Consider the following 122,214-nt stretch of genomic DNA (forward strand, 5'->3'; position numbering starts at 1 on the left):
CACTCTCATTCTCAGCATTATTTTTTCACATTCGAATTTCAGTTCTTTTAATCTTTGTTATTGAAAAGCTAATTAGGTTAAAGGTTTTCTAATGTAGGATAGACCAAATCAACCAACATTCCAAAGTGATAGACAAAGTATTTTTTTAGTCAAAAATTGAATGAAAAAAAGGAAAATTTCATCGAACTTAAATGATTACACGGATTGAAAGATAACAATGAATCGTCGCATCAATACTGTGACGTCACTTCATTTATTCACTCTAGCATTAGACACGAGCTGACATTTTTCTATCGCGCAATCATGAACCACGGCAATGTTTTATAGAGACATCGATCCCATTTTGACCTGCCCATGAAAGGCTTAGCTTAGCATAATAAAAGTTTTAAATCCACACGCGCTCATCTGCCAGTTTCAGAAGCACCAGCAGAGGATCAGATGAAATATTCACAGCTACGACTTATTTAAACTTTGATCTTGAAAATAAGGTCGCGATGGGCTTCACCCTCGCACAAGAGATGCACGCCACCCCATTTCCCCTCATCTCTTGCAAAATTCTTGAATTATTTTCCATGTTGAGCGTAGAACGTGATGGTTATAAGAAATAGCTTATAAGCACGCGCCGCAGTGCTTAACATTTGTTCAAAAATTCCACGTCCCGAGTTTTCAGGCGATTTTTAGCTCGTTCAACGACAGGGCTGACGATAATAAAGAGCAAACTAAGCAGCTTGAGTGGATCCATGTCATCTGCACGGGGGAAATGCTGCAAAAAAATGCTAATGCAACACAAAAATAGCATTTTATGATTTAGACTGCTTAAGCATCTATAAAAAGAAGAGTTTCTTAATGAAGAGAATTGTTATTACTTATGGTACTTACTATACGAAGTCAACGATTTAAGTTGAGTTTGTGCAATAGCTACCGAGGGTAAAGGCCTATGATCTCCCGAGGGGCAGTAATCTAATTTCTAGCTCATATGAAGATGACACTCACACACTCACTTCCACAATACCTTTTTACGGGGGGATTTTTCACACACCACACAGATAGAACACAGGGTAAAGAACAACCATGCCCGATCCAGGATTCGAACTTGTGAGTCCAGGTCACGAAGAAGATGCACTAACCTAGGCCAGGGCGCCGGCACGAAGGAGTTCTGTGTTGAAATAAAGCAACAAGAATTCCAGTTGATTCTAGTATCCAAGAGGTACACGGCATCTCAAAAGATCGTTACAAATCACAAGAAATAGAGCAGCCCGAGGAGCAGATCCTTTTTGGAAATGAACATCGGTACAGAAATCTAAAAGAGGATCTTTACCAGTGAATTAACAAAAAGGACACACGAGGCAAAATATTTACCACAAATTTACGACACAGAAATAACGACATTCGAAGTGTTTTCAGTTTCGAAAAGCAGACCTTTTTGAATGTTTACTTTCTGAAAGCCAAAGATTTGTTGCTTCCTATGCCCTCTCGTATCTGTCGAACTGCGCATAAATTGTAATGCTGTTTTCCATGCTACAATGTGATTATTCCTACCGGCCCGAGGGCAAATGGATGAATCTGAATGCCCGGACGACGCGACATCACTGACGGGAGCTAAGGGCGAGGGTTAAGGGCCATCACCAGCAGCGGTACAAGCTCTCCAGTAGGAGGTATGTCCCGTAACAGGTAGGGGGTAGTCACTGGACGCCATTTTTGTGCCCTCCGAGGCAGTGAACCATCGGTGGACATAACAGTCTAATCGACTTAAAGTATTAAATCAATTACTATTGTCGCTTATCGCAGCTTGCAAAAATCGATTAAATTATTAAAATATTTAAATAATATATTAGCATTGAGAATTGAAGAAGATTTGAAAACGTTAGCACATGTGAAAATGAATTAAAAATGGATAGCAAAATTTCATTTTCAGAAACATGAAGCGAGCCAAACGGTTAAATGGAAGCGTGTAAAATATGTAAGAGCGTTTCAGTAAAGCTTGTTTAAACTTCTAAAAAGAGTAGATTGCTCAAAGGCGAATTAGAAGCTTAAGTTTACGAAGGCGCAGAAGCACCCCTACACGTGCTGATGCACGCTGATCGCTGGGAATGAACACAAATAATCAAGTGACATTTTTGATGATTATAATAAGCAAGATCATTTGCCGTTGGCTCGCTATTCATGACAGCCTGGATTTTAAAATGCATTCATGCTACCAGAAACCGTAACACAGGGCGGATATTGTTTTCAGTCATTGTAGTAGATTCCTGACGTATTCTTGATGGTCTCAGACACATGCGTTAGAATTCACAGAGATGTCATGCAGCTAAGCTTCCTACGACTCCATCTTTTCGACTCCACATTTTTTCCCTCGGCATCATTTCCCCTTTTGTCTCATCGAGACAACCGTTTGCCATTGTCCCATTGTGATCACTTGATATTCCTGAAGTAGGCATGACTTTCCATTGCGTCCAATAGTTGGCCTCGTGTGAACGCTGCTTTACAGTGCCAACAGATTGCTTAGTACTTTAAAAAAGAAGACCGAATAAACATTCGGGATCTTTTTTCCCAAAGACTGGGTCCAAACTTTTGATCACAATTGTTGTGTTTTTGTGATATTGCTTTCGTTTAAACGCGAGTTGAAGGGTGGACAACCTGCAGAAAGATCTGGTTCAAAAATAGGTATAAATATGAACTTTTTTATTTTGAAACGGTATGTTAAATCTCATCCAAACCGCTTTGAATTTTTGAATTAGTGTGTCTGCCTGTATATGGATAGAGGAATTGCATCCAAAATATAATAGAAATCTGTATTCTATGCGCACATATTGAATGAGATAAAAGGAATATCAGAGTACGAATTCTGTAGTTGATTTATTTCACCGAAACCAATTTATTCTGAAACTACATTGATAGAAGTTTTAAATGGTAACAGCGAAAATTCTTCCAGTAACGAAATCACAACAAGGAAAAAAGCATTCCCCGCCATCATTTTGAAAATGGTGTCATCCATGCAAGAGAAAATATTCTATGCTTTGTAATATGCCAAAAACCTCTTTGTTTATCGTCGTTCAAAGAAACTTCCGAACAGTTTGGTAAAGAACCACCGCATCATCAGAACATCGAACGGTGGGTAAAGCTATTTCATGACTTGGGTGCTAGTTTAAGAAAACCAGCTTAGGCTGCACATCCGCCAAAACCAAATTGTTTTATAGTTAGTTTATTTATCTTAACGTTCCATTTTAAAACAACATTAAAGCTTTTTTGGGTTGGGACTCGCAATTTTGAACCGTGGTCAGATGACGAGAGCGATACTTGAGCTGCCGCCCCACTTTCCAAGCTTCCACAAAGGATTTAACGTGCACCAGACCCGCTTAGTCGACGGTTCTTCGGTGGAATCAGGTCTCAAACTTGAACCTTCCGGTTCCGAACCCGAGACTTTACCACCATACCACTGCGGCCGCCAACGAGCTAAAAAATAATTATAAATTAATTCAATATTTTTGATGAAATTTTCTATAAATATTTAAACAAAATTTTTTCGCCTAAATATAAAGCATAGAAAAAAATTAATAATTTTCAATAAATAAAACAGTAACAAATTGAAGTTAATTTTTAATGTAAGAAAATTGGAAAATAAAATTCCTTAATCGTAAAAAGAATGTTCGATGAAGAGAAAGAACTGGAATCGATCATTAAGTTAAAATGTCTTCGCAAGTAACTTTAACCGAAGCTCCGTTTCCAATCGTAAATTATCGGAGTGCAAGTCGGAAATTCGATTTGGAAAAATTGAAAGAGAATTTAAATTAGTTATCATCCACATTTCTTCACATGAATTATTCGATAGTACGATTAAAATGAGCATTCGACCAAGAACCGAAAGCATGCAATTTAAATTATTAAAAAGAATCGAGAATTTTGCTGATTCGAGAGTTACGCAAGTAAAAAAATATTCTGATTCATTCGACGAAACTTTTTTCCCGTCGCCAAATAGACAAAAATGAGCCTCGAGGCCTAATATTTAGCTATTTGCGGTTAAGAGACTACTTTTTTTTTTATCAGAATTCTCCCACTTCTAAACCTTTTTAATGTCTAAGAATGGCCCAAACAAAAGCAGAGTCTAGTACATATTTACATTGCGGAGGCCTTCAGAAAATGTACATATAACAAAATTTTATTACATTTCATTTCATCAGTCAGAATTATATTAAGAACAACAACAAAAAACGTATAAAAAACGTAAGGAAATGTCACAAAAGAAACCTTTTATGCTCATTTGTATAAAAGGCTTCATTTAATAAGTTCATTAAACGAATGCTTTCGTTATTTGATTTGTCTTCGGTTATTTGTGTGCTTAAAAGTTCTCTACAAAATTATTTTAATTTATTTGTTGTTATCATGTATTACTTAAGTTCTTACACTGTCCAGTCTGTGCAGTGTAACAAATATTATAGAAAAAGAATTAGATTCATTGGACGCTCTTTGAACAGATTCTCCGGTGGCCTGGAACAGATCCAAGGCTTCGGAACCAGAGGATTTCAGGTTCAAGACCTGATTCCACCGAAGAACCGTTGTGTAAGCGGGTTTGGTTACAAGTTAAATACATCTGGGCCAAACGTCCACCCGCTGGTGTGTTGTGGAAGTTTGGAGAGGAGGTGCCAGATTAAGTGTCGTCCTCGTCATCTGATCACGAGGTCCGTCCCAAAATAGCCCTAGTGCTGCTTTAAAAAAACGGGAAGTTTATATAACTTAACTAAAACTGAAATAAACGAGTTAATACCAAGACAATAAATGTGCTAAACAATTTTTTTTTTTTTTAAGAATTATTCGCCATCTTGAGAAATATTTTTCTGTCGATGCGATGAACATTGGTAGGACCAATATAACAGAACAGAAACAAAATTTAAATGGATTATTTTTAAATAGAAATCATGACATTTGTATTTTTGTGATCCTAGAAAACTAAAAATCGATGATAAATTTTAAAATGATTGTCCTGCAAAGTTGCATTTAGTTTTTTAAAAAAGAATGTCTTCAATGCTTTTGTAAAAAATAAATTTAAAAAAAAAACATACCACGGCTTACATTTGTAAAACATTTCCGACCTTTTGTAAAAAAAAAAAAAAAAAAAAAAAAAAAAAAAGAACATTGGCATTTCCAATTAGCAAGATTGAAAGAACAAGGTTTAAAAAATTGAATTCGATATGAGATTTTGCTCACATACTAACAACGCGTCTCCGTCTCGCAGCCCAAGAGCAGGGTTGGATTCATTCAGCAGTCCATTTGGCAAGCGAGAGGCCTGAGCTCCCTCTTCTATGTTTTCTTTTTCTTACCTTTTAATTTTTTCAAAACATGGAATTAACAATTTACAAATAGTTCTAATAAATATCTTTTTCATTTTTTTCATCAAAAAATAAATTTTTGTTCTTCTTATATTTGAATTGTCATTTAATTTTTAAGAGAAAAAAGTTATAATGTAAGTTTGCTAGTTATAATCAATTTAAATTACTATTATCATCTTAACAAAACAAAAAATTTTAAATTTTTGGTCAAATAATTTGTCATTATTAAAAGATAATGACAAATTATTTGTTATAATTCAATGAAACCTCTGCTTTATAATGTAAATTAAAGAGAGCAGCTGATGATATTTTTAATATTTAAGCAAACGATCACGATATTGATAATCGAAAAGAAATAGTAGAAAGTAAGTTTTGTTATTGATTGCAAAACCATAACCTTAACCGGTTATTCCAACCCGCATAAAGGTATACGGTAAAATCTGAATGACCGGACCACAGCGACAGCAACACTGGCGGGAACTATGGTTGAGTTCACCCGCAATCCTTTCCGTAGGAGGCATGTCTTGTCATCGATTGGAGGTAGCAGACCCCCACCATTTCTGCACCCACCAGGGTGACGAGAACCCGCCACCGTTATTGAATGTGTAGGCAGATAATAAGATAAAACGGTAAGATTGGTAAACTTTATTCAAAAATATTTATCAGCTGATCAACTTTCTGATAAATATTTTTGAATAAAGGAAAATAATTGTGTTTCAGGTAAGTAAAGGTAAATAAAAATAAATATTTCCGAATGTAAATGAAATTCATTTTCTAGTAAATCTCTTAAAGAAGCACTGATCTTGCGAACAATCGTGATTTATCAATTTTGCAAGATATCACAACGCATTTTGTCACCAACGTTTTTAAGACATTTTCTTGTTCTTGCTTGCGATCAAAAATTTGTGAATGTAGAATAAATTTTAAAAAAATTATGAAAGGAATAATTATAATTAATATTTATCACCGTTTAAGTGTGCTATAGCATAATAATGCAATAATTATGCGTACCACTTGAACACATTGTTTAATATTTCCTTTGTACAGAGTGTGTGAAATAATGCATTCGCAAAAAAGACTTCGGAGACTAAATGCATTTGTATAAGTGTCATGTTGGGCAGGAGCAAATACTTGAATAAAATGCTTAAGAAACAATGCTAGAGTTTTTTTATATATAAAACATTGCAGCAACTGAGGTTCATTTCTACCTATGAGAATCTGTATTCCAAAAAACGTGTTTCAGGGTGGGAGTATACAAAATCCGCAAGTTACGTCCCGAAATGATGCAACAAAATTGCAGTAACAGTTATGAAAACAAAAGCGAGAGCTTCCTTTATCGACTTGGTGTTTTTTGGACTTGATGACACAATAAAGAAAAGCAGCGTGAATTTTGGGTGCTTTTATTTCAGTCAGTTTAATCAGAAATTTGAAACATATGCGTCATTTCGAGTACTTGCAAGACTATGTACCAAATTCAAGGGTTTTTTTTTTTTTTTTTTTTTTGTTCAGTAATTCTTTCATGCAGATGACCAGACAAACGACCAGTCCGTTGATGGATTTAATCCAAGATTTGATTCACAAGACCGATTACATATTTATGTACCAAATTGCATCTATCAAGATCGTTGTATTTTTGAGCTCCACGGATTCATAGATGAAAATCTGAAACGTGTAGATTCAATCAAAGCAAGAAATCAAAATTATTCTATTGGTTGGGAATTAAATTTACTCGTTTCCTTGAATTAAATGATTCAAGGATAATATTTTTTATAAACTTCATTGCTTGGATTAAATTATCTAAGAATGATATTTTTTATTAACTTAATTGCTTGGATTAAAATAACCAAGAATGAAATTTTTTTATTAAAACATTGCTTGGATTAAATTATTCAAGGATAATATTTTTTGATAACCGATTTCATTTTTCAAACTTTCTGCTAGCATAATAACATAACTCAGTTTGTTGTAGAAAACGAATAAACATAAAGTTAGTCATTTTATAGAATATTTAGATGAAGAGCAATTGACAATTTTCAGCAAAGAATGTTTTTATAAATTAAGGACAAATTTAATCTACATAAATTCGTACATTGAATTTTATATTCTATAGAAATATTTTTTTTAAATAAGAAGACTTACAATTTTTATTTATCGGTAAATTCAGTTAAATAAACAAAGTCTTCTTTTTTTAATAAAAATAAAAAGATCTTACGCTGTTTCTTAATATTTCGAATCCAACCGTGGAAGTGAAAGCTGCTGTTTCGATTGCATAAACACTAGAACGAAAGTTATTTGACTCTGAAGTGCGGGATGAAAATATGTTCGGGGCTCGTGACTCTGTGTGTTTCTGCCACAATATTGCTTTTCGTCTCAAACATTTCTCGTACTTTGCTCTGGGCGATAGCAACAAAATATTATTCGTTTTACGCGAAGTCGAAATTCTAGATCAATTAGATACATGTGATTTGCATTTGGAAATTTTTTTATCATTTGAAGATTTATAAGCTACATGTTCGATAGATATCCAATCCTTATGTTTTTGCCTTTCCAATCGATTTTTTTTTTAAAAAATAAGATGCATTAAAAAAATTCCAAAAAACTTTTTAAAACTTTTTATGTCGCAAATTTAAAAATAAAAATGGTCTATATCAATTGAATATTTTTATTGTTTCTCGCATACATAAAGAAAATCGAAAGCTTAAAAAAATTCGATTCCAAAAAGCATTTATTTGGAAATTCGAAGTTTAGATTAATTTCCACTTTTTAGATCTCCCTGAATTTGAAAACATACCTTTGGAATTATGAAGATCTGATACTCTATCTGTCTGTGAATATACCAACAAAAACACTTCGAGTTGAAGATCTGAAATTTGGTATGTAAATTTAACATCGAATTTGTAGATTTTCTGACTTTAAACAAATCCGTCTGTATGCCTATCCGAATGTATGCAATGCGAAAATTTAACAATGCAAACTTCGGTGAAATTTTGCACAATGATTTATCAATAGAAACGCAAATGTTCCCAATCCTTCAATGGGAACCAGACCGTCTTTCGGTATATATATATTAGCGTGCATGTAATGATAAAAGGAACGCTTTCGATGAAAAAATTCCATCTGGTATCTTGTGATCTAGATCTGTGTTTAATTTTTTTTGTTGAAAATTTTATTTTTAGAAATTACATTTAGTTTCATTCTCGTAAGTTTAATTTTTTTAAAAATAATTATTAAATGTAGTGGTAAGGTCTCGGCTGCTGAACCGGAGGGTTTAAGGCTCGAGACCTGATTCCGCCGACGAACAGCCATGTAAGCGTGCCTGGTGCACGTTAAATCCGTCTGGGCCAAACGTCCTCCTGCTGGTGTGATGTGGAGAGGATAGTGTCAGCTATTGTGTCGTCCTCGTCATCTGACCGCGGTTCAAAATTAATTAATTTAATAATTAGATTCAGATTTAGAAATTAGGTTATTCTTTATTTCTAAAATTTATTTTCGTAAATTTAATTTGAAAACTGACTTATTTTTCGGTTAGGTACCTCCGTGATTTTGAGAGAAAAATATTAGATCGACACCAAGGAATGATTGGACCATATTAGAGAGAGTTAGTTTTCTGGTGAAAAAGTTCATGAAAAGAAGGAAACACTTCGACTGAAAGTCGCTGATTAATCCTTTGATCTGCTTCCGTAAGTCCACTTTTCCGCTCTTTTTTTTTTTTTTTTTTTTTTTTTTTGTAGGCAGGATCGTTTCTTTCAAACGAAAAGAATCCTCGGCGGAGGAACAAAGAACTTTATCTGATGCAGGAAGGGATGACCTTAAGAAGAGCAGGACCCGGACGAAAATAATTTTAGGAAACATTTTTATTTATATTTATTTATTTTATTTATCTGCTTGTTTATTTTGGACTGAAGATTCAGAGTTAAGAAAAATATCAACTGCAAAATTCTCCTCTCGACTTTCTCGTTTAGTGTCGCACTCACACAAGTTTGTCAGAAAATAACTTTCCCTGTTTGGCAGCATCTGCAGCTAAAACGAATGAACGAAATGAAACCACTTTACGCATACAGACTGTGGAAGGCATGGGAAGGTAAACTCTGCAGAAAAAAATTAGTGCCAGAAGTAGCCGATAGGAGAAATACTGGCTCTGTAAGAGTACAGTTATGTGTGAATTCATGATTCTCACAAAAAATAATCTTTTATTCCTCAATATTATGGTCCTCTGGATGCCGTGCAACATCTTCAATATTCTGACCTTCCCTGTGTACAACATATTACATACGGTGCATGATGTTCTCCGCTGTTGCGTGTAAGCTGTCAATTTCAATGCTCATAACACCCAATCTTTGTTCTGCACATAAGACATGCAGGTTTGCTTAAGGGCAGCCACGACATTACTCTATCCAGTGTAGAGCAATTTTATCAATAAAGCACGCTGAGGACCATGTTAAGAACACATCAATAATAAATCACGAACAACAATCAAGAATGAATTGCTAACAGGTTGTTTGCTCTTTCCTTTTGACAAGGAATGCATGGTGCTGCTGTCACGCACACACTAGGAATTTTACATAATCCATTCCGATATGTAAATTTCCTCGTTCGTAAGTTTGCCTGAAAGCATGACAATAAAACTTACAATTCTAATAAAAAACATCGAATGCTATATTTCATCTTTCTGACTTGTTCAAAATTTGGAAGAAATTTACAATTGCGCTGTTAAAACAATAAACTAGATTTCATCCATCTAGCTCTTTGAGTTTTATTTATAGTATTCTCACAGATCAGATAATTTCATAATTTTTTAAGAACACAGGAAACTGTAAAACGTGATAATTCGTTCAAATATTGACCATTTTTTTAGCTCTTATGATACTTGAACGACGCATGCGAGCCTTTAAGTAAGTGCCATGGGTATTATTAAATTGCTCATCTTAATCACACCAATGAGAATAGATAGCAATGGATCCTTAATACTGGAGATCCAACTGAAAGTAGGCCTTCTATTAAGACCTCGGCTTAATTCCTTTGAATAATCGCCGTGTAAGCGGGTCTAGTGATCACTAAATACATCGGTGACAAGTGTCCTTCCGCTGTTGTGCTGTGGTAGTTGGAGAGGGTTTGCCAGCTCCGGTCATTTGACTGCAGTTCCCAATTTGTGAGGTCTTCGTCCCAAATTAGCCCCAGTATTGCTTTAAAACGGGACGTTAAAATAACTGACTAACTAATCAACCAAAAGCAATTCGTTAAAAGGAAATAGTTGTTGGAAATGGAATTTAAAGTATTGCCAAGCGAAACTCAAAATAGAATGGGAAATAGCGATTTTATAATAAGCTAATATCAAATTGTTTTGATTTAAAAATCAGAAAACTGTATAGATACTAAATGAAGATCTTCAGCATTTTCAAGAATATAAAACATTGAAGTGACAGATAAGGGAATGTTATTTCCAGCTGATTTCATTTGATATTTCCCTTTCTATCTATAATATAATTTGCTCTAAAACTTTTCTTCCTATGCCTTTTTAAAAAGTTGCCCCAATCTCTATCGACTTGTAGAGTTGGCTTCTTATTGATTCGGCTGACATTAAAAGGTCATAGTTTTTAAGGATATGGCGTTCCTGAAATGATCATAGGGTTTCTGTTCATTGTAATTTACAAAGGATAGCCATTCTAAAAAAAATCTACAATCTTAAAAACTGAAAACTTAAATGATTATATTTCGTTAAACGACATATATTTTTATGGTAATTCCGAGAGACTTTCGTAAAAGTGTGTTTCATACGAATGTTTTCCGGAGCTCAATCAGCGTACCTAACATGACGGCACGCTCACAGCGGATTTATTGAAATCCAAAACCCTAGGAAAATCTCAAGATATGGGGATTGTAGAGCACCTAGAAAGGACTGAGTTAGCAACAGCACATTGGCCTCTTGTCACTGCTTAAAAGGTTCATCTGACCACTCAAGTTCAAAAGTGAAGTAGTTTGGTTTTATTAACGTCCCATTTTAATGCAACACTAGGGCTATTTTGAGACGGACCTCGTCATTTTGAACCGCGGACAGATGACGATGAGGATATCTGAGCTACCACACTTTTCTCCGAACTTCCTCACCACACCAGCTGGCCCCGACAGATTTAGCGTGCACCAGATCCGCATGCATGGCGGTTCTTCAGTGGAATCGGGTCTCGAGCCTGAAACCCTCCGGTTCCGAAGCCGAGACTTACCACCAGACCACCGCAGCCTAAGTCTAGAGTGGAAGCGTGTAAATAAAAATTTAGCTTGCCCCCTCCTGCCAATTAGCATTAGCATGTTCATTCACAATTGACGTCTAATTAGGTGACCTCTTCTTTTCTATCTCTACTACTCTAGTTGAGGTAGATAGTTTTGTAGAATTAGAGAGCAAATGTGAGTCACGCGACGTGTTAAAGAATGCCATTCAGTACAAATCCCAATGATTATTGTGTAACTATCCTCTAATTGAAAAAAAATTCTTTACCAACTACCACTATTTGATCCAAAATTTCATCATGTGATGCATTTTTAAATTTGTCCTTCGGTTGTGTGACTGTGTAAACAACATCCAGAGCAAAGCACGTCCTCACTTCGCAAACTTAGCTAGTGATATTAGTTTCTGACCATCGGAGAATACTAAACTTATGACGTGAAAGAAAGCAATGATGGAAACTTAATAAAATAAACAAGAATGAAGTGAAAAAGTTGATTTTAGCTCCTTGAGGAGCCATTTGTTTATGGAAACAACAGAGAACATTCACCCACATAACAAGCATGGATAATACAATTTGATTACAAGTTATCTGTGATTTTCAGATCTAAAAATATGCGGACATATCTAAAGGAGAATATAACAATTTTTTTTAAAAAAAATTAAGTACATTTTCAAATTAAATCGAGATTAAAAGTATGTTTTTGTGATAGGAGATTGACTGTCACAGAAACATATTTGATCTGAGATGAGCTTTATTTTCTTTTAAGTGAAATATGCAACATAAGTTTTAATTAACCTGCAACCGAAATACGTAAATTTCTCTTGTCTTTGTTACGAATTCTTGTAATATAGTATGAAAAGAAATTTTTAAAATTTTCTACTCTTTTTCATTATTCCTTTCCAAATGGTTGCATCAAATTTTGGTCGAAAGGGATGTGTTTGTTATGTGGTGAATTTCCAATTCTATTTCTAAGGAAGAAACTCCCGACATTAAAATACGATCTACGACTTCAAGAACAATGGTAAAACATACAATAAGAGAATTCGCATATTTTAGATATTCTCTAGATAATTTCAAAGGAAATATGTGTTTCAATAAGCAGTGTTATTACGCTATTTCTGAGAATTCTTTAAGCACAAATTTTTAAATTTATATGCATTTTTTCGAAACTTTAGTTCAAACTTTATTCAGAGCATTAAAACCATTATTATTTTGTAGATGTTGATTTATTTGCGAATAGTTAAGAAATCAAAATCTTATTTTCTCTTCACACGTGTTTATATACTGAAATAATATCTTGAAAGAAATTCTATTCAACTTGAGTAAAGAATCATTCCATTCTAATTGTAGTAGAAAACTTCGGAAAATACAATTCCACATATTCTAACCGATGAAATGTATTTTTAGAAATCTTTTTAATTTAATTTCAGAAAACATATATATGAAAAGCTTCGAATGTAATCAACTTTAAATGCATTAGTTCTTATTAAAATATCTTTCAAAGAAATAGCTTCCCAATACGTTACTTTTTTTTAGTATAAAATCAAACTGAACACACAGAATGATTCTAAAAATATCAAATCCCAAATTCTATGTGGAACTATCCATGATTAAAAAAGGATATAAAATCTCCTTAAACAGGAAATTTCTTCGAATAATCGGATGATAACAAATTAAAATTTGAGATGCATAAATACAGTTTTGATGTTTGGGCAATTTAGAGCCACAAGAATATTTATTTTAATATTGCTTTTTTATGACTTTTTTTTTCTCTTTCCTCACATTGTGGATGGAAAGTTAACATGCCTCCACAGCGACCGGAAATGAAAATTTCAATGTATCCAAAACGTACTGAGAAGGGAAAAAACCACCTGCGAGGGAGTTTTTTCTTTTTATTTATATAAAAGTCGAATAGCTCGTCTCATATACAATAAGCTACCTCCGCGCTTCTAGAAAAAGATAAAAATGTTTTTCGAATATCTTTTGAGTTCTACGAAAAACACATAAAGTATGAAATTAACCCACAAATGAGAATGCCTCCAGAAAACTCTCTATTATATGTTTTGATATTAAAGTATCTTTTACAAAATGTTTCTTGATGAGTTTCTGAAAAATCATGAGATAAAAAAATGAAATATCTAGGAAATGATATTTTGTTGCGGTGGGCATAATTTCCTATTGCTTCTTGTTCACTTCATATTATATAAACAAGCCTGCACTATACGCTAAAAAATTAACATTTCATAAAATTTATTCGAGGTTTCAATATATAACTTTTTTTGACGAAGATTCATTTCAAGAAAGTCGTTTATTTTCCTATTATTAAGAAAAGGAATATAGATTTTTTTAATTAATATTTTGTCTCGGAAAAAAATACCTTTTAATGGATTAGCTCTGTTGGTATGAAAAAATTATAAAATCCTGAATTTCTAATGTCAATTTATCAAAAAAAATGACTTAATAAAGTTAAGCTTAATAAGTGCAAGCTTAAAATAAATTAAAAAGATTTGAAAAATAAATTTGCATGAATTGTTTTGATATAAATTTATTTCATAATAGAGCTGTAATGTATAAAATAATTCGGTCGTTGAAGATAGAGAAACATATCTTGAATATATTACATTTATTGACCGCATAAATAATTTATGGAAGGGGAAAGTATTCGAAATATTTAAAAAAGAATGTTGATTTTTTAGTAACACTAAATTTAAAGTGAGTTTAAACGAGAGGGGAGATCTAATGGAGTTTGTATTACAAATAATTTTTCACTGTAAAATTTTCAATATTCATTAAAGGCATTAAGCACAAAGTGAGAGTAGGCATAGATGCAATGATTCCAATGAAATAAAATCATTTTTGCTTTCTAAATACAAGCAATCATAAAAAAATGATAATAATCTTTTCCATAAAATGTTTGATCTTCAAAAAATAGCGCCCGCAATAGAAGTTGGCTTCATTTCCTTCCTAAAATAAGGACTCATCTCAATGTTTTTCAGTATTCATACATGCTCTATCAAGACTTTAGACGCAGGAATATATGCTATTTTCTTTAAAAAAATAGAATGCAATTTTGTGGCTGAGATCTTCGGGTAAACGGCAGCTCAAGTGTTTATAAATCCGTCATCCATCATATTCAAATGCATCTCCGAGTGTGACATTCAGGATCCCTCTATTGCACTGCATTGCATTTGAACTGTGTTTCAGACCTAGAAAATGTTGTTGTTACTTATGGCACTTGCTACGGACAAGCCCGCTGTTCGACGCCTAGAAAATGTATTTATAGATACCGAGCAGAATGTGAGGAATTTAAAATTTTACGTGATTAAATCGTTATGTGCATGCTCAAAAAGAATAAATAATAAAAGGACCGAAAGTCCAAAGCTGGTAGTAAAAATCAAACATCCAGAACATTCTGGAGAAATAGATTATCATAAAAGTGTGAAACACAATGATGTGTGGATTAAAAAGGGGAGACGCGAACGAAAACAATGGCAATAAATGATATATAAAAATTGTCTTTGCAAGAAATGAATTCTTACTTTTCCCCACTGTTTACGGATTTCCATCCATCATCTTCTGCTCTGACGCAGAACACTTTATTCCCCACAACGAGAGTTTCTCGAGGGCTCTTCTGACATGCAAGGGTCGGTCCTATGCATAAAAGGTGCACGAATCCTTTGACAACTTTTCAAAGGAAAAATAAAAGGATTTAAAATAAAAATTAAACATATTTGATGAAAAATGTATTTAATTAAATAGGCGTTTTTGTTGCTTACTACTATATTTATTTTATTTGAAAAATGATACTTCTCATTTTTTTTTCGATGCTTAAGGGAATAGTGGACTCTTTTAGACACTCCTGGGAATTATTCAGTCAGGGTTAATAAATTTTTTATGTATATTTATTAAAATATAAATAAGTTAAATTTCTTAAAAATGTTTTTAAATAAAATGTATCATTTTTTTTTAAATTTAAAAGATATATAATTTTTTAAACTTTCAAAATATTTCAGGCGACTTAATTTCTAATTTTTTTCTATTATCTTTCCTTGTTACCTAATTTAAATGTAGTTGGAACAAAACTAAGTATGATTTTACAATTCCAATTAAATGCTGATTTTCTTAGAAATATTTTTATGCACATTTACTGAATTTTCATAGGAATTTTATGTTTTTTTTAACCAAATCTGACTTTTAACTATCTAAAAAAACTCGAAAAATGAAATGCATACCCTATTTTATTTTAATGTTTGACCGAAATCTTCATCATCAATTTTATTTCATTTCTTCAAAAACTAAGACACCTGGAACATTTCAAAGATAGTTGAATCTAATTACAATATCATTTTGTGAAAAGTCATTAAGATGTACTTTTTCTCTCTCAGCCCTTCAAATATTTGTTTTCTTGAGAAATACGTTTTTTACAACACTATTTTAATTGAATATAAATATATATTTTGGTGATGAAACGATAAAAATATAATTGCGCGTTTTCCTCCAATTTTTGCTTATTTCAAAGTCCACCGGCCTCTTAATATCGCCAGAGCATCTTCACTCGTGTTTGATCACAGATTATTTTTTAAGTAATTAAATTTAATAAAGGAACTTTTTTACTTTCTATGTCAAGTAATAAGGTAAAAAATAATTTAAATGCTGTCAGCACATTTGAAAAAAATTCTTTGTAAATATAATTTAATACGCGCTTCAAAATGCCTCGAGTATTCTAATATTTTTTGTCTTTCAATTAATCCTGTTTACAAGTCCATATCTTGAATTAGATCGTTTGCATCTTCTATATAAAATTCCTAAAAATTTTTTGATTGAGTTTCGATTTCCTGTTGTTTTTATATAGTTGATTAATTTAAAATTCGAAATACATTTGGAATATTTTCAAGCCTTTCATGTATTTTCAAAAAGAAAATACATCCTAAAAGGTGAATAATTTTCCAGGGCACCCCCCCCCTCCCTTTTCATCTAATTATCTTGTTTAATTAGATTTTCTTCTTTTATAGGTTTAAACTGAATAAAAATAAGATTTGAATTGTCTTCTCGGGAAGGGTAGACTGTCGGAAATGCGGATTAATAGAAAAGGGTCCTCCAAAATATTCAGATATTTTTTCCCATGTCAAAAAAAAAAAGACGTTCTTAAACCAGAATACGTATATCACATTGGAAGCACTCGTAGTATGTAGCATCCATCTTAGTTAGGAAAGCTTACATGTTTTTTTTCTTTTAAAAGTGTTGACTGCAGAATACCAGAGAGAAAAAGTCTATAAATCAAACATACTTTAATTTTTTTCTTTGCACTTGAAATTTTTTAAATATAAAGTTATAATTCAGTAAAGTCGATGCCCAAATGTTTGGTTCGGTTTTGTTTAGTTACGTTAACGCCCCATTTCAAAGCAACACTAGAGTTGTTTTGGAACGGACATCTTAATTATGAACAGCTGTCAGATGACGGGAACGGCACCTGAGCTGGCACTTCCCCTCCAAACATCACACCTGCGGGAGGACGCTTGGCCCCGACGGATTTAGCGAGCACCAGACCCGTTTACAAACAGTTACTCGGATAAATCGTTTCTCGACCCGGAAACGCTCCAGTTTCGAAGCAGATTTCTTAACACCAGGCCACTGCCGCCTAAGTAATTGAGGTAAAGAATACCTCTTATCAATTGCCACTCTTTAAACTATCGTGCCTGATTTCTTGCATTTTAAAGTTACTAAACGACATTTGAAAATACAAACGCATTGTAGCAAATATCTTCATTATTTTTAAAATGACCTTCCAAAGTAAATGAAACCTTAACTTGAATGAATGATTCAAATAGTGCCACTATCATTTTGTATATAATTCTAATGTTTATTACATATGCAATCCCATTTGCATCAAATTGTTGTATGAAATGAGGTCTTTAAGACCTTATTTCATTCAGTATTCGTTTTTAGCTAAAGTGAATCTCAGTTTTGGTACAAAATTGCCTTGCAAAAAAAGTCACAAAATGACGTTATAAAGAATATATTTAAATTAATTTTCTATGAAATAGTAAAAAACTGAAGTATGATATTTGGTCATTTAACCAATATTGCGGATTTCTGTCAAATTTTAGAGGATTTTGGCTAAATCAAAATCTGTCTGGCCATGTGTGCAGAAAAGAAAACAGTAAAAGAGAGCCACAGCGAGCTGAAGAGATGGAATTCGGTGCTAGGTTTCAGCATCCACCTTATCTGTCAGTGAATATATGGAAACGTTTGCTTGAATCTCAAAATTCTATAAATGAAATTTGGTACGTGATTTTTATGCCAAAGCAGTTGACAGGTTTAAAATTTTAAAAGGGACATGACAAAAAGAAGAGGCGTACTTACAAATACTCACTCGATTTTCTTTTGTATTCGATAAATCTTAACATAAACGAATCTACTCTACATGAAAAGACGGCGAGCGGCATTCTCTCTTTTTTTTTTTTTTTTTACTTTCTTGTGTACGACGAAGTATAGAGAAAGTATGGAATCGCTAAAAAAATTCGAATTCGAGATTTTGACGAGTCTCTACGTTAAAAAACCCCCTGAGACCGAAAAACATATTTTATTAGCATTATATCTGTCTATCAGTCGGCGACAGCAATAACTCAAAAATTCCTTGAGCTAGAAGTATGAAATTTGGTATAGGGTCTTTACATTCAATTTGTAGATTTCTTTCAAATGATGAGCAAAATCCGTTCAGAGGATGTCTGTCCGACTGTTCGAATATAAGTTAACTCGATCATTACAAAACGAAGAGAGCTAGATGGGTAGAATTCGCTACATATGTTTGACATCTATATAACAGATTTCTATCAAGTTTTGAACTAAATATAGCTGCAGATTGACCGTCTGTCTGTCTGTATTTTCAGAAGCATGTAAGGGCGATACTCAAAAGCGCAATGACTTAAATGTGTGAAATTTGGTAGTTGATTTTTGTGACTGCAACTGTAATTCTGTGTCAGATTTTCGTTAGGAAAGTTATTTGGTTCGTTTGTCTAGGGAAAAACACTTTTAAAACATAAGCTCACTTTTATTATAGAGTATGCGAGAAAGCTCTGGAAAGACTACTCCTGTTTGTTATAGAAAGAAATGCGTCATCCCAACAGGAAAAAAAAAGTGCAAAGTCTGAATGAAAAACATATTTGAACATGTAAAATGCTTTGAAGAAATTAACAGAGAGAATTCTTTATATAATTTCATGGAATTCTTTTTAAATGATAATAAATGAGGTTCAATAGTCCTTCATTTGGATCAGAAAACTGGCAATATTAGCTTATAGATTTTCAAAAAGCTGCCTTCCATCAGAAGCTTCAATGGGTCCAGTAACAGTGAAAAATGCAAGCCGACATAGTTGGGTTTTCGATTTCAATCACATTGCAAATTGAAAGCATTCATTTTTACACTCATGCATACAGGTTTCGGATATTGTTATCGTAGTTTTCTTATTTTGCTTTTAATTGGTTGTAAAATTGTTGAATTTAAATGAGTCGAAGAATTTATGTTCATAAGCAGACATAATCATTCCAGTCTATAGTTAAAGATAATGAGTCAACAGAGTCCGATTTAAAGCTCAGAAGAATATATTAGAAAAATGAAGAATAGAATAGAATAAATACAATAGGAGAAAATGTAGAATAGAACAGAAGATTATAATAGAAACTAAGACTATTCGGTATGTAATAGAAAATAATTATTCCTCTTGGTATATAAAATGGAAAATAAATATTCTACTTCTTAGGAAATGCATTTATTTTTACCGTCCGTTTCTAGAAGACCGACGGAGTTCTGAAATGGATGAAAATATTTTCCCTCATAGATCTTAGTCTAAAAAAATAACGTGAGAGAGCAAAAATCTTTTCCTTACGAAGCAAGTTAAAGTATTCTCCCATCTTAAACGATTTCATCGTCTGTTTCTTTAAAAGTGCATCTGGCCTGTCTCCAGCTATTAACAACTTACTTCGTGCCATGGGCAGACTCAATCATTCCAGAGAGACGATACTCATTTCTATATTACGATTCTTTTTTGGTGAGACTCACTTATCTCTCGGCATCCTTTTATTGGAAGTATCTGGGGAAGAGAGCGAGCTGAAGTTCTGTTATCGTTCCTATGCACAAAGCGAAAGTGAAATAAACATAACATTTCAAAATAAGTTATGAATCATATTACTTTTGAAGTGAGTTTTTTTTTTAAAGTGTGTGTTATAAGATTAGGAAATAGTATTTGTTTATGCAGCTTAATGATGTAGTTATAGCTAGGAATAATTAAAATAAAAATGATATTGCCGCATTGAAACGAGGCAGTCGGCTCTCCATGGCCGAATGGTCATAGCACTGATATCACACTCAAGAGGTTCGAACCTCGCTAGAGACAATGAGATTCACAGTTTGTGTAAATATTTAATTCCTTGATTTTATGCTTTCCTTTATTTCATGTCCCTTAGGTTACTCAACATTTCTTTAGTTTACTAGACAAGTGTTCTGGACTTTATTTACTGTCTCCAGAAAAGAATTTTGGAACTTTCGCTGCTAGTATAAAAGCAAAAGATTTGTCAGTCACTGTGTTCTCAGTTCAGAGTTTGTTAATAAAGTGGTTTAACTCTACTTCTTGTGTGTGTCATTGCGTTCCACACTAGAGTATCTACGCGGCAATATATATCCTAACATTTCTGCCTTGTAAATGATTATCATTTCAGAACTTTACAACGATCCATCTAAAGTTTTTCAAATGGTGATTATTTTAGGGATCTTTGTCTCTATTATATATATCCTTCCCTTTGTATATAATTCGCACACAAATTACAATAAGAATTGTAATGTTGCCATCAAAAATTTCTAATTGTAAATTTAATGAATGCAGTTAGAGATTGCAATACCGGTATACCGGGATACCGAATACCGGTATTTTGAGCCATTTGTTCAATTTTGTAATACCGGTATTCGCAAGTTTAAATACCGGTTTTTCGGTATTTACTAGAATTTTTTAAAATTGTCTCCACTATATGTTCAGGGATCGCCAACATAGCAAAATAGTATACGTTTTTGTTTTTATGTCTCCCTAACGGACGAAATTAATTAACTAATTAATAGCTTAATTAATTGCTTAAATCTAAATTAGCGAAACATGGATTATCCCTGAAAGAAGAAATTGTATCCACAATGACTGATAGAGCAACAGTTATGAAAAAAGTTGGAAAGTTGATTGGTGCCAATCGGCAATTGTGCTATGCTCATGGAATTCAGTTAGGAGTAATAGATGTATTATATATAAAAAAAATAAAGAACAGAAGAATCCAAATACTGTGGATATAGAAACTTCGGATTCCAACTTTGAAGAGAGTAAGAGTGAGAGTGATATTGACAATGAAGATAATGACAATGTAATTGTTGAAGAAGATATTGCTAATGAGGATGAAATATTAACCCATCAAGAATTGCTTCCTATAATTTAGAAAGTTCGAAAAATTGTTAAGATATTTAAATGTTCCCCTATAAAAGATGACATATTACTAAAATACATACTAATTGAAAATAAAACAGAATATACGTTAATATTAGATTTTAAAACACATTGGAACCGTTTACTCCTAACAGCACACATCGCACTAGAACAGTACACATCACTATCTGAAAATTATATATTACATTGAAAAATCGCACAGAAGAAAGGCATATCGAAATAGAAAATGTCTTATGGTATTTACATAATTACGATGATTTTAAAAATGAAAAGGAAAAAGAAGAAAAGAAAATAACCGATTCAAATCTGATTAAGTTTAGAGTAAATTTTCTTAAAATTTTTTACCCACAAACCTATCCACATTCAAAAGAATTCGGTTCTGTCATCGAAGATTATGATGGCACTACTGTCGATAGTGAAAAGGAATTGTCTCTTGAACAAAAATTAGAATTAGCGATAAATATGAAAATTTCAACGAACCAAAATACAATACTGAAATCTGCTGTATCCAAAACCATCCGATAAGAAATCGATTTATTTGAAGATGAGGGATTTAGAAGTAAATACTTGGAAAAAGTATGTCGCGCATTGCTAACAGTACCACTAACTATCGTAGTTGCCGAAAGAGCGTTTTCGACAGCTAGTAATTTTTGCACAAAATTACTTTTCAGGCTTAATGACAGTGCAATGGATGCATTATGTTTTTTAAGATCATATTTCAAAAATTTGTAATAGTACCACAGACTGAATAGTGATATTTACAATTTTTTGTGATTTAAATAAATAAGATGTTCCTTTACTTTTTTGCGACTCTTTATATACTGTTATAATTTATAAGTTACAAATAAAACAAATAAACGCCTGTGTTTTCTTTTTTTCTCTAAAATTTCTAATACCGGTATTAAAACCGGTATCCCGGTATTAAGATTTGAAAAATACCGAATACCGGTATTGAAATTTTGGTCCGGTATTGCAATCCCTAAATGCAGTGACTGGAGGCGCACAAGGAAGATCTAGTTCCCAATCGAAAGTGGCGCCACAGAAACAAAACATCAGAGTTTTTAAGTCACTTGTAAAAGTTAAATATATCCTGAGAGCGTTAGATAGTAGCATTATGTACCGAATATTATTGGTATTTGCTAAACCACAGATGACGGTAAGGGGCGAAAAAATCATATCATGCACTGGGCGCTAGATACTTTCTTAACTGCATTGAATGCATATCCACATTCTAGATCTCAATAAGTCCAAAAATAATTTTGAATTTGTTTGGGTTTACTTTATAAATACAAAAATTTAAAAAAATAAACTAGGAGGGATGAAATTTAGTCTCATTACCAAAATTCTGAATATCGTTCAGATTTTAGACAAAAACCTTCAAAGAAAAGTCTGTCTGTTTGCCCACCCGTATACATTTCAACATGATACCGATAACCTTGAGTCGGAAATTTCATTTTTCGAATTTTTGTCTCAGTATGTTAACACGATGAATAGGGGGGAAACAAATGGCGAACTAAAAAAAAAATGAAATTTTGTTGAAGGTTTTAATATCAAAATTGTAGCACTCAGTCTAATTATGGATGATATCAGTGAGAAGGGAAGATAACTATCTGTTTTTTTTCACATATATATATATATATATATATATATATATATATATATATATACCTTTCGCCCGTACCTTTCCTCGCTCGCTGTTTCTTGTCCATTTTTCCAAAGTTTTTTCCTTTGTGCTTTTTGGGCGATAACTTCTTACTACCCATGCCTTTTATTGATGAATTATATTGTATCTATATTGTATGTATCCAAATGTATTTGGAGGAGAATAGGATAGACTTGGGGACACGAGTTTCATTTAGTTATATTAATGTCCCGTCTAGGGTTATTTTGGGGCGGGCCTTGTCATTTCGAACCGCTATCAGTGACGAAGGAGGACACCTGAGCTGGCATCCCCCACTACATACTTCCCCGCCCCACCAGCGGGAGGACGTTTGATCCCGACGGATTTAACTTGCACCGGACCCACTTACACGACGGTTCGGAGGAGTGCAGATACGTCCATGATTCTTCTACATGCTATTGAAGATGCGGGAACGATCTTAGAGCTTTAGATGGTGAATTATCTATAAAAATAGAAGAGAAAATTTGCAAACAATTTGAAATTCATTTTACCGAATTGACTCACAAATATAACGATATTGTAATATATGAGGAAAACGACACAATCAGTTTTTTTGTCAGTCACAGTTTTTTAATGAGGAGGGCCGCGGTAGCCAGATAGTAAAGTCTCGACTTTAAAATTGCACTGGAGGGTTTAAGGTTCGAGACACGATTCCCCCGAAGAATCACTGTGTAAGTGGGTCTGGTGCAATTTAAATCTGTCTGGATCAAACGTCCTCCCGATGGTGGGGTGGGTAATTATGAAGTGGAGGATGCCTACTCAGGCGTCCTCCTTCGTCATCTGTCTGCGGTTCAAAATGACGAGGCCCGCCCCAAAATAGTCCTAGTGCTGCTTTAAAATGAGGCGTTAATATAACTAAACTGAAATTTCGATGAGCACACAAAAACACATCAGACTGATTTTTCAAATGGTAATAAAGCATTTTCTTATTCAAAGATAGGGGAGGAGCGGATCCTTAGTTGAAAATGTCTTGGTCGGAATAAACAAAGCAGCAGGGGAGGGGAAGAAAACCAGTCACATCTGAATTTCAAATAATATTCTTGAATTGCCCTATAAAAGAAGAATACCGAGGTTTTTCTCTCTAAGAATCTAGTTTTCCTTATTTCTTATAAAGTTAACATGTGTACCCGGTCTTATTACATTCGTATCACCCCGGCGGGCATCTTAAAATTGAGGATGATAAGCTTCCGGCATGGTGGTTGGTTCTGGCAGCCTGGTGGGTACAGAAAAAAGTGGTGGTCCCATCGATGATGGGAAGTACTTCCCAAGGGACGGGTTGTTCGGTTACCGGTGATGGCCCTTGAGACGCAACCATAGTTCCTGCCAGTGGTGCTGTTCGGGCAGTTTGGAGTAGCCAGTTAAAGGTTATCACATTCATGAAATAAAACGATTTATTTGACTTTTCTATAAAAAAAATTATTAAAAAGCGGTGAAATTATAATTTTTTAAGAATGATAAATGAACTCAGCTAAATAAAATGTGTCAGTCTCATAGTTTAGCTTCAACAGGATGCCGAGTCTTAGCTACCTAGCTTTCATTTAAAGCACCCTCTCAACGGAAAATATGCTTATCCCCAACAGTTCAAAAATGAGTCATTGGGACACGATTAAAGTAAATACTATGCGCATAAAACATTCTTTAAATGATCAGTATTATCAACCATTCCAAACTCATATAAAAGTAAATATTTTATTGTAGAATTTTTATTTGGACAATTTTCTTTGACTGTGTGCATTTGTTTAGAAAATTAAAAAAAAAACTATTATAACTTCAATAAGCTCTTGTACTCGAACTGCAACAAAGTATACAACACTGGCATTCATTTAATGCATACTTTTATATCCGACACCTTTTGGGCCATTTTAAATATTAAATATGTCTCTTTCAATAAATTTTGGAAAAAAATGAAAAAAGAACTTTTGCTTATTGTTTTTTTTATTTTGTTTACAAAATCTTAAAAATTATCAATTAAAGAAAATTTATATTTAAAATTTACTCCAAAATGATCATTTCTCTTTCAATTATGTTTGTGTTAAATCTGACAATCTAAAATCTGTAGCTCTAGAGGTTTGCTTTGTGGAAATGGAAACATTCATTTTTATAATTAATAGAGATTTATTTTTGAAAACGCATGCTTAAAATACTCTGGTTTGATAGGATTATTCCTCGTAAAATTCTTCTCTTTTCTTCGCGAAATATTCACTTGAATTACAACCATTTGATTAAAAGCGATAAATCTTAAGCCACAAAAATTATCTATTTTTAAAATTCGACCACAGCTGAACAGTTAGTATATTTTTGGATGCTTTATTTTAGAAACATATCCATTACGGTTATAGTTAATGAAATTTAAAGCTTCATATCTGACGAACAAAGAAAAAACAACAACCCACCTAATAAGATCCTGCAATCGATTTTTTCTAATCATTTTAATTCTATTAATCAAAGTTCACCTTTCACATTCCAAACAATTCTACTCAAACAAATAAAAGTTCTGTTTTCGAAATTTGACTCGATGATTAAGGAGAAAAAGAAATAAATGTTGGGGGTGGTTTAGTTAAGCGCATGACCACCTGGATTACCCAATCGCAAGCCACTAAGTGGGTGCGCGGGGGAGGAGACCGGCGCAAAGAGTTTTGGCGCACATTTTCGCGCGTTTCGCTTTCGCTCCCTTAAAATTTGAGAGATATAAGAACTGGAGAGGATCTCACGATAAGCCACTTCTTGCCTAAAAAGCATTCGAAATTTCCAAGCTTGCGACCGACTGACCCGAGCGTCACCCGACCATTTCAGGTAAGAAAATGCTCCTTTCGTTAAAGATTCATAAAACTTTTCAGCTATTTTTCTCCGATTGTGTAAAGTGAGTCCTATTTAACTGAATTTTCATTTCGAGTCCCCCCCCCCTCCCAAACGATACAAATACTACTTTATCGGAATTATTTTCTTCTATTTTAATAAAGTGCATTCAACTGTTCACTATTTCAGAAACCGTGCTCACTCGGTCCCCATTATATTAATAATATCGCAGGTATTGCAGATTATTTGAAATTAAACCATATGTACGTCATTTTACATTTCAGAAGACCTCAACATTTTAAAGCGAACCGTACACATTTCCACTGAAGAAAGTTGTACATTTTTTAATGTGAAGGCGCATAACGAAAGATCTAACTGCTTACAAGATTCCTAGTAAGGTTTTAAAATTTCATTATAGATGCAATAAAACTCCATAGCACCACATGCTGATAGAGATTAATACTGTCCAGACTTCTACGTAAAAGTCTGTTATCTTCTTTCCGCATAATCTTCTTGGTCTGTCCTTTGAATCTCCCTGCTTCTCATCATCTCTCTACTTTGCTTCAAAAGGCTCGATCATTCTGGTGTCATAGTGGGAGAAATGGCGTGCATCCTTCAGAACCTGCTCTTCTTCTTCAGTAAACCGTTACACCATTTATTTTATCTCGCAAATATAATTTTCGGATTTAATTTGAAAATTTGAAAAATGTTGGCTGAGAGAGATTTTTTGTTAGCATTTCAGCTCTCATGCGGAACTCAGCAGTCACTGCACGTCAAGGACTCGTGCTCTCGGAGCGTTCAATCCGAGGGGAGCTGTGTCAGCATTTCCATATAGGCACCATCCATAAAATCGGGCTTGGGGAATTCCATGAGATAAGAGATGCTATGAAATTCAGCAATACTATTAATTGTACACTTTTAGGCCCTAATGATGAATTCTGAAGAGTGGAGATGTTTTTGATAAAATGGAAGTTTTAAATTAATTTTTTTTAAAAATTAAAAATATTGTTGGCTTGTAAAAAAGTAAGCAATAATAATAAAAATAGATATTGAGTTTGAAAATAAACATTGACTTATTTTCCTATCCTAAATTGTAAGATACCTCACAGAATAATTAAATAAATGAAAATAAATACTGATTAAGAATCTCAAAAAAGGAGATAGCGACGAGCTTCATTTTCCGAGCACTCCACATTAGACAGTTGTCACTAGTAACTGACCACCACTGACTCACCCAACAGAGCGCCGTCTCATACCCCTGTATCCGTAACCATTCTGGTCACTGAACGGTTTGAGGGTATGTTACAGGAATTTTATTAAATACCAAAATATTTGCAGTAGAAAAAACAATAACTATGTACAGAATTTACAAGCATATATGAAATGATAAAAAAATAAAACCTCTTAATTTAACCTTTTTACTTTGAAATATTACAGAGAAATTATTTAGAATTATAATATACAGAAAGATAAAAATGTATGAAAAAACACATGAACTATGTTTTCACTTGTTTTCGTGGCATAATAGATGAGGATGCAGTTTTAAAAATCAAGTGGAAAATAATTTGATTAATGGTGACAAAGAAAATCTCTGCTTGATTGATATTTATGAATGCAAATGTATGAGAAGAAACTTGGTCCCCCCCCCTTCTTAATCCTTGTGAATATGATACTTGATGTTGAGAACTAGAGAGGCCACAGCCTTTCAGACAGATTTATGGTTGTATCTCTAATTATGCATTCTTTACTCATTGAAAAATGTTGCCAGTTTCAGAATTTTAAATCTTGTTACTTATTATCTGCTTTTACTGCAATTGTTATTAGCACGAATTTGAAATTCTTAATGGTAAACTCATTCAGCATGAATCATTTGTAATTTCATAAAAGAAGTAAGAATGTCAGTTTCGGTAGAAAAACGGATCATTTGCAACTGCATAAATCTATCGATGCAGTTTTCACTAGCGTGGTGTTTTAAACTTCATCCCTTAACGAAGGACTTCTCATTTTTCAATTGCCATCCACATGTGAAGGAAAAAATCCTTCAAAATAAATAGTCTGAATAAATTTTTAATTGAATGCTAATCAGTTTTAAGTTATTGCTGTTAAATTAAAATTTCTTTATGAAATTCTTTTTCTTATGATTACAAATTAAAAACAAAAGTAAATTATTTAAATAAATAATTATTTAAATATTCAAAACAATCTCAAAATGGCGAAAATAGAAACGATTCTAATATAAAATTAATTAAATAATATACTAAAATTAAAAGTTCATTTTCAAAAGAAGCGTTATAAAAATCAATTCATGAAATAATTCAACTGTTCATACAAAATTATTTTTTTTTAAATATTGGCAGTAACTATTCGCAATAGTAGTTTTTAAAGTTCTAAAAAAGCGAGGAAATTTTCTTGATAAGATGCAGTCATATTTCCAGTTGGATAAATGTAAAAGTTGGTGACAAAATATTTCCTAATTTTTCCAAGAAGATTTACTGAAACATTTTATAACAGAAAAATTAAGACTAGAAATAGGTGCATGAAATAAACTTGGTGTTTCTTATTCCTTTTTTCGTCTGAAATATATATGTTCAATTTGAAATCAACTTTAAAATTATAGAAATATTCCCAATTTGTAATTTAAGACATAAATCAGATTTCACAAAATAAATCGCAAATATTTAAATATCTTTGTTTTACTTTTTGATTCTGCAGCTCATTCCTTTTACCTTTAGGGAAGAAAACCTTAAGATCATTATTCAAAGGAGAAATGTGTTCGTAGTTAGGTATTATTTGCTATTTTTCAAAAAGTGCACGAAGTTCCCGATTTAAAAGGAAACAATTTTCTGTAATTGAAATGTTTTAATTATTTTTCTCCCTGATTTTTTTTTTTTTGTAACGGTGCGTTTGTAAAAGATATTTGATTTCTATTTGTAAGAAATGAAGACTTAATATAAACAATTTAATATCTATCATTCAGAAAAGTGCTTCATATAGTTATAAAACTGGGGAGGGGTGAGAAAAACATTCAATAATTAACTATGCGAGTGCTCTTCTTTCATCTCTGTCGCGTTCTATCAAAGATTGTGTGATATGTTCACAATCTTAGTACATCTTGGCATTAGGATGAAAAGAATCAAGAATGCTTTGACCAATTCTATTCGAAATTTCATGCAGTTTTAATATTAAGACCACATACTTCATCTCTGCTATCTAGCCTATTGAGTTATTGAGCCATCACATTTGTGTTGAAACTGGCAGATAGTTATCTCTTAAATCTGAATCACCGTCTGGAAAATTCGAGTTCAGCTCTTGCGGTAAAACAATATGATAAATTTTATTCGCATAAATTATCTCATTTTTAACTTATCGCGTTCGTTTGCATACAGAGAGAGACATTATATGTTCATAACTTTGCAGTAAAGGACACACACCAAATATTTTCAGTCTGTCTCGGCGTTTTTAGTAAGACATAATTTCCTTTTTCTTTTTGTCTCTGAGAGGTCTGAAATTAGAAAATTGATCAAACTCTCGAGGTTGAATTTTTCGGAAGAATCCGATAACTTCTCTTAGTACACGAAAAAGTACAAATCAGATAGATAAAATGTCATTCCATAAAAATTCGTATGGGTAACAAGGCTAACGTTATCATAATAATAATTTTAAAAAGCACTTTCCTTATACATTAACTTCAACGTAGAATTTGATCAATTTAATAAGGTTCAACAAAATGTGCGATGCGAAAACCATTTTGCACAAACGCAAGCAACAGCTAATAGAATCTAGAAAATGAAACCGAAAGCTTATCATTATGCAATGTTTGGGACTAAAGGTTAGAATTTTATGTAGAACATTTTCCCATGAGAGGGTATTACTTGAATTTTTAAATTAAAAAAATAGATTCACAAAATATTTAAAAAAAAAACATGTTTCCCTGGGCTGCGTTTTAGGGAAAGTTTCTCCTCAAATTTGTCTGCAAAAACCTTTTTAGGGTTTCTATTGAGTCGATTGACATTCAGTTTTCTATCAACACGAAATAAAGAAATCGCCAAACATTACGAAATTTGAATAGATTTTTTTTTATAAAATACTTTATGTGTTCTTGAGTTTTGAACACTATTTCGTTCGAAAATAAGTTATCACGTGAGTCTTGAGTCCTTCGCTTTAGAAATGATTTCACGTCATAAACTTTTAAACCCTCTAGACGCCAATCATTTTAACTTAATAAATTGCAGTTTAAAAACAAATCAGCTTTTTTTTTTAAATAAATGAATCATATTTGTTGATATAAAATTGAATGTTTATAATTTAAATATTTTACTATACACTTTTTAAATATAAATTAATATTAGTTTATGTATTATTACATTATATATTATTATTAATTGAATTATTATTAAATATAATATTAGACAGAGGGAACTGGAAAACTATTAGAGCCCAAACGACAGATTCTGTCAAATTTTGAGTCACTCTTCGATGCATCACTTGTATACCCTTCCGCTTGTGTGCAGACACTGAAAGAGAAGTAATTGATTGAAATTTGTTTTATGGTTTTGTTATAAGAATTATGGATGTGTATAAAATTTCCAGCCCAATTCGTCCTCGAGATGATCATCTCATCCGAGGGTAGTTTGAAATGACGGTCCTAATGTAGCTTTATAAGAGACGTTAACCCTCTAACCCGTCATTATGGTCTCCATGTCGATTAAACTTCATCAGATGATCAACAAGAGTATATTCCCAATAACACTCAATATTTTTCTTCTTTTTCTTAAATAAGGTACGAAACGAGCGAAATGATTTTCATTAAAATTGTGTTCCGAATTATTCCTTTTATTCACCTATCATATTTTAAAAAAAAAAATGCTATTTTTTCTGAAATAGTAATCATTGCGACAGGTGTTTGTTGTAACCGAATATTCCAGATGAACAGATAGAAGACTTTCTGATATCTAGAGGAACTAAATCAATTTTAACTAACTGTCGCATTTGTTTCCCCAATGAAGACAAAATTATTCTGTTTTGTTTTTTCTGCGCATTTCACAATAACGAGAGTTCCTTTTTTTAAATACACTTTTATTTAACTTGACTTGTTTCACATGTACGAATATATAATATTCTGATCAATATGACGATGAACTAAAGCTATGACATTTTATACACTTTGTGTACTTTCGATGACAGTATGCAATTTAGCAGTTTCAAGACTTAAATATTATCAAATGTATAACTTTTATTAAATTTCGTAATAGTAAAAGCTTCTTGCACTCAGTATGAAAGAAAAGGGTTTTAAAATTCATTAAAATTTGTAAAAAATGAATAAATTTAGGAATGGAATGTAAAATTAAAAATGAAAATGAAAAGTATGATATATTTTAGCACTCCAACAAAAGTGTGCTTTTAAAAATTATTCATTTAAGAATTTATTTTAAATATAGGTTTGAAGTTTTTGTTAAAAAAGCTAATAGATGTTCAAATTTGTTATTTTTTTGCCGTTTTTTCCTCATAGTCGTAAATGGTCTATGCAATTTTTGCACACTTTAGTGTGAAGACCATACCTTTCCTTAGCTTCTAAATCTAGATTCTAGGTCGTGTGATTGTAAATTCTTGTGAGCATTTATTAGTTTCTAGATCACACACACATGTTAACGTCAACAGCTTGTTAGGCTGCATTGAAATGTTGAAAAAAAATGAGTTATTTCAAAGCTTAGAGTCTATTCGGCAAAAATAATATCGATTTGCAGTCTCAAGATACTCAAAAAAGCTTTAAATGATATACTGATTTATTTTATTTTATTTTTTGTTGTTGAAGATTGCTGTTATCATTCAACTGAATAATAATGAAATTTTCATTCCATTCGCATTACCTCACTCGGTTGAGAATTTAAAAAAAATTAATTAGAAGATTCTGTAATAGACACAGCAATCACTTATTAATTAAAAACATAAAATAACATCATTTTATTATTTCCTATTCATTGTGGTGATATCCTGCTTTCATCAGGATAACGTCGCAGTTTAAGCTGTGTGCTCATACAAGCAGATTAATCATGCGATGCACGAGTAACTGCTACTGTGTCTTCTTTCTTTTCCGAGATTTATATGGATTCCATTAACTAGCAAAAACTACTTCTTAATGCCTCCTTTAAATAAAGATGTTATTTTTTTTCGCCATCATTGAATTAAATATTATCTACAACATCCACATTGGTGACCCGGACGTGATTTTCAAAATATTCTCAGCATCGTAAGCAGAAAAGATTCTTCTTTTGCAGCGATTCTTGAAGATGGAGTAAAATTTTGCTGGATTTTGAAAGCCACGAATAAGAGCGATAGAAAACGTTGTTTAACGTTAAACAGTCAGGTTCGTCATGATTTCCTGATGTTTCCATTTAATTATTTATCGAAACCGGAAAACATTTCCATTCGCTTCACGGGTTACGCCGACATTGAATTAAATATTATTGACAACATCCACAACTTTTATTATCTTTTACCACAATGATAAAAAGCACTTATAAAAAACCTATCTCTATTGAATTTACTGATTATTGATTTTATCTTATATGAGGAAAAAAATTCCATGAATGAGATTTCATTCTCTTAAACATTTGAGAATCGGTTCCGTTTGCGGATTCTCCATCCAGTTGGACGAGTATTCGTTTCATTCGATGATTGCATTCGTTGGATGCAGAAGTCCGCGGAACCGCAGCTTTTAATCGAATCTCTCTGAACTCATAAGAGCGCCAAATGATCTGCTTGAGTGGAATGATTAAAATATGATTGAATCATGAAAGCGATTGGGAGGGATTTATGCGCTCTTTTACAAAAAGGGGCGTACCAAATATTAAATTCATATCGATTATTTTTGTCATCCTGTTAGATTTAAACACGTTTCGTTTTCATAATATTCCAAGTTGAAATGGAAGTATAAATTTTAATTGAAAACATTTCAAATAAAGTTAGACTGAGAAATTTTGAACATATTGCACAATTATGTAAAATAAAAACTAGAAGTTAGTAACTGACAACCAAGCTCCTAAAATGAACGAATCTTTATGCGAGATATCTTGGTTGAGCCTGGCATATCCAAGATATTTCATATCGTCATATCCGAGCATTTAAAAAATTATGGATTGAGTAAAAATTGCAATATGTTGATCTAAATCCTAGAGATTGACTTAAGACATTTGATTCACATATTCTTTCACATAAATCCACATGAAAAAACTCAAAAGAATTTATTCTAGAATTATCGCATTGAAATTTAAACATGATATCGTTTTTAGACTGGTGTATTAAAAGAAACAACCTACAAACAATTAATTAGTGATTAAAGTTGACAGAAATGCTAAAATTTTTCCTCAGTACCTTCGAACAGTATTAATTCGCAAAAATGTTTTACACGCCGTTTTAAGATTAAAAAAAAAATTTCAGTTTTCAAGTGACATTAAGTTTATTTTCGTACAACCTTCCTCCATAATTTTGATAACTTTTTCAAAAGAATGATTTAAAGAATATTTTTTTAAAAAATTCGATATTCTTTGTTTAGTAATTGTGTTTACGCGCGTGAAAGTTCGAACTATATTGAATATATTTTGTATATCCACGCAATCATTGCTTCGATAGCGAGTAAATTTTAAATATAATAGAAAAATAAATTAGTCAGTTTTAAAACATTATCATGCTGTGATGTAGCGGACATCATTCGTTCAAATATTCTGCAATTTTTTCAAGTCGCAACTAGCGTCATCTATCGAATTTTAAGAATAAAAAATTTTTGTGAATCAAACCTTTTAAAGCAGTGTTAGTAATAATACATTAAATCGAAAAAAAAACCTTGTATCCGCTATTTTTTTACATAATTTTGTACCGTGTTTAAGACTCTTCAAACATCCTGTATATGAAGGTCCAAATATATAACACGTGGGTTGCATTTCCAAAGAACAATGTAACTACCTACAAAATTTCGTTTCTATGGAATTTGGTGGAATGTGCATAGTGTTTTGAACGATCGCCTTAATATTTATTGATGACAAAATTTAGAGTCAGCTTCTCAAGTTTTTTTTCATATTTGAAATTGTTTAGGTTCAAAAAAAATAATCGCGTAACCATTTTTGGGGTGAAAAATACTGCCTCGAACCAAAATATGAAAATAAATTTAATAGAAAGCATGCATTGACCAAAGAGTATTTAAAAAAATCAATTTAAAATAGCTATTTAGCAAAATCTAAACGTTTTTTTATGGCAGGCTGGTTTTTGGAAGCCTCTTTCTTCTTCCAAATCTGTTGTAAAATCGCATGATACAGATGCTGAATCGGGTAAAATAATAGCAAGATGAAATTCTTCTACAATCGATCTGTTTGCAAATATAATGGAACTCTTTTTACTGTATTTAATTTAATTAAATTTGCTTAATGTCTCTAAAAATGTGAGTTTTCAATCGAGTTTTCATTCATTTCCAAATGTGCCAGAGCTTTTTTCACACGCGTGTTCTCAATGGAAATAAAAACAATATTCTTTGGAGTTTATGGATTGACTCGGTTGTCATTAAACATTGGAGTTTTATTCCACTTATAAATTTTTGAAAAATCCCAAGATTCCATAATATTTATAACATTTGAAAATAATGACAGGAAAAAATGATGAGAATAAAAAACGACTTTTTCATACATTCATAAAGCCGTCTTTGCGAAAACTGATTTCATTAAATTTTATACATGAGAATATGTGTCTGCAAATTCTAACAAAAATGGCAGAACTCTTTAAATTCAATTCAACTTTTCTAAAGCTGTAAAATGAAATATTAAGCTTAGAAAAATCTGTCACAGTCACAAAACGACAAATTGTTTCTCGTAATTTAATTTGTCATTTGATTACTTCTGCAGCCGCCGTTGTTGTGAAATAGGAGTGATAATTAGAAGAAAGTTCGAGTTGTCTTTTATTATGTTAACTTCCGCCGTTTCTTTCTTTTATACATATATAATAGAAATAATTTCCTTTTAATCAAAAACGAAAAAGTCCTTCCGCGTCATAAGCTTACCGAAAATGTTGATATTTCATTTCTTTTTATTTCCTTCTTTCTTATCGAATAAACACAAAATGGGTGCTATAACAGACGATTATTTCGTATTATTTTATTTTAATGCCATCCTTTTGTCGAAACTGTTCTCAATTTCAGCTTTCAATTTGACATTTTTGATAGAAATTATAATCCATTTCCCTTTTCAAATGCATGCTATCTATAGAAAGAATAATGGATCATAATAGAAATAGAATTTGCTGTTTCCCATAAAAATGGATGCATCACAGATTAAATGTATCTTTAATCTCGAATTTATTTTCTAAACGAATATTAAAAACTGAAATAGCTATGTCAAAGTTGAATTAGAATGATTGCTAACTATCTGTCAATCATTTCTTCAAGTGACAAATAAACAAACTCTAGATTAAAAATTTGCTTGAAGATTTGAATAATGAGTACATGATTTTGAAATCGCTGCCATTTATAACAGACTTACACAATTCCATTTTTATGTATTTGTAAAAGGCTGAAGTTTTGTGACTTGTCAAATAATCCATTTGGAAAGTGTTTCTCAAAGTTAAGAAAATTATATTGTTTTATTTACAATTTCAAAAGAAAAACCAACATGTCGGCATTCACAAGGTAAATGCGTATCACAAAAATATACACAAAATAAAGATTTTGAAATATGTTTCAAAATTCGATTACATGAAGAAATCACAGAATGGACTTCTGGCTAATGTAGCCAAGCAACTCTCGTTGGCATTCTTTCAAAGGTGAATGATTTTTTCTTTGATGTAAAGCTGGCTGTAGGTTTTCCTCCAAGAAAAGTACAAATGTAGGCCATTGCCTAGAAAATCCTCTGGGAAAGGGACTGAACTCCATCATTTGCAGCCAGATCGAACTTGAATGGTAAACCGCAAGTTCGCTCTCTTTCCCAGAAAATCTCCCCTTTATCTTTCAGTCCTTCGACCTCGGGCGTGCTGAGATGTGTTAATCCAAGAGATTAAAGCCGCCGCTACAGTTTTTGTTCGTCATTGTTCAAGCATGTATTTTACAATAAAGATTAGTTTATATAAAAGCATAACACGGCAACCTTATCAGTTAAAAAAACTAATAATGCAAGACATCATACGAAATATTAGGTTTTTAAAAGCTTAATATTCTTGTTGATTTGACGATATCTGAATATCTACATGGAACATTTACAATTTACCATACATAGGGAGTTTGTCTGTCCGGCGGTTTGAAAATACGCTGACATGATAACTAGAAAACGAAGTAAGTTGCATGAATAAAATTCGGAAAACAGATTTAACAATTATTGGTTAGACGTCTGTCAAACTTCGAGACAAATCCAAAAAAGAGTTGACCATCATTCGGTCTGTACTTTCAGACGCTTGCAAACGCAATAACTCAAAAATGCAATGATTTAAATATATCAAATCTGGTATTTAATTTTGCGACAGCAACTACAAACCTCTGATGAATTTTGGTTTAAATCTGTTGGAAAAAATCCGTCTAAAACACTAATTCGATTTTCAGATACCATTCATCTTATGCCAGGGATGGGTTGTTCCGCCCCAAACTCGCCAAAGATCACACGACAAATTCAGTAAAAATGCTAAATTCATATCAAAAATTAAGATTTTGTAATTATTGTACGTCAATGTCATGCAAGGCGTTCTCTGTATAATCCAAAATCCACAATTTTTTGCGAATGGTACGGAATAACGACTTCATTAAAGAATGTGAGGAAAATTTTCGGGAGGTCACTCCCAATGGTTTGCACAAAAGTGAAAGAGCAAAATCTTTAATAGGAGTAGGAAGAATTCAATTCAATGCTGCTTTGAACAAAAAAAGAAAAAGAAAAAGTAGTCGGGGGAAATGGGTACAGGTGACGCGCATGTTGCACATTAAAAACTTAGTATCAGAAGTAAAAATACGTTTGACTTTTTGCCACGAAAAATCCAATTCTAAAAAAAATAGCATGAAATGAAAGGAAGGAAGGAAATGTCTGTATTCAGCTTAGTGGGTTTCGAAGTTCTTCCAACCAACTAGGTACCAGATAAGAACAACTTCTCTGGGCAAAGTGATAAAATGGGTGCTGAAACTGAAACTCTTTATTTAATCAAAAACGAATAAGCTAAAAAATTATTTTTCAAGTTCTTCCCTTGCCAAGTTGGCCATCACCAAAGTTTTTTCGAATTATCTTTAACTAAAATGAGACTAAAAATCGCCGATTCGCGCATGATGTAAAAAAAATGTTCTGAATAAATGAAAAAGGCAGAAAAGTAATGTGTTTGGTCCTGTTTATAGATATAAGGACTCTTATAAGCAGCAGCACTATTATTTTTATCTGAGTAATTAAATAGAGAGTTCTGATATTTAAAAAAAAACTGATCTGACTCTTATTCATTTTAGAAATCTATTTTTGTTCCTCATTGGGATATTTTTCGACCCTTCTTGTTTATCTCGGGTTGTTCTTGTTTAAAGCAAATGAACTACCGAACGAAAATTAAAATGAATCTCGAAAGACTTCCAAATATTTTTGTTTTCAAATCTGATGATTAAAACAGATAGGATCTAGTACATGTTTTGATTATTAAAAAAATTTAAAATTACTGAATAAATATATGAAATTCTGGAGCATATTTAAACGAGGTATTCGAGATATGATTCTTCAGAATAATTAAAAGCATTCACATTCTAAGGATACGCAATTATTATTATTTTTTCATGAACGAAGAGCACAAAGGAGAAAATACCGTAATCATAAAAATAAAAAAAAATGTTTGTATTCGTGATTTTGATTAATCTCTATTCTTAAAACTTCCCAAAGCCTGATAATTACAGTTTTTGAAATTACGTCTTTCTATCTGTGAGAACATAGAAAGTTCTTGATCATAACATTCTAGAGCCCTTCCGCAATTGTGGAGGGAATCTATCAATGGTCGGCCGATCTGTCCTCCCACATGTAAAATCTAAGACTCATAATCACAACGAGAGAGCATAATTTTACTGTCAGAATTGCCATTCTGTGGTGTATTGAATTGTGTGCCTAATTCATAGCATTGATAAGCTTCCATTGGTGTGTGTATTCAAGGATATATAAACACATAACATAAAAATGCTACATTCTAGATAAATGAAATCTGGCGTATGGTTTTGATATCGAAAGTGCTTTGAACCCAAGAGCTGCAAATATACATTCGATCCCCTTGACAGTTGCTCAAATAACGGTGAGAAAATTTTCGCTCATTTAACCAGCGTAATGGTCTCTTCAAAACTTTCTTGCATGCTCTCTAATAAAGAGGAAATAGTGTTTTTGATCCGAGTTTTTTCCAGTCGATTGAAACCGAAATGAACACAAAGTAACAATTGCAGTAGCAAAATCAAATACGAAATTTGATACATTTAAGTCAAGAAGCTTTGAGTTTTGCATTTACAAACATCTGAAAATACAGAAAGACAGACGGTCAACCCCTTGTTGAATTTCACTCAAAATTTAACAGGCGTCTACACCATAGGTGTTAAATCATTGATCCAAATTTTATCTATCCAACTCTCTTCGTTTTATAATTATCGTGTTAAATTATATTCAAGCAGCAAGACAGACTTCCTCTGAATGGATTTTACTCAAAATTTGACAGAAATCTGCGAATTTGAGGTAAAGATCAGGTACCAAGTTCCATCTGTCTAACTAAGAACGTTTTTGAATTATCTTTGTCACAAACAGATAGACAGACACACGAAAGGACAGATGTTTTCCAAAAATATAATTTTCGAACAGGGAGAAAAAACGTGAAAACTCGTCAAAATCTTGAATTCGAATTTTTTTGACGATTACAATATTTTCTCTACACGTGAAAGTAAAAAGGAGAGCCTGTTGAAGGTTTTATTAAAATTGAAACAACTTGTGAGTTTTAAGTTTTGATACATTTTTGCCAAGTCTTAATGTTTGATCATTTTAAACCGATTGCAAAAGGCAGCTCTCGAGCTCTTAAGAATAATAAACCAAACAAAAATCATCTTCTGATAAAATTAAAGGATTTAATTAGTAGGAATTATTTGTCTTATTAACAACTAAAAATATTATTTGCCATACGTTTCATTTTATTCCATTCAGGTTTTTCATCGATTTAAAACTCGCGACTTTGTTTGAGTAAAATAATGCATTTATGCTCAAGAAAGTTTTTCAGAAACTTCTGCCTGCTTTTTAGAACAAAATAAGAAATGCAATAACTGCATTTTGAAATAATGTAAATGTAATAAATGAAATGATTTCTAATGTAAAGTTCATTTATATTAGAAATTTTAAAATATGAGCTAAGATTTTTAAATTTGGTTGATAATTTGTTCACTCAAGAGAGTTATGTTTTATTTTGAGAAAAAAAATGAATTTTTGTTTTATAATCAAGACAGTGTTAAAATAAGATAAAAATAATAAATCAAGTTGGAAAGTGACTTTAATGTTTAATTTATAAATTCTAGGCCATTAAATATTTTCGTTGGCGCTAAAATTATTTTTGCTAAAAAATTCCGTTTAGGAAGATTTAATTACAGATTAATTTTTCAGCTACCCACTCATTTAAAATTAACTTATACATTTTATTAATTCTGAATCGACATTTTCGAATAAAAATAATGATTTCCATGATTTTGTGACAACTGTTTTTCCATTAACTTCCAGAATTTTAGTGTTGATGACTTAAAGATTGTTTCCTAAAAGCTCTATTTGGTGAGTGCGTTCATGCAAGAGAAAAAAAGTGATTAAAGAAGTGGGTATTAAACTTTACTAATGGATTTTGTTTGCCTTCTGTTGTGATAATTTTGAAGGTGGGCTGGGAAGATAACACATGGGAATTTTAAGGAAGAAGAAAATGCAGGAATCCTAAAATTATCCAAATGAAAGCTTTTAGCATATTTTTTGATGAAATTTACTATTTTAACAAAAGGATTTTTACTTTTTTATCTTCCGTAAGCTAAGTAGAAGTAAAAATGCTTTTATTTTTCGAGACATTCAACTTTTCATAAAACATGTTTTCATTCTTTTCTTTACTTTATGCCTTTGCCACTTAATGTATGATCCCCCACCCCACCCCCAGCATTGAATAAATGCAGACAAATGTGGTTACTTTTAAAAGGTTATTGAAAATTTTTAATTTTAATTAATGCATTAGTACGAATTATAACCTAAAATAAGAACCCTATTCGTATTTCTCTGAATAAGAAATTAAGAAATCTCTATGTAAAACGAAAGAATAAGGTTTTATGAAATTATTTTTATTGCATAAAGAAAGTTTTTTTGCAGTTGTTTAATTAAAAAAATTTATTTACATTTTGCTCATTTGAAAATATTTTATAAAGGCTTAGAAAAGGAGAAATTAATTTGTCATTTTGTAGACTCACGCTTAATAAGAAGATCTCATTCTAATTAAATAGTTAGCTTTTTAATAACCGAAGAATTTTTATGAATCGTCTGTTATTGGATCTTCAAATTAAAATATTGTCAGAAAGAAAAAGCCCCTCACCTTTCATGCATCTTTCTGCAATATAGCATGATGTATGTTGTGCAGTTATCAGAATCTAAAATGCAATTTTCCCTGTGTAACCAGAATTCAAAAGAAGTCCACAGATTGATAGCATTAACATAACCCTATGCTAAATCTTCCGTTGCTTCTTCGCTTGAATGAAAAAACAGCTAACGCAATGACGGATTTCATTCAAAATTTGGTATGCCAGTAGAATCTAGACAGGGGAAAAAATACAACATACGAAATTTCTTATGTCAACTTTTCCCGGATTCGATTTACCGTGTTCACGCATAAACTTAACTTTAAAAATAATTCTTCCAGGCTAAAGGTAGTTTAAGGATAGAAAAAAAATCAATTTGTCTAGCTCATTGTACTTGCATTTTAATTTCATACACTGAAAGATATTCAGCCCTTTTCCAAAATTTGATTTTTTTAGGAATTTATTACAAATCTAATAATAAACATCAGATGGCAAATTTCATATATCTTTCTCATTGGATTTTGAATAACCGTGTTTACAGATGGACAGAAGTAACTCGAAAGTTTTGTTTTGGGGTGTAAGGAGAGTTTAAAATCTGAATATTCATTAAAATATGGAGGTGCAGTTTTTCTGCGATTATAATCCTTTATTTCCATATATTTAACATTCTAGAAAATAAAAAAAACAACGTTTGTTTTATTCGAATATTTCGATTTTTCTTAATCCTAATGAATCTCGAAATATTTTTTAGGTGTAAAATATTTTTGGCATCAACATTGATTTAAAAAAAGAAACTTATTTAGATAAAATGAATTTGAAGCATCAATTGTTATAAAATGAAGACACTTCTTAGTTGTTCCTGATGTTAAATGGAACCAGTTTTCACTTCCTCGAAAGGTTTGGGCGAAACTTCATGCCAGCCGTACTTGCGGCGTTGCGCTGGGGTGCTTTACTATCTAATAATAATAATTATTATTATTATTTATTTTTATTTATTACAGCACGTTAAGGTCAAAGTGTTTATTAATATATTTTAGTTCCTATCGTAGCAATGAAAACAGAGCAGTTGTCATCGGAGACTTTAACATAGCTTACCATGCACTTTGAAAAATCCATGAATTTGGTGGTAGAATACTTCTTGTGGCTTTAGAAACAGTTAATCGCCATTGTTTGTAAATGAAAGGGGCGATTTCTTTGTGAAGTAGTTTAATATCAAATGGGCAATGCAAATATTAGACAACGTCTTCTAGGGCTGCGCCAATTTTCGATTTATCGAAAAAAATCGATATTTTTGAAAAATTGTATTTTTGATGCCGGTTTCCGAAAAATATCGATGTATCGAAATCATGATCACTAATAATGGTTCACGATGAATCGCGATACAATAAATCGATATTCACAATTAATTTGCCTTTTCGATTTCGTTTTAGTTACCGGTCAGTGTTTTATTTTTGTTGCTCTTCATTCTTATGGACCTTCATACAGAATTTCTGTTAATATTTCTATAAACACTGTCATGTTCTAATATATAAAAATACTTGTTTTAAGCATTTCATTCAGGAATAAACTGTTTTCTGTTCCCTAACTGAATAACACCATTATGGAAAAATAATTGCGGCTATCAGAAGATTGTTGACTGTCCTTTCCCTAATCGCTAAATATTCATCTCCAGAAATAGAAACAAAAAGGATTCATTCAGATTCAATTAAATAATACACAATTTTATTCGCAGTTCGTATTTTAACACTCAAACATACTCTTTGTTATAAAGAATGAAAGAAATTGAATTTTTTAAAGCCAGCAGTAAAAAAGTTAAAATTTTAAAAAATTATTATATTGAAAAAACGCAGTGTTATAAATTGTAACATGTATACATTGCTTTGGCATTGACACACTTTATTAAAGCAGTTTTAACGCAATTATTTTCTAACTATTTTTATTTAAAAGAAGACGAATATTTTTATTATATAAATTGAAACTTCCTTTTATTTGGAGTCATTCTGATCAGTCAGTATGTTAAGAGATGCTATTAATAACTTATAATAGCTATAAATAAATAATGATATCACGATATATCGAAAACTATTGATATGTGTTGGGTAATATATCGCGATGATGAAGTTCGGTCATCTCCCAGCCCTAATGTCAATATATAGGACGAAGTCGTTCTCGAATATTTATTAAAAGTTTAAAAAGAATTCAAAACAATCTCAGAATAGAAAAAAAAATAGAAAAATTTTAGTTGAAAATTCTTCCCTCGATAACTAAATGAACTGTTCGATCAAAAACCTTTAAAAATCTTAAGGAAACCTTAGTTTGAGAAGATTTGAATGCATATTAGTGATGCACAAAAGATTTGAGGAGATGTTTTACACTGAAAATTTGACAAAGCCATTTTCCTATGACTTTACGTCACTGATAACAAAAGTATCAAACCGATGAAGGGCTCCATGCTTCTGATAATCAGAAGCAAAACTCAGATTTAAAAAAAAAAATGTGCGTGCAAAGCCGCTGAATAATGCATAAGGCTGAGTCCGTAAAGCTCTTCCTTCCACCAAATCTGCTCTCAATCCAGAACATGGCGCCAATCACCACGAAACGTTTCTGCTAACAAACCTCGCATCCGTGTTGGGCCCAATTACGACGGCCAGATGAAAGTTATTTAGAATTTATCCGGATGAATGTCGAACGGTAAATATTCATCTCTAGGATTAGAATTCTGTGGAACTTATTTCTATAAAGATTCTGCGCTTATTTCATTGCAGATATTAAATGATTTTCATAAAACAAATAAATGTGTGTTCTTAAAATGTACTTACAACTTGGCAATTTTGTGAGACAAAATTTTAATAAAATACTTAATAAAACATGAAAATATTTATTTAATTAAAAGATATTTTAAAAACGCACTTTTATTTAAGTAATAAAAATGCGATTTTTAAAATTTTAATTCGATTCTATTATTCCTCCATTTTTAATTCGTTATTATTATATATATAAAGGAATTTCGTAAAAAAATTTTGCAAATTCACCAGCAGTTTGTGTCCTTTTTATAGAATAAAAATGTAACTAATAATTTCTCCTATAAACATTAAATCTTCATTTTATAGGTTACAATAAAGCTTTAGAAATGAAAACTCCGTTCAAAACTTGATTTATCAACAAATATTTTACGAATTTCATTCTCCCTTTTTTTACTATTACCATCGCTTAGAAATTTTCCTTCTTTGATGTCTGTTTTCTTCTCAGATGGTTAGAACAATTTATGTCAAATTCATAATTACTCTACCTTTTATCCTGGACCCATTAACGCTGGGGTTTTTGCCCATTAAAAGTATAGATAAGTCAACATTCCTTTCTGTCAATGAATTCATCGAATATAGTTCAATTATTCCGTTCAACGAAATTCTGATATCTCTTACAACAGGGTGACAAAAAATGGGGAGTCATTTTTATTCGGTTAACTTCCCAATGAGTGGAAGAATGATAAGGGATTCTTTAGTGAATGAAGGAATTATGAATTATAGTCCACTAATGAAGAAAATCATTAATTCTCTTCTTTTAGAACAATCTTCAATTTGAGTCGATTAATAATGTTGGAATCGTATAGATTTTTGCAGTTGGAACATTTCTCGCGTTGTCTGAACATGAAAATGTTCTGAATATGTAGCATTAGTCAGTAGAATTTTTAGAACTAAAATATGCTTGTTCACTAAATATAATGGTGACAGTTATAAAAATGCAAAGTCTTGGCTATATGTTCTTGAAAATAAATGCTATTGTCACAGAACAGTTCTTTTTAAAATAATTTAAATGTATTACATTCAAAAAGCATAAGCATATAAAATCTTTTTAGTTTGTGAATGAGGGGACACGCGTACATACTCGTTTCTTATCATCAACATTTTGATAAAAATTTTCTAATTAGCACTTTTCTATCTTATGTAGAGCTGATAGAAAAAAGAATGCCATATTTTTTTTTTTATCATAGAATATAATTACATATGTTTAGCTAAAGACATAAATATGTGTTTCGTCCAATCTAATTGTACTGAATTATTGATGCCCAAAAAATAACATAAGATATTGGATAATAAGGATATGTTTATTATGGATAACAAAATAAAAAGTACATATTATTGCATAATAGTATCATAGTAAATATAAAAGAGATATAAAACAACACGAATATTGCAACAATATTTTTAAAAATAATAATAAATTTAAACACATATCCACAAAAAAACAAGTATTCATAGTCATTTCGGATAATATATAAAAATATATAAGTTAAATATAATTTAACTATACTTATACAGCAATACTAAATAGCGCAGGCTGAAAATCAGTTAAGTTGAACTGTATGTAGCATAACATGTGATAATCGAGAATGAGAGGACAAAAAAAAATTACAAAATGTCTCTAATTTGTAGCGTGTTTGTGATATCGTTTTCTTATACGTATGAACAGATAGCCAGTTCAGTGTGTCTCTAAATGTAATGTATATTCAAAATTCTGTTGATAAACAATTTTCTTAATTCGTCTATTTATCTCGTTAAAGTTATGAATTACTTTGATCACAAGCCACAAAAGTAAAACATATAAACATTTTTAACCCATCAAACCATGCAAGGGGTGTTTTTGACTCCACTCGTTCTCTTTTGTTTAAAAATTCTAGGAATTTATAATTTTACTAATTCTCTTACTTGCCATACGTTTATGGGGCGACTAGAAAACAATTAGAATAGCAAAAATCAATGAAACAATGTGTCTCATTTTTTAATTCGGGGATTGGGATCAAGAAGCCTGCTTGAACTAGTGTTCAGATTCATTTGATGTTTTGACTACGCACGAAAATGAACACCAGAGATTTAGAGATCTCGCAGGTGCTTCTTGTTATAGCTCAGATTCCTCAGATATTGCTAAAATTTTAGAAAGTGAAGATACAGAATCAGAACAAAATACATATTCTGAATACTCTAAGAAATCTGATCAGTAAGTTTGTTCCCTGCTCCTGAACAAAGTAGTAAATCCTCATATAAAATGCATTCTCTAATATTATGAATAAATTTGCTTGAAATTCATGTTAAAAATTCGTTTAAATATAAATTCAAAGAATTTCAACGTTCCTCATATACAAAAAAATTTTTATTGTGAAAATGGAACGATAAAAGTTTTTTTTTAATATGTATATAAAAATGAATTTAAAAAATGAGGAATTTTCTAAAAGCTTTATGTTAAGTTACTTTTCCCAAAAATTTCAGATGTAAACTATACGTAAAATATGGCTATTCTGTCTATATTTTTATACAGAAAAAAACTACTTAATTTAAAAATAATTTCTTATAAATGATGAATGAATTTTTATGAAGAGGTAAGCTTTTTTTTTCTTTTTTTAATTTTAAGTCGAGATCAAACACATAATTTTTACCTTTTAACACGATCGATTTGGAATGATCGTCTTCTCGGACAGACAGACAGACATATATGTAAATCCAAAACTTTTTTCGGACTCAAGAAGATGTAAAATGTAGAAATTTCCACAAATCTAGAGGAGATTTTTTTTTTGTTACAACACACTTTCTATGTCTAGAATATGATAAAGTGAAAAAAAAATATTTATTAATTAGGAAGCTTTGTCATTTTTAAAATTACTTACAGCAGAAAGAAACTAACGTAACAGTAAAGTAAATTTATTAAATAGTTTTTTAAATTACAATTAATAAAACAAGAAGGAAACAAAGGTATTGAAATTTTTAATGAATAGTGAAATAAAAAGTTTTTAATTTTATTTTTTCCATATAATTGAATAAAATATTTCTAGTTTTTTTTTGTTATTTGTACATTCTTGATTAAGATTATAATCGAATTAATTTCGTTCCGCAGTTAAGATCAATGAAACAGAAAGAACGGTGAAATACAAAGGAAACTTTGCTTTATAATTAATCTTGCAGAGAATTTAAGGGCAAAAAACATTTTAAGTATTGTGAATGCGTACATTTAATGGTAATGGAGTTGTTATTGCTGACGATTTTTTCCCCAAGGAAAGTCACAACTCAGAATCGGTTAAAAACTTTCAAAATAAGTAAGACATGGCATTTCCAGTTAAAATAAGAAACACATTCAAAGCTTATTTTTTATTGTTTCACAATGATTCGAAATTAATGCAATTATCAACGCGCCCACACAAAACATCTTCCAAATTAGTATTTTAAAATCACTGAATCCGCGTTTTCCTGCAAAACATTCATCTCTTAATTAATTATCCAGAATAATAAGACATATCTTTCATTTCTACGAAAGAAATAAAAGCGAATAAATAAGAACAATAATATATTTATTAGGTTCAAACACTGTATGTGAAGAAATTCCCAAAAAAGAAAAAAGAAAAAAAAAAGAGAGAGAGAGAGAAAGCCGAAAGAATTTTATCCGCAGTGCATTATTAAAAAGTTCTGACATTTTTAATAAAACTACAATTGTTTAAAGCATTCATTTAGTGCTGGTTTCAATCAAATTGGATTATGGGCAGGAAGATATTTGCACGTTGCTCATTAGTCGCTCTTAGCAGAAGCTCCGATGAAAATAAAATGATTTAAAAAAAAAAAAAAAAAACGCCTTCTTGATTCCTGCTGATCTCATTATTTTGCTTCAGAGACCAACCCATGTTTTGGAAGCCTGACTGAGATTCTAATCGAAAAAGAAAAGCAAAGTTATCTTTTATGCTTTCGATATTGATTACACAAAATCTGCCTCTTTAATTGGATTCTCCTCGCAGGTGTTTCATAATAAAGGACAGCGACTATTTTTAGCTTTAAGGAGTGCAGGTGTTTATAATCCGCTTAGAAACGCCCGGATGTACTTCCGTAAAATAAGTCCGCAATCAGGGATATAAATAATTAGCTTGTTGAAATCGCTGGGGTTCGAATCAGTTTTTGTGAGGTCAGCTCTGTGAATTCGACGGTCTTCAAAAACACTCCTTCCTTAAATGTTATGCGCATCAAAGTTTCATATCCAAAACTAATTAATTCAAATGTATATCTCATCTATTGTGAAACTCTTCCTTCAGCTGTTGTTATTCAGGTTTTGTTAATGATTCTGTCATGACTACCACTGCAAGCGTGGCAGTTTCTCTTTCATTCCGCAGCATTCGTTTTATGTCGTCGAATGTAGATGTAACTGATTAATTCGTTTTAAAGACGTCTTTTTGTCGTATCTAATCCAGGGAAATATCTGTGGGACATCAAATCCTATCCAGTATATGTCTATGCGAATGTTGCCTTTCATTCAAAAAGACAAGTGTAAGCGAAATTTGATGAATCAAATTTCTTTTAATGAATCGAGACGTCCCTTATGACATTTACCTACTAATCATATATCTAAATTTCAAATTGTAAATATTACGCTTCATGTATCATCATTAAAAGAATTCTATCCTTTTGAGATCCGGTGAAATCGAATGTATCAATCACTGATTCTCAGCTTTTAAACTTTATGTAACAGAAAATACTTATTACAGAATTATACAACCTCTCGCCAGCTGAATTTCGGGAACGCTAATCATTGCCATCCGGCTCATACCAACTGCAGCTCTGTCAAAGGGGAATTTAATATTTTTCTCGACTTATTTTTATAGGCTTTACTAAGCGCTGTATGGCAGCACAATATTGCTTTTTTTAACTGCCAGGTAACAGTGCATGTACTGCTCAGTTTATTTGTTTATTTATGTTTGTAAGAATTTGTAAATGGTAATTTTTAATCATTTTAATCATGTGAGAAGACTCCGAACTATTTGGGAGTCATGATTTTGATGATTCCTGAATAAAATTTTACTTACATTAGAACTTCGTCAGATCCTTGTCTTTCTTCAATCAAATCTAGAGTTATCCCTCCCAGCCCCGCGGTCAGGCGGCCCACAAGGAAGAGAAGCATCCCAGCAACAAGCGGCTCTTCCAACTTAATCTGAGCCGCTCTTAGATGAGTTCTTCGTTACAAAGTTTTTGCTACAGCTTCAAAATGTGTCAAACCTTTGACGACTCACTGCCTGACCTTTTCCTGAGTAGCTTCTGTAGCCAGACTCGAAGTGCTCTTTAGCTAAACTCCCGATTTACGTTCAGGTCGAGGACGCGAAAATTCGAGTCAAATAGAACGATCTTTAAGAAAACTTTCAACTTGCAAACAGTTGAAGCGATTGTACAAAATTTAGTCGCGAATTCATACTCGGCATGAAAGATCGGAAATGAGACATTAAATGACTATCACTGCTGATAAAAATAAAGAAAAACCACGGCCATAAAGGGAATTCCTTGAATATTTCGGCTTCTTCTACACTAATGCTAACCGCCCTCGCAGATAATCAACAATAATTATTATTATTCTATTTTTAACTCAAGGAATGTATAAAAATAGCCACTACTTCATTATATGCGGCAGATATGAGCGTGCTTTCGCTGCCGTTTAGCCACATCCTTAAAGTTGCTAATGAGGGTAATGCAAAATAATTCAAATTATACTCCCTAAATCCCCACAAGGCCAATCAGGGACAGTGTCCTGAAAGGATCTTCCCCACTGGGTGAGGATTAAGGGAATTGAAAGGAGATAATGCCATGCAAAATTATTCTAAAGTGAGTGTGAAATCTCCTAAATGACTATTATGAGGATATTCAATGTTGAAAGCTGTTTCCAAAGTCATTTTACTCCATAGTGAGTGTGAAGAAAGTTGGTGGAGGTAATTGTTGGAAATGTTTTCTCCCTAGATTCTTTCATTCTGGCGTTTTGAATTATATGTACATTAAAGAGAATTATTATCCAACTTCAAAAATATTTTTGAGCAAAACATGTATTATTATATAACTATTCATTGATAGCTGTAGAAAAATGAAAACCTTTTGTAAACTACTGATATAAAAGATCTTGTATAAATTTTAATATTAAAAAAGAAAACAAAAAAAATGTATTTATCATTTCCAGTAGTAAACACATTGTTTAGATTCATTCCCTTCTTAAAACTGTTTCTTTTCTTTCAAATCATAATTCAATTTTAATTTGCTTGTGCATTAGTATACAAATACACATAATTTTATTTACAATTTCTTTTTATATGTAAATCTCACTGTATTTATGGTTCTCTGTACCTTATGTTTGTTAATCCTAATTCCCAACAGTACATAAAAATACCGTCTTAATCACGCTTTGTTTATTCTTTTTCTTGGCTGCATTCGCAAGGAAACAGAACAGAAAACAAAAGGCAGCAACTGAAGGCAGAAATTAAACTATTTTGATTATCAACTAAATCAGTTTGAATAGCTAAAAATGACATTTTATTCTTCGCACAAGCCATGTTGTACTTAAAATTTATCAGGCGATTCAAAAATAGAATTAAAAGTTATTACTAACTTAATTCGGGATGTAACGAATTAAACTTTTTTCCAAACTAGGCATCTTTTTTATTTAATATCTCAGTTTAAGGAATCCGACTAGATTTGGAGACGAATTTTTTTAATGATACATAAACATTTTTTATTGGATCAAACAACTAAAACAGACTTCAAAGTTCACTATTAGAAGAAAAAAATACACATATTGCCTTTAGTTTTTGAAAAAAAAACTGTTTATTTCATGAAAATTTAGCAAACTTTTCGAAGTTAGGAAAAACGTAGTAAGTTAAAAAAAATCATGGAACTATTTAATTTTTATTTCATCTATATATAGCCCAAACTACTTCTAATGGGACAAATCACGAGATAAAAATTATTTAAACAAATACAGATTTTATGAGCATTTGAAGTAGCCTTTAAGAATTTTTTTGTCAAAATGTGTCCAACTTAAAATGTCTGTAAAACATGTCTAAATGAAGCTACTTTAAAATCCACGGTCTATCACACCCTCAAAGGTATTGAATACATGCATACCAAATTTCATGAAATTCTACTAAATGATTTTGAGATATCATGTTTTCCGGTGAATCCTTCACAGTGAAATATCCATTCCTCAGAAAATGTGTTTAGATATTGCACTTGTAAATTAGTTCATTTAAATGCGTTGGAAACAAATGCAGTTTTCACGCTTTTTTAACTGAAATATTAATAATAAACAAACTAAGTTTAAGTAAGTAGAGAGTGAATATAAACATATTAAATATTATTTTTTAGAATTTTACGGTAAAAATAAAATAAATCGCTCTTTTTCGGTTAAAAATACCGCTGTTTCCGATTTCATTTTTATTTGTTGCGCATTGTTGTAACTACTGTATCTTCAGTTCTCTCTCACATATATTAAACACAAAATCTGTTTTAGAATCTATGAAGTTTGGACTTTATTTTCATATTATAAAAAAATATCAAAATTTTCTGGAAAAAATATCTTTTTAACTTAGTCGATTCCCTTCATATGACCCTCCAAAAACAAGTTTTAGAGCAGCAGAGAGCTTTCAAAATCTGCATCAGTTCGAAATTCCGCCTTTCGTGACACTCCGGGAATAACTCGGAAACTAATGCTGACTTGTTTGAATGGCCGCCCTTTCAGCGGTCGCCCTGATGGGAATCGAAGAAAGGGGCGCATCTTTTAAATGAAACGTCCCCAACGGAAATAGACGTTAGGACAACACTCTAATTACAAATTCTTTCTCCGGTGGCCTTTGGAAATAGGACTTGGCTTTTGTTGCGCTCCGATGGGAAGGTGCATAATTGCTCCCTGCAGAGTTCAAATTCATAATAGTAAGATACAAATTCTCACTCTAGGACATCTGCTTATAATAAGCCGAATTCTGGAAAGAATTCCTGGAAAAGCCGCCCATTGGAACTTGACTCTTTCAAACATTTTGAATGAATCTGTTCTCTGAACTTCTTATTTAAAAGAAAATTATCTCTCATTCTATTTTTTTTTTGGTTCATTCGAGGGGGGAAAAAACTGAAGATTGCAAATAACATCACTCTAAATGAAGTGAATAATTTTTAAAGCGCCAAGATTTTATTACTGTACAATGCATATTCAAGCAAAAATGCAATAACAATTTTCTTTATTTTTTGAAGGGAAAAAACGTTGCATCTGTTCGCTATGAATTGTAATATTTTAGTTTCATTGTACAATAGTACATTCAAATTGCTGTTTATCAAAATGATACAATTTTTAAAAAAATTTATGCTGAAAGTAACATAATTTCGAATTCCACCTTCAGTCGCTTGATATGATCTTAAAGGACACACATTTGTGTTAAGAGGCAGATGCGGCAAGTTATTTTAATTTGGAAATTTAAAATTCATTCTAAAAGACAAAAATATGCATGGCTGATGAGAATCATGAGATAACAAGCAACAAAATGCTAGATGATGCGTTGAGTTTCCTCACGTGTGACATGAATCGCTTTTAGATGTCCCTGAAGTGAAACATGCAAAGGTATCGAACTGTTTTCCATAATCTAATATGAATTTAGCAGAAGCCTCTAAGATCATTCGCTACACGCTTTGTGCTGAACCTCATAATAAAGCAAAGAGAATTCAAAACTCATTTCGGACTCCACTCGATCGTATTCTAAATTTGGTATAGATTTGTAGATAAAATCTCAAATCATATATAGCAATTGTTGAGTCATTGCATCACAAAACCATTACCAGACCGATCGACTTTTAATGGATTTCGTTGTAAATTTCTCATCTATCCACAATTCTAGTGCTAAATCTGAAAACCTAGAACTAAAATTAAATGTCGGCCATTCCTTAGATAGATTGCTTTCGAAATGACGTAGGATTCTACAATTTCAATGTAAAAGGCTCATACCAAATTTCATCCCTTTAGTTCGCGTTTTTTAATTAATGTATCTATGGTCAGAATGATATAATTCAAAAATGGATTCAGGAAGATTTAAAACATGGAGATTGTCTCAAACATGCTGATTGTTTTGATGATTATAATATTTTCTATACTTCGAGCACGATAACAGAAAAACACGATTGTATAGTCTACATGACTGATTATATGTTTATCATGTAATACATTTGAAATATGTTGAATTTTTGTTTTTCATTCATACTTTGAGATGAAAATTATAGATATTATTACGTTAAGTGCAGATGGCATAGACTAATTTAATCACTTTAGCGCATATCATATGAGAACATTAAATTCAGCACAGCAAGTAATCCAAAATTTAGTAAACCTATTAATTTAATTACGGTAGAAATTCGAGATAAAATTTCGTTTGCTTCTCCAAATCAGCCACAAAAGTTTCCACATTTTTCCAAAAAAATAACTTGAGATGTATAAATTTCGAAATAATATTTTATCGAAACAATGCTGGAAATAAAAATCTAAGCCGAGCCTTTCATTTTTCCCCGCGATATTTTGACACTCTTTAGAAGAAAGTATCCGACAAGTTAATGAAAACCGTGTTCACTGCTCCGTTTGGCTGTTGCAAATGACCGGATAAGTTAATTTTTGAAGAAATTGTGTCAGAGAAAATGTCAGTCAGAACTCAAAATAAGTTTCAAAAACCGAATTCCTGATGACAATCGCGAATAATTTTCTCGGCTTATTAAGATTGCCGATTAAGAAACCCGAAATAAGCACTTCGGGAAAAAGTTTAATAAATTTGCGACCAGAAACGAACGCATATTAAGATCAGTATAAATGAATATTCATTTCACATCATTATTTATTTAATATTTTTAATAAATAGAGCTTCTTTTATTTATTCAGGAGATATATATAAAGCCTTTGGACTTGAATATGCGAAGTAATGGGGTTATTTTTGTCATTTAGACAGCAGATGTTGCTTCATATTTAATTTTTTATATCCATGTCTATCTATATATCAAAAGGTGCATTATCCATTTTTTTTTCTAGTTTATCCAATCATTTTATTTTATCCGTTATATCATCGAAGAAAAAAATTCCCCACTCCATTTGAAGACATGCATCTAATGACTAAAGCTTCCCTATTTTTGACGGAGGGAATGGTGTTTTGGAGAAGTATTCGGAATTAGGGTTTTAACATCACTTCTAAAATCATTAGCTTTACTTTTGTCACTGATTTCCAAAAACTAACAAGCCCTGAAATATGCTTTGATGCGAAATCAATTCTTTTCTCTCTATTAACTTCGATTATTTTTTTTTTTTTCCTTCTTGTCTATTCTGCCATTGTAATTCGTTTTCGTGAGCGCCCTCTTCATTCTTTCTGTTGAAATTCTCCATCCTTACGTCGATGCCGAAATTCCTGCAGCACTCATTTCGGCATTTTTGTATTTGTCTAATAATGTTTCTCATAGTCATAGAATTGCGAAATCCTTTTCTCCAACTACCAGGTTTATTATTAGTGAAAGCATTTTAAACTTTTTATTTTGATTTTGTGTGTGTGTGTGTGTGTGTGTGAATCCATGATTATGCTGGACAATCTTTGCAATTTCACTGAAGGATTTACTTTTTTCAAACATTCGAATTACATGTTTCCGATCATTGATGCTTGTTTCGATTCCTAAACTCCTTTTCAGAATTTTTTTAAAGAAACTTATTTCCCCTTAGGCATCAAATAATGGTGCATCCATCAGCATCAAATATGAAATATTGGTTCCTTTAAAGAAGAATACTTTTGGCCAAAAAGATTTTTATCAGCAATATTCTCAATTTTGTGATCTCTAATTTGGTACTTTAACGTAAAAATTTAACCAATTATTTACTCATTATATAACATTATATTATCATTAACTCATATTTGTTTCAAAGTTTAATATTCAACGGATATTTAAAAATTTCTAAAAGAAATAACATTTTATAACGCTGTTTTAGATGTTTAATGAAGAACCTGAAATTTTGATGAATGCTCAATCAAATCATGAAAAACGAGCAAATAGTTAATTTTGGGAACACATATACATATTATTGGACTTACAGTTTTAAAAATTCACTTATAGTTTTGAGTCTACACTGCGCAGTAAACCATGTCTGTATTGACACCATCATCACATTACTTAAATAAATTTTGAATAAATGATTTGTAAAATCATTTATTTACCGCATTTTTAGCATGAAGAACGAAAGTTCATTATCAAAGAAGTTTCAATGGAATCTTTTTTTTAACTATCCTTTCTCTATCTCTAGCAATCATTTATATAAATTTGCATACTTTCGCTTGGAAAAGAAAAACACTGCTGAATAAAGAAAGTGAAGCCTGTTAAAGTGAACGTTGGTAATGAAGAAAGTTAATAGAAAACGGTTCTAATTTATTAAATGACTTACCTATGTTTAGAACTCATTTCCACTCAGAAAATAGAAAAGCTAAGAGTGATAAAATGCTAAATGTCCGAAACTGCTAATAGTGAAGTATGCTTTGATGAGCAAGCATTCGTTTTGTTTGTCACTTCAAAAAAAACTTTCACGGGCTCACTTGGAATTTCTTCGGTAATTTCTGTTAGCGACGACACAAAAAGATAACAGAATTTTCCATGAATGATGCCACCTCTCAAAGGACTTTTATTTTCCGCTGGTAAAGTTATTAATTTCAACGAGGGGACATATTTACATTTGACCTCAATGAACCTCTTGTTTTCTTTCTTTTAAAAGCTTTGTTTGGCATCACTGTCATTCATTAAATGGCTTGAGAATGCGAGTTTGGTGAATGAACGTGAAGTCGCGTATTTGGGAAATGTAAGCTCTGTCGTTGACTGAAATGCCGAGTTAAAAGCCCAGGTGCAAAGCCAGGTCTTAATATGTTATTTAATAAAACCATTTTCAAATACCTAAAAGCAATTACATTTTAAACCAAATATATTAAATTTATAAACTAAAACATATCTTTGGAACTGCCAAATAATTTGAACCCTTAATGAGTATTAAATTGAGTTTTGGATATTTATTATAGTTTCCATCTATATAAAGACACCAGACTTCCTCGCGTCAGAGTGATTTTTGTCATGTGAATTAATGATCACAGATTTGGACATCAAAGATTCTGCGAACGTCTACTCAAGTTCAATGCGTCTTCTCAGAATAAGGAATTTAGTAGGAACTGATGAAGAATAGATAAAAACTTGAGGCACATTCTATTTTCTAAATATTTTTCTAATTGTCTTGTCTTCCTCTGAGGGTTAGGTGTTCTACCATAAGGAAAGGGAAAAGAAACCCTGGCTCATTCCAATAAGTAATTAAAAAGTAACCAAATAAATGGAATCGCTATATGATAGCATCCAAAAAAATCATTAATAAGATTAATAAGGTTTCTGCACCGAATTTTTTATTTTCTATTTTCCCAAAATTCAAAAGATCGCGTTTAGAGACGAAACAGTATTTCAGAAAAATATTAAAAATTTAATGAATTCGTATGCTTTTTTTTTCAGGTACTAATATACATTGTTAAAATTACAAAAAAATTATATGAATCTTAAAACTCTCATTATTTAGACTCTATTCTTTTCTTTAACTTCTATGATGTAATGGTCTCAACTTAATCACCATTGCCATTTGTCTGTCTAACGACGGACGTATGTTTTAGAATCCGTAACAAAGAATTAAAAAGAGACAAGACGCCTAAAATTTCTTTAAATAATAATATTTATAGGATGGATACTATTTGTAAATTGCTTAACGGTTTATCAGTAATATAAAAACCGTTCAAAACGTTCTAAAGAAGTTTCTCTTGCGTTGAACCTAAAGCTGCCGAATTGAACGCCTAATTACTTCTTGGGTAGTAGATGCTGAGTAAGAAAAAGATGTTAAAATTTAAATTATATGCTCAATAAAAAATTAATCTAAAATCGAAATTTTCCCTCAATATTGTCTTAAAATAATAGTGTACAAAAACAATTTTATACAATTTAAAATTCCAAAAATTAATTTTTCATTGACATCAGAATTGTTTCCACAATTTTTTTTTCTCCAGTATTAATGTTATCAATGAAATATTCTTTACTACATTTTATAATACTTTTCCCTGTTTCAGTTACTGAATTTATACTTACAAGCGTTGCAACAATATAAAGTACGGTTGTTTTTTTTTCATTTTTCTTTTGTATGTGCATTATTGTTGAAATATAAAGAAGGGTAATTTTTTTAAATAATATAAAGCCAAATAAATTAAGCCTAAAACATTAGCGAAGATGTTTCAACAAAAGCTTCACACTTTTATCTTCCTTTTTATCTTTTAAAAATCTTTAACAAGGCGTTTCTTATTTAAAATATCTTTTTTTTTTTTTTGAAAAAAAGGTTTTCAAAGATATTCTTTTATTAGTGAATTAAAAAGCATATACGTATTTACTCCACTAATTTTCTAATTTTTATTCATTTATTTATAACTCAATACTATAAATGTTATGGAATATTGTTACCAATTTTGTCTCAAATTCCTTAACAGACAGCACTCCTTGAACAGTATTAAATCGAATCACTGACAGCTAAATTCTGAAACTATCGAAACAGTGTATTTTTATCGGGGACACGCAAGTGTGCAATTATTTGAAAACGTAGCACATTAGGAACCAAATGAAAGATCGATATCAAAATCTCTTCTTTACATGAAATATATTAAATTTTAAAAACTTCGTGCAAATCATCAAAACATATGCAGACAAAACAAAAATTAATAAATTTAACGCTATTTAGTTAGAATTTATTTTTTACAATTTAGATTATACCCGCTTTTGCTAATGATTAATTTCAACAAGCTTTCACTTTATGTAAAGCTGGGAGTTGAAAACTATGACATAACAATTTATTCTAAAACTTTTAGCGCTTTTAAATTCCTTTTTTTTTCACGGAGATGCCTATAAAGAAAAAAGAATGCACGAATAAAACTATTCTACCAAGAAAAAAAAGAACAATTCGCAATGAAAATCGGATGGGTAAATTGTTTCAAACTTTTGTTTGGTGTTTCGAAATCTGTTGTCTTTATAAGAATTGGCAGGTCAAAAAAAAACATTTTGTTCATCATTTTCTAAAAAAAATTTCCAATTTGTTTCCAGTAAATCTGAATGTTTTTATCTATCGAATAAACGGAATTATTTTTGAAGATCGATTTTTACTCCACTTTAAATGGAGCTAATTTTTCAAAAGCGTTTTTTCAAGAAATGCTTTAAAATAACATTTTTCTGTAAAGTAACTGAATTGACACAAGGTAAGGATTGGTTTGCAATTTTTTAAATTAAAAACTTACAAATAATAACAGCCATAAATAATGCATGCAACTGACAAAAGCGAATATTTTAATCATTATTAATGCTACGTATTTCATCATCATTTTTTTTATCTTGAAAATAACTGAAGTTCTTTATGTATCACTCAGCTGCAAAATATTTTTCAGTAAACAAAATCTATAATTCTAACAAAAAAATGATTGTGTGCTTGTTTCATATAAGAATTTAAGAAAGGTGGCACGATATTTTTATGAGCGCTTCAAAACTGTTGACAATTTTTAAATCGCTAAGCAAACATTTTAAGATAATTAATTTTAAAAATAAGAATTTTACTGCTTTTTAAAAGTATGAAAAAAATTTATCTATTACATTCGGACAAATTTTATTGCTATTAGAATAGAACATATGAGAATGCGTTCGAATGTTTATTCAACGAAATAGTTTGCCATTTATGTCTAACGCTTTAAAAGTGCAACATTAAAACCCTTTATTATAAAGTAACCGGTGAAATGGACTCACGATATCTAAATATCTTGACGTAAAAAAAGTTCGAATATTGTCGAAAAATTTTTTCCCGTTTCTGCAAAAAAATCGATTATCTAATCATTCAGTTAAAGCTAATTTGTTACCATGATCGAGTTCTAAATAATTTATTTGTCCCCAACTTTCATTCGTTTAAAAAAAAATCATTTATTTCGTAAAATATAGTACATTCATTTCAGAACAAATATGTCGGTACCCATGGTATTGCTATATAAAGGGCAGCCTAAGTAACTGTCATCACCGCACCATTAGCCGCAGAACTTTGCATTCTGCCGCAGCCGATTCTCCAGTTGACTTCGATAATTACATCAGTAAATTGAATAATGATTTTGCCCTGCTGTGATGCCGACGCATTGATTTCTCTATTATGACTCAGTCGAGAGGTGAATGCAGGCGAGGATGAATAATTTTATTGTGAGGGCCGCATCCGGGATCAGAGCGGATTTCAGAAAGACACCGCGCTTCAAATCCCTTCCTTGTGAAGCGCGCGACAGAAGCTCATTAGAGCGGATACCATCGACGAAATTCAAATCCATATTAAATATCGTTTTAGGAAGCATTAGGATCTACCATCAATAGCCGAACTGAAATCTGAGATTCATTACACTTCAACTCTATATGTCACGAATCAATTAAATTATAAATAAATTTAAGAATGTACTCTTTTTCAGCACGTTTGGTAGATTTTTCCTATTGTAATGGGTGGATCGTTTTTTATCCTTTATTTGGTAATTAAAATATTGGAAACTTGAAGCTTAATAGCTTCAAACTCACCACTAGATAGCGCCACTGGTAAGGAACAATAATTTGATTAAAGAAAAGTTCTGAAAGAGAGTCATTTCAAGATGAATGCATAAATATACATCAAAACACTATTTCGTAATGAAGTGAGTGGTTGCTTAGCAGAGATTACAAATATCAATAATTAAGTAAACTAAATCGATCCATTGAAGACTAAATTCTAAACATATCAAGATATTGTTTTATCATTGAGAACACACAAGTGTACAAAATTCGAAACTTTTAAATATCAGGAAACGAATGTAGAATCAATCATAAAATTCCATTTTAACAAACATGAAATGATATCAAGCTAAATAAAAGTGTTTTTTCTTGTTTCAGCTAGTACGGGTTTTATTTGGTATGTTTTGGGCAGAAAACCTCATTTCGATTTCCTTTTAACGTTCTTGTAAAGTGAATAAAATAACACAAAAACAATCTTTGTTATCAAAAAGCATCTCGAAAAGGCTGCTCAGTTGAAAAGTCCATCCTGATCGCATCACATATTAATGTTTCGGTGAATTTGAATGGAATTACAACACTCGATGCGCGCATTACTTGTAACCAGGGCCGGGTTAGAAAAAAGGCAAGCTAAGCGATTGATTGGAGTTCTGTTCCTTTGGGGAAAAGCGTATGATTGAAACCTCAGGGATATAGTTGCAGCATCGATGTAATCCAGTCCTGTATTTTACTTTGATTTACATTTGAATTTATTGAAGTTAAAACTAAGCTTCGTTTCAAATATCAGAACATTCATTCTAGGCAATATTTTTATGTTTGCAAATTTGCTTATTGATCAGTGATTATTTTATTTTATTTATTTATAGTCTGTTAACTTACTCACAAGTTTATAGGTATTGCAACATTCAGATTTCAATATTTAGAATGTGATTTTTAAATTACTTTCAAATTTAATTATTTTTAAATCAACATTTTCATTTGAGAGTTACTGAAACGAACATTCTGGAAAATGACTCGCAATAAAGTGTCTTATTATTTCATTTTTCAATAATATTTAGTACATAAGAACGGCTAATAATAAAAAAAAGGTTAAAAAGCAATAAAAAATTTCAGATTTTTTAAGTGAGTATTAGAAATTTTGAAACTTGTTTTGCCTTGAAGCGTACCTCAGGCGTCATCTGGCCCTGCTTGCTGTATTAAAAATACCGAAATGGCAATGTAGTTTCAAACCGTTTGAGGGGGGGGGGGGATTTATCTGTTAAAAAAATGACAATCTACATCAGTTAGCTTGTGAACACAACTGGAAGAGGAATCAGATATGTACTTACAGTGTTTCTTCTCTCTTCTTCTCAAAAAAGTTGAAACCCGCGGTGGCCTGTTGGTAAGGTCTAAATTTGAAACCGAAGGATTTCAGATTCGAGACCCAATTCCACCGAAGAACCGTCATGTAAGCGGGTCTAGTGCACGTCAAATCCGTTCGGGCCAAATATCCTTCCGTTGGTGTGATGTGGAAGTTTGGAGAGCGGATGCACGCTAAGATGTCATCCTCGTCATATGACCCTTGTTCAAAAGCACGAGGTTCGCCCCAAAATAGCCGTAATATTGCTTCAAAATGGGACGTTAATATAACTAAACTGAAAAAAACCCAAAAGAGTTGACAGTTTGGGATTTCTTTGGAACTCATAAATATACTAAAGAAAGAATATTTAAGTAATTTTTTAAATGCTACTCATAATTAATATACAAGTATAAAACAATTTTAGTATTAAGTCAATCAGTTTAAAATCTCCATTTTTTTCAAAGATATATTATGTTTGAAAAAAAAAATTGTCCACATTACTACATCCATAATTCGTTATCATAAAAGATGAAGTTCCAGAATCTGTGCTCAAAAATTTGAATTTGAAACTCGGGCATGTACAAAAATCTACTTATTAGAATGTTTGGCACTGTTCTATCAAAAAGTGAAATCTCAAAAATTTGCCAAGAGTGAAAGGTTATTACGAAGAAAAGAAAATAAATTTCCTTTCTCCACATTTTCATAAAATTTACTTTTATACAGTATCTAAATAGCCATTCTGCAAAAAGAGACTTCGAAATGTAACGATAAGAATAATTCATTCTCTAGCAATCGTGCAAGATATTGGATTCAGAAAACATTACCTTTTTTCAAAATAAATTGCACTCGCAAAGAAAATATGGGTGTTGTCAAAAATTCGCGAAAAACTCTTCTTTCTGAATCGGTCTCTCAAATTATAGATAAAAGTAAAAAGAACTATGTAAAACGTTTTTGGTAAGACATGCCGTTATGAATTATTTATCGTAATATGTTCTTTTTGCTCAATAATCGCATTGTATCATTATTTTTATGTAAATCAAAATAAAATAACCATTTTGAGAAAATGAGGGAAATTTGTTTTCAAAATGGAAGCCTTTATTATTTTTAAAATTAAAATTTTATTTTAAAACTTTTTGGTTTAATTTTTTATTATTTTCCTGATTAATGCATCAATGAATCAATAAGCAACATTTTCGATTTGAAATAATAAGTAAATGCATTTATCTACAGTTCCTAAAAAAACGACTGTCTAATAGAAAGCAACTTTTTGTCTTTTGCCTTATGGCCTTGTAAAATGGATATAACGCTTTATGGGAAGAAGGCTGCCACGATACGTGAACTGGAATTTTGTAAACTCTTAGGCCTATTTTCATTCCCCTATCGCCGAAAGCCTGAAAGACGATTCTCCTCTCTTAGATCACCTGAAGTCTCAATTCTTTTCTTATTTACATTTTCAATGAAATTGTTGTGTTTTAATGTGTGTTGAATTTTACGTATTGAGTTCTTCAGAATATTTGTCTTAAGCAGCAATGAGGACGAAAGTACTGTCCTTACGATGAGCTAGAAATTCGGAAGATGTCATCCAATGTTTCGGAAGGTGTTCAGAATGTTTATTCTAGTATCATGGGAATGAAATAATAGGTGTGAAACTGAATCTGTTGCGCCTGCGATCAAATTAAAATGCTGTAAATAGAAAAGTAGGCGCTTTGAAAAAATTACGTGCCTAATGATAGGGTAGCGTTGTAGGACCGAATAGGACTATATACGTCCTCGTCATTTTGCTCATGGATCAGATGTGTTCCGATGAGGATTAGATGTGTGCCAAAAATGACTTTACACTGGTAAAAAGCTCATGATTAAAATAAAAAATAGAATTTAAATAATTATCAAAAGACTAGCTATGTAAAAAAAAAAAAAAAAAAAAAAAAAATCTTTCATATGCATGTGTACTAGATGCAAAACAAGCTAAAGGCAACCAAAAAAAAATAGGAAAAAATAAAACGGCACAAAAAATAAAGGAGCAGGCATAAAAAGAAAAAGTAGAGAAGGTTTAAATGGCTCAAGCAGAAGAGCCTACAAAATATCTCACAGTAACAGTATCATTGAAATATAATCAGTAAATAATAAAATTTACCAAATATAGGCCGTTTAAACTTTGAAAACAGAAAAAAAAGCAAAGAGAAAAATATAAATGAAATAAATAAACAGAAAATATATATAATACATTGGCTCAGTGTAAGGTAGAGTTCATGATCAGGAACAAAAAGATAGATAAAGAGTTCTTTTTGCATTTTTCTCTTATACTGACAAGTTACTGTCCACTCTTAACAGTGCGCGCCTTTCTCTATGCATACTTTGAAAGGTTCAGGCAATAGTAGAGTCCCGTTTAAAGTTTGCAACAGTTAAAAAAGCATTAGCACTTGAAGTACTAAAAAGAATGCAATATTGCTTTACCGCAAGGTATAACTGACAAAAAGTTCTTTTTTCCTTTGTAGCAAAATAACATATAGAATCGAAAATAAGAAAGCTTAGTCCAGATCGGTGACAAACTAGGATAAATTATAATTCCATTTGGAAAATTCTGCTTCCATTGTGCGCATTTTCCATCACTTTATTCTTCATCATATGAGAAAATGTATTAAACCACAACAAAATATTTCCCAAATTCTATCATTAATCAGATGACAAACTTACCTCTTTGGAACAATATTCTAGAAGAAAAAGATTCTACAAACATTCTAGAAGATTATAGACGCTGCAACAAACATGCGCAATCATGAAAAAAGAAATGCATACATTAAATTTGCAATTTCAAAAAATAAATAAATAAAAATAAAAAAAATAATAAGAAAATTTAGTTTATTGAGCCAGCTGCGTTAAATGCATATTCTAACCTCATTTTTCACATAACTTTTCTATTTTCACGTCTTTAATATCATGCTGTTCGACGGAGCATATTTAGATATTGCGTATCAGTGCAGATGTTTAAAACACGTAAAGAACATCGAAAAATCGCATTTTATTAGATTAATAAGAATATAGATGAGGTTAATTAACTAAGCTTGATTTGTTTTCTGTCTTCGCAGTTTATGACATTTGGCTCACTTTTAATGTTACAAACGTTAATCAACGGGTTTACAGGCGCGAATTTCATAACAAAATTCGATAATACGTGCAGAAGATATGACATTATCATTCTGAAATGGTGGTTTTCTCATCTTCCTCTCCATTATCGGAGCAGTGACATTTCCTCACAACGGCTTAATGAATCTCCAGGATGGCTGAAGCTTTTGATATATTTACAAATGAACCTCACTGAATGAAGAAAGTTTTCTTTAAGCTAAAGCTTCAGATAGAATTTTATTTGCAAATTTAAACTTTAAATAAAATAATTTTAAAAGAAATGCAAAAAATAAATAAGTAAATTATAAATTGCCAAGTAAAATCACTCTAAGGCAAACGAATATACACCAGCAGGAATCTAAAAACACCTTTTAGCATCTCATGATGCAAAGAAGATTTGATAAATATACTTTAACTTTATTCACAGAGTTATTCCTTAAGGTGAGACTGCTGAAACTTTCACCCTTCCACTTTGGAAATATAAAGAAATTTTTTTTAAGTTGCATAATATAGTGAAGAAAATGTGACGTGGGACTCTTTCTTTTGCGTCCGAAATTCGATGCGGGTCATAATCACCTGCCGAATTCAACTTTCTGAATTATCGCGCTTCCGGAAGCATGAATGATGAACGGATCAACCTTAATCCTGAATCTTGAACGGATCAACCTTAATCCTGAATCTTGAACGGATCAACCTTAATCCAAAATATGAAGCTCAGATAAAAGTCTGGTAAAAAAAGAAAAAAAAAAAAAAAGCACGATACATATTTCATCTATCTAGAGTGATAAGTTTTTTCCCTGCCTGCATGTAATTTTATCTTTAACGCATTTCGTACAAAAACTGATGAAAATCTACAATACCCTTGTTTCAATCGAATATTAGAATTCTTCCATTTAAAATACGGTAATCAAGATTCGGCATAGTAATTCGTCGGAGCGGAGACAATCATTGACATTTCCCGAACGAGAAATTAAAAAGGAGTTCGGGGAAAAAAACTTTTTAAATCGGTTAAAAATAACCTAAATAACTTAACTGGTTATGAGATATCTTGTTCACTAAACGATTGATAGATATAATTCTAAAAATGTTTTTATCCAACTCTGTGATGTTTGAATCGGGTATAAATCAAGTAGTCCAGTGCGAGCTTTGATAATTACAACGTGTCCGCCTTGTGTAGGAAAAAGTTGCCGAAAAGTGACCACTTTGGTCAATTTTTTTCTGTGCACAGCGATAAAAATTTAGTTTGAATCAGAAACAAGCATTAGACTTTTTAAAATAATTTATTTACCTTCAAAACAATGAACATTTTATGAAATCGCTCGTTGAAGCAGGGACGATAAAATGCTTTAGAAATGTCGCGGTTCAGTTAAACTATCTTTTTTCCCAGATTGGGCCGTCAATTGTTTTATGCAAAATGAAAGCAAAAAATATTTTCTGATTCCTAAACTCATGTCAGTTGATAATTTACAAATCTGAGAAGGGCATTTAATGCACGGCACCATTTCTTTTGTTTTCTCTTACACGATACAAAGAAATACATAGCTTTAGTTTCTGTCCTTCTTAAATCACGACTTCTTGAGTTTATTTTTCCTTCACTGTTTGAGATTTGACTTCTAATTTATGAAGATTATCAGTGATTATAATTACTTTCCAGAATATTCTATTTAGTAGTTCCATTTATTAGTTTTAGTAGTTCAATGTATTCAATTTTACCAGCTATTTGAAATCTAATCTCAACATCTTCTTTTCGCAAAAAACAATACAAAAAAATCTTTTGACCTTCCTTTTTAACAATTTTAAATGCATTTATTTTTGTGCATTGCATTCAAACAAGCTTTCTTTCTGAGAATGTAATAACATATTTCGCTGCTTACTTTGAAGTGTTGTTCAGAACAATTATTTTTCATTAAAATTTTAAATTAACTCTGCCCACTCGAATGTCTTCTCTCAGTTACCATTCAAGACGACGTATCCTTTTGACATTTTATTTATTTATTTTTTAAAATTTTGATTGTTAAAAATACCTACAGAATGTTAAAAAGATGTAGATTTATTTAAAGGGAACCTCAACTTAAAACAGTTGCATGTTTTTATTTTTTGGTCTAGTAAATAGGTCCATGTATTAAGTGAATAATTTGCATCGAATTATCTTTCCGAGTGAAAAGGGATAATAATATTCTATTCTACTCATCATTAACTGTAACCATATAGCTCTTTCTTAAAAAATTGATTTAAATCGTTACTTTTACGTCATTTTACGACCTAAATATTTAGTAGGATTAAACTTAAGATATCGGCCCAATCCAGGAGGTGATCTTTCAAGGCGCTCGAGAAAAAATAAAAACATGCTAACCCGACTTTCACCTGAGTAGCACTGGAGTCCTGTTTGACAATAAAAATTAAACGGCACTGCCAACCGAATCAACACATAATAATTGCAAAGTCAAATCACCCTGGTACAAATGCAAATCTGCCGGCTGTAATCTAATAAACGCCAGTTTGTGTCAGGCGCGTGCGGATCCGGCTTTCATTCAAAAGCGTTGCTGAAAATATTTCTGTGCAAACAAGCGAAGGACGCTTTGACACGCAGCGTTTAAACACGCACTCAATCGATAATGGCAGAAGGTAGGGAGGGCTTAAGGGGGGTGACGGATGATTGAAAGTGCTTCGCCGGAACGTCCATGGCCCTCCATTCATTAAAGTGAATGCAACATTCGCCGGCACTCGTTGAAGGGTCTTGAAATGAAAGTTACAATGGACGAATTTTGATATTCCTCGATGATTGTCCGGATTTATTTCGGGGAAAGGCATTCGTATAATCGGGAAACAGTTCCATAAGACATGGCTTTGAGACGCAGAGGCTTTCGAAAAATATAATAAGAATAATCATAAATCAGCTTTTTTAACGCATTCGAAAATATAATTTATTTCATTTCACTTACTTTCTAGTATTTAGTTTTAGTCCTTAATTTTAGAATTCATTCTTATAATTGTTATGCCATTTTGACATCCATTTTTTCTCTAAATCATTATCGCCTGGTAATAAGGGAGTCACATACTGGCAAAGAATCAAAATCGAACTAAGGAAATCAGTTAACTGATAATTAAGTTCTAAGAATATGAAAAAAAAAAACCTCTATTATCTGTAGACTTGTATTATAAATGAAAAAAAATTAAAAATTGTAGTAGATGTAACATGAAGTATGAAAATATACGTTTGAAAAGTCGAAAATAAAATTCCATCTTTACGAACATGAAATAAGTCAAATTTAAATAAAAGTTTATAAAAATAAAGGAATTTAAACGCTTTTATCAGCGTATTAAAATGTGGAAAAAATAATTTTTATCAAAAATACGGGTGTAAAAACAAAATCGTGCAAGTGTGTTGAGTTCAGATAAGTACTCTCAGAAACGAATTGGAATTTTAACCACATCTGTCAGATATTTTAAATTTTAACAAGCTTTTAGAATTTTTATGATATTTATTGCTGATTATTATTTTATTATATTGCTCGAAATATTCAGAATTTCTTTTCATTTCCAGATTTTTGATTAAAAAACATTTTTTTAATTATTTTAAAACACTAATAACATTATGTTTTATAAATTTTAGTGTTTACAAAAGTTTTTTTTAAATTTAAAATTCCATATTATACCATTCTCAAAACCAATTTGTCGAATTTAATATCAGATGGCACAGTCAATAAAGAATCAAAATTCGATTAAAAAGAGTCGGTTAACTGATAATTACATTTTGAAAATATTAAAATAGAGCCCTGTGACCGAAAACATGGATTCCAATCGAAATTTGATAAAAATCTGAAGTTTTGATTCATAGATAGTCTTCCACTTTCATCTGTCTCGTTGTTAGATGCCAACGCTGCACGTTTCACAGATCAACGGGCAGACAATGTTCTTTTCATAGAAATTTCTAGCAATCTGAAAGGCATCCGAATACCTTAGTCGATTTTCTTTCTGCATACGGGAAAAGGAAAAAGCTGTTTTATTTTCAGAATCAAATTAGAATAGCTGCAATATCATAATTTAGGGTTGAAGCATCTGCCCCTGAATTTTGTTAACGAATGAAGCAATCCATTTTAATACGCTTTATTGTCCTGCTGCAAAATATATGATTTAATGAAGATATTTGTTGATCCAATTATACCGCATATTCAGTTCCACCAAGAAGTTACTCCGGGCACAGTTGCAGACGTTAGTTAGACGCTTCAACAATTATCTTAATGTTGGTGATGATTAAATATCTGCTAAAGATTACGAATATTTTAGCATTAATTATAAATTAACATTACTCGGTGTTAGTCTTTTCAATTTAGGTTCGACAACGGCGTCTTAACTTCGATGCCGAGAACAGGCTGCCTTAACCAAGTTAACATGAAATCACTCTAGTTTTCTTTAACTATGAAAACTACACTATTAGTCAACAGATAAGTTGTTGACAGTCTCTATATTATGAATTTCAGAATGATCCCCATTAGTTGACGTCACAAAACGGATATTTTTAACAATTTTATTCAACTTGTGATGATTTCATGATTGACTAAACAAAAGATTCTTTAATAAATTTTCGTGGTCTTACGTATATTTAAATATAATTCTTTCAAATTTGTAAAATTTTACTGTTACCCAATAGATATATTTAATTAAATTTTTATTTTAAACCGAAAGCGCATCTGCCACTGAATTCGAGAAAAAGATTCGTAAAAAGAAAAATAAATAAATAAAGTAAAAAGATGAAAATAATAAAAAAAGCTATTTGTAGTATTATATTTATCCCATGAATGATGCATTTCTTTTTCACAACGACGATGCAATTTTGCAGTCGTTAAAATAATCCGCCTTCAAGATACCGGTGAACCTCCTTGAATTTCATAAATTTTGCTTATAAATAGGATAATTCAAAAATGCAACGAGTTTCAAGCATCACATTTAATATAGGGTCTTTACTTTTATGTTGTAGATTTCTATGAATTTTCAAAATCCATTGAGAGAATATCTATCCACCTGCCTGTCTGCAGCAAATATAAATATTTTCTTAGAATTCTTTTCTTAAATATTTTACCATCGTCAATTAAATAACAACTCCACAGGTGTAAAGCATTGAATGAATTGTTAGTTTTTGATGAAATAGTATCTATAATTGAAAAACCGCAGTGTTGTCTGTGGCCTCAAGAAACCAAATCGCCGATTTTCGCTCAAAGGTATTTTGGCGAAACCTTCCTCTAGATATCTGGGCCACAAAATACCCTCACAATGGAGTACGTAGACTAATTATTGATTCTCAAGAAAAAGATTGCTGGTCGAAAGGGAAGTAGGAATGGACGACCCCATCCTTCATTCTCGCCAGAAATGACTCTTTTTGATTTATTCTTTTGTGATTATATCTCAACGAATGAGATTTAGCTACACTAGTTCGAGGTATGGAGATGAAGCGTATTCATTTTCCTTCACAAAATTGGAGGAACTATTAGAGTTGTTTGGCGTATTATAAATTCCGTTGTGGTATTTAAATTTGTACCATACGTCAAAGCATAGTTTTTGAGCAATTAATTTTTGTCATCAAGAAGAGACTTTGAGCTCGTTCAAAAAAATTTCTTCTTGTAGATTAAAAAAGGAATATGCAAACAATTGCTTCAGAAAGAATGCAAAGTGGTAGAATGGAGGAGGTTACCAACCAACCGCTTGGACCTGCATGTTACCTGAGAATAAGGATGCATTTTCCAAAAATTAATAAACTTCCTGCATCATTAGACTTTGCTTGTTAACAAAGTGTCATTATGGATTGCAGCAATAAGGTTTTTTAACACTATAACTGTGATTTTAAAGTTAAAAATATTTCTTTTTAGTACAATTGTATGTGGTGTTTATTTAAAAATTACAAAGAATTACATATGAATGAAAAAAATTATATGGGTGCAAAAACAATGGGCAACAGAAATATGTAAAATGAAAAAAAAATCTCAGATCTGGAGTATCAGAATTTAATTAGAATAAAAATGAAAATACGGATGAAGCTGGTGGAGTTGCGTCTTAAATTTAAAACAGAGAAAAACTGAGAAGCTTGTGCCATTTGCTGTCTCATTATAAAAATAAGACAGTAAATCATTAAAATTGTTCAAAGGTTTTAATAGAACTCATATATTAGTGTAGTAACCAATATAATTTCTTTATATTAATTATTTACATTTTTAAAATCTTTAAACTGATTTCTATCTTGAATTCGATAGCAAATGGCATCACTATATAAAATCAAAACGTAACAGAACGATGAAATGACAAAACTTAAAATCAGCAGTAACTTTTCTGAAAATATTTAAATATGTGGTGGAATGAAGATCATTATGATCCGTGCAGTGGAAACAAGAGGACGGATGTTTTCGGGAACATTTCTTTAATGATCACATTTCACACAAAACAAACACAAACAAGAAGGACAAGATAAGGCATTAACGTGGGCCTCTCACAGAACAGCATCTCATCTCATTATAATAACAATCGCAATGCACTATGGGATGCCTACCTAATCAGGCATCGCCATTTATTATCCAAAAGAGAAAATAGAGTAATGCAACTGCTAATGTAATTCATTTAATTGAAGTAGCTTTTCGTAGATTATAAATTTTTTCTCTAGGAAAAAAAATCTTGCTTACCGCATACGTTTGCGTAATACATTTTCCTTTCTAATTTTCAGACATGTCCAGCCTGCTGTCAATTTGCTCCGCGAGGACCCTGGCCTTCGTTGTACTGGCCATTCTCTGCTGTTCCCTTCTCTGCGAAACGAGGGCCCAACAGTTCTATCCCAACGGGAGATACGGAAGGAGGAGCGTCATCCCACCTCTGGCAGGTGTGTGCAAAAATACGTGATTTCTCCAAGAACTAACCTTTAAAGACAACGCCATCGAAACGCTGTAGATGGCGCTGTTCATATAAGGACTAACAATATTTTGCATTGCAATCTGAGATAAATTAAAATATACATTATCGAAATATGTAATTCTTTTCATAATAAATCTTTAAATTTCAGACGTTTATAACTGTATTGAAACTTTAGCTGTTTCAAAACCCACTTAAATTTCAAATATGAGTTTTCTTTATAATGAGTCCTTAGTTATAGAACCACTATTGAGGAGAAAGTTTTTAAAAGCATTTTCTTGAAACCAGTCTGTTTTAAAGTAATTGTAATTTCCTCGGGTATTATTGATATTTTCCATTTCCTCTAATCAAAAATTTAAACATACAAATGTTTTAATTACAATATTCCAGCCACAGTTTTTCAGTTTCAGTAATATCATTAGTTGGAAGAAAAAAAAAAAAACAACAACAAGGAAATGCCAATAGCATTTGCTGCAGCACATAATTTTAATTTTTGTAACATTAAATACTTGTTCCATTGGTACTATTATATAGAAATATTTCAAAAAATTATCACTTACTATGAAAATAATCAACGTTGCCAGTATCTAAAAATGCAGCACAAGTTTCACTAAAAAAAAATGGAAATATAAAAAAAAGTGGATTAATTCCGAAAAGCAAAAGAACAGAGATCACAACCATCATATTTTCCAACAATATCATTAAACGATAAAAAAAAAAAAGGGTATTAATTATCAAAGCCGAAGTTTCCACAATCTAATCGGCCAGCATTCTACTCCAGCGCCATCTATAATCCTTAATGAACCGATAACATAATTAAAGGCCTGGAAACACTTACAATGCTAACCTTAGCTGTGAATGGATTCCACAAGCGTTCCTTCGGCGGCGAATAGATCAACCTTTTAATTACATCAGCCGAGTGAAGAATGAATAATGAATAGAAAAACTTCTTCAGATTTTTGTCCCGAGAGCTCTTAATCTATTTTGTGTTATCGAATTTTCATTTGAGCTTCTTTAGCGAAAATATTCTCTTCTTTGCGCGCTTCGTAAATCATTTCATCGAATAAGTTGGATTTTGCTTATTATTTAGGTGTTTTATTTTATCAAGTTAAAGTGCTCGATGAATTATTTTAATTTTATAATTTTTATGCATCGCTGATATATAATTAAAGCTTCATGAAAACGAGCAATATAAAATGTTAATGTTCAGATACCGTATTATGATAAATTAGATAGACCAACTTACATTTACAAACTAATAAATAAAAATGAAAAGATCATATTTTTAAAAACTATTTATAATTTAAAATTTTGGTTGCTAATTATTCGAAATAAGAATTCTTAAATAATGAGTATTGTCAAAAAGTTTTGCTAATTTCGGATCATATAATGAATTTTGTTACATTTTGAAATAACCCATTTTTTGATACATTGTAATTATTTATCTTTTGTAATGTAACTATAGTCCTAAGAAATATTCTCATTTAAAAAATGTATGCAAAAAAGAACAATTTCTGTTTTCTAACTTCTTTATCTCTGCAAATTTTTTATATGAAAATTTTAAAACTGAATTGTTTGTTTCATTTTGGCTTCCCAAATATTAATTATGCAAGCTCAAAATAGCTCATTCGAAATATCATTTTCCTTCTTTTAAAAATGCAATTAGATTGTGACCATCTTTTTTTATTTTTATTAAATTTATGTTTTTATATAAAATGAGCTTAAAGGTTTAAAGTTTTTATCTAATTTCAAATTTATCTGTTAAGTATTAGTATTTTGTTGTATTCAGAATGAATTTTAATTAGTGTAAAACTAAAATGACTTCAGAGTAGTTCCAAATTTTATTATATCTTGAAAAGACCGAGAGGAAGGAATTGAATATTTTCAAAGTTTGAGTCTCCGGAAATAAAATAACCCAGACAAGAAAAGAATCTTCGCCTTGAAATCATCTAAAAAATAATATTCAAGCTTTCTTGTCAAACTTCTTACTCCCAGACTCTTTTGTCGCTTTTATGATAAATAAAAAATGCAATCAGCTGCATGGGTGAAATTTAGAATTTTGCAAATTACACCAAATCAATACCACATTTGTAAATTTCTATCAAGTTTTGGACGAAATCTCGACACTGAATAGTTTTCCGTGTGCATGTGAACATGATATTTCAAATTCGTAAAGACAGCTGGGTTAAGAAAAACACGAACTTTTATCATCAGAATTCTAGATGTGTGTCAAATATTGAACCCATTCCTTCAAATCGGCAGCTTCTATGACGCTTTATTTCTGTATATTTGGTTGTGATAACTTCGATAAATAAAATTTGGGTTTGAGGCCTCTTAACTATATAAACATATATGCGGGGGTGACAGCCAAGCAATAACAAGTTCGAGCCCGTTGATATCCGAGAATTTAATGAGTGACAATATAGTTACGTTAATGATGATGCACAAATGGAAGATGACAAATTTACAGGATGAGATTACGATGATCAGGTTCAGAGCAAACATGAAAGTTCGTCTTTTAAACAACGCGTCGTAATAGTTCTTCACTTCGCCGCGTCTTGATGTCAACTGAGAGCAACTCTCGTTTCCTATGCCAGAAGCACTGCTCAATGGCGGGAAGTGAGGACTTGACTTCATATATATGTTTCATTTTTAGAACCAAATAGTCTCAAGAACTGGTCCAAAATACGTATTCCAGTTTCTTCATTTTACTTCGAAACACAAACTTGGCCATATTACATTACTGTACTTGAAATTCGGGAAAAGAAGATTCCAACTCTTCGCTTTTTTTTAATTGTTATGTTTGCTTAAATATGAACAGACACGCAGAAAAATTTCTCATTGACGTATTTCGTTTGAAATTTTATCGAAACGTGCACTTTTAGTTTACAAATAGAATTCTATTTCATTCTTCCAGTTCGTTTCATTTTTTTTTTTTTTTTTTTTTTTTTTTTTACGAAATCAGTGAGGACTGGAACATTGAGATTCAATGCCATCCGCCGAATTTTTTTTAACTGTTTAAACACCATATGAAATTACTATTTTCAATATCGGGATTGCTTCATTATAGCTCATGAATAGTTTTTTTTTTAATTTATTTTTCAGAATCCACGCAAGATTTCAGAGTGGCGATTTCCGGCGACGACTCCATGATCTGCAAATTCACCGGCTACGCTGACTACTACAGGTGCACAAGGTACAACACTCTTTAAAGATATGTTTTCAGTTTATCAAACAAGAATTTATGGATGACGCTGTCTTACAAAAACTGAAAAACGAAAATGTAATTTTTCTGCTGTAATAAAAAAAAAATTATAAAAAGATATAAATAAGTTTAATGCGATAAGAATTTTTAACAGAATCAGGAATCAGAAAACACATATGGTTTTATGTGCTCTACACATAAATTCTGAAAATTCCCATAAAAATTAGATTTGAAAGAGGAATTTTTTCCTAATGACCATTTTAATGAGTAGCGAAAATTTTGTTAACCAAAATATTTATTCTGTTAATTGAAATTTAAATTATTTTAACTTTTAAATGATTGAAGGCAAATAAACAACTAGATGAAAAATTTATTTAGAAATCCTGCAAAACTCCTTCAAAGTGTCTCACCATTTTCGTTAAATGATGTAAATATTTTCCCGTGAAATTATTTATTATATAAAAGATATCCCCAATACTTCAAAACACCATTTATTATTCGGATGACGTTACAGTATTCATTTCCTTAAGTAGAGCTGGGCGATGATCGAATCTTACCATCGCGATATAGCATCCACAACAAATCACTTCTCGACATATCGTCATTTTATTATTTGTTTATTGAAATATTAAATTATAAATAACCCCTTAAGATACCAAACTTAACAAAACTTTCCCAAAAAGTGGGAATTTTCATTTAACTTGATAATTTTCATTTATAAAATAAAAATATTTGCTTTTATCCTACAAATAAAATAATTTAAATATAGTGATATTAAAATAATTTCAGTAAAAGACGTAATAAAGAAAAAACAGCATTTCACTTTGACTATGCCTATAACTCAATATATCATAATATTTTATTTCTTCAATAATGGAGTCATTTTTAAAATGTCACTCCTTCAATTCTAAATTAGAACATTTCAGTACTTCACACATGAACACAGACATGCACACATTATTTATGCCTTTCACACGCTAAAATAAGTAGTTTTGTAAAATCGCGAATTTGAAATCTAAAATCTAATGTTATGAATAATTAATTCAGTGTATGAATAATATAAATTTTTATTTAAAAAGTATTAATGGCAGATTTAGTTTAAATATGCAATTAGAGTTTGAATTCAATTTGTGAATAAAATAATCATAATTAAAGAAATATAAACATATAATTTCAGAAACTGAAAACAGTCATTTCGACAAGAGTAGGAATATTAAATACTATAAAGCGCAATCGCATTTATGGAAAAATATTGCAATGAAGTAAAAGTTCTAGAAAAGGTTTTCAATAGAAGCAAGCGGACAAATAAAAGAAAATTATCCCATATGCAACATTATTAATATAAAATCACCCAAAATATAACCAGTATACAAACAAAATGCTTAGATTTTTAAATATTAAGAGCGTTACAGATTTTTCTATCAACATTTTAATCGAATTATAAAATAGAAAGAATATTCAAAAATGTCATATAAAAGACAATCACGGATTGAAAAATTATCATTAAAAAATATTTATCGTAAATATAAAATAAAATATGCTACTAAAAAATATCTTAAATTATTTAAATGGGAGACGTAATTAGAGAATTCAAATGATTGAATTATTTGAGAAAGAAAAACGCTTTTAATTTGTGAAGGAGCGTAAAAGAAGTGCGATATATATTTCAATCATATTATCTTTCATTAAAAAAGACAATCATTCCTCCATATAGTCCCATTAACTTTACCCATTTTGTCGGCATAGAACTAGTTTCATTACCATTCTAATCAAAAGAGAAATTCTGTCAGAACAGATTCTCTATGCTCGTTGAAGTTCGATCAACACTGAACACTCAATCAAACTCGATAAACAAAATTTAAATAGCTATCAAACGATGAGTGTACCAATCTATCATTAAAAATAATTATCATGATAAATACAAAGTAAAGTAAATTGATAAAGTATATATTATTAAATAGAAATGGATTAATATTTTTAGAGATATAATGCCTTGTAAAGTCATATGTTTTTGAAAATATAAATGGAATTTAAAAAATGTTAGGCATCGCAATACATATGACCAAACTTATTCTCGACAACAAAATTAATCGATCAGTATCGAAAGTCAACTTATCAGTTCAAAAATTGGATCAAACTCTATCAAGACTGATGGATAAAATTTATACCGTGATCAACCGAAGGAATCTGCCGCTAAAATTAATCTTTATCATTAATAAAAAACAAACAACATAATTTAATGAAAAATATATTATGAAGACAATAAAGTAATATTATTAAAAGTAAAAAATTCGAAAAAAATGGTATAACTTTTAAACTATATGAGCACATAAAGTTAAAAAAAAACCCACGTGAATTAAAAAGTGAAAAAGTAAAATATAAACATTCCATTCATATATAATCTTATAAATTTGAGTAATACAGGTGCATCCATCCTACAATATGTTCGCCCCGCAGAGAAGTAGAAACAGAAATCTCACTCTCTTACATTCGTGTAAATTCGTTTAACATGGCAATCCACATAGATTGTGGAGCCACTCATCGCAGGGTTTAGAACTGATAGGAAATACGTCACTCTGTTGTAGCGGAAATAGCTGGCATTTCATTATTATGACAACCATTTAAGCAACAAGCTTTCTGTTTCCTGGAACTGAAACTGAGTGTGTATTTTAGATAGTGTCCTTCAAGTAGATGAAACTCAAAATTTGATCACAATACAGAAGCAAAATTCCATTTACCTACATCGCTGTGGTCTCAAGTTATCACAAGTACACTTACGAATGTACAAGACCATCGTAAGAGCAACCCACCTGCAGAACTTTGTCAAAAATTTTATTCAGATTTATAAATTTAATGATAAAATCATATGCTTATTCTTATCGATCTTGCTATTTGCTTTTCTTTTAGTTAGTGTGCTTACATTCCCCCTAAAATTTGAAAGAAAGTTAAAACGTTAGTATAAAAACCACAAATTAAACTTTCTCGGTCTAGCTCAAAATAACTACGAATGGTTATTTTACAGACAGATAAAGAATTCCAAAGATGTTTTTTGAGGATTCGGAACGATCTAAAAATTGAAATTCATGAAATACCAAGTTCGGTTTTTTTAATTTAATTTCTCTATACCTTCTCATGTGAATGTAAGAGGCATAAACAGTCACGCGTCGTTAGGCTGCAATATCAATATATAGCTGTGATTAGCCAGAGTGATGATATTCATAATACAAAACAATCCGCAACTGAATCCACAGCATCAGAAACACTCTCTTTTTTTTAAAGATCTTTAGAGAGCTATCGGAAAATCACAGAAGCGTTTTATGGAGCTGAAGTCATAAAAGCAGAATGGGTAGATTCGCTATTAAAGGCCGATAAGCAACATAATGACAGCATTTCGAAGCGGTGAAATGGACTTCTCTAAAGTGGCATCAGAGCCATTCCAGACGATAGCCAGCACGTCTCTAATCGTTTAATAGATCGAGATCTGTGCTTTATAAAGCGGCCAAATAAGAAGAAAAGAAATAATGTGGTTCGAAATCGAACGAAAATTTCGAAGGCGAAGACGCAAATTGAAAAGTGCCTTAAAGTTTTTTTTTTTCAGAAATTAGCAAGTTGTATTAATCAAGTAGACATACTAATAAATATGGCGAGAGGGAGTGTTTATTTACCTATTAACCTTTAATATCAAAATTCTCAGAATCCTTCTTTCATTGGGGGCTCTTTCAATGGAGACACTGCACTCCCTGTATTATTTTATAATTTAATAAGCTTTTTTCTTTCGTAACATTTGTCGATGTTTTCACTTTTTAATAATTTTATGGCTTTTGTTAGTTGCATTCTGCATTTGCAGTGAAAATGTGAACGATTGGATAAAGAATATCGGCTATCCGATTCATTGCAAAGGACCAGGTATACCAGGACCCTACCTACACAAAATGTCGTCCAATACAAATACAAAAAGACGCACACAAACACAATAGGCTTTCACTTCTTTTGAAATAAGCACACATATTTTTTTCTTCAGAATTTTTTAGCAGGGTATGCAGAGATTAAAAACGCAATGAAATTGAAATAATGATATAAAAACTATTTTTAAACTATGATGAGTATTTACAAATATTTTTGCATTGGGTATTATTATACTTGTAGATCATTTGTCTAAACGGAATCATACGAATGCTTCTTAAAATTATTTTGAAACCTTTCCTTGCAATTTGGCTATACTTTCACAGAAAATTCCATTTATTTCAACTTTAATCAATTAAATAGGCATATTTGATACAGTTGTTTACGTGAAAAAATTTTTATCTTAGAAAAACACTAAACAAAGGTGCATTACATTTATTTTTCGTTCGAAAAATTATAAGACGTGTATAAATCACTTTACAAAAAGAAGAAAAAGAAAGGGATGCTTATCACACATGTGAATAAAATTTTTTAAAAATATTTTTATGAATAAGATTATTGGTAATTTTAAAAAAAATTTTAAGAAATGAATTTTGAATTTTACTTACTAATTTAATTCTTAATTATTTTAAATGTCATTATTTCTGTTATTTTATTTTTTAAAAAATTATTAAGGGATATAACAGGAATGCAGAACTATACAAAGCATTTTTAAAATGAGTTTTTCATTTTCATAAAAAACTGCCAGTCTCCAAATATCTGTAAAATAATACTGATGCAGGAAATAATACAGAAAACTAAATAAAATTTGTAAAAAGAACTAGATTTTTTAGGCTTTCACACACTTTGTTAGAATCATTTTAATTTTCATGTATGGGAGGGGGGGGGCTCGTAAAAGAAACATTCATTTCAATCAAACGCAATTATTCGATTTCCCAATTTAGCCGACCCTCGGGGGGGGCACCTCGAAATGAGGATGAGATGCTTCCGGCATGGTGGTTGGATCTCGCCACCCTGGAGGGTACACTAATAGGTGGGGGATCTGACTCCCCCCATCGATGACGGGACGTACTTCCTTCGGGGAGGGTTGGCCGGTGACGGCCCTTAGGACTCAACCACAGTTCCCGCCAATTGCTGTTGCGGCGGTCCGGTCATTCAGTTCTATGGTTTAAATCCGTGTGCCTTAGGGCGGGTCGGAGAGTTAGAAGGTTGACTTCCCAATTTAGCCTCCACCCCCCAAGCCCCAAGAACGGCATCCAGAGCACTGCCCATCCTGATGACGTTATTCTTACTGTGCTAAATGCGCATCGCAGAGCCCCCATGAACCAGACGCAGGAAAAGTTTTGTTTCCAGAGCTGCTTTTAATCAGGAAAATTCATAATCTTGGAGCAAAAAGCCTTATATTAGCACTTTCCCACTACTTACCACGTTTCTTTTGATATTTTAGTTAAAATTTCGCTTTAAGACTTATTTTAGAGAAGGCTGCTTTAGACGTATTATACGAAAATGATTCTTTTAAATGAATCCCATGATTCATAAGATAGTTTTCATTCAGATACCTCAAAATACTGGAACAGCCCGAGTTTCGCTTTCAAAGATAAGAAGATTTATCTGCGCACCCCCCCCCCTCCAAAACCACAATGACAACCTATGTTCTTAAGATGTTGAGAGACAGAAGTAGGTCCGACTTAGCTGATAGCTATTAAACAAATGTATACTCGACCATCCTTTGAATGTTTTCAGAAAACCTTCCTTTTCCTAAACCCATCTGAGCCAGAATTTCTGACGAACAAAGCACGCCCCACGGTAATCACACTTATCGAAAGAGTAAGGAATGAAGGAGGGATTTTTAGGCGTCTCGGGCGACCGCCATAACTTACTTGAACGGACGTTTACAGCTTTTACAAATAGATAGAGTTCATTGATCACATAAAATCGTTTCCTTAAAACTAAAAAATAAGCTTGTTTTGAAGAGTATTTTTTGTTAAATGAGAATGAAAACAGCGATTGACACGCATTTAGAAAGACAAACAGATGGTGGAAATTTCAATTGGAAATATTGCGCAATAGCAAAGTTCACTGCGTAATAAGTACAGGGAGTTTCAAAAAAGAACCTAGTTGAAGATAAGATTGGATTCGAGATACAATTCCGTGTTATTTCGATATATATGGCACCTTAGTGCTCGTTAAATTCTTCATTCCATTCCATCGTCTCTTGAAATAATAAGTTTCTACTTTCCTTTTACTACCTTTCGCGTGAATAAATTAAATAAACTAATCAAATTTTCTGGCTTACTTGGAAATACCAAAATACAAATTTAATTTCGACTTCTTTTTCTATATATTAGCGTTTAAAAGTGTATATTTTCGAAGATCCATCCTTCACTTATGTGTAAATAAGAAAGAAAACATAAAAGATAAATGAGCGCTTATTGTCATCCTATATTATAACAACTATCATAAACAAAAGTGTCATGGAAAAGAATGTTCAGACTCCAGTTTCTTGAAGCCAGGATTACTCAACCTTATTTAGCTAGTATTCGAAAATTCTTGAGTGAATTTTAGCAAAAATTTCGAGAATCCTGAGCGCAACCGCCAGCAAAAGAAGGAAGAGAATACCTGATCTTGTTTAATAAATTGCGTCTTATCCGATGAAATAAATTACCCCAAATGGCAAAGGCAATTCCAATTCCTTTAGAGACACCAATTACTTATAAAATTTAATATTTTCAAGATAGCAATAAATTAACTTGCAGACGATTTCGATGTGTGAAGAGAATAAAAAAATATAATAAGTATATGCAAGAAAAAATCAATTTCTTTCAGATATGCATTAAATAAACAATGTTTTTTTTATCACTATTGGAGCGTGATTTTAAAGTAAGCTCCGGGTTTTGTGGAACACCTCATTAATTTTTGTCAGTTAATTAAACCAAAATTATTTATCCTTGACACAGATTCTATCGGCAGGTGGTTGGTAAGCTCTTTTTGGATCGCACCTCAAGACATGCCCTTGATACTTGCCAAAGGTAATAACCATGATACGGGCAATAGGGCTAGAAGATGTGTTCCCTGGTATATATATATATATTTTAATGAAGAGCACAAAAAGAAAGTTACTCAATGGTCAAAAAAATGTTCACCTCTTAGTGAATCTCAGTAAGTCTGAAATAAACATTTTTGTAATTACGAATGCTTCTGTTAATATAATAAATAAAAGGATGCAATCAGTTAGAAGGCGGGGAACTCTGTACTTAGTCTTTGTGCAAAAATTATGTTTCAGTCGGATAATACAATTCTCCTCAAAAGTCAAAATGTATTCATACATTTTTCCATCTTATTAATAAAAAATTTTAACTAGAAGTGCATATCCCGGAGAAATAATTATGGAAATAAACAGGCTTGTCCCATTTTTCTGGAACACTTCGTATTTTAAATCTCTGTAGCTCATCCCATGCTTCATAATATAGCGGAGAACCGCATTCAATGCGTACTCTGAAAATGGATTCTTTCGAACTGCTGCACTCAAGACTTGATATGCATCTACGATTATTGAGATAAAACTCTGTGTCAATTCATTCATCTTGCTTGTTGCATTTTTGAAATTGAATGTAATGACGGACAGGCAGATTTCCGACTGGTGCATTTCTTCCGGCATTTGCCAGAAATCTATACTTATGGGATGAAAATTGTGTCTCCAATTTCCTCTTTTTTACTCGTTGCTTTTGTTGAATTCTCAAGAACACAGATTCCGAAAATAATTTTTAAAAATAGCGGGAGGGTATTGTTTTCATTTATGCCTCGGATTCAATTAAATTTTGAAATGTGGTTATTCTTTAAAACCTCAAATCCGAAACTTTTGACGATCGCAATGCTTACTTTTTGTACACTTCATTTACCTGAACAAACTCATGGCATGTATTTAAATAAAATATTAGTTTGGTTTAGTTATATTAACGTTCGGTTTCAAAGCAACACTAGAGCTGTTTTGGGACGGAACTCGTATTTTTGAACCGCTGTCAGGTGCCGCTGGGATGGCACCCTTCTTTCGACACCACACCGGTGGGAGGGCGTTTAGTCCGGACGGATTTAATGTGCACCAGACCCGCTTACACGACGGCTCTTCGGAGGAATTTTGCCTTGAACCTGAAACCCTCTGGTTACGAAACCGAGACCTTACCACCAGGCAACTACGGCCCCTGAATCTGTTTGAGAAGTCACTTAAGTACAAGGCCCTAAAATCACGCAAATTGTTTGAAATTCTAGCGGAATGAAAGAAATGCAGCTATGCAACCAAATGTAACCGAATTTGTTCGACAAACCGTTACGACCATGGTATTTCGATTTAAGGAGAAATAAAAGTGCTTTCACTATCAATTGCAATATTGCACTATTGGCCTAGTCTCTTTGTCGAAATAGTTATAGAAAATACGATTTCATTACAAATTTCATTTTAGCATCGTTGATTCGTGTCGTTTAAAAAAAGCACCTGTTTTCAGTCAAGATCATAAAACGAGGATTTCATTCAAGATCAAGCTAGGCCAATTGCTACTGGAGCTGAGATTATTCAAAATTCATTGTATGAAAATATCTAACGATGCTTCAAAATTTTATTATTTTACACTGCAGCAGCTTGAACCTGCAGATGCAAGATGACGCACTTCCTCACGTTATATTACATTTTCAGCAAGTTCCACTGCAACATTTCGCATCAAACCAACGCGCCGATAATATAGAGGCCGAATTTGATTACACTGGGCTGAATAAACTTTTAGAATTGCTTCACGTTATTTTATGGCCACCATTTATATTTACAGCTGTAACGTTGGTCTCGGTTTCAGCTTTCGTTGTAACAGCACTCCATGTATTATTGTTCCTATTGACAGCATACATTTAAAATTCAAACTTCTTTAAACCGCTGATATAGAGCCGCATCAAAACAATTCAATCTGACATTCCCAAGACGACAGCTTCACAAAATACTCTTTAAATGCTCATCAAGAGCCCCGTTGATGGAATTTCCTTCTTCCAACGTGCCATTTCGAAGATGCAATTGTGCACCCCGCATCCACAAAGAAGTCACGTAAGCCAGAAATAACAAGCAAAAGGCGCGAAGTTTTTACAGCATACAAAATCAGCCTCGTTTTCTAGTATCATTTGAATTTTAGGCTGTGAAATACATTCACTTTCGAATATTCAATTTATATAACTGCACGGAATGGATAAGCTGAATGGAAGGCCGATTCAGTGTTTAATAAACTATTTTTGCCTTCCTAGAATTTTCAAGAGAACTTAAAATAGCATTGGTAGTTTTTCACATCCTGTCCTGCATTATCCACATAATAGAAAATTGACATATTTCTCGTGCGGGAGTAGCTTTGCAATCGTCAAATAATTTGACATCAGATTCTAACAAGGACACGGACGAGACTTTTTCGAATTATGTTGTTTGCGAACATGATAACGAGTGCTTCTTCAATAGAATAATTTATAGAATTTCATCAAATTTCTCAACTGTGATCCATGTACAGATTGATATACCCGACATTTCTCGGATATATTAGCTTGCAAATGGGCCGTAAATATTAAATAAAAATGTTTTCAAAAGGACTCCTAGAATTACGGTAGCGTTATTCAGTGGACTTATTAGATCTAAATCTAAGCGCTTTATCTACCGAAAGGCTTCTAAATAAGTTTCAACTAAATTTTGACTCAAAACATTGATTATAGACATTTTAAAATACAAAATGATTAGATCTTGTTACTAAACAGACGTCTGTATAGTAATATTACAGAAATATTTTCAAAAATTTTCCGTAGAAAGCCAAGCAGTGGGGAAATCCCAAACTGTGCAAGTGACCTACACTATCAATGACAAAGTAGACAGCTGCATCTGATGCGTAACATCCAAATAATACACAAGATTTAACCCTTTAATAATACTACTGCCTGCTGAATTTGAAAAACAATTGCTGTAATACCTAATGCAAACTGTAATGCGCTTATTTTAAATGTAATAATAATTTCTATCTGGGAAGGGTTATAAAAACTTATAAAATTACTTTATTTTCGGTTTCTTTTTATACTTAGTAAATTGTTTTTAAATATTTTTCAAATGTTTTAACAATTTAAGTCCAGATTATTAAACAATTCTTTGGGGCAACTGTATTATTTGTTTGTGAGGTACTGCAAGGAATGAGGACATGTGACACAGTGGAAACAATTCTTCGTAATATTTGTGAGCAAATTTTGTGGATCTATACAGTAGTTCCCAATATCCACTGAGAATAGAAATTTTTTGAGAGGGATTCCAGGTTTTAAGTTGTAATGAAAAACATTTCTGTGGAAGAAAATGCAAATACTGGGTGTAGAATATTTTTTTAGGGATAGCGTTTCTTGGTTGCAATTAGAAGAGAACAAGTGTTGCAATTGCATACTATCAAATCAATATTTTAACAAAAGACAAATGCTTTTAAGTAAGTAAAAAAATATGCTGTTATATCCTCAGAGAAGACATTTCTTTACTTAGAATTATCCCTCCCGGGGCGGCACCTCGAAATGAGGATGAGGGGCTTGCGGCATGGTGGTTGGATCTCGCCAGCCTGGAGGGTACATGAAAAGGTGGGGGTCTGCCTCTTTCCCATTGATGACGGGACATACTTCCTTAAGGAAGGGTTGTACCGTGGCCGATGATGGCCCTTAGGACTCAACCACAGTTCCCACCAGCTTTGCTGTTGTGGCGGTCCGGTCATTCAGTATTATTTGCAGTGTGCCTTCGGGCGATTCGGAGAGTCAGTGATATGACTTTTCTTACAATATCCTGTTAGATTTATTAAAACAGTGAAAACATAAGGTATTTTTTTGTGTTATTGTTTTTGTCCAAAGTTTGTTTATTCTCTATTACTAATTGTTGCCGACATTGAACTATTGGAATGGTCTTGTCAAGTAGTCCACTGCGACAACAAAAATGAAAGGAGCTGCAATAATTAATTGTACTTATGATTAGAAATGGATAAACCATAGCGAATCGGCGAGAGGGGTTTCCCCGAAACTTTCCCGTAGATTCTCTAATAAAGGTGTTTTCTCAGAGAACACTTAGCATTGCATTGACGTACAATAGTAGTTCACCTTTGGCCAGAATTTAGTATTTTTACTGAATTTATAGTAGGATCCTATTGTTACGAAATTTCCGGGGTTCGTTTGGATAGTGGGGGTTATATGGTGTGAAGAACTCTCAATCACCAGGCGGCAGTAGAAAATAAAACAACGACGTTTATTTACACGAAGACACACAGGACAGCACAAAGACGACAACTATATACAGCACAGAAGACGATTATCTTCAGCCGAGACGTGCAGCATACAAAACAGCAGCATACAACAGACTCTACTACAGCCAGTAGCACACAGCTTAGTTCAGTTCACACTAGCTTCACTCCGTCGCTGCTCCGCTTATGTCTGGAAGGTCGGTTCCGACTACTCTTCGACTCCACTGGTTCGCAACTCTTCTCTGTCGCTTCCAACTATGACCCGTTCACGACTCGACTCCGGCAGCTACAGGCTGCTCCTTTTATAGGTCTCAGGAGGCGGGGCTAGAAGCCTCTCAAACAATCAGGAACGTTCGAGGCGTATCTCCGTTTCTACTGGACGGCTCAAGAAAATTCTCGATGTTTCGGGTATAATCTATTTTGGCGCCAAAGTCGCCAATCTCTGGGACCTCCTATGGAACCCACTATGCTGGGAAGCCGCATCACAGATTCGTAACACTATTGTATCGTTGGCGAGTTTTTTTGGCGATAATAACTGATATGCGGTAAATAATATTCTGAAATTGAATGTGTGTTTTTGCCACGTTTCCCCCAACATAAATCTAATACTGAACTGCACTTGGAATCTTGAAAGTTACGTACCAAATTTCATAAATTCATTGCTTTTTTGAATTATCGTGTCTGAAAGTATAGATCGACAGACGGTCGACATCTTGTTGGATTTAGTTCAAAATTTGAAAGGTGTATATAATATATATGTTAAATCTGAGTGCCGAATTTTATACACTTTGCCCTCTTCGTTTCTTAGTTATCGTATTAACTTACATTACAGTCGGACCGACAAACTTCAACCGAGCAGATTTTGCTCAGAATTTGACAGACTTCTAAAATATAGAGTAAAGATCGTATACCAAATTTCAACCGTCTAGCTCAAAGCGTTTTTGAGTTATCTTTGTCACAGACAGACATAATGCCAAAAATGTATGTTTCGAACTCCAGTAGGTCTAAAACGTGGAGATTCGTCAAAATCTCGAGTTCAAATTTTTGACGATTACAATACTTTCTCTACACTTAGTGCACGAGAAAGTAAAAAAATAATGAAGGTTCACAAAAGAAATCAGCCTTTGTTTCAAAAAGAATGATAACTATCTCTAAGTAATTTTGTATCGTGCGTGCGAAAAGAAAGGGAAAATTAATTTAGTTTGGTTTTATTAACGTCCAATTTTAAAAGCAATATTAGGGTTATTTTAGGACGAACCTCGTCATTTTGAAAAGCAGTCAGATGACGAGGACGACATCTTTGCTGGCAGCCCCCTCTTCACATCATACCCACACCACACCAGCGGGAGGACGTTTGTGGCCCGGACGGATTTAGCGTGCACCAGATTCTCTTACACGTCGGTTCTTCGGTGGAATCGTGTCCCGAACCTAAAATCCCTAAGAACTCGAACCTAAAAGAAAGGAAGATGAAGAAATGACTCAGTGTACAAAATTTCATATTTTGAATGTGTAATATATCGCATGAATTTTAGAGTTAAAAAGACTTTTACTTTCTTTTCACTTAAAGAAATGGGTCATTCAGTTTGGGAAGCTAGTTGTTTTATTTAGATCAATAACACATTTTCAAAGCGCCATTTTTTTTCATTTATTTATTTAATTTATTTGTATTTATTTATTTATTTTACTATTTTAGAATGTTTTTCTGATAACATTCATTTCGATGATAAATGAACTAAAAAGAGCTCAAACTTACTTTAAAACTACTTCTTTATCCGTTAATGCTAAAAAACACTTCAATATTCCTTCTACCGATTTTACTCTCCTCCTTTATTTCTTTTCCGAACGGAAATAAATTCAACCCAGAATTTTCATTAATATTTCTGCATCTAAAGAAAACACCTGAAGAAATTAAAAAATAATTTAATTATACTTATTTACATTTAATTACATTTCGACAGATTTTTAGTATTTATCAGTATATAAAGCAGTGAAAATTTCTACAGCGATAAATGTAGCATTTCACTTTACTTAAAGATAATAAATGCAAACATACTGCTTGGATAGGGAATTCCTGTTCGAATTTGAGCTTCTGTGCCGCACAATAAGATAAATAAGCTAATTCTCCAAAGACGCTACTGTTGATAATTATCTATCATTAAATTTAATTCTAGTCAATTAGCAAATGATTAAAATTTGAACATTGACATAGCAATGTCAATTATCTAAAAAAATGTAACGACTTAAAATATATTAAAATTTCGAAAATTAATTAGATAATTTCATTTTCATAAGAGAAATAGCACGATCATTTTTCTGATTAATAAATGAAAATTTAATAAGATTGTATTCTTTAACATTGAATTTAATTTAGCTAAATACCGTTTGGGTTTCAATCCAAGGAAAGTAAAAACCTGATTCTTTTTTTATAAATGAAGAATAGTTCAGAAATTTAGTTTGGAAACAAATGCAACGTTTGAAAACAGCAATTTTATTTTATTATGGTTACAGAATAAAATGTACTTCCCCCGAGTGAGTTACATACGTAATAAAATATTTTGCAAAATTCTAAAAAGAATAAAATATTACTTCAGTGCTAAATAGCCGAAACTGAAAAATAGAAGAAGATTATTTAAATATGGTGCATATTTTAATGTTCAATTTTCCAGTGTTGAGTTAATTTTCGTTTATTGCTGTATTTAATCCTAAAAAGCGCTCCTTTCTATATTGATGAATAAAATGTAAATTTTTTTATTTAACTTTCAAAACAAACATGTTTCTGGGTTAAGTTTTAAGATTCAGTATAGTACATATGGTAACCGAATGAATGAAAATTTCAGATGTGAAGGAAAATCTGTATTTTCTAATAGAGTCTTGTCAAATTATTTTCAATTATTAATTCGTAGAAATTCTATGAAAAAATAAAGAAACATTATCATTGAAAGTTAATTATGCACAGAATCCATTATTTTTTTTCAACTAAAAGCTAGTAAACTTATACAAACAAGCACATAAAATGCAATATTAATAATTAATTAAAACAATATAAATTGCATAGTTTATAACATTAAATGATTCGTTGAAATTGCTAGATTAAGAAATACTTACACTTCAATTAAAATAATCGTTTAGAAATTATTAATTACTTCGTTAAATGTAATTACTTAAAAATATTGCATCGTTAAATTAGTAATTGAAAGTCATTATTTTTTTTATTTCAAAATTTCTTTATTAAGCATTTTTTTTTCAGAAAATATAATCATGAGATAATTTTATTAATCACCTATTAAATGACTTAAATGATAGATGGATTTCAAAATGGACTGTTTTCATCAGTAATTATTTTTAAAAAATATTTTTAAAGATTGCGACCACTTTTTAAAAAATTAATAAGCTTCTAAAATATTCCACAACTAAGATGTTATTAAAAATGCGACCAAGTCCGTATAGATCCAATTTCAAAAAAGATATTTGGTGAGTTTAGTTTAGTTATATTAACATCCCGTTTTTTAAAGCAACATTAGAGCTAATTTGAAACGGACCCCGTCATTTTGAACCGTGGTCAGATGACGAGGACGAGACCTGAACTGGCGCCGCCATCTCCAAACTTCCGCATCACACCAACGGGAAGACGTTTGATCCCGACGCATTTAGCGAGCATCAGACCCGCTTCCAAGACGGTTCTTCGGTGGAAGCGGGTCTCGAGCCTCAAACCCTTCGGTTCCGAAACCAGATTTTACCATCAGACAGAGATATTTGGTGAGACTGATGATGAAATGTTTGTAGAAATATAAAATGATGTCTCAAGTATTGTGGTTGAAATTTAAGAGGATTGATCTAAAGCTTATGAAGCTTGAAACGGAATATTTGTCTAACGATCACAAATCAAATCTTTATAGTTTCGTAGATTTCTTTTAAGTTTTTGGTAAAAGGATCTTAAAGAAGTATATAAAAAAGAAATACATAAAACAAATCCTTTAAAATTTTCTATCTATTTAATTGCAGTTATGTTATCAATTCATAAACTTTCAGATTTAAAGCGATTAAATTATTACGAAAGTTTTCGGCATTTGAGATGAAAATTGATTCTGCAGAAAACGCGTTCTAGAAGCGGCTAAAAATTAAAAGTTTTATTTGGCCAAAGCTATTTCAAATCTATTAAATGGTAATCACTGTGTTCGCTCTATCTGATGGTTTTCCGAAAATCACCTAATCACCAAAAGTCACACGAAATGGGAGGAGTCCGCCTAATTAATACGTCACTGGTCAGTTGATGACTGCGATTTTCAAAAAGAGCCGCCGCCAGTTTCGAATGAATTGGGTCACCTAATGCGAGAGCAGTGACACAAGTTCGTAATTACGCCGCATCTGCTAATGCTGGCGACAACAAAGAATCCCACGAATCATGCTTCCATTTGATTTCAATGTAAAATGAATAGATTAATTATATTTAAAAATATAAATTACTATGGTGACAACTATAGATCGCTTTTTTATAAAATTAAAGACCGTTTATTTATTTTAGAATATCCTTTAACAATAAATATGGAACATACATTTCCTGAATGCTTCAAAGTTAATATCTAATATAAATTACTTTTTAAATATTTCTTAAATCCAATTTTAAATATCTGATTTGCATTTTATTTCTGAATTCTGAATTCAATTTTAATTATCTGTAAAATTAATAGATTAATTATGTTTCAAAATATTATCACGGTGACAATTATAGAATTACTGATTTATAAAATTAAAGATAGTTTATTTATTTTGCCGTATTAGATTATTACATATCCTTAAACAGTAAATAGGGAACATATATTTCCTGAATGGTTAAAAATTAATATTTAATACAAATTGCTTTTTAAATATTCTTTAAATCCAATTTTAATTATCCTATTAGCTGTTCTCCTCTGAATTAAAAGAAAAGCAGTTAAATTTGGTAAATTCAAATTAGAGGACTTCCCCCGACATTTTTTACATGCAGATATGTGCAGCAATCCATTTATGATGGCAATCCAAGGTAAAGAAACCCGTCTAATCCAAAGCGGATACGCATGTAAATTACAAACAATCGGGCGAAAGCCGGTATAGACAGAACAAATCAGAGAAGTGCAGCAGAGTCTTTCATACTCTCCTTATCTTATAATTTCAAACAATAACAATAAAACATAATAAAAGATTTACATATAATAAGTGAAAATTTAGAAACTACGATATCTACAACTCTAACAGAATTTTGAAAGGATAAAGTATATGAAATAATAAAGTAAAATTCAGAACATAATGTAAGATAATAACAATAAAAGTAAACAAAATAAGGAAAATCTAAGACATTATAAAATAGAACATACCATAAGAGTAAGGAATAAGATAATAGTATAGTTAAAAAAATGTAAGTACTATTAATAATAAGAAAAAGTAGCATATATACAAGTACTATATGACATTTAGCAAAACAAAACGTTGTTCCAAATCTCAATATGTAAGGCCTCTTTAACTATTATTATGCAAAAGAGTTTCCAGTATATTTTGCACAATGTTCTTAATCCGGATTTTTTCATCTTCTGCAGAATCAATTCCGAAATTCCCAGAATTCTGTAATTGTTTGGCAAGAATTTTTCTCGTATTTCTTCCTATTTTGGACAACCATAAATATAATATGCAATGTTTTTGCCTCATCAGTACCGCAGTCACAATTTGGGGATTTTCCAATGAAACGACTCACCATGAGTAGCCAAAATTTGATTTATGTAAAAGTCTCTTTGGCATCTTTTTGAATTCACTGAAGGCAACAAAGCGAACCGAAACTTCGAGTTATTAATTGACTCCCATCTCATTTGCCATTTCCGCATAATTGATTTTCTAATTTTAAGTTTAATCCAGAGTTAGGAATTTTTAGATGAAAATCCGTTGTTTCTCTTTTAATTGCCTTCGTCTTAACTATTATACCAATATGGGCCTTTATCCAATGAAGTTTTTATATTGGGTTTATGTTTTAACATTCCTTTCATCTTAAAAATAATTAAATAAGTTTTTTTTTTTTTTTTTTTTTTTGTTCATTTAACTGTCTCAAGTACTGATTGGGATTTCAGCATAACGATGGATTTCCTCACAATAATCTTCTATTTTCTCAACTGCTTTAAAAATAGCTACTGTCTCTGCTGAAAAAACACTGGCCTCATCATTAAGTCGTATGATTACTTTCCAAAGTATTTCATCGATCAGCGCCCAAACTTATTCAGTCATTTTGAGCTCTCAGTGAATAGGGTTTGATATCATCTTTAACATACCCATTTATTATCCAAGAAGTAGTGATATTGTGTATGTAAAGTACAATTTTAGCCCTCTTTTGTACTTTTCAAGACCCCAGAAATCATGATGCAAACTAAAGGAAAGTGCCGCTGACATAGTTAAAAAACTATCTGTAGATCTGAGAGGACCGAAAGCAAGAATCGTAGACGAAGGACAACCCAGAAGTAACGTCTCTAACAGTCTCATTTACATTTGAAAAAAATTTCGTATAATATTTACTTAATTCGGCTAAAACCAGCAATTTATGGCAAAATTGGCGGAATTAATAATTCCCTATTTGATAAAAAGCAGTAAGGAGAAAAACTGTCAATAGTGTTTTCTGAACACACTACATGTATTGATTTATAGGCTTAGTATGCAATATGAAAACAATGAATTTTTTTTTTAATGTTTCAGCACATACATTCCGAAATTAATTTATAACATAATTTTATGATTTTTTTGAAAATCGAATTGTTAATTCTGAACCGGAGAAGCCAAACTCGAAGATCATTATCTCTAAAAGATTCTATTATCAATTGTTTCTACACTACAAACAGATACAGAAACTTTGAATGTTATTAAACAAAAGACATCTTTATCTGCTTTCATTTCCTGCGACTTGCGCATGGAAGGCGTCTCCTATCAGGGTTATGAAAAATGGTGAAATCGCATCATTAAAATATAGACTGGATTTGATTATTGTTTCCAAAATTAATCTTAAAATAGAAAAATAATGATACAAAAAAGTTTATTTGAAAATAATGAATTCTTGATTGCTTTCTGCTATACTGAAGATGCTTATTATCTATTCAATGAACACTCATTTATGAAAATATCAGTTCTATCCTTAATGAAGAACAGCATTGAAATTTTTAATCACACTTTATACTTTTTATCTGTTAAACCATTAATTGTTATTTTCCGCAACAGATCAGTCATTTTTTTAAAGTATATTATTCTGTAATTACTTTCTCTCCTAGACAATGATGTCAATTAAAGATTATAAATCCCCCTTCTTTCTTTGATGCCGGCCTTGAATAATAATTCTGCAAAACCATTAATATACGTGTGAAAATAAAAAAGTTTTTTTAGAAGGCTTTCACTCGTTTCACGAGTAAACATATACCTCCGATGCAATTACTTTACCACTTTACCTCTCCGTTTCATAATGCAAACACTATTAAAAATGGCTGTTGAGAAAATGTTTCGGTGGCGACACTACAAATAAGTCCAAACAGTGTTTGTATCAACAGATGTTTCTTCTTGAACGCATGTTTTGTTTTATCCGCTATTGTTTGGTTCTGAGACGCAATAAGGCGGAAATGTTTGTTTTGAATTATAACAACTCAGATCCATCTAAGATGTGGGAGGATGGGGGGGGGGGTTGAGTCAACTCTGCCGAAATGCCGAAATAGTAAATACAATATCGTCGGGACTTTGTTATTTAATGTCAGGTAAAGTTCGTTTAAATTTTGAATGAGATACAAACAAGATGACTTACATTTTCAAGAAATTTGTTGACTTATATTTATGGAAACAAATGTATTGATGTTGGAAATAGAATGTTGTTAAAAAATGTCTTTTTATTTATATGAGGAACGTTACCATTCACAGCTCCATTGTGTAAGGGGGGGATGAAAGGGTTGAATGAAATTCCATAAATGAAGGCGATGAAGGTGACTGTTATTAATTTTCAGAGAACAGAAACTGAAACCAAAAGATAATAATTGAGATTCAATTCTACGTCATCCAGATTCTTCTCTTTTGTTCTTTCTTAGAATTTGCATAAATATTTTATAAATCTAAAGTTCTATTTATTCAAAAACTCTTAATTACAAGTATTGTTTCATTCTAATAGGGCCTCGGTGGCCTGTAATATCTAGACCGGCAAAAAATTGCATTGCACCAGATAAAATGAAACTGGAATTCCAATTCCACCAAAAATTCTACTTGTATGAGTGCATGGAGTACATGAAATCTGACATCGTAAGTCTCGCTGGTGTTTAGTTTAGTTATATTAACTTCCCGTTTAAAAGCAACACTAGGATTATTTTGGGACAGTCCTGTAAATTCCGCTGTCAGATGGCGAGGACGACAACTGAGCTGGCATCGCTCTCCAAACTTCCACACCACCAGCGAGAGGATATTTGGTCCCGACGAATTTAACGTAAACAAGTTTACAGACGGTTCTTATGTGGGATCTGCTCTCGAACCTGAAGACCTCCAGTTCCGAAGCCAATACCTTACCATCACCTTGCTCACTAGAAAGTGAGAGTTCTAGTATACAAAGACGACTTCTTCCTGACGCATATTTCCTCTGTCAGAAAGTGATTTCTTTTCCTTTTAAAATTAATTTTCATCTATTTTTTTATTCTCAGTATGACTAACAGATTGAAGATAGTCTCTTATCGTTGGTTTTGAAAATAGTCGAATTTCTTTATTTATCCCACCTGTGGGAATTAGAAAAAAAGGCGAGCATAAACTTGCTACTAAAAGTGACGATAATACTCCCCAAACTCCTGAGAGTGCAGTTTGTTAAGAGCGCTCGGGAGACAAACTAGAAGCAACTGGAAAAAGTAAGTCTCGCCACGTATTTATGACCCTTCGGCAAAACATGAATTATTAATTACACTTAAGGCACTCGATCTAATTCATCTTTAATCTTTTCAATCCGTGTTTGAAAAATGTGAGAACCATGCTGGAAAGGAAGTTAAGTGTTATCTCAGTCAGGTGGTCCACTTGGGAGCACGTTAATACTGGGGTTGTGCATACTTCTCACTTCGTTCTACTACTCTTTATACGAGAGGGAATCGCCATTTATGACAATACTGGTTATAGATTGTTATCGTTTTCAGTGATATTATAAAGGGCACACTTTGAACCATCGAATTATAAATTAAAATTTTAGAAACTTCTAACTTATTTATTTTTTTATTTTTAAAAGACTCCAGTGGCATAAAATGAATTAAAAAGATTGTATCATATTCGTAGATACAACATTCAATGAAAACATATTGATTTGTTCATTAAAACACAGAAAAACTGTCTATTTTTTGGAAAGACTGTTTCCTTTTTTATTTCCTCGTATTCCGTGTATTTCAATCCTTCTACAGGTTGATAGATTTTCAGTCTATTTGTTCGTGCGTATTGTTCCATATCTCGCACATGCAAACCAGAGAAATAAAATTTGCCATTACTATCACACTATTAATATAACTCAGTCGCACTGCATTTTAAATTAATTAGGTAGGCTCCGACCCGTCCGAAGGCACACGGAAAAATTTGAATGACCGGTCGCCGCGGCAGCATTAACGGGAGCTAAGCTTCAGTCTTATGAGTAATCATCGGTCAAGGTACAATCCTTCCCATAAGAGTCACATCCCATCATCGATAAGGAGTCACTGACCCCATAACATTTCCGTATCCACTAGGGCGGCAATAACCAACCATGGTAGGAAGCTTTTCCTCCCCATGGCTGAAAAGTCCTCGGGACGGAGCTCGAAGTCTGAAGGTGGCTTAAGCTGAATAAATAGGTTCATTCAATTTTGATCCCATACGAAAGGCACCATCTGGTAGTGGTTTTGAGAAAAATGTGACAGCTTTTTAATATTTTTATCAATGAAATATAATTTCAGCACTAAACAGCAGAAAGTCATTGATATAATTTTTTTCCCTTGGGTATACTGATATGTTAAAAGTGTTTTTAAATAATTTTTGTTATTTTTTTTACCTTTTCTTATTTTCTCGAAATCGTCAAAAAATTTGATGTCCAGCTCTTGGGGAAAAATCTTCCCTTCTCAGACCTCCCTGCGTTTGAAAAACTTATTTTTGGCATAATATCTATCTGTGACAAAAATAATTCAAAAACACTTTGAGCTAGATGGATGAAATTTGGAATAGGATCTTTATTCCATGTTATAGATTCCTATCAAATTCCATAGCAAAATCTATTTAGGGAAAGTCTGTCACTCCGGCTGTTCGAATATAAATGAATACAAAAACTGCAAGACAAAGAGAGCTAAATGCATTAAATTTGATACATATATTTAATATTTATAATGCATAGATACTTGAATTAAATCATACGGTAGATTGTCTGTCTGTACTTTTAGAAACATGCAAACGCGATAAATCAAAAACACTTTCACTATGTAATATACTAAATAATTATGTGACCTTCTGACTGCTATTCTGTGTCGAATTCTATTAGTTGGGAAAAAATGCACCTGAAACGCAAATTCACCTTTATTAGAGAGTGCGTGGGGAAAAAAATTGGGGGGGGGCATCGTTCTCGTTGTTTATTATGATATAATTCTGTTTAAAAATTATAGAAAACATTAAGGTATTTACTTCTCTTTTGAAATTCTTTTTCTTCAACCCAATTTAGTAAAAAATGAAGGAGTAAATGGTGTTTGTTTCAAGTGAGTCTGCATCCTATCCATCAAGCAATTCAAATACACAGTGCTTTTCCCGGATAAGGTTGTGACTCAAAGATGGATGCCGCTCCAGTCGGCAGTTTCTTTTTTAGCTGAATGATCGTTAATTCGTATACACTGAACGGTCGTATGTCCACCCCTTTGGATCACATTTTGAAAAATGTCGTGTTAGCGATACAAAAGGTGACTGACAATCAAAAATTTAAAAACATGCAGAATGTTTCTAAAATTGTAGGATAAACTTTTAAGCATGCAGAACACGCATGCAAGAATAACTCATTTTTTTAAAAAAAATAGAAATAGAAAAACATGGGGCTACAAGAGATTATTTTATCATTGCAAAGTGATTATAAAAAAAATTTTGAGGATATGAAAGTAGTTGCAAAAAAGCCATTCGAGAAAGTGGAATGCAGTTTTAGATGGTGACGTAATGTGAACGCAAGAGTGATGTGAAAAATAACAGTTCAGCTTTCGGAATGACGGTTATAGTCATAAAAATTTCAAACATTTCAAATGTCAAAGTTTTTTTGTTATTATTGCAATGTAATCCCACGATAAAAAAAAAAAAAAAAAAAAAAAAAAAGAAGAAGAAGAAGAAGACACGAGATAACAGAGCAGTCAGTGGCGGATTCACGGCAATGCGCGAAATTCTCTTTCAGTCCATTCAGTCTTACATTTAAATACGTTTTTAACGTATTAACCATTTATCTTTGGTTAATATTTTTTGGAAAATATATTTGTTTTCAACTGTCTGTTTACGATTTCTGACTTCCCGGCATCCATGTTAGCACATAATATTATCAAAGATGATATTCAGTTTCATTAATATTTTAAAAGACTAATAGGGAGTAATAATAAGATGTGAGCAATTATACTTCATAAAATGTTAATTTTATCCTACTATTTTATTATTCAAAGAATTGGTATTTTTTAACAAAAGGCTAATCACACAAAAAAGCTTTTTAATTGCCCTATTTGTGGTCCGCTTCAAGCCTAGAGATCCCAGGAAATTGCCTAGTCTGCGTAGTTGAAGCGGCATCCGCAGCATAGAAGAGGCCCGGACAGAGAAAGATGGGAAAAAATAAACAAACAGAGAAACAGCAGTTAAATGATAATAATAATTGAATTTATCACACGTTTTTCATATTGTCATTACGTTTGCAGGCAGGCTCCGGATATTTACATTTTTTTCACATATGTATACATTTAAACATGCTATAATTCACCAGAAAGCACTGCAGTCCTTGTATTCTCGCCCCATGTCCATCATGAGAGTTCTCTTTTCCTGGTCATCTTTAAAGTTTATTCATGATTTAAATTTTTTTTTATTCAATTAACATTTGGATCAAAATTAAAAAGTATTAATGAAAATGAATTAAGATAAATTTTCTTCGAGAATTATTAGCTTCCATTAGAAGAAAACATCTTTTTTGACTGATTATGTTCTTTTTTTTTTTTTTTTTTTTTTTTGAGCATTTTTCCAACACTCACTTGACTATAACCCCCTCAGTTTTGTTAACATTTTATTATTTTAGGTAATTTTTGTTAATTTAGAATTGTTTGTATTTCTTTATTATGAGGGGGTGGGGGGAAGTTCTACCTTAAACTTTGTGCTAAATGCAAAGCAATATTATCAGGTATTCATAATTCAAGAAGCGTACTTATTTATTAATTATAAGTTTAATGAATACCAAAAAAATGATTTCATGCATATTTGTTCTGCATATTAAATATTTTTTCCTGCATATATCATCGTACCTTGTGCGTTCATTGCGGTTACGGGAAAAATACACAAATACGCCAAAGTAATAAAAACACTTGAAAATTTTTAATTTCCCGCTATGAAAACTTTAACATCGCGGATCGAATTTTCGTCTGATCGTCCACTTCAAACGAAAAACGTTCTTATTTCGCTGACCTAAGAATATATTCTGCGACATTTAAACTGGAGAAAAATCTACTTTAATCCAATTTTAATAAAATAATTTATGAATCTCTTTTAATTGATCCTATTCAGCGTTCTAATGTCTATTGTCCACTTCCCGACTGCTTCGAATATTTCAAAGAGGCCGCGCAAAATTCCATTCAGCATTGTTTGTGGTTGAAAGATTTCACGGCTAATAATTAGCATGTGACAATTTTCTGTTCCATTTGGAATATTGTATTCCATTTCGCTGTCTTGTAAACGTGCGTATACGCAGCAAGTTTTCTGTTATATTTCGACCCTCTGGTGTGCTGTGGAAGTTTGGAGAGGGGAGGGTGTCATCTCAGGTGTCGTCCTTGTCATCTGACCGCGGTTCAAAATGACAAGTTCCGTCTCCAAATAGCCATTGTGTTGCTTTAAAATGGGACGTTAATATAACCAAACTGAACTAAACTGTTATGCTTCGATCTTCAATAAAATGAATGCGAGTTTAGATATCTTCCCGTTAGGCGAATAGATTCAGAGTTTAGGTGATCCCAATGGTAAAAAGTTGAGTTATCTCAATGAAGAGGCCATTAAAGAGGCTGCCAGTCGTCTTGTTCCTTGTTTAATGGGAAGTTAGGTGTACGAGAAGATGAGGAGGAAGGTCAGTGATTGACCACTTTGCGGCCAGTGACCAATTGCCTCGAAGAGGATGTCAGTTTGGTGAATCGGTCAATGTTATAGACGGACTATGCTTAAAACAGCAGTCGGCCACAACAGATCCTATCGATACTGCCACGTTCAGTGGAGGCGGGTTGGTAGACTATACAAGAGAAGAAGAGGAAATCGAATGGAATTTTTTTTTTTTTTAATTTATCTAACTTGCTGCATTTTAGAGTAATCGCGTTCGTAACCTCTCGAAGAGACAGACCCATAGAAGTCGTCCCTTTGATAGTTTGGGTCAAAACATTCGTATTAATCAACAAGACTGGATATCCGAATAAGGCATATCTCCAACATGGCAAATTTCACTCGTCTGCTCACTCACCGTTGAGTTTTTGTGCTCACAGAGAGACATTCATCATTTCAGAATTTTTATTTTTCGGATGCAGGAGGTTTAATGCGGAGATTCATCAAGATCGAATGCTTGAGAAAATAGCACACAACACTTTCACATTGCATACATGAAAGTAAGTAGAGGCGATATATGAGAAACTATGGTGAAATACTTTTAAATAGCAATACGTTTTCACCTAAAAAGCCTTGTTTATTTCGATATTTTCAGCTGAAGAAGATATAGCTCCTAAATAACGCACTAATTAAAATAATAACCAAATAATAATTACTCAGGTATAGCCCTCGTCATCTGAATGCGGTTCAAAATCGCAAAGTCCCAAATAAATGACTGTAATGTTTTCGTAAACGGGACGTTAATGTAACTAAAATGAATAAAAACTAAACCCATTTTGTTCTGATACAATGTTATTAAGTAGTTTAACTTCTGCTGGAACCGCCACTATTAAGTTCAAAATCCATATACAGACCCTCAAGTGTCTCAAGTATCTAGCATCCTTTTTATCTAATATAGTTAAAAAAATAATTTACCGTACTAAAATAAAGAATATTTTAATTCACCAAAACTAAATTTTTTCAAAACCTCAAAATGAACAGTTTTGATTTTTGTTTTAAAGTTAGCTTTGTTTTTTTATTTTATTTTATTTTTTCATTTTAGAGCAACAGTCGATGAATGAACACTTTAAATAATGAAAAAAAATAAGAGTACATTCTGTATTAATATTTTGTTTATTTTTAAAAAGATTAAAAAAGGAATTTAGAATGTGTAAAGTATTTTTATATTTCAATTTACTTTTTTGTCATAAATTTTTCAACAGCATAGTGTGTTACAAGCATTTAGAAAGCACTTGTCAGTATTAATAGGCCAGAAAAATTTGAACGAGGGTGGATTTTCATATAAAAAGAATATTTCAAGCGGTATGGATGAGGAAGTGAGCATCTAGCCAATTCGGCTTTTTGTTACTCAGCTTCTCCCTCCAGCGCTTTGGGCTGCAATAGCCTGTTGGAAATGTCTCGGCTTCGAAACCGAACGGTTTCAGGTTCGAGAAATGATCCCAGCTAGGAATCGTCAGTCTGAACCGAGTAGATTTGGAGCACGTTAAATCCGTCGAGGTCAAACGGTGCGATGTGGAATTTTGCAGAGGGGGTGCCAGTTCAGGTGTCATCCTCGTCATGTTAACCGCTGTTCAACATGACGAGGTCCGTTCCCAAATAGCCCTGGTGTTGCTTTATAAATGGGACGTTAATCTAACTAAACTAAATCTTCCTCCTTATTAGATCTGATGGTTGGAAATGTATTGTTCTATAGAAAATGTCGGACTTTTTTTTGTTTGGAAATATGAAAGTAAGAGCATTCGATCTTGTATTTCGCAATGCTTAGTCAACAAAACTTATTTCTATTGCACATCGTTTCTTAGGGACATTAGTAAATTTATCTTTATAAATATTGTTAGAGAACGCGATTCTATTTTCATTTCAAATAAATCTGAGTTCTTCGGCATCTGTTGCGAATAGTAATTAGCTGTTAAACAAAGTTTTCCTTGCCGAGGGGTGTTGTCTTTTGAAATAAAAGACAAAAAAGAAAAAGAAAAAATCGATTGAAAAAGATCTGTGATCGTGATTCGAGCCGTTTTGTTATTTCAAGCGGAGGCCGCGGCTGTCGCTACGAGACGTCCTTTAGTTTGAGGATGTCTGTAAATTGGCCTGGCAAAACATTGACAGAAAGTTAACAAAAGGGGATTCAACCGCTTAGATGGTCTAGAAAATTGAATTGTTATGCTTATTCATTTATTTATACATTTTATTTATTATTTCACTTATTCATTTATTTGAGGCGAGCGTTTTAGAAACGAGCAAAAAATGATAAAGTAATAAAACAATAATTTTTAGAAATATATTTTAATTAATCTATTAAAGTGGAATTTAAAAAATTATATTTTTGATTTTTTAAGTTAAATGTATTATTTATTGTGCAAATATTATGGAATCTTATAACCAGTTCCTCTAAAATTCATTGCCAGAAGCCACCATTTTTATAAAATCAAGTTTTTGTTATTTGAATTGGGGGTGAGGACTTCTCTGAATCCAAAAAAGCCGTTGTTTTGTACTACATCGGTCTACCTGTTAACGAGATTGGTTGAAAATTTAATATGCTAGATGGATAGACTTTGGTATGGGGTCTTTACATCCCATTTGCAGATTTCTGTGAAATGTTAGTCAAATCATTATATATGAAAATTTGTTTGTGCGTTCATCTGTCCCTTGTCTATACGAGCAAGATAACTCAAAACACCACAATAACCCAGATGGATAAAACTAAATATATCGATTTATCTTTGGAATTGTACATCTGCCTCAGAGTTTGGAAAGGTTCCATCAAAAGGTTGGCTGTCTGTTAATTTATATATTCGGTGCCCTGGTGGTGAGGTCTCGGCTTCAGAACCAGAGGATTTCCGGTTCGAGACCCGATTCCACCGAAGAACCGACGTGTAAGTGGGTCTGATACCCGTTAAATCCGTCGGGGCCAAACATCGTGCCTCTGGTGTGAAAGTTGGAGAGGGGGGTGTCAGCTCAGGTGTCGTTCTCGTCATCTGACCGCGGTTCAAAATGACGAGGTCCACCCAAAAATATCCCTAGTGTTGCCTAAAAACGGTACATTAATATAATTAAATTAAGCCAAACCATCGCCAAATTTGAATGCAAAAACTCAATGCACAACGACTTCGATAAATGAATTTGCATGTGCGGCCTTGTCATCTCCATCAGTATCGAATTTCGAATTTATAATAGTAACGAATGCAATAACATGATGACTCATTTTTCATCAAAAACATAGAAGTTTTAGCGTAGTCCAAAATGCACCGCATTACTTACGTATACAAAGAACGTCGAAAGGAGAAAATTCTGTCTGGTTTATATAATTGCTTACCTGAGAATTTGACTGCTTCGTGTGGTTTTGCGAACTTCTGTGTTCAACACATTTCGATTATTTTCCTTCTCTAGTTTTCGCTCTTTATTCCGTTGCGTGCCTGTCACAGGTGTTTGAAGCAGAGCAGGCGCATTCATTTTCGCATACAATGTGATTTTTAATTCACAATCCACTTTAATGAAATTATTTTCTTTCGAAATTTTTCTCAACCTTTGAATCTACAAAATCATAATTACGCTGCTTCTCATCACTCTCTCGTCTGAAGTAGATTACTCTGCTTGAAATATATAACAATAATTTGAATAGTTATAGGGAAAAACTGCCGAGTCCAGATCACTGTTAACAATCAGTGATAGTGATAATTTTAACACAAAACAAATAATAAAGTTGTTTCTACATTCACTGATCTTCATATCTTTTCTATAAATAAATTACTACGTAGGAAAAATATAACCAAAAAGATTGTGTCATCGGTTCAATTACGGCAGCTGATTTCCCACTCAGGACAATTAAAACAAAAGTATTTTTAGTTCTCAAATTCACATCAGCATCGTATGAATCTCGGGTCTGATGTTTTTATGCATTTCTTCGCAGACATTTTAATATTTCTTCTTCATCTTTTGTTTCGGAACCGAAGGACTTCTGGTGCGAGACCCGATTCCACCGAAGAACCGACGTGTAAGCGGGTCTGGTGCACGTCAAATCCGTCAGGACCAAACGTCCTCCCTCTCATGTGGTGTGAAAGTTTGGAGAGAAGCGTGCCAGCTCAGGTGTCGTCCTCGTCATCTGAACACGGTTCAAAATTATGAGTTCCGTTCCAAAATATCCATAGTGTTAAAACGGGATGTTAATATAACTTAGACTAAATTCCTTTGTTTACTTGCGTATGCTATAAAACTAAGACAATGATAATTAGATTTATTATCATCATTTTTATAATTAAATAGTTATCATTAGTTTCGAATTAATGTTTGATTTCTTTCACGAAATTTTTATTGCATTTTTCACTTTCGTTTGTTCCATCTCCAGTTTATAGGGACTACTTAGTCTTTGTTCCTTCTGAAACAACATTTTAATGCCCCTTCATTCTTTAGTTTCGCTTAGTTTATGAGAATTTTTGAGAGCCTTCTAAGCTATGAAACTATTTCGAAATAATTGTTTCACTGGTTCAAAAAAATCTAATTTAGTCGATTGTTTGTGAGCCATTTAACAATAACAAAACAATTACTTATCCTTATCTTCAAATTATTTTAGTAAATCGGTAATAGAAAACACTGCTAAGTGTCAATCTGCAAATTTTGCAGGAAAGTGGGAAGCAAGTTCTGGATTTCACAATTCTAGTGTTACGAGCAAAAGTGCATCTTTTAATACAATTATTCAATGCTGAATTAGTCCGCTCTAAATTGATTATTCAATATTGTGTAGACTTTGTTTCAAATTAATCACAACACGATTACTTTATTTTTCAACATATATTGTTTCCATATATAAAAAAAAGATGCAGAGAATATAAAGAAAAAAACCCTTTTTCAACAAAATTATCAAAATAGATTCAATAAACGAGCATTGTTATAGTTTACCATATTTTTACTAGCGTTTGACGGTTTTTCAAACCCGGTTTTAAAAATCCAGTTTTTTAAGGTAAATTGATCACATTTGAAAACCGGTTTTTAAATTAATAAAACAGGTTTAAGGAATTCATATTATTATGAATATTATTGAATGTTATTGGTTCTTCTTATATGTGGATTGAAGCTGAATATCCTAAACTTTTAGAACTTCATGAAGTCTTGGGACCGATTCGTGTAGCAGCTGAAGGCTCAGGGCGACGAGATACCAATTTATTAATAAGAAAAGGTATATTTGCTGTTAAATGAACTAAAAAAATTTAAACACTGAAATAAGTTTGAAATTATTATATGCCCTTGAAGAACGAATTCAAGAAAGAAGACAAGTAGAATCAGCAACTGTTTTGCTGCATTTAAAAAAAATCCACAAAACATTTCTAGTTCAGTGGAGAAATCTAGTGTTCTTTCTTTAGCTTCAAAATCCGAAATTATTAAGTTATCTGGAAAGATATTGCCTAGAATATTTCCAAATTTTTATGTGGAAAACGATTCTTATGAAGAGTAAATCGGAAGAAACTACTCATCAGAGTGATGCCTTTTTAAAAGAAGGCATGGAAAAAATTAATTCATAAGTTTCTTCAAGACCCTGAAGAAAAACTTGCAAATCCAAAGACACCGAAATCTGAATTTCATTATTTGAGGCAACTAATAAAATAATGAGATATTTGTTATTTGATGCCATGAAAACTATAAAACCAAGCTCAGTAGCTAGTGAACGAGTATTTTCAATTTCAGTTATAATATTGCGTTCAAAATAAGAGCAATAAGAGCAAGTCTTAGCCACCGCTCAGTGGATATTTTATGTTTTTTTAAAATCCTATTTTCTTCGGAGGAATTAAAATTAGTGTAAATAATATAAATATTATTTGAAACTTTTGTTTGAGTTTTCGTTATTTTGTGTAAATAATATGTATATGTATTCCTCAATTTTTTTTTTTAATTTTGACTTTGACTTTGGTATTGACTTCGTTTTTTTCTATTATTTTATATAAATTAAATAAAATATTATTATACATCTAATTCTTTGTATTTTTTTCAATTAATGTGTTCGTAGACACTTTAGTTCAAAAAATATGATTTCTTTTATTCAGGAAATTCAGAAAAAGGGAGTTTAAAGAAGTTTTGATCTAATATCTTTGACCTCTTCATGTTGAATTTCCTAACGATTGCACAACTCTCTCCTCGTATGCTAGATGCAAAGAGAAGTAGAAACCACAAATAATAGCATTCCACCTATGATCCACTGTGCGGGTTAGAGAAAATAAAACTTGGCGATATCTATTTCTTTCGATATCTATTTAAAGAATTCCAATTGAAATTTCTGTCTATCAATTACCCGATAGCTTGTCTAATGCGAGCACCGGAGAAGTGACTCTCTTCGAATGAAAAATCGTCCGCTTTGTAATAGGAATAGGAAACTCTGAGAGCACGTGCTTTTTCCCATCAGCTCTCAAAAATGAAACTAGAGATTAGGTGTCATTTCGGAAAACGATCGCACATTTCATAGAGATCGATTATCAAAAGTATGGATTTCGGAGAACGGTATGGCAACAGCGATGTGCGCTCTCACGTTGAAGGAGTAATCGAAGTTCTCTCAGGATAGTGAAATTAAAAAGAAAGGAAAGATTCCCCGTGTCATTTTAATGCAGTCTTTGTCTTCTCAGGTGGAAAATGAACCTTTTAATGCTTTCGTTTTGATTGCCGATTTTTTTTTAATGCTAGTACTTAGAGAATCTAGAAAGGGGGATGGAGAGTTTTTAAAAAAATTCTGACTGAGAAAGGCAGCACAGAGAGAAATTCTGTCTGGTTTTCTAATATATAATATTATATAAATGCAGAAAGAGCAAAACGAGTAATAATTAGTGTTAAATAGATCAAAGAATCAGAAACTAACATACAACAAATTTAAATGAATAGTCATTGTCCCTGGAACGCTGCCCTCAATGCTGCACTTCTAAAAAATCAAATGTTTTTTTTTTATTTACAAAAGATTACAAATTAGCATAACCCTTATTTATAAAAGCAATTAGTATAATCATTTATTACAAAAAAATTAGTGTAATCATTATTTATAAAATTAGTATAACCATTATTTAGAAAAGAAATTAGTATAAAAATTATTTACAAAAGAAATTAGTATCACCATTAGTAAAACCAGTATTTACAACATAAATTTGTATAATTATTGGTATCATCATTATTTACAAAGGAAATAGTATAACCATTATTTACATAAAGAATTTAGTATAGTATACAAAAAAAATTAATATAAACATCAATTAAATGTGACAAAAAAAAACCAAGAATTTGACATTCACTATCAACACCAGGTGAGAATTCAGAATGGAAATTTTCCTGCGAGAGGTGAAAGTGACGTGTAAAAAATTGACCCTTCGCAACCCAAATTGCCGTGAAGTGGATAGTCCTAGAAAATTGGTACACAGTAAAAAATCAATATACACGTGTTATAAAAGTTACAAAAAATCAAACTCAGCTTCAAATCCACAAAAAGATATATATACTGAAAATTAAGAAAAAAAAATATCAGTGAAAGGAATATAAATAACCAAAAGAATGCAGTCATGCCAAATACCTATGAAGCAAATACCTGTGAGCAGCATCCTAGACAACGAACGAACTTTCTTTGTTATTCTGTACAACTCCTACACAAATTCTAACGCTGTCTATTAAATTCAAGAGGAAATATGAAGTAAAAAAAAAAAGAAGATTCAGATCAAAAGTTGCAGAAATATCTGAATACATACTCTCGGCAAAGAAAATGGTCTGTTAAAATTCCACCAAACCCGCCCTGACCAACATTCAATGTTGCAATAGTTTTTTTTTTTTTTTTTTTTTTTTTTGGAAAATCTTTGTAGTATAGGTTCCTGAAAGATTTATTTGTTGCATATATATAAGAATCTCTGCTATTATAGACGTTTTAATTCTGCTAAATTGTCAAAAAAAATCACAATTTAGTCAAATTGAAAAAAAAAAAAAATGTTGAGTTTTTCGATAATATTGTTCGCAAATTTCCATATAGACCTCTGGAATGCCTGAATCTGAAAATCTCGAATTTCAGGGGAACTTGCTTTACAAGAGTGTAAAACATACCCATGAATTGTAGCGACAATTGACAAGAAATTTTTAATTCACGTTACGTTCGATGTTCTGCACCTGAAATGGCAATCCGCCAAAAGTGTTATGTAACGTTCCTGAAATTTAAAAAGCAGTATTTAGATTGAACCACATGATTCTCAAAATTTAAAGTAATCTTCCCAAGAAATAATTTTTTGTTATGATAACAACTTTATCAAAGGACATATTAGTGAAATTGAAGTACACTGCGCCCAAAAACTAGAGAATATTTCAAAATGAATACGAAGAGATAAAGAAAAGCATTCGATTTTTATTGCTAAGCTACAGCATCAGAAGAACAATCTGCAAACTCGTCTGTTCATTGCACTGGAAACAGAATCCGGCAAACCGCTCTGTGTTCCCAGCTCCATGGGGACTCCGCGGGGCAAAAGAGGAATCTGTGTAATACAGATGTTGGCAGACTTTTCCAGGGTGCGGTCAACTTCTAATTTTTTCAAGGTGTTGCAGTCCACCCCGTGGCGTACGTGTGGTGAGCTAAAAGAAAGGCCCACAATATTTATTATAACATTTATTATAACAAATAAACATTTGCCGACGAATCATGCTTTTCTTAACTTCGAACTTAACTACCAACTTTTTTCCTAATATTCCTTATTTATACAAATTTCCTAATATTCCTTACATTATCAACAAATTTCGAAATTACATAATAGTTGGAAAATATTTTGAAATAAATTTCTTTAATAGTTTAATATTTTTAATTCTTCCATCATCTTAAAAACTAACTAGCATAATTTTTTTTCGTATGGAAACAAAAAAATATTTTCAATATATATTTCTGTGCATTGAATATTTTTGTAAGAACCTTTTAAGTTCGATAAAGACTCGATTGATGTTTTAACAAAAAGGCAGACAATTATACGGATTTGAAGACTGAATTACAACCGTATCACGGGAGTTGTTTTAATGAATTGTGTAAAGTCTGCAGACATGAAATGAGGAGTTCCAACTCTCCCAATTATGGCAACACCTACAACTTCCCAAATGAGCAATCAAACAGCGATGCGATTCACAACCTTTTTTCGCGCCTGAGTGCAGCCGGTTCGTATCGTGGAACGAATGCCCGAATTGTTGCATTCCGCCTTAATAGCCCGATATGACTTAAGAAATGATGGCGCCCATTACGTGGCTTTTCTTGATTGGACGATGAACCAGAGTTCTTTGTTTCTTCATTGCCAGAACCAACATTCTAATGAGATCGTTAAAAGGAAATCACTTCCGGCGTGGCAGAATGAAAAAGAATAGGGAGGAGGGGGGATGTATCGTTTAGTTTAGTGGAAATGCAGCTGCTTTTTGGAGCGAAACCTTTTGTTTTACATCCGTTAGGTGTGAAAAGTGCTCCGTTATCTATTTAATTGATGGTGCAGCATTTTTGTGCAAATTGCAATATAAATATCGATCAATATTCCTGTTTGAACTGTCAATACTGAATGCATTTTTATTTGTCTCTCAGGCAAAAACGAATGTCAAAATTATTTTATCTAAATTTGTTTTGTTTATTTCAAACTAAGCAGAGTCACCAGTATCTCAGAAATAAAAAGAGTAGGTAATAATGTATTTAATGAGTGAGAGTCTTTTGTAATATAGAAACATCATTAAGCAGTATAGTTTCAGAAACAGATTAAATAAGATTCCAGGTACTTATTATAGTTTTCTTTAAGAGTAAATAATTAACTCAAGATTCAAATTTAATTTTTTTTTTTTTTTTTTTTTTTTGCATACAAAGGGCACGAATAGAAAGAGAAAGTATTCTGCTCATCAAAAATTTGGAACTCTTAGTTTTGACAAATCCTAACGTTTCAAACATCAATGAGTGCAAAAACATATTTTTTAAAATTATGTCTGTCTGTGAACCCGATCATTCACAAACACTTTGGGTTAGACGGACGAAATTTGGTAAATGAATTTAACTCCAAATTTTTAGATTTCAATGAAATTTTAAAAGTAATCCCGCAAGTAGTAATCGGTAGCTAACAATAATCACTGCACACAAAGCGGCCAGACAGAATTCAGCAGGAGGTGGGAATCTTCGTAGCCACTCTATACGGCCTTTCTAAACGCCTGCAAGTCACCACTGTCTCCTCGCTTTAGCTGCATCCAATTGCCAACTCACTACTTTACAATTGGCTACTCCACACGTGAGTCGATGTTACTTTTATAATAAGACACACGGCTCATTTCAACAATCGCTTGATCTCAACTCCACGCTTGCGCTTCGCTGGACTGATCCAACTGATTCGCTTTTAATTTGCTATGCTACTCTAAACCTCTCGGCGACTCCCTACACGACTGTTTTCAGCTTGGATTGCTGGTCTTTTATAGCTCCCGGAGCAGGGCAAAGAAGGTTCTGGAACAATCAGGCATATCTCAGTTTCTATTGCATCTGTCTCCAAATTTCTTGAGGATTCTATTATTATCTATTTTGTCGTCAAATGGTCGCCAAGTTTTTTGCTAATCCTTGGGATCACTGAATTGGCATCCGATCAGCATCCAACAGAGTTGATCGTAAAACGATCTTTCCAGTGATTGAACTAACAGAGCTGGGAAGCAACATTACAGATTCGTAACAATATACTATGAAGCACGCAACTCTCATGGGCCGTGAGAAATAATGAAACTGAGGATTGGTGACATTCGCGGCCTTGTCCACTGTTTTAATGGTGGCGGGAGAGGAATAACACATTTATTTGAGAGTATAACGAGAAAGTTTTGTGGAGACTAGTCCTACTAGTTTTTCTATTTATTTATGAATTTTTGCAAATTATTGCGTTTTAGATCACCATGAGTTCCAAAGACATGTTTTTGGAAGCAACTCTGTCTGTCTTAACTTTAATATTGTGTGAGAGAGATAGATTAAATCTTATAATGATTCACGATACAATCGAACAGTGGCATAAAAATTGTCTCTGATCATGGATAACGATACCGATTTAGCTATGCGTGTGCAATCCAGAAGAAAACTAACCAGTCATACCACAAAGGTTAAACGATCCTATTGGTGTAGAGAAAACAATCACAATTCCTAAACACGCGCTTTCAGTTTCTGGTCTGATTCTACCTCACTCACGTCATGTAATGAATGAAAAATTCGATTGCATACCAATCTGTGATGGATTTCAACTGCACAAAATTAGTCGTATTTTGAAACATTTACAAGAAAAATCTAAAAAGGCAACCTAAATAATTAATGGATAACCAAATCTCCAAATCTAAATTTTTAAGTATTGCATCTCCAAGTTTGGATATCCGCCATTATTCAGACGGCTAATTCTCTTAATGAAGCAAACGACGCCAAATGAATAGTTTAGTTTAGTTGTATCAACCACTTAACACGTAAACCCGAGTATGATTCGGGTACGAGTTACTGGCAAATTTGTGCAAGCCCGAGTTCAGCTCGGGCCTTTAAAATTTTATGGTTATTCTTCTATGCAACAACGAACGTGGAAAAAAAACTGTTTTGTGTTTTTACGAAAACACGAAAGTTTCTGTGGTTTTTGATCGTTTTGCTTTCTTAAACCTATTGAGAGAAATTGTTTCATTTTTGCTTTTGCATTACATGATATTTAGACCATTCTGACCTCTCATTTTTACTATGAATAATTTTTATTTCAAGATTTTAATACATTCCATATTTATTTCAGACGTTTCATTGAATTTCCAAAAATTTCATATATCTCCAGATCATGTATTGCCAAATATAGATCACAAAAATAGTTTCAAAATAAAACGCCATTTCTGCTTGTATTTTTGCTAACTTAAAAATGCATATGTACTGTAATGTCTATACTGCTAACTCAATAATTATACGTATATCGATTGAATGACTGCTTTTTAGCATAATTTTTATAACCGAGAAAAATTAAATTAGTGTTCGAAATTATGAATCCTGCCCGAATCTGCCTGTATGTCGGATTGTAACTGTGCAGATCAGAGAGAGAGTGTACTGTTAATTCAAATAAATAGAACATTTCCTTTAATTCTTCAAAAAAATGTTATTACAGTTAATTTTAGAATATTTAAAATTTTTAACAACAAAATGATAACAAAAAAGAAAGTCATTATTTTAATAATTCAGATCACTTTTTTTAAAATTGCTCACAATGTGATGAAAATTAATTCAATAACGTTGCAAATGTTTTCAAGCAATTCTTTTAAATCAATTCTTTGTTTAACGAATATCCTTCTTCAACTATTTATTATACATTTGCATATTTGAAAAAGTGATTTCCAAACTATTATTAATTTAAATATTAGAGTTATTTTTTATAATAATTGTTTGCAGCCAGTAAATAAAATTACTAAAAGATACATATTTAATTGATCAAAATAAGAATTAGTTCCAAAATAACTAGAAAAAAATAGGAGACACAACAAATATGATTACAATAATTTATATATTCACTCAAGATAGATTTTGTACTACATTTATTTTAAAAGTATATCAACGCACAAATGATTTTCGTTCAATTTTGAGAAATAAATGAATAGCAAATGCAATTTCTTTAAAAAAAAAATTTGGTTAAATAGAATTAACGCTTCAGAAAATTTAATTTCCATTTTGATAAACGGAAAAAAAAGATTCCAAGACAAAACACAGACTTACATAAAATAGTTTTTACATTATAAATATTTATTTTTATTTTCAAGAAAATAAACAAAATTTCTCAAAAAGTTTTCGATGAGTTAGATAATAATAATATATTTACTGAATTGAATTGCTAATAACTGAGCCCATTTTATTGCAACAAATTTATCTAGCAGACCATTTTATTTCAATCTAAATCTAAATGCAAACGATTTTCTAAAATTTTTCCATCATATATTCTGGAAGAAAGATTTTGAAGTATAAGAAATAAAATCCAATAAAAAATGTTTTCTACCAAACATCTTTTTTTTTTTTCAATTCTGTTATTGCATTTCTTCATTTTATTGATTTTCTCTTACTTTTTGCAGGAAAGATGTGTCATCTTCTGACCAGGTTCTGAATTGAAGAAGACATATTCTCCACCATAGTTGAAGAAATGGATTAGAGTTTTTTGATCGAAGCGATATTTATGTATCTGTATAAGGAAATAAATCTGGACAATAAAATCTTACTTTCAATGTGAAGTGTATTTTTATTGCATTTGGATTTCGAAATGAGCACTTTCTTTCATTTAAAATGACGGCCCCCCATTAAAAATTTTGATATAATGAATAGTTAAGTAGCAAAGAAAGGAATATTCTTTAAAAAAAATAGAAAACATTTTACTTTTCTGAATTTTTTTATCAAAAATATTCTTAATGTTATGTTATTTTTATTGCATTATTATTATTTTTAACTAAATGATACAATATTATTGATGTATAGAGCTATTTCATTCTCATTCAACTTAATGTCCAGTATAATATATATTTTTAGTTTTAGAATTTTGACAATTAATTGAAATAAGTTTAATAAAAATACTTTCGACAGTGAATTAAGTAGAAGATTTTTTTATTTCAATTATTTTTTTCTTACTTTTCTTCAATTTATATTCGATGGAATTTCAATCGTTGCAGTTCTAGACATTGGAAATACGTAATTCTAGTCCATAATGTCAAAATAATTCGATAGCTTCACATTTATTTTATTTCATTTATATTTATGACGCTACTAAGTCGCATATAAAATCAATAAATAAACAACTATTTAAATAAACATTATACAATGGTTGGATTAAATACAGAATGTAAACTGCGCCTGAAAACTGCCACTTTGAAAACATCATCCATTCATTTTTTCACTCGTTCTTGTCAATAAAAATAACTGTTGATCTATCCTTAATGACTCAGAAACTATTCCAATTCAGAGTTGTAAGTTAATTGACATTCATTCAATTGATATGCACAGTCGAGATGGCAGGGCTGAATATTTGAAATTTCAAAAGTAGCGTGACTATATTGTATGAATAGTAAAAATTAAGTAATAAGTAAAATTATGTAAGTAAAAAATTAAGTATATCTCAAGATTTAATTTTTATAGAATAAATCAAATAATTATTTTAGCTTATTCGTTAAAAACTTTTTATTTATCAAACAATGAAAAACAAAACGTTTCAGTTAAAAGTGGAATAATTTTGGAACAATTGTTTCCAATCCAGGACAAAGTTTCTAAATTTGGAATTGCCCCACTTCATTCAGAGCGTGAAGTTATTTGTTTATTCCTTATTTTATGCGCAGATATTTTTAATTGTAAGTTTGTTTCCTTAGTTTATTTATTTTATATTCACAAGAAAGACTAAAAAGGAAAATGATTTTTTTTTTTACCTTTTTCATATATTTTTAATCGATTCGACTTGTTCCATGTTTATAAATGATTTTCCATGTATTTGAGATTTTCTAATACACACAGATAATACATTATTTAAATATTTTCAAAATTTCACTATCAATCGATTGATTTAATTAATTTTTAATCCATATGAGTAACAACAATTGCGCCGGCGACCTGGCCTAGGAGTAGCGCGTCTTTCCCGTGAACTGGACTTCCCGGTTAGGGCATGGTTGTTCTCTATCCTGTGTTCTATCTGTGAGGTGTGTGAAAGAGCTCCCTTGTAAAAAAGGATTGTGCAAGCGAATGTGTGTGGCATCTTCTTCATATGAGCTAGAAGTCAGACTTCCGTCTTCGGGTACTCAGGGGCCTTTGCCCTCAGAAGCTACAGCACACTCGGCTTAAATCGCTGACAGCTCTGTCAGAGGGCTTGTAAAGTGCTATAAATAACAACAACATTTGCAAGGGAATTTGAGAAAATAATTGATTTATCGTTCCATATGATGAATCACAAATTAAAAACTTAAAATTTAAAAATAATTGCAATAAAAAATTTTATACTTTTAACAACATTAATAAAAAATTTTATTAAATTTATTGATTTTTTTAATATTTAATGCTACACGGTTATATTATATAGTTTTGTAAAACATTAAAATTAGAACGAGTTTATGCTGTTAATAGGATGGATGACTCGTAAAATGTGTATACCTCTGCTATAAAAGTCAAATTTATAAAAAGGTAGACATTCCAAGACAATCAGGGACACTTTACTCTTTGACCACGTACTAATGCCTGTACTAATGCGACATTTACAAAGTCTTCTCAGCGTCATTTGCAGCGTGAAGAATTTAGCGCGCGGCAGCATTACAAAAGGCATAAATCGAACCTCGAGTTAGAATTCCGCGGCTCATTAGCGTTGAAGCTCAGAAGTAGAGTTTTCCGAATGAAATATTTTGGCATGAAACAGAGATTATGAGAAGGTCCATCTATCTTAGAAATGAACAGCGTGCTGTTTTGATTTGAATTCCAAAATGACAGGGAATCATTAATTCCAAAAAATTAGTTTCTTCTTTTCAGTACTTTAACAAAAGAATGTCATAAAGAATATTTTTTCCTATTTTTCAAATTTAATTTATTTACACCTCGCTTCCCTATTTTTCAAATTTACCTTATTTACACCTTATTTCCCTATTTACACAAATTCCAAAGTCCTTGAGGAAGGACAAAGCGTCAAAACAAGAACAGCCACCGACACCAACCGCTCCTCCAGAAAATAGTTAAATACTATACCTTTTTGGGATACACAATAGTTATACAAAAACAAAATTTTACAATAAATATTCAATTTCAAATGATAAAACTTCAGCAATAATATCGATACATGGTTGTTTTTTTTCTACGTTTAGAGAAGTCTTTAATGATAGGGTCCACAGTTCCTTCTGAAGTTCCATATTGGCAAAGCAATTCATTACCAAAGAACCAACAATGATTAATACTAAATATAATTTGGCAGCATAATTTTTTTTAATCTCTTTCTATGCGATTTGTTTTAATTGTGTGAAAGAATTCCCTTATTTTCACAATTTTATAATTTAACTTGAATCTACAATAAGATCTACAATCGACCTCGAATTTAACTTGAATCTACAATAGACCTCGAATTTAACTTGAATCTACAGCATTATCTTCTATATCTATTAGAATTTCCTTCATTTTTCTAGCTGACTCTGGTGATATGAAAGACCGCGGTCCACTAACGGCTAGGATGGCAATATGAGAGATAGTCACTCTACTTTTTAAAATTATGCATGTACTCGTAGATATACATTTAAGTGCTTTATAATTTGATTAAAAAAAACACGCTTTCATTTTAGATGTTTTTCTTTCTATTAGTTGGACCCAAATTTTAATTCAAAAATCCGATTCTCATGTTGCATTCTGGAATCATCGCATTTTCATACAAGAGAATAGAAAGGCCGATAATTTATTCACTGACTAAGTTCAAAATCTATATCTCGTCTATATTTCTGATGATACTGAGCGATACCCAGACCTATCCAGAGGCCATGCGGGAAACTTGATGGGGTCGCCGAAGAGCAACTCCACCGAGCACGAAGGAACAAACGACACTTGATGACATTAGACCCTTGCAAACAATAAAGAGCCCTCTAGAAAAAACGCATATTGGTACAGGAAAAAAACAAAAAAGGAACATTAAATTTTACATTACATATTAAATTGCGAAACAATAAAAATGCATAAAATATATTAAATGTTCGTTAACTTTTTACATAAGAAGAGAGCTATATATAAAAGATTTGACAAAATGTTCTTAATAGAAGTTTTAATGACTGGAATTTTATGAGTTCTTCGTCTTCAAGAGACATTCAATTTCTTGCCATCTGAGTCTGTGTTCTCGCCATAATGCACAGGCTTTGGTCGCGTGATTTATAGATCCTTCTTCGGTGCCAAGTTAGCACAGAAAGGCAACTCTCACAAGTTGACTTTGGTCAAATAAATGACTTTGATGCAAGAAAATAAATCATGGTCAGTATATATTTGGTTAAGATAAAAATCATCCTCAATTCGGTTGACAGAAACGTTTTTAAAATATTGTGCATATTTCTGATGATAAAAATTAACATCGAACCCCGGAAATAAAGAAGTAAGTAAAATGTATATTGGCCTTTCTTCAATACATTAAGAATACTTGAATCGGGGGGAGAATATTTCCATTGGTTATCGGAAGCAACAGGGAGCTGATGCACAGCAACTTTTCCACAACTCGTCATGCACGTTGCAGAATCCATTCTTCAAATTTCAATGAAAATATATATTGCTTTTCATTATTTGTTAATCAACTTCAAAAGCAAAATTTTTTATTTTCATTTTTTTTTAATTTTTAATTTATAATTCGGTATTACGCATGCTATGCAATCTGGAAAACAATTTATCCTCACTTTCACGACCAGGCATCACAAGTACGGAATCAATCGATATAATGTAATTAATTAGAGTTTCTGAACCATATCTGGTAAAAGTGATTAATCGATTTATTACATTGATCAGTTATTATTAATACTAACCGCAGTTAGTATTAATAATATTATTACTGATGACCGCGATGACTGATGCTGACCGTAACAAATATATTGATAATTCTGCACTTAAAACATCAAAATGATGCATCGTCATTGACAATCTCAGACGCATGAATGCCAAATGAAAAATTTATTACGAAATTCATCATTACAAACATGAAACTTTTTAGATGAAAAAAATGTCAATAACCATAAAAGGATTTCGAATTCATTGATATACTATGCGAAAAAAAAAAAAAGAATTTTCTGAAAATTGAAGACAGATTTTCATTTTCCTGAGAACAAACAGTGTCCAGATGAGAAGTTGAAATTTTAAGTTAGATTTCCGTTTTTAAATCTGTTTTGAAACAACATAAATATTGTTGCAGATCTAACTGACTAATTTTGAATCGTGGCCCTCCAAGCAGCGCCCCAAATATCCGTACCTCAATCAGGGAATTACATTTGACCACAATGGATTTATATTCGATCTTTCCCGTTCGAATGGCGGTTTTTCGATGGAATCGGACTTCGGACATGGAATTTTCGATTTATTATTAACCAAGACTTGTACTTTCAAGTGCTGTGTGATGAGAATTCTAATTCATATTTGTCAAAAATAAACAATGAAACATTTGTGTCTCAAAAAAAAGCCATAGTCAATGCAAGGTTTCCAAAGTTTCTCTTTGGTGAAGTCTTTTGGAACAATTGCTTATTTGAACAGAAACATTGTAGTTTTCTATATTGAAGGTTCTAGATTTGTTTATCTTTTTATTCTTTCACATTTCCATTGCTTTAGTTTAAAAAAATAAACAGATGTAGACACTTTGTTTTTGCAGCCACTATTTCTGAAAACATCGCAAAAAGTAACAAACATTTTATTTCACTCAAACTTTCCCTTGATTAAACAGGTGAAATGAGATCAGAAATATTCTTTTCATGTTGCAAATTACAGAATGCGTCATTTTTATTTGTTTTAATTTTTTTCTGGAATACTTTTTCTGAATTAGCTAATATCTTAAAGAAGAACTCATGATAGAAAAAAAATCACCAGATATATATCTAAAGAAAAACATTCCTTCAAAACTGTAGTTAAAATATATGTTTCACCAGAATTATTTTTATCTTCTTTCACATTATATCTCATTTCGAATCGGAGAAAATTATTTTTCTTCCAAGGTGCAGAAAATTAAATTTCGTCTTTATTTCAAACTTTCTTTGTTTCTCTTGTACAAATGTAAAAGTGGCTTTAGCATATTTTTTAAAGAAAGCTACTGTAGTGAGAAAAAAGGAATTTTCAGTTTCTCCATTATGCCGAAATGAGCGTTGATTGTGCCGGTTGCTTTATATTCACATCTTATTCTGGCGCCAGCTCTAGATAAGTTCAAAACAAATAAATTACTTCTAGTTTTGTAAAAAAAAAAAAAAAAAAAAAAAAAAAATCAACGACTGTAGATGGTTTGAATTCAGACACTGAAAGTAAAGCCGACACCAAAAAAAAAGAGAGAGAGAGAGAGAGAGAAAGAAAGAAAGTGAACAAGAAAAGGCGAAGAAAAATCGAAGGTGAAAGCAAAGGACAGCTTTAACTGGGAGGGAGGCAGTGCGGTGGTTGCAAAGCCCCGGGTCCCGCGAGTGAGAGGGATCCAACATGATCAAGAACTAAAATAAGGTTCTGAAAGGTAATAGCGGGATGGAAAGAAGAGAGGCAAAAATCTGTTTGCAGCAATCGATGGGTTTGGAAATATTTACACACGAAGTTAGAAGATATTGGGTTGGCAACTAAGTAATTGCGGATTTCACTCATAGATGGCTTCAGTTGAATTTTTAGGTTTGCAGACGTAGTACAAATGTAAAACACGTTTTGTTATTTGATAGTTGGCAATTCATCTGTCAATAGTAAAAAAACGTTTTTTGATCGGTTGCGTATTTTCGTTTAGCGTTCGTTGAAAAATGGAAAATCAAAAGGAACATTTTCGTCATATTTTGCTTTTTTATTTCCGCAAAGGGAAAAACGCATCGCAAGCTCATAAAAAGTTATGTGCTGCTTATGGTGACGAAGCCTTAAAAGAACGGCAGTGTCAAAATTGGTTTGCCAAATTTCGTTCTGGTGATTTTTCACTCAAAGATGAAAAACGCTCTGGTCGTCCAGTTGAAGTTGATGACGACGTAATCAAAGCAATAATCGATTCGGATCGTCACAGTACAACACGTGAGATTGCAGAGAAGCTTCATGTATCACATACATGCATTGAAAATCACTTAAAACAACTTGGCTATGTTCAAAAACTCGATACATGGGTTCCTCACGAACTGAAAGAAACGCATTTAACGCAACGCATTAACAGCTGCGATTTGTTAAAGAAACGCAATGAAAATGATCCATTTTTAAAACGACTAACTGGCGATGAAAAATGGGTTGTTTATAACAATATCAAGCGGAAAAGATTGTGGAGCAGGCCAGGTGAACCAACTCAAACAACATCAAAAGCTGATATTCATCAAAAGAAGGTTTTGTTATCAGTTTGGTGAGATTACAAAGGAATTGTCTACTTTGAACTCTTACCACCCAACCGAACGATCAATTCTGATGTCTACATTGAACAATTAACGAAATTATACAATGCAGTTGAAGAAAAGCGGCCCGAATTGACAAATCGAAAAGGTGTTGTATTCCATCATGACAATGCAAGGCCACACACATCTTTGGTCACTCGGCAAAAATTATTGGAGCTTGGTTGGGATGTTTTGCCCCATCCACCATATAGTCCTGACCTTGCACTATCTGATTACTTTTTGTTTCGATCTTTACAAAACTCCTTGAATGGTAAAAATTTCAATAATGATGATGATGTCAAATCGTACCTGATTCAGTTTTTTGCTAATAAAAACCAGAAGTTTTATGAACATGGGATTGTGATGCTGCCTGAAAGATGGCAAAAGGTCATTGATCAAAATGGGCAATACATTACAGAATAAAGTTATTTAGCTCCATGAAAAAATTGTCTTTGATTTTCTAAAAAAAATCCTTAATTACTTAGTTGCCAACCCAATATATTCCAGTTTAGTGCAAGTGTACGACTTATTATAAACATAAATTTCGGAAATTCACCTCACTTAATAGGTTAAATTGCCTATGTTACTTTGATAATACATATTATGAAATCTTTAATAATGTTAAATCTAATTATGACCACGCCAAAAGAATATCCCTCTGGTTGTCAAGACACGATGTCAAAATAATAATAATAATAATAAGAGCAGAAAATGGAAAAAGAAAAGCTAAATTTCAAGAAGTAACAAGTAGATCTGTTTCTGCAGTCTTAAGAGTAGATTAACTATTGCAAAAAAATTGTAATTTTCCTAAAGTAATTAATATCAAAAACAAAATCACCCATTAAATAAACAAGCAATAATATACGTTCATGTTTAGGGTTTTTTTTTTTTTTTTTTACTTTGCAAAAAAATTTAGGGTCTCAAATAGTTTCTTGTACCTGGTCCCCTTCAAAGAAAAGGCCAGCTCTAGTGGGAGAGGAAAAATATCTGAAAGCAGAGCTCCAAATTGGAACTGCTAATTCCAGTGTAATTTTCACTAAATTCATAAAGAAAAGATATTGTTTTTCGCCTTCCGATGTATCGCACATGTATCTCAATGAGAGAATTTATTTTTGTAATAGATGTATAGCTACATCCAGTGTCTCTTGTAGCGTTCTCTCTTTTTTCCTCACATGTTAATTGGCATTCCAGCCAGACGTAATTTCACCCGCTTTCCCACACATAGTTAAGTGCCTACGGACCGTCAGATGTGGATCCTTTACACTAGTAGAGTCATTGTGTCTGGTCATTTGTTACATCCAAATGAGGGGGCACAGATGTGTGTCTCTTCGCTTCAAATAGATCCATCGTGTCTTCAAGGGAGAAAAACGTCAAAACATCCAGATGCTAAACTTTTAAGGTTTAATTACAATTTTTAGGTTTTGGAAAAGTCCTAAATAGATGACTTAATATACGCCTTGTTTGAATCATTTAGTTATGATAAAAGAAAACTAAGCTAGATATCGCGAACCGGATACTCGGAAGTATACTGTATATGTATTTTCTTTTATCTTACAAAAGGGAAAATTCGGCGTTATCTTTTTAAATATAAGCATTTAATCGTAAGGATGCAGAACACAGTGCATGTAAACTTTTTTTTCACAAATAGGCTTATGTTGCAATCAAATCAAAAAGCGAATGTATTCTACAGAATAGCAAACTGAGCACATTATTGAAGCCACAGCGTAATAGTCAAGTTGTTTTTAATTTCATTGCAAAATTAAATAGATTTCGGTTCGAAAAAGACCGAAAAAAGCAGCAGAATTACTCTTTTTCTGGCAGTGAGGATTCGCATCGAACTCTTCTTTATGTCATCATTTAATGAAGAAACCGTCATTTCTTATTTTACTTGAAAATATCTCTTACTTGTGAGTGGTCAGTTTCTTCATTTCCTGTGTTATTGATGGTTGTTATTTATTGTTTTTCTGTTTTACATCTTTTGTTATTTTAATATATTTATCACATGACGATTGTATTTTAAGTTAGTCTTTAGTTATTAAAGTAGTAAATGTCGGCTTGCGTTTCCTTTATACCTTTAAGCTGGTTGTTGTGACTATGAAACAGGAAAGTGAGGAAAACAATGCCATGTCTCGTTTATTTAACGAATATTTACACTTCTTCATTTTGACAAAAACTGTAATAAACGAACTCTGGAAATAATTCAGAAAGGAGGAAATATAATATCCAACAACTGATAAGCACTAGAAGTTAGAAATGCAGTCTCCAAAAAAATTCAATATTCCACGATGAGCCTTCTCCAGGTGATGAGAGCGATGCAAGTTTACTTTTGAAGTCAAGCCGATGTAAAAGTTGCATAAACACGAAATGGTGAAGCCCCAGCCCTGCGACTGCAAACAAACATGGGTAATGAAAACCCTCCCGGCGAAACATGAAGCGCTACGGAAATTATTTTACTCTGCGTTTTCAGCAAAAGAGAAACAAATAAAAACTAGTTTTCGTCATCTCGCAAAACATAAAAAATGAGAGGGGGAAAAAAAAAACTGTGATAGGCAAACACGGTTCAGAAAAACATTGAGGAAGTTTATGAATCTACGACAATGCTTGTATGGGTGGGGAACTGGTAACCTTTTAGACGCAGTAAAAGACATATGTGGCACAATGTTATACGATATTAAACAATATTCGCAATATTGAATAATGTTGTTGCATATTAACTAATATAATATAATGTCTTACAATACTGCGCGCGACATTCTGTGCTACCTGGGAGTATTAATTAAAGGAACTAGAATTTTCATGTTCATTGAAATTTCTGAACATTTCTCTCTTCTACATGGTAAAGTTTTCAAGAATTTATTTACAAATGATCGCTTCATTTAATGGCTACAAAAGTGGACACATTTCAACTTCAAAAATCACTTTATATTTATAATAATGAATTATGAAATATACTAAAGATTCAAAAGTAAAAAATAAATAAATAAAATAATGACACTTTTTAAAATGCTAACAAAAATGAATATTACAAAAATTTTAATCTTTTAAAAACATAATTTTTAGCGGGAAAAATCGCTCATTTCTTTTTAAAAAATTTACATTAATCGCATCGTAAATTTAAAATAATGTAAAAATCAAATAATCGTTTCATTCAATCGAAAATAAATATTAAATCACATTTTGGAATAACATTTTTAGTAGCGAAAACATTACGCAGAAAAGGATGAGGAATTTTATAAAATTTAGTCTCATTATCCCTTTTAATGTTTTGTTTTTTCATGTTATGTATAGGGAGTATGATGGCAATCGCATAAATAATAGGATTTGGAAATGATGCACATTTTGTTCAATAAGCTATCAATATATTCTGCAGTTACTGAACAACACAAAGAAAACCTGTTCATTTAGACAGATTGTATAGTCGTTTTAATGCTTCACAATAAGAAAACTCGAAACCGAACATTTAATTAAAAATAAAGGCTTATTTATTATTTCAAGAACCAAGTAAAGTAGTGGTTACTACGCTATCAAAAAGATGTTGAAAAAATTATTTGATAAAATAAACTACATTTCCTTCAATTTTCAAAAGCTTTTGGTGGAATTATTTTTGTTCCACAAATGACTTTTAAATCTATTAAATACAAAATTCAAAAATATAAGTATTGTATTTATCAAAAAAATTAGTCTCAAACACAGACACATACACCTTAAATGAAATGACAAAATTCGAAGAATAATTGACCTCTGATTACAATAGAATTGTCCCCACGCGTCTCTGCAAATTTGCTTAGTTTATTTTTTCGCAGATTCAGTTATTGAATTTAGAAATTTTTGAAAGCAAATTATTTTCAAATTAAATTTTCAATCATAATTGTGTGTGTGCATACGTGCGTGCGCGTGTGTAAACAAACCATCGTATGAATTTCAGACTGGTTTATTGAACGTATTTATAGTAGCATTTAATTCAATGTTTCACTTAATAAATTAATGGGTCTGTAAAATATTATTAGAAATGTTCAAGATCGCGTTCGACTTGAACGAGCACCAAAACTCCATTCAGTCGGAAGACGTAATGAAACAAGACGATAAAAATAGGCGCCAAACAGAAAGTTTGTGAGCAAAACTTGGCTTATTCGTTCTCGGCAGATGTTCCCAATGTCTTGCCTGTGAAAATCATTACAATCTCACAAAAACTAAATCTCACAGATCTATATCTTCTATATTTTCACAAAAGTTATTTTTACATTACCTTAAGATTACAAAAATACCCTTTTAAGGGTATCAATTTCATTACCATATAATTTTTTTCTTTATTTTTAATTATTTTTTTAATAATAATCTATAACAATGTTTTTAATGTATGAAGAAATTCAAACGTATTCATCAAAATAGTCATTTCCTTACTTTTGCTTGCCTTCTACTCCGAAATCCAATTTTATTTTCTAATATATACATCTTTTTAGATGACACGCGCAGTAATTTCTTGTAGACTGATTCAATTAAATTCGTACTTTTCAGTAGCATTGCGTAATGAAGTGAAATTTTTTTAATGCATCTGTATTAATCATTTAACAGCCTATAAAATCAATAAAACGAGCGAACAAGTTGGTCGCTGAAGGTGGTTAATGTCGGATAAATTTCATATTTACATGAATAAACAAATTTTTTTATACTTAATCAAATATATATATATATAT

The 122,214-nt window shown here is 31.8% G+C and overlaps 1 protein-coding gene across 1 annotated transcript; it reads left to right on the forward strand.

Annotated features, from left to right (window-relative positions):
• The first annotated feature begins 25,410 nt into the window (after positions 1–25,410).
• Positions 25,411–110,670, forward strand: LOC129957664 (uncharacterized). The gene is made up of 4 exons (XM_056070111.1): positions 25,411–25,497; positions 69,612–69,764; positions 72,899–72,989; positions 110,546–110,670. The coding sequence occupies exons 2-4, from the start codon at positions 69,614–69,616 to the stop codon at positions 110,580–110,582; spliced, it is 279 nt and encodes a 92-aa protein (XP_055926086.1). The 5' UTR covers positions 25,411–25,497; positions 69,612–69,613; the 3' UTR covers positions 110,583–110,670.
• The last annotated feature ends 11,544 nt before the right edge of the window (positions 110,671–122,214 follow it).

The sequence above is a fragment of the Argiope bruennichi genome, chromosome 11 (assembly GCF_947563725.1).
Source record: "Argiope bruennichi chromosome 11, qqArgBrue1.1, whole genome shotgun sequence".
In the NCBI taxonomy this organism is placed as follows: Eukaryota; Metazoa; Arthropoda; class Arachnida; order Araneae; family Araneidae; genus Argiope; species Argiope bruennichi.

What these genes read in the sequence shown, in the direction of transcription:
- LOC129957664 (XM_056070111.1), top strand. Translation starts at nt 69,614, where the DNA reads ATGTCCAGCCTGCTGTCAATTTGCTCCGCGAGGACCCTGGCCTTCGTT. An exon ending in CGTCATCCCACCTCTGGCAG is followed by an intron (nt 69,765 to 72,898) that starts GTGTGTGCAAAA and finishes TTTATTTTTCAG; the next exon opens with AATCCACGCAAGATTTCAGA. An exon ending in GACTACTACAGGTGCACAAG is followed by an intron (nt 72,990 to 110,545) that starts GTACAACACTCT and finishes TACTTTTTGCAG; the next exon opens with GAAAGATGTGTCATCTTCTG.